The 138,940-nt window shown below is 45.8% G+C and overlaps 4 protein-coding genes and 1 long non-coding RNA gene across 15 annotated transcripts; 2 read left to right on the forward strand and 3 right to left on the reverse strand.

Moving 5' to 3' along the window:
* Positions 1-3,225: 3,225 nt before the first annotated feature.
* On the reverse strand, positions 3,226-22,518 carry LOC1276687 (tryptophan 5-hydroxylase 1). Of its 2 annotated transcripts, none has more exons than XM_061649159.1 (8): positions 22,281-22,518; positions 5,412-5,736; positions 5,184-5,349; positions 5,019-5,069; positions 4,436-4,717; positions 4,004-4,363; positions 3,720-3,936; positions 3,226-3,654 (listed from the first exon to the last, which is right to left on the reverse strand). In XM_061649159.1, the coding sequence occupies exons 2-8, from the start codon at positions 5,572-5,574 to the stop codon at positions 3,580-3,582; spliced, it is 1,314 nt and encodes a 437-aa protein (XP_061505143.1). In that variant the 5' UTR covers positions 5,575-5,736; positions 22,281-22,518; the 3' UTR covers positions 3,226-3,579. The 2 variants fall into 2 exon arrangements, with proteins under 2 accessions (XP_061505143.1, XP_061505142.1); XM_061649158.1 differs by lacking the exon at positions 22,281-22,518 and adding an exon at positions 8,012-8,305.
* Positions 22,519-23,498: 980 nt separating this feature from the next.
* On the forward strand, positions 23,499-31,608 carry LOC1276688 (JNK-interacting protein 1). The gene is made up of 5 exons (XM_316058.5): positions 23,499-24,066; positions 26,575-27,158; positions 27,234-27,976; positions 29,506-29,690; positions 29,772-31,608. Exons 1-5 carry the CDS (start codon positions 23,984-23,986, stop codon positions 29,842-29,844), a joined length of 1,668 nt encoding a protein of 555 aa, XP_316058.4. The 5' UTR covers positions 23,499-23,983; the 3' UTR covers positions 29,845-31,608.
* A 1,351-nt stretch (positions 31,609-32,959) lies between these two features.
* Positions 32,960-92,138, reverse strand: LOC1276689 (uncharacterized). 9 transcript variants are annotated; one of them, XM_061649156.1, is made up of 10 exons: positions 90,591-92,138; positions 72,733-73,274; positions 45,192-45,358; positions 44,935-45,086; positions 39,832-40,103; positions 39,536-39,764; positions 37,585-37,816; positions 36,345-37,493; positions 36,135-36,277; positions 32,960-36,063 (listed from the first exon to the last, which is right to left on the reverse strand). In XM_061649156.1, the coding sequence occupies exons 2-10, from the start codon at positions 73,020-73,022 to the stop codon at positions 35,716-35,718; spliced, it is 2,982 nt and encodes a 993-aa protein (XP_061505140.1). In that variant the 5' UTR covers positions 73,023-73,274; positions 90,591-92,138; the 3' UTR covers positions 32,960-35,715. The 9 variants fall into 9 exon arrangements, with proteins under 9 accessions (XP_061505140.1, XP_061505141.1, XP_061505135.1 ...); XM_061649157.1 differs by having other exon boundaries at positions 91,853-92,127; XM_061649151.1 differs by lacking the exons at positions 72,733-73,274; positions 90,591-92,138 and adding exons at positions 60,604-61,766; positions 67,375-67,497.
* Positions 47,063-47,632, forward strand: LOC133391963 (uncharacterized). Its single transcript, XR_009765390.1, has 2 exons — positions 47,063-47,158; positions 47,283-47,632. It is a non-coding gene; the product is annotated as an uncharacterized LOC133391963 (long non-coding RNA).
* Positions 92,139-97,895: 5,757 nt separating the features above from the next.
* On the reverse strand, positions 97,896-122,054 carry LOC1276690 (tyrosine 3-monooxygenase). Of its 2 annotated transcripts, none has more exons than XM_001688722.2 (9): positions 121,553-122,054; positions 105,582-105,693; positions 105,326-105,376; positions 104,682-104,759; positions 104,432-104,497; positions 103,393-103,879; positions 102,968-103,300; positions 101,323-101,449; positions 97,896-100,589 (listed from the first exon to the last, which is right to left on the reverse strand). In XM_001688722.2, exons 1-9 carry the CDS (start codon positions 121,619-121,621, stop codon positions 100,188-100,190), a joined length of 1,725 nt encoding a protein of 574 aa, XP_001688774.1. In that variant the 5' UTR covers positions 121,622-122,054; the 3' UTR covers positions 97,896-100,187. The 2 variants fall into 2 exon arrangements, with proteins under 2 accessions (XP_001688774.1, XP_316061.3); XM_316061.4 differs by lacking the exon at positions 121,553-122,054 and adding an exon at positions 109,462-109,993.
* Between the last annotated feature and the right edge of the window lie 16,886 nt (positions 122,055-138,940).

Here is a 138,940-nt window from a genome sequence, read left to right on the forward strand (position 1 = left end):
AATCACACGTACGGAAAGCGGAGTTTTAAACGAAATCAAGCGGTGAACAAAACGGATATTACATAAAATATGTACATATTCCACATGAACACAGACACACACACACACGCGCGCGGTCGAGCCAAATACTGCTGATGCTGTGCGGTGCAAATCAAAAAATAAAAGAAACGAAGAGAAGGGAAGGTTTTGTAATATTGATTCTAAGCAAAATTCGCTCCATTCTAAGGGTAACGACGTAATAACGCCCCTTGCACCCCGTGCGGTCCAGAGCCGGAAAAACCGGAAAGGGTTACGCGCGAGCCAGTTGCAGCATGCAAAAAAGCAAAAAAGCAACAACAAAAAAAATCAAACCCCGGAAGTTCCTGTGTTCCGCACAACGCGGGTGGGTGTACCCCGACGGGACGGAGATGGTTTTGTTTTGTTTCGCTTTATTTATTTTATTACGAATTTTTTGCTTGCATCATCCTGTCCTTGTCGCGCCCTGTTCATCCGCGTGGTGCATGGGTTTTTTTTTTGACATCGTTGTTGTTGTTTTGTTTTCATGAGTTTCTAATTGAGATCACCGTCGACGTCCTCGAACGTTTGGTGTTTTTTTTCCCGAAAAGGGTGTACAAGGTGCAGGCGAAACTCATGTTACCCTCTCCTCGTTGGCAGGGGTAGAGAGAGTCAGCAGCGCCAGCCAGTACCATCTGGTCAGTGCAGTGCAGAAACGGTAGGGAGTGTCTGCTGTTGGCCGTACGCCGGCAGAGCTTGGTCGGAGGGTTGGGTAAGCGCCGAATGGGCACTCGGTGGGTGGTAGAGCTCACGGTACAAGTACGGCCAGTGGGGTGGGGATGATAAGCGTTCTGTGTCCCTCTTGTTTTTGTGAAACCCCTTTTTGGAAGAACGAATCGAGTTGAGGGTAATGTTGTTGCCTTATTGACGGATAAAAGTGGTTAGGAAACAGGATCTCTGGCTGGAAGATTTGTCGGATGGAAGACTTTGCCTGACCTACTGACCATAGGTTGGGAAGTGACTACAGTTCTTGATTCAATTGAGCTCGCTCGATGACACATCATGTCTTCAATATCCCAAAATCAATCTTCAATAGCCTGTGCCTTGCCGTAGCATGAGAGTTATTGAAGCAATCTGTTATTATATATTATTATAAGTTATTATATATTTCATGCTTCTTAATTGGTATGTGAACTTATATTATTGTTGGTTTTGAAACACTGAAAAATAGATTTTAGTGTTATGATAGCATCAACTGATATTGTATTTGCATTACATTTTCCCATCTCACGGCTGTTAAACCTGCACCGACAACAACAACCTCAATCAACCTCCGCCGACAACTGCTCGAATGTTGAAATTGAAATGAACAACAAACGAAAGCTTTGCGCGCAAAAGCTCCCTGCATTTAGAAAATATTCGAGCAGATGCATGCTTTTCTTTAGAAAAGGTTCTGCTGTTCGAAAAAGCTTACTTACTAGCAAGGTGGAGACATGTATAACAGCTGATGGAACAGTTTAAAAAGGTTTGAATATACACATTAATTTAACGGAAATGACTGTTAAAATTAAAAAAAAATGCAATATTCATTAAGTAATTATTTTTGACTACTGTAGCTCAAAAGTTCTTTGATTTTTTTTACTTCTATTTTAACTGATCTCTTTGATGCCAGGCAATACAGGGTTTGGGGGAACAGGGGAAACTGACTTGTTTCGAATGCAAACATTGTTATTCGCCGTATCCTAGATGTTTTTCAACAGCTGTCAAATGGTGTATTGGCTTCAAAATTAAATTTCAGTTTCAACACATGATTTTCAACACATTCAACACAAAGAACTGTCAAACTCAATCAAGCTTGAGTCGTGTTGAAAATCATGCAGTAGAAAGTAAAAATTATTTTGATGGAAATGAAATGTCAGATCGATGTGGAACAACATTTTGCATGCGGCGAATAACTATGTCTACATTCGAAACTGTCTTGGAAAACCTTGTAATATCACAACAATTAAAAACTTTTGAACAGTGATTATGCTCAATTTCATGCACAAGCCCAATCACGATGCGATCAACCTATGAAATTTGTATCTGAGCGTGGAACTCCATGTAAACATGTATAATTTTACAGCAAAGTGTTAAATTTGCAGGTAACGAATATGCTTTAGTTTAGTTTCTTCACTTTTAAATCGATCAGGAAATGAACATTAATCAAACTGGTCGTGTGAAAGTATAATGCATTGAAAGTTTCACGTAACAATCGTAACAATAATTATCAAACTTTGTCTTTTCTATTTTTTTTGTATGAAATTTACTACGATATTAGTAAAAGTAAGGCTCAGTCATCTACGTTACGCTTGTGTTACGCGTATCGCCTGTTTATCGCAAACCCAAGCAACTTTTTTGAACGCCTGTTTTAACCTGTGGATGAGCAAATTAATGGATAATCATGTCTAAATATTGATTATTTTTACATGATAATTAGAAAAGAAAAAACTTGAAAAAACATAAAATAGTACAGCAATTACTATTAAAAATAAAACTAATTGATAATTCATGAGTAGAAATAAATTTTAATATTATTATTAATCTATCATTTTTAACAGCAATCAGAGTTGTCAAGAAGACTACTTCAAGAATTACAATTATAACAATTTTATACATAAAAAAGGGTTAATAATAAAAAATGAGTATTTATTTATTCACCCAGCTATTGACAAAGCAGGAAAATGAGATACATACAAGTATTTATTAATTTCATTAACCTCACATTAAAAACATGCCCTCGCACCTGAAGTAATTTTTATTCAAAATGGCCGGAAACATAGATTGAAGAGGTAATAATTATATTTCAAAAATTTAATTTATTTACAAATAGTTTTAATATTTTATATTCTCTACTCATTGGAAATGTTACTCCAATTGAAAGCTTTTGGGGTGTTTATGAACTTCCTTCTTTAGTAATAGATTCATCTTAAAGCAATTAATGCACAATGTACACTGGTTGGTCGCAAAACTGTAATAAAAATGCTGCTTGGGAATATTTTAAAGGATGTAACGCTTCTCCAAGATAACGGAAAGGGCTGAGCCTTATTTATACCAATTTTATAATCAAATCAATCTTACAAAGCAAATCATAGTTTTCTTAATGCACATAAACTTAATTTGCAACACGCGCTCGACATTATTATCTGGATATTTAAAATGAGTGCGAACAATTGAAACAAAAACCCCGCATTGCCGTTTATCTCAACTTGTTGCTTTACGCATTTTATTCATTGGATTGTACAGAAAAGGTTAAGAGTTATTTTACAGTTCACATCTAATCATGACATATAGATTATCTTTTCTTTCACTGAATGTTGCCCAACAGCCACTGCCCATTCGTTGATTGTATAGTTAAGGAAATTTGAGTCATTTTGCAAGAGACGGCAATCGAATTACGGCAACGCTCTGACTAGCTTCTCGCCCACCAACCTCCACCTTTCCACCGTTCACCATTGTCTTTTTATTGTACATTTTGTGTAAACGTGTTGCAGCATGCAGGACGAACTAATGTTTCGTTTCTTCTCCAGTTCCCTTTGAGCGTTTCTACTCTTTATTGGGTGTACTTGAAGTCTGCTCGGGTCCGTCGGGTTCTTCCGGATTAAGTGTTTTATCGCACACCTTCAAGAAGAGCAAGCATTTAGTAAAACCATAATACATTGAAGTACTGCTTTTCATACACTCACATGCAAACTGCTCGACAGCAGCTTCTCAATCTTTTCCACGTCCAGGTTTTCATCCATCGCGGACACCTTCTTCAGGGCGGACGAAACAATGCTCAGATCACCGCGCAGCTCACTCACGACGGCCGTGATCTTCTTCGCATTGCTCAGCACCTCCACCGTTTGCGTGTACGGATTGTACCGCACACCGAACGGGCGCTGAATGGTGTCCGCATAAGCCCTGTACAAAGCGACGGAAATGCTCTTAATAAGACAAGAGATGAAAAAGAAGAAGCCCCTTTCATCACCTCATCTTCTCCTTCGCCTCCTCGAACGAGTCCGTGTAGTAGTACGCGTTCTGGTACGCTGTGATGATGCACTCCTCCTGGCACGTCACCTCCGGATCGAACCGCTTGATCTTATCCGTCGTGGTGATTGCGTGCTGCAGCTCCGCCACCGACGAAAGCAACCCGGCCCCAAACACCTTAAAGCTGCCATCTTGCTGACGGCACAGCCCAAACTCGACCGTGAAGAAGTACAGCGTCGCCAGCTTGTTAATATCCTCCTCGGACGCACCGAGCGAAGCGAGCCCAATCTCCTGCGAAAACTGCGCAAAGCTCGAGTTGGCTAGGAGCGGCATATGCCCGAGCAGCTCGTGACAACAGTCGCTGGAAATACAAAATTTCAAATTATACACGCACCCAATCAGAAACACTGTATAATTCGAAATTTCAATTTACGGTTCGGGCGTGTAGAACGGATCGGACGAGTGGCGGATGTACTGGGTGCAGTGGAACACCCGGAACGCCAACCCGGACAGGAAGTCGCGCGGTGAGAGGTAACCGGCAACGGGGCGGATTTGGAAGCCGGTTTTGCGCTTCAGAAACACGTTGATGTCCTGCAGCTGGGGCAGATTGTCCTCCCGGTAGCCGCAGTACTTCACCAGCTCGGGCCAGTTCTCCAGATACTCCGGCACGGCGTGCTTGATGTAGAGCTTGTGCAGCTCACGGAACACCGTACCCCTTTAACGGAAAGAAACGGGAAGGGAAAAAGGTTTAGCACCTCACCAAAACAACCACAAGGATCCTAAGAGCGTCTTAATAGGAAAGATGAGTTCTTGGGCGTAACTTAATTAACCCGTTTGAATGGGACACTCGTTAGACGTAGCACTGGATTGATTACACCATCATCCGTTTGGAGTTAACGTCCCTTCCGACAGGATGTTGAGAGTTTCCGGTGTGTTCTTTTCGGTGCCTCAATCGATGCCTTAAGCAAAGGGGGAGTGATATGCAAAGTCATTGGCAAAGTGTAAATCTAATTTACCAGGTTTTGATTTCCTCCGGTGTGTACTGAACTCTCGGGATGGGACTGCCACTGTTTGGTGTCCGAGGACAAGGAAGCAATAGGAACAAGAGCAAGAGTTCCATGATTAGAAAAAGTCTGGCCTGGCAGCAAAAGTCCTCCCTTCCAACCGAACGGCACACTTACTGCTTGTAGGAGTTGGCAATGGCCGCAAACTGCTCTCGACGCTTGCGGTACACCGGATCCTTAAACCCGGGATGGTCCGCATCCAGCTCGCTGCCATACATCAGCACGTTCTGCGCCCGGTCCAGGTCGGATATCTTCCGCGGGAACCAATGCATCTCGCCGAAATCTGTCGTTCAAGTAGCGTACACCGTTAAGCAAGAACATGTTGAAAAGTCCAAACTCACTTACCGAAACTACCACAAGCGGACAGTGGCGTTGGCGGTGGTCCATCGCTGCTAATCTGGGCGGCGTAGTTAACCGACTGCACTTCGCGCTTTAGCAGTCGCAGCACCTGCTCGAGCCGGTTGGCATCACACTCGATGTCGACCAGGACGTCCGCACTGTCGCACATTTCGCCGCTCTTGTTCAGCTCCACGTGCAGCACGTTGATGCCGAGCTCCTGGAACACGCGCAGCGCACTGGCCAGACCACCGATTTGGTTCTTCAGCGTGAAGATGATCGACGTGCGGTCGGATCCGTTGCGCTCATTGCCATTGCTGTGGTCGGCCGATTTCTGCATTGTTGGGGGTGATACAGATAGGGTCGTTACATTCGGTTGAGCGCGTTTCATGTAAGAACTAACTTGTGGGACATTTGGTTGTAAGTATACATAAGGTAATTGGCCAGCATTTGAATGCGCCTGAAGGTATGTAATTGGAAAAATTATATAATGTTCTTATTTCTCTCGCTAAGTTGTCTCCATTAACTTGGTAATGAGTAACAAGTAATGACCTAAATCTGGATCTTGTTGTACATTAATTTATAACACATATAATTTCATTTACTAGTTTACTATACTATACCCAGTTTACTATAGAGGTAAAAATATTTGGTATTGACTATCCGTGCAATGACATTTAGGAAAATGATTTGTCGATCTTGCTATTGAACAGTTGGTTCCCATCATATCACTAAACAATCTAATGAAAATAGAGAACGTTCAACAATAATTGAAATTAGCTCATGCGAAGCTTTTTATGAAAAGTTTGTTAGGTTAAACGTGTTTGAAGATATTCTCTTAATTTGTTTTGATGTTCTGAAGCACACACATAATGTAAATGTCACAGATCCACCAGGTAGCACAATAGTGCTAAAATTTTGAGTTTTAAATATTAAAAAAAAACTGGTATACAGTCGTAGCCGCTAATCTTTTGACTCTAACTCCCATATTTTTGTCTCTAAAGCACGCGTTAGAGCCCCAGTGAATTTGAAAGTGAAATGAAATGAAGTTGAGTGTGAAAATTTTGAGTTTGTCTGGTATTTTTGATTATTTTTTATCAGAATATTGCTTTTAGTACAGCAAAAGAAAGGACATTCGATTCTCCAACTATGTAAACTGTAAAAAAAAAATTGATTTATAAATTAAATGCATTTCTATGTGAATCCCCTCTTTGTTCAAGGCACAAAAATAATGGTCAGCAGGGAATTACAAGGAAATGCATTTAGTTAAGTATTTCAATATGTTTTAAATAGACTAAATAGTCGGGGAATTGATTATCCTTTCTTTTGATGTACGATATGCCCTATTCTGAAAAATGTTCAATGAAATATAGCAGGTCTAAAAACGATCTTAACGTGCCAATTTTTTACAACGTTTCACAATTTTTGCCTCAAAGTCATCCTTTTTTTTACAGTGCACCTACATTTTTGACTCTAATTACTCAGTTTTTTGTGTAATTTTTATAATATCTGAAAACTGTTTTCATATTTGTAAAATCAAAATGATTCCTACAAGAGTAAAAAAAAATTGACCTGCAGACAAAAATAAATGCGTTAGAGTAATAAATTGATGCGTACTGTTAAAAATTGATGCCTTATGGCCAAAATTTCGTGGCAACGACTGTTAATAAACGTGAACTGCAATTTAAATTTGGATTCCGTTATGATAGTTACATTGCAAGGCCTAACAGAGACAATCCTAAAGAAATATAAGACTTTTCCTTGCAAGTCCTCTTTATGCTGGTTTTCAGCAATACATGTAGTTATCAATACATATTATTTCTGACTTCCATTTATAAATTCTGGAAAAAGCTGAAAAAGCAAAAAGTAGGCTCTATATAAAACTGTTTTAGTGTATTATGTTAGACAGCTCACAACAAACAAAAATGTTTGTGTTGTATTTGTTTCACTTGCACTTGTTTTGTAACACAGTACAGACAAACTAACACCGCTTTCATCTACCGTCGGAATACTCGTAACAGTTCACGAGCATTAGTATCAAATAGGACAGTAGAGTAGAGTGAAGTCAAATTTTAAACTATTCACAAAATTACTGTTGAAGGGTGACTCGTTTGTCAATTGAAAAGGTTGTGATTTTAAGCAACATTGTATAAATTTATTCAATAACTTATTTTCCAGTTTCTAGGCTGGTTCATACGAGGAAAAGTAATCGTCAATCTTCACTAATTTACGATTTCTTGTAGATATCGTATCATTTCAATATCCTTTACGAAGTCTTCCTAGCAAACACCTGTTGCGTATAAACGCCGTAAAATGTTAACTGTAATTTTTTCACAATTCTCTTGGACTCAGATTATAAAATGAAAACTATGGAGAATTAATCACACAAACCATCACTTAAGATAAAAAGCCAAAAAAGTCTAGAGGTACCGTCCATGCAGTAATGATCATATTGCTCCTCTCCAGAGTATCACAGATCACACCAACACGTTTTTGCACACTTAATCCTTCAGAAAGCTTCGCCAAGAGTCTTCAAAAAATGCACCAAATGTCTCTGTTGTTGGGTCAGTTTTAACAACATGCAACACTTATGAGGAAGCGATAATTACAGCAAATTCCTTCCGCCGATGTAACGGGCTGCCCTCCTTAACGGCCCACTCCTGATCGCCGCTATGGTACAGCCATAATCCCAATAATCCTTTGCCGGAACCACTCATCGTTTTTGCACACCTGAGGGGGGAACAAAAAGTCCAACCGAAAACACTTATTGCACTTCGCAAATCCCGTTGACAAACAGAAATGTTCACTGTAGCAATCCCAGAAAACAGTGTCCAATGTGCCCTGCGAAAAACGACGACACAGCACGCACGACGCACTCGTATCAACTGGTGAGCTTTCCAATCACTAGTGGCGCTTTTATACCTTCTGCCCCAAACGGTGGCAGGATTCTGCCGCCATCCTACGCAGAAAGAAGCATCCCAATTGGGTGGGGATTGGGGTCGGCCTGTTTGTAGGCACACAGGTCAGGAGGGTGGAACGTGGTGTAGAGACATACATATATATTCTAGCTTTGCTTACCGATTCATTCTCAGTCAGCACACCCTTCCAGTTCCCTCCTTCTGGAGCACGTTCGGAACGAAACCAGCATAAAATCGTCCGCTTCCCTTCCCAAGTGATATCCTAACCGTTTACAGTGTGTGTTTTTTTTCTACTCATCCTCATCCTGTGCACGATGGATGTGCCGGTTCGATGTTCTTTCCCATCGGACGGTCCTTAAGAAAATTTTGCACTACTCCCAACGGCGTACCACCACCACCACCACCACGATTGGCTGAATCACGATAATGTCAGGAATAATCTAAACTTTATCGTCGAGGTGATTTTATGCTGGTCGTTCTTGTGTTTGTTGCTGGAAAGGATGGGTGGATGAGTCGGGCGGTGAGCAGCTTCGAGCGGTTGATTATGACGAGCCGAGGATAGGGAGGCATTGAGGCATCGAAGGCAAAATAATGACGAATGATGGAATCGTTCACTACCGTTGGGACTAGTGATGGGTAAATTCAACAAAAATCCGGAATCGCTTCCGGATGACTCCGCCAAAATTGGAAGCGATTCCGGAAGGTAGGTGCGAAACTCCGACCTCGGAGCCGTCCGGAGCCGTTCGGAGCCGTCCGGAGCCGCTAGTCGGCAGCCGGAGCCGGTCGGAGCCGTCGGAGCCGTCGGAGCCGTCCGGAGCCGTCGGAGCCGTCCGGAGCCGTCGGAGCCGTCCGGAGCCGTCGGAGCCGTCCGGAGCCGTCCGGAGCCGTCCGGAGCCGCTAGTCGGCAGCCGGAGCCGTCGGAGCCGTCCGGAGCCGTCGGAGCCGTTGGAGCCGTTGGAGCCGTTGGAGCCGTCGGAGCCGTCCGGAGCCAGCCGGAGCCGTCCGGAACCGGCGGAGCCGTCGGAGCCGTTGGAGCCGTTGTAGCCGTCCGGAGCCGTCGGAGCCGTCGGAGTAGTTGTAATAGTCGGAAGCATTCTGAAGCGCATTAATTTCCCGATATTAGTGATAATTTTATTGTAAAAAACAGCTAACGAGTAAAAAAAGAGTCTTCTTCATTTATTGATATGAAGTTTTTTTGTGTGTTTTTTTTTCAAAAATAAAGCCAAAAATAATTGTTTGCTCCGTATATATACATAGGAAAAAAAAAATGAATCAAATTAGGAGGTCAAGGAGCAATAGAACTATGACGGGAGGTGGGTTTGATAAAATACGAACGAGGCAGACGAGTGTAATTATGGCAGTTTTGCACGGTTGTTTACATCGACTAACGTGTATGGTTTAGACCGCACTTGTTTTTTTACCGAATAACATGATGGCACATGGACAAGACAAAGAATATAACTATCAATCATCCGTCCATCTTTTATGAAAATAAAGATCAATAATAGTTTGATTCATAGTTTTTCCCTATATATACGGAGCAAACAATTGTTTTTGACTTTATTGTTTAAAAAAAATCCAAAAAAAACTTCAGAGCAATAAATGAAGAAGACTATTTTTTTACTCGTAAGCTGTTTTTTAAAATGAAATCATCGCTGATATCGGGAAATTAATGCGCTTCAGAAGACTTCCGACTATTACAACGACTCCGACGGCTCGAACTGGCTCTGTCGGCTTCGACGGCCCCGACGGTCCCAACGTCTCCAACCGGTTCCGTTGGCTCCAACGACTACGACGGCTCCGTCGGCTCCGGACGGCTCCGACGGCTCCAGCTGCCGACTAGCGGCTCCAGATGGCTCCGGACGGCTCCGACGGCTCCGGACGGCTCCGGACGGCTCCGACGGCTCCGGACGGCTCCGACGGCTCCAACGATTCCGGACAGCTCCAACGGCTCCAACGGCTCCAACTGCCCCGAGGGCTCCGGACGGCTCCGACGGCTCCAGCTGCCGACTAGCGGCTCCAGATGGCTCCGGACGGCTTCGACGGCTCCGGACGGCTCCGGACGGCTCCGACGGCTCCGGACGGCTCCGACGGCTCCAACGATTCCGGACAGCTCCAACGGCTCCAACGGCTCCAACGACTACGACGGCTCCGTCGGCTCCGGACGGCTCCGACGGCTCCAGCTGCCGACTAGCGGCTCCAGATGGCTCCGGACGGCTCCGACGGCTCCGACGGCTCCGACGGCTCCGGCTGCCGACTAGCGGCTCCGGACGGCTCCGGACGGCTCCGACGGCTCCGGACGGCTCCGGACGGCTCCGACGGCTCCGGACGGCTCCGACGGCTCCGGACGGCTCCGACGGCTCCGGGCGGAATCGACGGTTTGAATTTTTCGGAATCGGAGCCGGAGTAGCAATGCTCGGAAGCGATTCCGAGCCGTGGGTGCGATTCCGGCTACCCATCACTAGTTGGGACAAACTTATCAACGTTTCAACGTGTGATCGTTTTGTGAGTGCTGAGCGACTTACAGTGAAACTGTTAGGATGTATTGCAATTGCTGTCATTAAGGTGGAAAACAATAAAATGAACGTTCCAAGACGTTTAATTGTGCCGTGTAGACATTGATTAGTTGAGGGAAGTTGCGTTTATGAGGTTTTAAAACTGATTCAAACTGAAGGAAGAACACAGACTTTGGATGCAAAATGTATCTAATTCTTTACCTAAAACCCCTTTCAACCTATCGTTTGCTAGCTACTAGATAGACATTAGAAAGCCCTTCCTTCTTCCTTCCCACCCTGGTGTTGGACAACTGGCACCAACATTGTAAATCATCCACCCAGCAACAGGACCGCAACAGTGAAACCAGCGGACTAGGAATAAAAAAGAAACCGAATCTCATCTCCCGAGCCCTCGAGTGTTTATCTACCGGCTCGAGTACTTACCGTCAACCGTTCTGTATAAAATCACTATTTGTTCCCCATTGCTTGGCGCCATTTATTCTTAGAACTCGTACGCTCACACACACGCATGGAGCAGGATAGCCAAAAGGGAACAGGAACATTTGCTTCCCTTTCGTCCAGTCCTCCCAGCGAGGGAACAAAAGCGTCCCGCCGAGGTTCTCGAGGAGTTTCGGTCCTGCCGCATCTGCGTCACCGCGAACGGAGTGTAGAATTAATTTCTTCTCACTATTGTGCTGCTCTTCGGTAACTTTTAACTTATACTAAAGAAGCGTTTTGCTGACCCTTTTTTCTTCTCTTCTCCCACCGTTTCCCCGAGCAGCAAACGAACCGAATGGGTGTAAGGGTCGTTGGTTTTTGGTTAATTTCGCAGCTATCGTTCCGTGCTTCCGTGCTGTGTTTGAAGGGAAGACACTGGAGAAGCGGCCGCTTTGAAGAACGGAACGCTGAAGCGCACTTAAACGACCACAAGCGTGCACTTCGCCAAAGGAAAGGGCAGACAAACACAAGACACGCTTCAATCGCTTCCCTTGCAAAATAAAGGAACCACAGGGGAGAGAGTTGAGAGCATGTGTGGAGCCCGGGCAGTGGATAATGATAGTGATGATAAGGGAAAACCATGTTACAATGCTGCTACTGCTGCTGCCTAGTCACACATTTCCACTTGTTGCTGACTGAATCTTCTGGTTGGTGTGTAGGGTTTGTTTGGGAACACACAGAGCACGGAAAGCGGAAAAGTGGAGAAGCGTGTTGGGAAAATAAAACCGTAGCCCTGTGGCACAAGGCCCGTCCGTCAGTCAGCGGTGTTTCGAGCTGTGGGTTTTGTTCTTTGCCCATTCCAGCAGATAGGTTTGATTTCTGCTTCCTGCTTCGGGTGCTTTGGTACGGGTGTTTGAATAGAGGGAAGCAATTCGAGACTGACGATTGGAAAAACCGTCCAAGAACGGTATCTTAGGAAAGGAAAAGCGCACTGAGAGATTGCGAGTTGATTTTACTGATTTCTTTCCTGCTGAGCGTCAGCGCCAGGTTGGCTTTAGGGTGTGAGATCGATTGACGACTTTGATTTGGCAGGAGCAGGAGATAAACTCCATTCCCGTTTCCCACCGCCCGTTCACACTGTCCAGTATCCAGTGGATGCACTTAATGTAACGACTTCTTGGTGGATCGTTCCGCGATAGTGGCGTGGAACGCGTAGGACGTGCGATAAACGCTAATTCATGAATATATTCATCAAGCAAGGGGTTGTGTAGATGTGGTTCACTATTCCGTGCGGAATCAACTGGTTGGCGAGCCTTGCCGTTGCGTCTTGTCCGTTCAAGTGAGGAAGGAAAGGTTTCTTAACGAACCTCACATTGATTGATGATCCTTGAATGCTACCAAGCTTGATATGTAAACTGAAAGGCATTCTTAAAAAAAAGACCTCTTTTACGCTGTGTTGGAAAGCATTTTGAAATTCTTATACTAAGAAACATTAAAAGGGGCTTAGAGCAGTAAATCTTTCATCAAACTCTTGTGTGGCATGATGATATAAATGAAACAAACCAACAGATTTACACTACATAATTTGTAGCCTATTTGCAACAAAACTGTTGAAAGGAATTTACCCAATTATATTTTCCGCACCGAGTCTGAACTCGTTGGGAAGCGCCAAGACAGGAGGATTTTACCGTCCGACTTGGCTTGGAACAGACAAACAACTTAGTCTTTGAGTTCTTGTGCTTGAAAGTCGATTTATTCATGCTTATTCCTAACTTATATACTAATTTTCTGCTGATCGATCGCGATCAGCAGTTTTTTATTTGGTCGATATTGTTTACATTAGATTTGCTTACAATTGTTTTCGTTCGGTCGGTCAGTTCCCAGGCCGTGATGACCTAATTATGCGGCGCTGTCATCAACATCCTGACCCCCGTAATTCCTCGTAGAGGGGTTACTATTTGGTGACGGTTTAAACGGCGGGGGGCGTAAAGTGTACATTTTAGCTCGTACTTGTTTGATAATAAATGCTATGGTTATTCCTAATATTAAAGTGGCGACGCAGGCTATTGTACTTGTAATTATTATGAGGTAGAGCTGATCCATATTTGTTTCTTCTTTTTGCTCTGCGCTTAAATTCAGTATTTTGGCCAGCGGCTTGAAATACATTTTTGTTTCTACAGCTTCAATTTTCATGGTTGGCTGGATTTCTATGTTCTTGGTCTGTATTTTACAGTCTTGGCTAAGTGTTATTACCCCAGCTTGATACGCGGGATGTGTCAGTGTTTTGTTACATTTGAGGTATATTTCGTTAGGATGAGAAGAGTAGTATAGGATTTTGTTCGGCTGGGAGAGCTTTACAAATTTGGTTATTGAGTTTTTAATTGGTTTTATACCACACAAGCATTCTGTTTTTATATGTCTGAAAGATGAGGATATACAATCCAAATCTCTTCTAACGGCTACATCGGAGGACACGTGATGAGTGCTATTGTATCGCGTAATATCTGTAGGGTATATATAGTGTATATCGTTTATAGCTATTACATTTTCATCTAAGTCCAGAGTTGTAAAGTTTTTTAGGTTTGGTATTACAGTGATATGGAATATTTCGAATCTCTCTTGCGAAACGATGACGTTTTCAATATGTACTATTATTTCTCCCCTAAATAACTCTTTGCTAGAAATTCGGGGGTGGTCAAGAATTATATACCCATCGGGTAACCTTGATTGTATCTTCTCGGAAATTTTCGTCGAGTCGAATATGCTAAGGGGCTGGATTTCTAACTCTAGATACCTTGTCGTAATGTATTGTACTATGTCTTCAGCTAGCATGATTGTTTCTGTGACATGCTTTATAAGTACGTTTTTTTTGTTTTCATTGAAGCTTTTATTAAGACTCTTAATACCTTCGTTCATGTGGTCTATTTTCATATTAAGTTTGTTTCTAAGTCTGTCACCCTGCTTGATTTTATGAGTCATGTCTTCCGATATATGTTTCAATTTCTGGTCTTCAGAAGCTCTAAAGAGGGCTAACTGTTCGTCAATATCGTCTTCTCCAAAAAGAATACCTTTCAAAAATCCAAATATGCCGCTAGATCGTTTGGTTCGTCTTTTTACTGCGGTCTGTGAGAGTTGAAGTGCGTGTCGAATGTTTTGTTGTAATGTCAATTTCAAATTTAGAAGATTAGTGTCCATGTCGCTCAGTGCCTTGAATACTGTGGTCACCTCTTTCTCCATTGTCAGTAAAGTCTCTGTGTCATTTTCGGGGTGTATTTTCGTGTGGAAGGTTGTTTCCCACACACCCCTTTTCAAGAGAAGCGTTCCTTCGTGGTCGAAGAATATACCAGCTTCTTCAACTGGTTTAACTGAAAGATTGTCTGTTAGTTTCCATGCGGCTAACAGGCTTATAATGCATAGATACCGGGCCATTATAAGGTTTTACGAGATGCTTCCTCCTTTTTGCAGGAGGAGTTTTTAATTGTTCAGCTAATTTCTTGACGTAGGCGATGTTGACCGGTTTTTTAACTCCCCACGAAGGTACGTCTGCAATTTTCTTGCCCTTTACTTCTAGTACTGATAAGTTGATCACAGGGCGTTTGTATTCGCCGTTTTCAACTTTAATCTTTGCGGATCTAACTTGCCCGTCTTTAGCGGGATAAACTTCTACTACCCGGCCCTTTAACCACCTACCCACGCGTTGTTCGTCTGGGAAGACGACTATGTCATCAGGTTGTATTGGGTCTGAGCGTTCTATCCACTTTTCTCGTTTGGCTAATGTTGGGAGGTACTCCTTCAACCAACGTTCCCAATAGTTTTGGGTGATAACTTGTGCCTTCTTCCAGTTGTTTCTGCTAGCTTCAGCTGCTGAAATCCCGGCTGGCGTAGGTTCGGCCTCTCCGGAACACCCTATCAAGAAGTGAAACGGTGTGAGAGGTTCGTCGTCTTCAGTTTCGAGGGGGATGTGAGTAAGAGGTCTATTATTGAGAATAAATTCGATCTCGATAAAGGCCGATCTTAATACTTCTTCTGGCATATTATCGTTGGTTGCACATCTTTCGATGAGTTCCGTTATTTGCCTGTTTGCCCCAACGAAGTTTGTACCATTGTCACTGTATATGTGACAAATCTTTCCACGCCTATGCTGCACATTTTTTAGGCACATTATGAAGGAATTTGTACTTAAGTCTTTAGCGATTTCTAAATGTATAGCGCGCGTTGTCATACACGTGAATATCGCTCCCCATCTTTTTTCTACCCTTCTTCCGATTGACACTGTCATGGGTCCAAAGTAATCTACACCTGTATGGGTGAAGGGTTTTTTGAACACAGCGGCTCGGCTTTCTGGAAGGGGGGCCATCATCGGGGCAATGGGACGTGCGCGTTCATTTTTGCAACGCTGGCATTTGCTGATCACGCTTCTTACCACGGCCCTAAGGTCGATTACCCAAAACCTTTGCCGGATTGCCGCAATAACTGCTTCCATTTTTTTATGCATATAGCGTTCATGATAGTGCTGTATGATCAATTCTGTCACGTGATGCCTCTTAGGTAATATTATGGGTTGTTTCACGTCATCGGAGAGGTAGCATATATTTGCTAATCGTCCCCTTGCTCGTAGTAGTCCTTCTATTACTTGTGGATTGAGATTCTTTATTGTGCTGTTTTTAGAGACTTGTCCATTGAGTGAAAGCTGAACTAAATCATCTTCGTATATCTCCCATTGTGCCTTTTGCAATAGGAGTTTTTCTGCTTTATCCAGGTTTTCCTTTTCTACTATCGGGGAAAATGCTAATCGCTTGACCTTGCTTTTCAAAAATTCTATATATTTTAAATTGATTGCCAGTGATCTCTTCAGTCTTAGCCAATTTGAACACCATTCGGTTTTTATAAAGTTGAATGTTCTCTTCTCTATGGTTTTAATCATAAGATTTGGACGGATTTCTTCATGAGTAATGATTAGCTTGGGGTCCCTATATTCAATTTCCCTTTGTTTAAGAAATACTGGGCCCTTCAGCCATATAGATTTTCTTGTAACTACCTTGGTTGCTTCGTCTGCAGGATTACTTTCGGAGGAGACCCACTTCCATTGACTAGCATTGGTAGTATCTAAAATCTCTCCAATTCTTACCGCCACAAATTGTTTGTACTTTTGTGGATCGGCATTGATCCATCCTAGGACGGTTTTGGAATCTGACCAATAATAGTCCCTATCAGTGGTAATTCTTAATTCCTCCTTAACAGTCTCGGCGAGTCTGACTCCGAGTACTGCTGCTTGAAGTTCCAGCTTAAGAATTGAGAGTGGTTTTATTGGTGCCACTCTCGTTTTTGCCGCCACTATGTTTACGTCAATCCCCTTTTCTGTTAATGTTCTTAAGTACACTACTGCTGCGAACGCTTTCTCCGAAGCGTCAACGAAAGTGTGTAACTCAGTTACTTCGATATTGCTAGCCACCGAGTAGCATCTAGGTATTTGTATGTGTTCTAGTTCCTTTATTCTTTCCTTCCATCTTTGCCATTGTTCCATTATGCGTTCTGGTACTGGGCTATCCCAATCCAGTTCTGTTTTCCAAATTTCTTGGATGATGACCTTCGCTTGCGTAGTATAGTTTGCCGCTAGCCCCAATGGATCATATATATTCATCAAGTAGGCTAGCATTTCTCTTTTTGAAATTATGGAACACGGGGTATGCTTAAGCTTATACCTTAACACATCGTTTGTTTTGTCCCAGTATTGCCCCAAAATTTTCTCAAAATTCATATCTTTATTAGAGATGTGCAGCAGCTCTTGTTGTGAGGATCTATCATCTGGGATGCTTCTTATTACCTCCTGACAGTTAGAAACGAAATTTCTCATAAAGAAATGCGCTCTATCATGTATGAGGCAAACCTCGTTAATAGTCTTGATTGCATCATTGATAGTCCGAAAACTATCAAGATAATCATCAACATAGTGGTTTTTTACTATTGCTTCCACTGCAGTGGGGTATTTGTCTTTATATTTTAAGGCGTTTTCATTTTTAACGAACTGGGCACAAGCAGGAGAGCATGTGGCACCGAAGGTCATAACGTTCATAACGTATACTTGGGGTTCGTTGCGTGGATTATCCCTGAATAAAAATCGTTGAGCCACTTGATCTTCTTTGCGGATCCGTATCTGATGGAACATCTCCTTGATGTCCCCTGAACAGGCGATAGGGTATTCGCGAAAGCGGATTAATACTCCAAAAATTGACGTAGTGGCGTCTGGTCCGGACAAGAGAGTAGAGTTAAGTGAAATCCCTTCGTTCTTTGCAGCTGCATCGAAAACCAGTCTTGGTTTTGGAGTTGGCTTATTTGGATTGATGACCATAAAATGGGGAATGTAATTGATCTTTGGATCTCTATTCAGCAATTCAAATGGTGTTAGTTTACGAGCGTAACCTTTCTGAACATAATCAGTAATTTGATTTTTATACCAGGTTTTCATCTCGTCATTACCTTTCATTTTCCGTTCTTGACTTTCGAGCCTTCTTAGCGCCTGTGCGTAGCTGCTTGGTAAGGATACATTGGGATCCTTCCAAAGTAGGCCAATCTCATACTGATTATTTGTATATTTCAGTGTGTCATTCATTACACTTAGGGCTCTTTCATGGTCCTTTGATTTTGGGGTGAATTTGGTTTCCCTTACGCCAAATTCTTCTGTTGAAAAAAACCTTTTCATCAGGTCCCTCATTGACTTTTCTTCCTCCTCTTTCTTATCCTGTATTGTGAAAAGATGTTGATTTTCTTTTGCATCACCATCTCTGCACTTTCCAAATACGACCCAACCAATGCGTGTTTTGTGTGCCACTGGTTCATTGGGCGCTCCTGATTTGGACTCCACAGCTTGCGTGTAATAAGCATGTGGAAGTCCTAACAGAATGGTGGGTTTAGCATTTTTGTAGCTTGAAATATTTACCGTCTTTAAGTGGGAAAATTTTCTCTTCAACACGTTTGCATTGATGCTTTGAGTGGGTAGGTCCAGTTCTTTTACTGTCCTAATGTCCTTGACATAAAGCAGCCTGCCGTTTGGACCTCTGAGTTTCAGAGATACCGACGTGCTTGTATCCTCTACCTGGTTGCATCCATTTGTCCACGAGAGTGTTAACGGCTTCCTTGGGCCATGCAGATTTAGTTTCTGTCTTAGGCTTTCTGTCATGAGGCTCGTTGAGGATCCTGGGTCTATCAATGCAAATGTTTCGATGGAGTTGTTTTCGTTATAGACAGTTATTGGCAGAACTTGAAATAGGTATTGTTCCGAGTTTTGATGAAAATTTAAATGTGCTTTTGACGCCGCGCCCATTGAGTTGAATTTTTCTTCATGCAATATGGTGTTGTGTCGTCGTCCACAACCATCCACTGTACACTGCGGCCTTGAGCGACAGTTAATGGCCGCATGGTTAGAGAATTTGCAGCAGTTAGTGCAAACGTTTTTCTCCTTCAGCATTTTCCATCTTTCGTTTACTGAGGCATTCTTTAGCTTGTAACAAGATATGGTTTCATGAGGACGGCTGCAAATTAGACAGCCTTTATTTGAAATTTGATGGCTGGCTGAATAGTGAGTATTCAGCCTCGCCGGTCTGTCTCTTTGACCACCTTCCATAGCAAGAAGTGTGATCGCCACGTCTTCTGTTGGTTTCAACCATTTGCTGAAATCTTTCAAGGTTTTGATTTTGTCACCTTCCTCGTTAAGTGAATCTCTGAGCCACCTGGTTTTAAGGTCCGGAGAGAGTTTTGCGACCAGATCTGTAAGGAGCCTTTGGTCCATCAAGTACTCCGTTTGGTTCAACATGGTCATATTTTCCACCATGTTATTCAGTGCGTTACAGAACTCAATAATCGAAGATGGATTTTCCAAAGATGCCCGTTTAACCACCATAAGGTCTTTTAGTAAGGCGTTAAAAATGCTAACTGGGTTGCCATATAACCTCCCCAATCTTTCCAAGATTGCATCCACGTTACTTGGGTTCAACATCAACCCGCTAACGGATCGCAATGCATCTCCCTTAAGGTGAATTTGGAGCCGTGTAAGGTTTTCCAAATTCGAAAATTTTTCTGTTCGAGTGGTTTCTTCGAACAGTAGTTTAAAACGAGGCCATGTTCTATAATTGCCATAGAAATCCGGAAGTTTTAAAACTGTCTTCTTGCGTGGAGCAAAACCCAAGTTTGCCATTTTATTTACGTTTGTTGTAAGTGTCTGTAGGTCGTCTTGTAGGTGAGTTGTGTCGGATTGGTTATGTATTTCTTCATTTCTTAATATGTCTTCTAGTCTTTCGATTTCCTTCTCACACCTTTCGTTTTCTTCTCTAGTTCTTTTTTCCGCTTCAGTTTTTTCTTTTAGTAGCCTCTCTGTTTGCATTAAGGCCTCCCTATTTCCCTTGCGTTCCTCAGCTATTGTGTAGCATTTTGGACACACATATTTTTTAACAGGACCTTCTAGCTTCAGACATTTGAGATGTAACCATCTGTCACACTCAATACAATTAACTTGTGTGTCCCACTCATCGGGGTTCTTGCATAGCTTGCAATTGCCTTTCGGGTTGCTTTTAAATATGATATCCATACTACTCACTTTGCGTAACCGGTGGATAAAGTAACTGGGCTGTCGCTGCCGATCTGGATGGGTGTCGTCGTGCCGTTGCTGCTCTTACAACGCCCCTGCTTGTCCTCCTCGAGTCGTCTTCAGGTGATCCCCCGCGGTGTCGTCAGTACCCCTGTCTTCTGGTCGCCTTCAGATCCGCTGCTTGGGTAGTATTGCCGCCACGGTTTTTCGTTGGATAATCGGGTCTTCCGGGGCGATGACCATTGGCTACCGATCACCGTATCAACACACGTCAATAAGCTGGACACGTACTACTCCACTAGTTCGCACTCTTATCAACACCTTTATGTTTGTGGTTTCCCGGAAATGCTAAAGCCGGATACGGTTTAGCTCGAAGATTTCTTTTTTGTATGCACGTCCCGTATTGTTACACTCCCCAACTGTTGATCTTTTCTTGATCCGCACATTTACTTGTGTTGTTGTAATTGGAGTACACTGCCGGTGCTTTACGGGAACGTCCGTAAACCGCGGTCGTTAGCGTCTTGTGGGTTTTATTACGTTCTCACTGCGAATGTGTGCCACACGCGTAATTGTTTACACTGCACTTTGTTACTAGTACGCTACGTAATGATTTTCGATCAGATGTTCTCAGGTCGTCCGTTTTAAACGCCCTTTCTGAGGTTGCGTTTCACTGCACACACACACCCCTTTTGTTTTGTTTACAAACCTGTGGTACGACCGAAACGATATAGCGAACGTCGTTTTTTTTTTTTTTTTTTTTTTTTTTTCACTGCACACACACACCCTTTTTGTTTTGTTTACAAACCTGTGGTACGACCGAAACGATATAGCGAACGTCGTTTTTTTTTTGCCACCGGTGTCTTTATTCAATCACAATATATCGGTGATCGTACGGCGCCTTACTGAATTCTGTCTCTGTACCTTGGACTTCTTAAGCACTGTTTCAGGCGTTTTTTGCACTCGTTTGGTTTGTTGCACTTTACGTTTTTGGATACTATTATACATTCGCGATGTTTTCCGCTTTTATGAACCTTCCTCCGTTGGAGCGCTGGTTGTTTTTCTCTATCGGTCAGGAATACGTTCGTCAAGATCGGAAGCTAACCTCCGACTTGTATGTTCCTGCCGACTCTGGGTTTCAAGATCGGAAGTTAACCTCCGACTTGTACGTTGCGAGGTCTCTACTAGTCCTCTCTGGAGCCACCATATATTTTCCGCACCGAGTCTGAACTCGTTGGGAAGCGCCAAGACAGGAGGATTTTACCGTCCGACTTGGCTTGGAACAGACAAACAACTTAGTCTTTGAGTTCTTGTGCTTGAAAGTCGATTTATTCATGCTTATTCCTAACTTATATACTAATTTTCTGCTGATCGATCGCGATCAGCAGTTTTTTATTTGGTCGATATTGTTTACATTAGATTTGCTTACAATTGTTTTCGTTCGGTCGGTCAGTTCCCAGGCCGTGATGACCTAATTATGCGGCGCTGTCATCAACACCAATACACTCAAATTAATTACAGTAACGAGACCTCCAATGTTCGGTTCAATGACTATTCAACACGCACTAGCTGCCACGTCATGCACAGATGACTGTCACATATCGAGCAAATGAGATCGAAACGATCGTTTCGCTCCATGCATGACGTTTCAGGTTTTTATATAAAACTTTGCAAATCATTCTAAATCACTAGAGTTTAACAGCAGGAATTTAAGTCATCGAAGAGTAGGAATGTATGGTTAAATGCTGCAGGACGGTCAAGAAAGACCTGTAATAACATAGCTAGAGGGACTTTAGCAGCTCTAGACACTATTGGCACTATGCGAACTGTTATAAACTTTTGTGAATAATGGAATTTGGAAAGATGAATGTTGATCACTCGATTTAGAATCATTTCAAACTGGAGGGTTGCAGTCTTGTAATCGAGATATTTGAACAATGAATTGATGATGTTTTAGTATGTTCACTTTGGAGTTCATTTTTGTACTTATATCAGTTCCTGAAAAAGGACTAGTATGCGTTTCATCCCATGACTGAGGCCTTCCCAAGTAATGTTTTTAGATTGGATTTATCAAGAGAATACTAAGAGAATCAATCTGGCTTTGCCGTCAGCTCCTTGAATGGTTCTGAGAACGGGTTTTGGTTTAGAAACAATTCCACAACAGCTATGGACTTGGGATTAGTTGTAGAACAGATTTGCATAAAAACTGATACACTGAGTAGGTATTGGTTCGAGATCACATCCAGAAATGGTATATGTTCGGCATCTAGGATCAGGATTGGTTATAGGTTTTAGGACTGGTAGTAGGTTTTAGGAGTAGTAGATGATTAGAATCAGCTTCTAGATCGGTTTCTATCATCTACTCTAGAGTTTCTATAATCTATATCGTAAAAGGGCCGATAGGAGTTTAATATCAGTTCCAGGCCTGGTATGTGTTTGAGATACCTACCTGGAGCCGTATGAAATTTGCATCAAGAACGGCATAGGTCCAAGATCAGCTTCACAGTCAGCAGGGATCAGTCACAGAACCGATATTCGCTCAGAAATAGTACCAATAGGGTCCAGAGGATAAGTCCTAGAATCGCTATGGCTTGGGTACCGGTTCCTAGAATGATATGGACTCAGAATCAGAATATAATGGTATGGATCCAGGACCAATATGGATGCAAGATCCGCACCACAGCTAATATGGATTCAGGATCAGGTCTAGTACCTCTATGGGATCAGAATTTTTGAGTCTTTTAAAAGAAATTGTTTGCTCACACTTGTAATTTGTTATATATCCCCGAAATGATTACCTTTACAAATTGCTATGTTTATTATTCTAAAGGATACTATTAGACTAAGACCATGCGGACCTGAGTTTTTTTTCTGTATGGAGGTTCTAGAAGTTCAAATCGCAAGTTTCCATCTTCCTACGCTTGATATTTGATAAATAAACCATCGAATGCTATTAGTAACTTATCTGAGTATCATAAATTCAAAATGATACTAAATTTATAGCAACGACTATTTGCGCCGAAATTCAAATCCAATTTACGTCACCTTCCGTGACAAACTTCACCATTTTTACCCCATTCAAAACAAGCAAACGTCCCATAAAACCAGTCCCGTCACCTGACATTCGTCCAGGTCCCTCAAAAACAAATCCCTTGCACACCATTCCTACCCTGGACGAAGGATTAGAAACGCTCAAACCGGCGTGTGCGCATGTGCGCAGCATTCCCCTTTGCCGCGATGCCATAATCGATACGCAAACGGCGCGCCTGGCACATGGTGGTTTACCGGGCAGGGCAGCACCAAAACACTCTCACTCTCAACTTCAGCGACGCACGGAGAAATCCTTGCAAAAAACGCTTCGCTCCCTTTCGCTCCTGCCTACAAGGTGTGGAAAAAACGTCACCACAGCAGGTTAATCTCTCTCGCTCTCTAGTCACCTCTCTCTCTCTCTCTCTCGCTTATGCTTTTGCTCTGTTTTTCTATCGCTTGAGTTTTGTGGAGTGTTACCACTCGCGGGGCTTCTTCTTCTACGAAACGGGGGAACTGTGGAAAATGATGTTGCGTTTGGAAAACGTCAAACGTTTCTAGTTTGGGAGAGGAAGAGAAAGAGAGAGAGAGAGCGCGCAGGTACACACGCAAAAGAGTGAGAGCCTATTATTGCGTGAAGGCTTGCTCGTCCTGCAGAGAGTAGATAGTGCGGCCATCACACGTCGAAGATGTACAGCCTCGCGCACTAGTAGAACTTTGCTGAAGTTTGTCCCGATTAATTGTGCCAGAAATTGTGTCCAGTGGTTTGGTTTGCTGCGGCCAGACTCCCCGCAGCAAGTGGGAGGGGGAGCAACAGCAGGGACTCGACCAGTGGGGGATTTTTTTTTGGTTGAAGGAGTCCCCCTCCGTGGTTTCCCATTTGTGGTGCTGCTGCCAAGAAGCTGAAACAGGGTGTTGGTGTTTGGTGAAAATCGCTTGCAAATCGCTTGCGCTCCGATGGCTCGATCTAGTGTGCCAGGCTTTATCGTTTTTCACTCCTGAAGTGTGTGTGTGATTGTGTGTGTGTGTGTGTGTGTAGCAAAATATTACCCAACGACCAGAGTTCGTGTTCGATAGTGTGTCCAGCTTGGTATAATTTACCCTACACACTACCCACCTTCCACCATGGCCGACACGGAGTTTGAGGAGCTCCGTCAAAATCTGGACGCGTTGCCAACGTTCCGAAAGGCTCCCGCACCGTTCTACTCGTAAGTAAAGTCTGTATGTGTGTGTGTGTGAGTGTGCTACATGTTACAAGGGAGCGATTAGACAGGAAGTGGCGCGGTGTGGAGCAACGAAGGAAAATAAACCGAATTACCCAGAGCCTATAATTTCCTTGCACCTTGTTAAACCACCACTCAACGGTTGAAGGTGACGACGGAGCTGTGGCCTTATTTCACCTCACCTTCTTGGTTTCCGTCGTCCTTCTGTGTGTGTGTGCATATCTGGAAAAGCAAAACGTGTGTGTATGTGTGTGATTGTGTGCTTCAAATCAGTCCATTGCCTGGAGCAAGAAAAGGCTACCCAGCGGCACGCCATTCGCCCCATCCTTGACACACGGTCCGGCAAAAGGAGCGTATGGGGGGCAAAGGTGTACGGTGGGGCGACATGATGATGCATAAAGAAACCGTGTGACGGATGCGGAAAAATCCCCTCTTTGGGCCGAAGTTTTGCGTATCAGTTGCCTGGGCCGAGCGCTGATGGATGCAATAACATCTGCCCGCTTTGTGTACGTGTCGTCGCCTACTCTTCTTCACCACAGGTGTATTCGTGCGTCCGTGTGTGTGTGTCTGTGTCCGTGTGTGTGCGTTAATTTCCTTGAGGATGTTTTTGCCTTTTATTGAGCGTGGAAGATGATTTCGACACTTGACGTGCAGAAGGCCATCCGCTCGTGTCATGTTGTCACGTTGTTCGCATCTCATATTGGCAACGGATGGGCAAGCACCGCGTTAGTCCAAGGCCTACTCTTATTCGTGGACACGATCCGTTGTGATTTGTGAAAGAAGTTTACTAAAAATAGTCTCGCTCTTTCCTATTTCCCATCCTTCTACATCCTCTTCTGCATGACGCAAACTATTTACATTTCTCTCTTTTATCCTTTTTTTGTACTTCAAAAAAAGAGAAAAGAAAGACCCGTGTTGGGATGAAAAGGATGCCTTTAATAATGCCTTCAGCGTTGGCCTTCCGGGGTACCGTTCTGTGTGACATTCGCCTTGCTGTATTTAGACAGGATGCTTCCGACAGTTGTAAAAAACAGCAACTAAACCCGGAGAGAATAATACAACAGCGCCACTCTTTATGATGAGGCATAAGTAAGAGATGACTTGCCTCACGATGAGACCCCTTGCAAATGGGTATAGAAATAGAAGGAGCGCTCCTTCCAGCAGCGTGTCACCATCGCCACACGCACCTTCGCAAGCAAAGAGAAAGGCCTTGTCAAACACACAAACTGCACTTTCCTTGCTTACTTTTTGCTACTTCATGTCATGCTTACTTCCTCCAACTCACTCGCTTCTGTATGTAAATGGCACACGGGCACAGGTTAATGAGTGAGCAAGAGGAGGACGTGCACGTGCACTTGCAGCTTGCTTTCCCTGTGCCAGCTAATGAGTCACGTTTGACACTCGCTGGTGCTAGTGCTCAGGGGTTTTTTAATCAACAAATAGGGTCCAAGTGGACAGCCGGCTACAGTGGAAGGTCACAGGTTGTGCAGCGGCAGGGAAAGCGGTTTCTGCATCAACATTGTAAGTCATCCTAGCTTCAGTGTAATGTTGCATTCATTTCACTCCAAACCGAAAGCAACAACAATCAATTATAGCCGTTTTATGCTTTTTCTTGCAACATAAGCAACTGTTTTCTGTCAATTGTCGTCAATCACACACACACACACACATGCGAGTGACACAGAACAGAAGCCCCCCGCCCGCGGAACCATAATTCTTGGGCACAAGCACTGGGCTCGTCCTTGGAGGGGCATTATTTTTCCGCGTAACGCTCCAAACAAACAGACTGCGCTAGGGGTGCTAAAGTTAATCGAATTTCGTCCCCGGATGGTGAGTGTGTGTGTGTGTCTTCTTCCAATAAAACTTCATTAGCAAGCAAGTTGTGCAATGGACGGAGAGGTCTTTCCTCCCTTGGATCCAAGATCATCTCACGATGGCTTTACGATGCCGGCGTCGAAATAATTGCGTTGAAGAAAGAACGGACACGGTTGCCTGCAAGATGGATGGACATGGATGTGAGATAGAATGGAAAAAATGAAAAGAAAAACACACACACACACACTTACCCACAGTGATGTCACAAGCGGAAGATAAAATCCGATCAATACTCTTACCCCAGGGGGGGCGAAGGTCTTTATGGGATGAGATATCCTGCCCAAAACGGTACCAATCGGCTTCTTTTTTTTTGTTGCTCCTTTCGGGTCTCCATTTTTCACGCTCGACTCGACTACGAACCTGACAGTTTGGACAGTGCTGGAGTCTGTTAAAAAAGAAGCCCCCCGGGTTCGTGTCGTTGGCAGCAGCCAGACAATTGAAATCGACCCAAAAGCATCCTCTAAATGGGGTCAACTGGACTGCTTCCCATTGGATTGGCTTTTGAGGAGGACACTTTTAATACGATTTAGCAAACAAATTTTCCACCTCGATTGCAGCCGACTGGAGCAGCAGATGTCTCTCGCACTAAACTAATTACACTTTGCTTCTCGTTTGCAGCTTGGTGGCAGATTTAGATCTGGACGATACGCCCTCCTCCAAGAGCGACGCCTCGTCGGACCACGAAGAGGATGGGCCACTGTCGGCGAGCGACACCGGCACGACGGTCGACTCAGTGCTGAAGGGAACGCCGAGCAAGACGCAGCAGCTCATCCAGACGATTAGCACGATCAGCAGCGGCAGCAGCAGCACCGGCGAGGACGACGAGCTTGGCGATGGGTTGCGGACGGTCGTAACGACGCACCGGAAGCCTTCGGACGGTTCCGAAGGGGATGATGAGCTGCTGGTGGTGACGGCGACGGCGGCGCCTGGTTCTGGGCCGGAAAGCTTGCTGCAGCTGCACCTTACGCCACACACGGTCGACGGGAAAGGTACGGCTGACGTAGACGCGCATTCCCAGCAGCATCCTTCGGCGGTGAACTTGGGTCAGGTTGGGGCCGGCGGTGCTTCCGTGACGAGTGATGCAGCAACCACGACGAACAGCAGCAGTTCCCAGCTAGCAAGGACCAGCTCGCTGCCCTGGATCCCGGGACAGGTCGAGCGGCGAAGGCGCAAGCTGCCGGAGATTCCGAAAAATCGTAAATGTAAGTCCCAGTGCCACCTACCTAGTTGTAAACTCGATTCGTAAGTTAAACTTACTCTTTTGCAAAATGTTGCAGCTTCCGTGCTTCAGCTGCTCGCCGGCCAAACGTCACTGGCGGACGAGCTGAGTGCTAGCAGCCGAAGGGCACCGCATCACTACCCGGCATCGCATCACCACCAGCCCGGCACGACCTTCTTCAAGCAGAGCTCGCTGCTCGCGCTCAAATGCAGCTACCTGCTGGACGAGGACTCCAGCCCGGACTCGGAACGGTTGCAGAGCCTGGGCGACGTGGACAGCGGGCACAGTACGGCCCACTCGCCGAACGACTACAAGAGCATGTCCCCACCGCCAGTGCAGCCGGTGTCGCCGGTGACGTCCCCGTTTCCACCGCCGTACGGTGGCGTCCCGTACAGCCAGCTGGAGATGCTGGAGGCGACGCACCGTGCCCTGCACAAGTTCATCCCGCGGCACCACGATGAGATCGAGATCGAGATCGGCGACCCGATCTACGTGCAGAAGGAGGCGGAAGATCTGTGGTGCGAGGGCGTCAATCTGCGCACCGGGCGGCAGGGTATATTTCCTTCGGCGTACGCCGTCGATCTGGATTACAACGATTTCGATCCGACCTCGGTCGAGATGAAGCGCGAACGGTATCTGCTCGGGTACCTGGGCTCGGTCGAAACGATGGCCCACAAGGGTACGGGCGTCGTCTGCCAGGCGGTGCGGAAAATTGTCGGCAATGGGACGGAGTCACCCAAGGCGCAGCCGTGCATACTGGAGATCTCGGACCAGGGCCTGAGGATGGTGGACCGATCGCGGGTGAGTATGTTGTGTGGGTGTGTGTGTGTTTGTGTCTTTCAAAAGCGCATGCAAGAGGCATGCAATTTGTGTCATTTTGAGGCATTATAACACAACAGGCTGCAGTATTATGCATGTGAATTAGTGATGGGCAAAGTTGACTAAATTCCAGAGTCGGCTTCGAACCGACTCCGAAAATTTTGGAACCAAATCCGGAAGGTAGTTCCGCCCAGCATTATCCGAAGCTGTTTGGAACCACCTAGAGTTGTCCCGAATCGGAGTCATGCGGTGTCGTCCGGAGTCATCCGAAGTCGTCCGGAGTTGGCCAGAATCGGCCGGAATTGTCCGGAGTTAGAGTCATCTGGAGTCATCCAGTATTGTCCGGAGTCATCTGAAGTCGTATGGGGTCGTCTGGAGTCATCCAGAGTCATTCGAAGTCGCCCGGAGTCGGCCAGAGTCGGCCGGAGTTGGAGTCGGCTGGAGTTGTCAAGAATTGGAGTCATCCAGTATCGTAATCTGTATCCAGTAGAGTAATCTGGAGTCTGGAGTCTGGAGTCATCCAGTATCGTCCGGAGTATTCCTGAGTCATCGGGTGTCGTCCGGAGTAATATGGAGTTGTCCGGAGTTAGAGTCATCCGGAGTCATCCAGTATCGTCTGTAGTCTTCCGGAGTCATCGGGGGTCGTCCGGAGTCATATGGAGTCGTCCGGAGACATCCGAAGTCGTACGGAATTGGCCAGAGTCGACCGGAGTTGTCCGGAGTTAGAGTCTTCCGGAGTCATCCAGTATCGTCCGGAATCATCTGGAGTCATCCGAAGTCATCCGGAGCTGACAAGAGTCACCCGCAGTTGAAGTCGCCCGGAGTTAGAGTCGGCCGGAGATGGAATCGGCCAGAGCTGTCAGGAATCAGAGTCAACCGGAGTTGTCGAGACTCGGAGACATCGGTAGTCATCCAGTATCATCCGGAATCATCTGGAATCATCTGGAGTCGTCCGGAGATGGAATCGGCCAGAGCTGTCAGGAATCAGAGTCAACCGGAGTTGTCGAGACTCGGAGACATCGGTAGTCATCCAGTATCATCCGGAATCATCTGGAATCATCTGGAGTCGTCCGGAGTCATCCGAAGACGGCCAGTGCAATATTTTGAGGTCAGGAATTTCATCTCATACTCTGAGGCCAACTCCCGGCAACTCCGTACGACTCCCGATGACTCCGGGCGGAACTAGTGGTTCCGATTTTGCCGGAGTCGCAATCGGACTTACAATAACTCGAGTCAGATTGAAGTCTTCGTTGCGCTCTAGAGAACACACCACTAGTGTGAATTAGAAAGTAGACATTAGTATGTGTGTCGATACAATTTGGAGATAAATCAGTTCCACGTGAAAAAGCTGCCCATCGAGCGTTAAGAAACAGAGGGCCTACAATAAAAATGTGTACTTTAGTAGCAATCAAAAGATTAGTCACTCTCGCATACATTAAGCAACAAAATCAAAACTTTGTTACGTTTTTTGGAGCTAATTTGTATGTTGGTTTTTCCACCTCCCTTTGCAGAACAAGAAATCCAAAGGCCCTTGCATAGACTACTTCTACTCGCTGAAGAACGTCTCGTTCTGTGCGTTCCACCCGAGGGATCATCGCTACATCGGCTTCATCACGAAGCATCCGACGGTGCAGCGGTTCGCGTGCCACGTGTTCCAGGGTACCGAGTCGACCCGCCCGGTTGCCGAGGCGGTCGGGTAAGTTGGACAATCTGTGAACGGCAAAGGAAGATCTATTGATTGTTGCTAACACCATGATCCGTCCACGTATCTTCTCAGGCGAGCTTTTCAGAGATTCTACCAGAAGTTCATAGAGACGGCATATCCGATAGAGGACATCTACATAGACTAAGCGAGCCAGCGATTGCAACTAGAACTGGGCTTGGATCTACCGCCAAGGAGCAAACCTTCTTTCATATTTTCACTCCCGAGAGTTTTCAGTTTCAGTTAGACATGCCATTACAACCCGTCAAGCTTTTTTGTACAGTTTTAGTAGTAGTAGTAGTATCAGCCCTTCGACATTGCTCATAGGGGGCCTTTAGTTTAGCTATTAAAGAAATCATGAAAACCAATGCAAAACCAAAGAAAAGTATCTCAATGTTAGAAAGCAGCCGAGACGAGAGTCTCACAATCCCTGTTTCCCACCGGTGGGGACCGTGTGCTTTGTTAGTTAGCATTATGTTGTTTATGTTTTACCCCGTGTGTGTCGTGTTGGGAGTGCGTATGTAGAGTGTGGGCATGCTTTTCGATCGCGCTTTTTTGCCGTTCCATTGGCGCTACTTTCAAATTGGCTGTTTTAGTGACCGAGAAGCAGTGTCGACCAGAGTGTAGACGTTTAATCGCACGCTTTCCATAACCCCTCCCCAATACTTCATATGTGGCTTTGTAGCACATTTGTAACGGTTTTTTCCGGAATGGCATAGTTTGAGCAGACTTTTTCGCTTTTTCTACGGCAAATTATACGACGTATGTAGGTAAATGCACAACGGAGGACGAATAGGATACGGTGGCTCTCTCGGTTTTTGGCGGAGCTGCAGCTCATGTTAACTTTCTATCAAAAAAACAGCATTAGGAACATGAACACCAGGCAAGGTACTTGAACCTGGTAGAACGGGCAAGATGGTTACAACTTTTCCTTAACTCTATACTGTTTCGAGTTTTTGAAAACTAACACACAAACAGTTTTGTCATCATCTTCTTATGCTCTTTGCTCTTTCAGCATGTTTAGTTCTCTGTACATACTGGTAGTTAAAATGGAAGAAACTTGTCACCGCGAAAGATAGATAATCGAAAAGCAAGACGAGAAAAAAAACAAACATACAAAACCTGAAACTAATGCAAGCGATATTAGCAACAATATACTTCATTCAATGCTGATCTAATACTACTACTCACATACACGCTCGTGGAAAGGATGGAATGCTGTTAAGAGAAGGAAAAGCAAACTCTATATTTATAGCACAGAAAGAGAAAGCAAAGTTAAGAAATGAAAAGAAAATGAAATAATAAATACTAAAAAAAAATGAAAAGGCTTAGGAATGATAGAATACAAAGTATATGAAACGTGAAAAATCTAATGCTTCGTGTAAGATATAGTCGCTTTTCTTCCATGCAAGACAAAACTAACGCAAACTCCTATTTGCAGTGCCGCAGGGTCGCAACACGTTTTAGAGCAGCGTTTAGAGGCAAATTTGCAAAATTCAAAACAAACCAAAAAACTCTCTTTCCCTATGTTGTGTTTGTGAAAAAACAAATCTAAAGATCTCCCGGTGACACTCAACTTCCAAAAGTCCAACCCACACACAAACTTTACTCGAAGCAAACGTTACGAGCCGCCCCTTTCTAGGCAGTTGGTTGGTGTTGCGTGTGTTTTGATTTAGGAGGTTTTTTCTCTCCCAACTCTTTACTTTACACTCTTTACACAGAAAGAACGAACAAAGCAGCTAGCTAGAGTAGGGCAAGAGTTGTGCAAAGTCGCAGGAAAGCTTTAGCAGTGATTCGCGCGTTTTGGGGGCCGCAGGGAACGAAGGAACCATGCAAAATACAACATTTACTATAGTTAAATCGTACATCCGCTTCTCACAGGCATCACAGCTAACAATACTCTACAACAAAAGGAAAACAAAATGAAAAACAAAACAAAGGAACTAAGAAGTAGTAATACATTAAGAGGTAAAGAGAAAGTGAACAAAACAAAACAAAAATACACAAAAAAGGAACAAAAACCAACATAAGAAACTCTTATCGATAACAAAAGGCAAGAAAAAACGTGTCGTTGTCGTTCTACTGTACTCATTTCCGGAGCGGCAATGAACACTTATTGAAACATTGTACACAACATAACACAAAAGGTATATAAATTGCAAAGCATTTACACAACTTAAACAGTACACACAGTGGCGCATTCATTACGCTAAAACTCTGACGCCTGAAGTTGAAGCGCCGGGAGAAAAAAAAATGCAATAAAAACTTGTTAATCTTGTGACTCTCCTCCTAGCAAACACAATCTGGAACAATAACATTAGAACGACGGAAGCACGGGAAGCAGCTACTAAAACTAACACTTTAGAAACAAAACACACACTGATTAATGGATCTATACATAAACATACATACATACATACATGTAGCAACGTAAGCCTGTATTTGCAAGCGCCTGTGGTTGAATAATACGGTCTTTTTTGTGCAAAGCATACCAGCAGCAGCAAAAAGTAAAAGGCACGTAACCAACAGGAACAACACAAAACAGAAGAAACAAATGAACTTTCTAATTGCACAACCAAAGGAAGTGGAAATATTCGTAAAGTAGCGAGAGAAAGAGAGAAAGTGAAAGAGAAAGAGGGAGACAGAGAGAGAAAGAAAGAAAGTAAGAAAGAAAGAGAGAGAGAGGGAGAGAGAGAGAGAGAGAGAGAGAGAGAGAGAGAGAGAGAGAGAGAGAGAGGAAAGAGTCAGTTGTTGGAAAGATATCAGGGAAGGTGAGAATGGCGATGGAGGAAAAGTGTCTTTGTATCCGTTAGCTGCGTTTGTGTGTGTGTGTTGATCCTTTAGGTGGCAATTCTGCCCCTTAGGTGGATCGAACGTCAAGCAAGGATGAGCGTTAAAGTGCAATGTATGTTTTGTCTAAGGGCCTGGAAGATGATCGCGAATGCAAAGAAATGAAGAGCAAGAAGAAGAAGAATAAGAAAAAAGGAAGAAGAAGAAGAAAAAGAAAAGGAAAGAGGAGAAGCAGAAGAAGAAGAAGAAGAAGAAGAAGAAGAAGAAGAAGAAAAGAAAGAAGAAGATGCGAAGCAAGCCTATAATGTTTAGTGCAACCATGTACAAGCAAATAAATAACTGTGAAAAAGTCAAACACATACTTATCTTCTTTCTTTTCCTATTTCGTTATATGATGACACTGTTTTCGGAACTGTTTTTTTTTCTGCTGCTGTTGTTATCTTCTCTATTTAATGATTGTTTTTTGCTCTTCCTTTGTTCAATTGGTATTGTGTTTCCTCTTTTTATTATTCTTTTCGTGAGTGTTATTGTTGTTGCTGTAGTTGTTGTAAAACATTCTTTGTTTATTTGTTTTTGTCTTCTTCTTGTTTTGCTTTTGCTGTTTTGGTTTGCTTGCATACCTACGGAACCGCTGCCCTGATTTGGCCGGATCGTGGAAAAACGGAAAATGGAATAGATTAAGATAAGGAAGAAAGAAACTCGTTTTGCCAGCAGGCCGCCAAATGGTCACACAATACCACTCAAAGGAAGGACACTGCCAAATGTTGGAGGGACATTCCTTCCTGCTTGAAGTGTCTCTCTTTTCCTGAGTGTTTTTGTGTTGCCATTTGCCACCCTGAATGACAATAAATTGGCTCTTGTGAATTGCTAACCTTCTCTAAAATCACTACAACTGAGCTGTTTTAACTAATATTGCCTCAGAATATCATGTATCGATGTGTGTGGGTTCGTGTCTGTGTTTGTATCTTATAAGGCTAATTAATCGGTGTACAAATAGCTCACAACGAATCCTGTGCTTATACTTCCTGTTCGCTTTTTCTGCTCCTGGATTAAAGTGGTTACATCTAGCTTGATTTGTATTTCAAACTGCCAACTTTCCCTTGATTTCTGTGTGAGCATGAGTTTGAAATGAAAAGGGCAAATACGCAAACAAACAAACAAACAAACAAAAGGTACAATAAATATCATAATCATATTGAGTTGCTTCCTGTGCTGTCCTTTCTCTTCCGTTCGATCCTCCTCTCGCAGCCAGGCACAGAATCGTTACATCAGTATGGTTTTGTTTTCCCTTTTTCTTCTATTTTAATTTGTTATAACTCCTACTCGCCGGTCTCGTAGTACAGTCGTCAACTCGTACGACTTAACAACATGCCCGTCATGGGTTCGATCCCCAAACCGACCGTGCCGCCATACGTAGGACTGACTATCCTGCTATGGGGGGGAATCAATTAGTCACTGAAAGCCAAGCCCACAAGTGGGTACAGGCAGGCCTTGACCGACATCGGTTGTTGAGCCAAAGAAGAAGAAGAAGAATAACTCCTACTACACAATTGCTGGAATTGACCAGGTTTTTTTTTCGCTGCATACATTCGTTCGTACACACACACACACACACACACACACACACACACACACCAAGAAACACAACGGAAACATTAAAAAAGCGGTGGACATTTTTGTGACATCCACGGCTTTTTCCATTTTGTTTCGCCTCTATTAGCCTTTTGCCCCTTATTTAGCTTCAATGCACACTCACACACATTCACACATACGCACACCTACATATAAAAAGTAACTTTGTTCAAATTCTACTAATTACACCTTAGCATCAGTATCAGTAACTTGTTTCTTTGTGTATTCGGCGATCGCCCGCGCCTATCCAACGACTATTAAACACCCGTCCTAACAGCGTCTTAATAAACTTCTTATTAAACGTTTTACTACCCTCTCTATCTCTCCCGCACACACACACATACACATTCAATTCTTTCTCTCTTTTTTAAAAACAAAACAAAAAAAGGAAAACAATAAAAATATATCGCTTTCTTCCAGTTGTATAACAAGCTGTGCCCCGGCTGAAGACCTGGTTTCCGTGCGTTGGATAAATTACATTCGTATGGGACTTATGGTACACGGTATTTTACACACAGCATACCCGTTGCTCTTTCCGGGATGAAGAGTGGGTTGAGTTTTACACATCTTTACACGCTAGCAAAAACAAAACCATACCATACTCGATCACTCGTCCGCATTGGGTAGACGAATTAAAACTAGACACGAAATCTCTTCTCCTTACCTTTTGCACACAAAACACACACACACATCCGCACCTCGTAGAGCTTTTCCTATTCCAAATTATACCCTAGCCTACAACGGAAACAGTTTGCTAATCCTATACATATGTGTGTGTGTCAGTGTGTAATCAAGCGTCTTCGTTGGACCACTCCACTTTTTGGAAAGAAAACGCTCCCCCGACGACGCACACGCCAATAGGTTTACCAACTCTATAGCACAACAATAATTTGGATTCACGTCACAGAGCTGGTCCGAAATGGTGTAAGGGTATGGTACATAAAAGGGAATTCAGTGTCTCCTAACCGAGAAAACCAAGCTTCTCGCACTCACTAACGCATAAGAGAATACTTTATATCATCACTTCCCAAAAAACAAAAACTCATGTAAATATACATGGTGTGTATAAATATGTACAACATTCATCAACATCCGTGCCGTTGTTTGTTTGGTTTGACCTGTTTGAATTCGTTGACTTAAAATGTTTTGCTTTTTAGTAGCAGGGAAGGGGACAAAGGAGAAAGATCCATCCAATTGTTTGCCACCATTCTGCACGATTACTGCACGTTCCTAAAGCCCATTCTCGTTAGAACTTTCTCCTTCTACTCCTCTGTTCGCTTCTATTCGAAATTTTAACATTCAACGTTTGTTGCGTTTATGCACCAAACGTCCTTTTTCCCCATTGTGAAAATGGTCTCTTGACGGGTTCGCTCTTGCACCTCATGGTGGTTGTTTGCAAGCGAAAAGCAATGGTGTAATAGAAAGGTAAAATAAAAAACTAAATCCACGGAAGGAAGGAAGTGGAAGTAGTCGGGGTAGAGGGGAAGAAATAAAAACCGGAGCGAAAAAAAGGTGTCCAACCATCGGACGAAAAGTACGTTCTGTGATGAGATTTACAGCGCCAACGGCGAAAGTGGATCGTTCGGATTGATGAACATTAACTCCCTGCATCCTTTTCTGATCGTGCAGTGCCAGCCACCGGCCCAGCGCTCCCCGTTGCAGCTGCTGTCCGCTGCTGCTGCTGCTGCTGCTGCTGCCCAACACTCGACGTGATGACGGAAGGCATCATTAATGGTGGGGTGGCGGCCGCCATCGTGCTGGTGATCGTACTGACCCTTTGGCTGAGGGAATTGCACAGCATTCCGTCCGGTTCATCACCGCCACCACCACCTCCACTACCATTGCCCGCCCCTATTGCATCGCTCCCCGTGCCGTTGGACTGCATCTGCAGCTGGTACTCTTGCTGAATTGACTGTAACATTTCGCGCTGCTCCTGATGCTCTTCCTAAAGAAAATGGAGATAAAGAGAGTTAGTTCGTGCCTGTTTGCCTCTACAATTCGCCCTTCGTTACGCACCACTATTCGATCCAACCGATTTTGCGACTCATGCAAGCTGGAGTAGCCGCTCACTCGGTCCCGTATGATGGTCGTCGTCGTTTCCATCGTCAGCAAAGACTGATCGAGCGCTTCGAACGAGTTCGGCAGCAGCGATGTAAGATCTGCAAGTGAAAGTTGAAAGCTCAAATTATCCTTGCTGAGCATGCGAGCTCATTTGTCGCCACTTACCAGAGCCAGGGTTGATAAGATCGCTAAAGCAGTTGGCCAGATCGCTGTTGCCCAGCGCGTGCATCCGCGCCCGCTTGCCACTGTCGCCCGTACCAGCCTCACCGCCATCGCCATAGTTGTCCAGCGAGTTTAAGCTGTTGATGCTGCTGTTGCTGTACGTTCGCTTCAGCACGGTCGTTGTTCGACTACCACCACCACCACCACCGTGTATTCCAGCCGGAGGGGAAGCAATGCCACTGCCACAACCACCGTACGGACTTCGCGCACTGCGCTGGCTGTAGTGGGACGAGGCGGGTGAGAGCAGCGATACCGGCACGGGCGTCGTACCGCCCGACGGTGAGAACGGTTGCGTGAAGTAGTGCTGCGAGTTGGGCAGCGGTGGCACGCGCTGCTCCACGTTCGCACCGACCGCTGCCGCCTCCTCCGACAGCGGCGGATCGAGCTTTTGCAGCACCGTGGGCCTTTGCGCGCCGCCCGGTGACAGCGACGGTTGTGGTGGTGCTGGTGGTGGCGGTGGTGGCGAACCAATGCCATCGGCAAACGCCGATCGGGACGGACTGGGCATGCCGGTGCTGACGCTACTACTAGCCGTGCCGCTGCTCCCGTTGCTGTTCTGCTGATCGCCCCCCAGCGGTGACCAGTCGCCGCCCGACACGGACGAGCAGCGGCCTTCGCGCATCGTTTTCGCCGCAATCGACACCACGTTGATGCTTTTCACGATCGCCGACTTGACCGAGTTCTTCTCCGGTGCCACTATCGCGAGGGGGGCACCCTCCCCGTACCCCGACTTGATGCTGCTGGCCGGCGAGGCCGGCATCGTGTTGAGCAGCTTGTCCTCGCTGTCCGGCTGCAGGTTGGTGATCAAATTCATGACCGCCTCCTCGATCTGCTTCGGGTTCTCGACCACCGGCTCGCCGCTCTCGTCCGGCAGCTCCACCTTGTCGACGATCACGGAGAACTTGCGCTTCATCTCGCGCACCAGCCGCTGGCCCTCCTCCTCCGACACGAGCGTGTTGATGCAGACGAACGACTGCACCACTTTGGTATCGCTATCCACCTCCAGGTAGCCGCGCGTCTTCAGATAGATAAAGTCCCCGGTGCGCGACATCAGCCGGTAGCAGGATTCACCGTTTTGATTATAGTCATACACTGCAGGGAGGTGGAAAAGAATTTAAAAAAAAAAACAGTTAGTATGGAAAGAGAAGAGAAGAAAAACATCCAACATCCAAAGTCAACTCACTTTGTCGTAACGCTACTATCACCCATCGGACGTCATCCCGATGCATAAAGGTGAACGGGGACAGGCCGGACACTTCGTCGGTCAGGTAGCCGGCCACTATCGAGATGCGCTGATCGCACTGCACTATCCGGCCGTCGATCAGGTGACGTGTTTTGTACTCATATTTGCAAGCCTCAATCAATCGATCACAGATAGATGGCACCTTCATCACACGCGCTAAAGCAATCAGAACCTGCAAGCGAAGGCAGAGTGAAGTGGTGTAGACCATTAGTAAGAAATAATATTTAAGGTGTACAAGTCTACGATATGATGTTGATTTTTGGTAATTTTTAAAGGGTTAGTTATGGAACTAGTGATGAGTAGAGTTCCCGAGTCGACTCCAATCCGACTCCGAAAATGACGGAACCGACTCCGGAAGGTAGGTTCCAACCAGCATTATCTGGAGCCGTCCAAAACCATCCGAACTCGTCCGGAGTCGGAATCATCCGGAGTCGGCTTCGGAGTCATCTGGAGTAGGAATCATCTGGAGTTTGAGTCATTTAGAGTCGGAGTCATCCAGAGTCGGAGTAAGAATCATCCGGAGTTGGAATCATTTGATGGCGGAGTCGAAGTCATCCAAAGTCGTATTCATCCGAAATCTGTGTTGAAGTCATTCAGAGTCGGAGTCATACGGAGTTGGAGTCATCCGAGGTCGGATTCAAAGTTGTTGGAGGTTGGAATGGTCCTGAGTTGCAGTCAGCCGAAGTCGGAGGCATTCGGAGTTGGAGTTGTCTGGAGACGGAGTCATCCGGAGTGGGCCGGAGTCGGAGTCTTCCAGAGTGGGCCGAAGTTGGAGTCTTTCGGAGTTGGCCTTAGTCGGAATCAGCCGGGGTCGGTCCGTGTCGGGGCCAGAGACCGCAAAACATTGTTGCTGCTAAGCTACAAAGGCTACGTCTATGAAGTGCACGCGCAAAGCTTCTCTTCTTCGCTTCGCAAAGCAATAAACGAAAAAGAAACTAAAAAAAAAAAATGAAATGCTGGACCAACACTGATAGACTCCAGGCAACTCCGGGCGATTTCAATTCTAGTATGATTCTGATTCCGCCTGACTATGGTCGATTCAGACTCCAGACTCCGACTCCGGATGACTTTGGACGACTTCGATTCCGGATGATTCCGACTTCGGACAACTCTAACTTCGACTCCAGGTGGAACTAGTGGTTCTGCTTTTGCAAGAGTCGGAATCGAACACGGAGTCGATCGGAATCATGTGTATGCTCCGGAGAGTACATCATTATATGGATCGTTTCTCGATAAGGACAAGTAGGAATTGGTTGATGACTGCGGATATCCAGAAAACCAACAAATCCTCGAAAAAATATTCATGAAGAAGACCTGAATGTATGAATCTCAAGACTGAAGTTATTTGAAGTATCAGAAGAGAAGACACCAAGGGCCATTTCCTGCCTAAATGTCAAAAACCATGGGTTCCAGTCTAGAATGTACCGTCCCCCCGAACTATCAGGCAACTAAATAAGTCTCAAAAGCCTATAATAGGCCGGGATGTCCTCGTAGGACGTTACGCCAAGTAGTAGAAGAACGAATGTCATAAACCAATGGTGATTTACATCAACTAGTAAGACAAAAACAGATCTATTACGATCATTCAAGTTGTCCGGAGATCGTTTCTCATCATACAACCGTTCATGATGCGCAAAGATTAAGTCCTATTAGCGCTTTAACCAGCCAGGGCGTGGTCTATTAAGCAGGCGATGCAGCTCTAAGCGTCTATAAACACCTCCAAACACTGCCTACCTTTCACAACCGAGAAGGACATGTATAGTGACATCCCTCGCACACAAAAGTAAACAAATAAACATCTATTTTTAAACCCGGACAAACAAAACATTCATTCAGTTCTTTTTTTTCCCCTAGCGAACCTCATTTGCATAGGGAAATGTCAAACACTTACGATATCGTTCCCGTTGATGCTGTGCAGCGGTATGGCGTCGTCGCGGCCCCGCACCCGCCGTATCATTTGCATACTGCCGGCCGTACCGCCAGCCCCTGCAGCTCCCGCTTTGGTGGCGGAGGAGCTGCTGCTGCTGCCACGCGGTGCCGAATCCGCCCGCCGAAAGCACCCATCGATCGTGACCAGCTCGTAGGTCGTCGCTTCCGATCGCGGTCCAGCCCGGGCCATCCTGCGCAAGCAAACAGCAAACCGGTGAAGCAACTGTTGTCGCTGAGATTAAAAACGAAATCTCTTACCTGATGGTAAACCTCCGATGATCCTGCCGCAGCTTTCGGTCGATTTCCTCCTCGTCGTCGTACGATCGCTGGAACTCGCCGCCCCCATCGGTACCGTGCGTGCCGGATCCACCCTCCCCGGAGCCCAGCAGGGCCGGTGGGGCACCACAGCTGGTGCTCGGACCGCCGTTGTCGAACATGTTGACCAGGTTCGACGGGATGAGCTGCTGCTTGAGCAGCGCATGATCGTCCGGGTGGGTAAGGTTGAAGAGATTTTGCCCGTAAAGATCAGTCTGCGAGATCGGAAGAGTGAAGCAAAAACAAAAAGACATACGGGATTAATTGGTTTGTTTGGGTATTTTTCTTCGCCTTCCTGTTCTTTGCGGCAATACACGTTTCCGGTACAATCATTTAGCGACACTGATAACGGGGACAAGCGCATCAAAGAACCTTTGCTTTGGAGGCAAAATTGCTTCCAAGTGCGTAATAAAACCGGTAAATAAAATGAAATTTAATATGTTGTAATAAAATGTGGCTGTAATAGGAGGATTAATTTTGCCAAACAGTCGAGACAAAGAGAGAGAGAGACCAATTCATTAACGGAATCGAATAAAAAATGATACTCATTATCGAGCGCTGTAGCGTCTTCTTGAGCTGTGAACACACTTACAATCAAACATGAAAGGTGCTTTTTTTGGGGTATTTGTGTGTTCGCCCCGGGTCGTATCGCTCGCAAAAGACATTATTATTTTGTTCCTTTTTGCTTATCGTTATGCCGTACCGAGAGCCCGAGCACCGAGCATCTAATCAAAAACAAGACAAACCACACGGTCGGGGCAGCGAGCGAGCGAACCGACTGGACTCTTGCACTTTTGGGGCTGGGAGCGAGGGCCGTGATTGCCACTAATCCATCATCTTGCGCCCGTTGATAAGTATTTGCAATCGGCGTTGTTGTTTGCGGGCCGCGCGCTTTTGGTGGTACCACCGCGACCCACCGAGATGGAACTGAATCACCGTTCCACATGAGCTGGGATGTTTCCGGCCATGGTCTTGGTACGAGCCGGTTACGAAAGCAATGCACGTCCCCTCGTCGTTTGGCAAAGGACTATTGGCCCAAACCCCGGGCAAGTGTAGTTATATATTAGCGGCACAATTTCTTAACACACAAACATCTCGCCACTGAGTGTGACATTTCGCTGCTCGATGCAGGGCAGTGGAAAATGGGAAATAATATCATTGTATCTCTCCTGCTAGCCATCATATTATGCAAACGTTTCAGCATGTGTTTGGGAACGCTGGTTTTGTCGAAAAAAAAAACGCATAAAACATAACCCATCCATCGCTAGCCCGCCGTAACGGACAGATTTAATTCCATTCCAAACATGTTACAATTCAGGTTTTGACCAGTTTTGCTTGTTGTTGTTTTTTTTTGGTTCACCCTAATCGAATCAACAGCGCAGCGTTGTCTTAGCGTGTTTGAATTCATTTTTATTTGGCGTCTTGGTTGCAAAAAAAAAACCGGTATCACAACGCACACCAAAGCTTTGTGGAAAACATGAGGAGAAATTTACAACAATCTTTCTACAGGTCGCCAAAGCTAAACGTCCGCAAGAGATTGGAGGAAAGGAATCACCAAGCTGCCTTCTCCGCTGCCTTCGCTTTCAGTTCGCGAATTGTATGCGCCCCCGGTGACCTTGGGCGGGTGTGGTCAGCTGGCTGTAGCACACACCAGGCGGAGAAAACGTGAACACACACACACACACACACACACACACACACACACACACACACACACACACACACACACACACACACACACACTCCGACACACACCAGCTCGGTAAACAAACAAGCGAAGACATCCTTCTGTTAGGCACGTAGTCACGAATGTTTACGTTTGCTCCATCGTTGCCCCACCGCACCCAGGCACCTGGGGAGGCGCTTGATAGAGAGGCGCGGGTTGCAGTCTCCCGATAAAGATGCAATCGTCCGTGTGCATCCACTGTGCGTGTGTGTGTGTGTGTGTGCGTCTGTGCGTGGAAATATGTGCGTCTGCTGCGGTGGAAATGGTTCCGCCACAAGCGCACGGCGGCATTCCTTCCCCTTGGGGTGATATTGGTTCCTTCGTCCTTAAGCGCGTGCACTGGAGGCCTTCCTTCAGATCGACCACTGTTTGGTGCACACGATCGACCACTGTTTGTGAACGTTGTTTGGATTTGCTGTGTTTTTTTTTGGAGCCGACTGGTTCGCGGCTCTATTTATTAAGTCCTTGACATTTGCAATGCCACCACCACCACCGTCAGCATGGGACAAGCGAAGAGTGGTTTAAAAGTAGCCGCCTTTATGTGTTACACTACTAGTAGCTACAAGTTTGTCTAATACCATCAAGCATCAAGCATTCCGAAAGCAAACACATCTGTTGCTAGACATTTCGACTGTGGCTTGCCGCGCTTGTTTGTCTCATTTGTTTTCGACCGATTAACAACATCGGATTCGTAAACAAAATTGATCCTTAATGGCCTTTTAGGACAGCATATGTGGTACAATTATTGAAAACAACTGTGTCTGTGGGGCTACTACACAGACCGAACAATACAATTCAAAGGGAAGGTAGGTAACGACGGTCATATTAAGCAAAAAACTGGGGAAAGAGCCAGCATGAAAGCAATAACAAATCTTGTTTTCTAGTGGTTTAAACATGCAGTTTGTTTATTTTTATTTCTTATATCAATTTGGGGCGGTCCCGTGGTACAGTCGTCAACTCGAACGACTCAATAACATGCCGGTCATGGGTTCTAGCTGCGTGGTAATGATTTAAGTCTCGAAAGCCTGTATAGACCGGCATGTCCGCGTAGGACATTACGCGAAATAGAAGATATCAATTGGCGATGAATAGATGTCATCAAATGCCTTGAGTAAGGCACCAAAAAAGGCCTCATGAGGCACCTCACGAAACCCAATATCTTGCCACGATTTGGAATACTTTGATCAACAAAAAGAAGAGACATTGATATGACATTGTTCAGGAATAGATAAGAGAATCTTTGGGATTAGAAATATCAAAAAGTTGAAGTTTGACAAGGCGGAAAAACGGCTTTGACCATTAAACAAGTCCATTAAACATGGTGGGGTCGTGGAATTTCCTCCAAGTAATTTCCTAAAGAGAAGCTCTTGACTGTTGTTCTGTAAGCTGAAGCAATGTGTCAGCTGTTAGTGACTGATAATGCTTGAGATTCTGCATTCTACGAGATGTGACACTTACAATTCCTGAATGAGCAGTACTTGCAATTGACCAGGAATTGGTTCATCTACCCACCTAGACGTGGAAAGCCATAGGAATGCAATGGTAAAATACAGGTGTCCATTTTCATTTGGCCCGATGTAGTTATATATCCCCAGATTTTTAACATTTTCCTTGACATGTCCGTCTTTACCTACCTTCCCCATGCACACAGCAGCTCACCAGCCAACGGCGGATCATTGCATGTTACCCCAACGCCCGAAAGTAACGCTCGCAATGCAATCAAAAGCTCCCCAAAAAAGGGGAACCCCCCACAGCTGCCTGGGAGCCACATTAAACTGCCAGAGACTTATCGCGCGCTATTGGGGCAAGACACTGCCGTTAAAACTAATTTTGATTGCATTTCAACCCTCTTCCATTCTCATGCCACAGCGAGCGACACATATGAAAAATCAAAAACACATTAAATTATAGTTTTTTTTTTCTGTTAGCTGGAGGAGAGCACCCCAAAATCCATCTCACACGCCACAAGAGTTGACAGTTTGCAACTGCCACGCAGTGTGGTGTTGTGTGCAGCCTTGCAATGCTCCACACAATCAGCGTGATGTGTTCCGCCGCAAAAGGGAAAGGCAGCCCCGGTCGTCGTAAACGTTAGTAGTTTCGATGCACCGGAGGCGGACGTAGAAAACACAAAAACGAGACAGAGAGAGAGAGAGAGAGAGAGAGAGAGAGAGAGAGAGAGAGAGAGAGAACGCGCGAAAAAAACACGCCAAAAATTGGACAGAGCAGCAGTGGACAGTCTCGCTCCTCACGGAGCAATCTCAGCCACATGGGCTACCACCAACACCTTAATTCGGTGACGCCAGTGAAAGGGGGGGAGGCACGATAATCGGCACCACTCTGCATGTGTGTAGTGTGATACGCCAAACGCCAAACGCCACGCGAAGGAAATTGGTGGTAGTAGAGTATTGCAAAACCACTAAGATAGTTATCATTTTGTGCCAATTTTTTGTTGTTGCTTCTCCTAGTGTGTCTATTCACTTTATGACAAGCGTTTAAACGTTGTTGTTTTGTCTTGTTTTTTTTACTTGAAAGAAACATGCCAAATCTCGCTGCAAGCTACCAATGTTAGTCACGCAATTTAAGTGGCGTTTCATCAAGCGAGCGCGGACGGGCTGTTCTCTTTCTCTCTCTCTTGATCGCGTCCGATCGTTTCCGATGCAACTCAAGGTTGTGCCCAGCTGGTGTTTGTGCCTATGGGGTGGTTTTATGTGGTTTGTTTTGGAAGCTTTTTTTGTTTATTTGATAGAAAGATGGATAGTTAAGCGAAGCTGTGTCGGCTTTCACCCCCGTGAGGGACACGCTAAGAGGGGGGGGGGGAGGGACACAGTGTTGTCAGCGGGAGCTTGCATAGATATATCACGTATCCAATTATAAATGGATATATTTAATGGTGACATGCATGTTATTCAATACAACACAACCGAAAGATTGGGCAAAGATGGAAGCGAGAAAACCCTGCTAGATAAAGTGATTAGATAGCGACGAAATAATCTCGAAATAGATACGGCTTTGATGAAATCAAACTGTAAATCTAGTGCCTTAATGTGGATAATCATTCCACATTAAATGAGCAGCAAAATTATGAAAGACGAAAAAATGTATAAATGATTAGGTCAGTAGCTAATTTGTTTCAATTTGTTAGATTGCCGCTATAAACCGAACCCGACATGGTTGTGTTAGCACGGAATGATCGGCTACGGCATACCATCATCATGTGTTGCTACCATCTGTTCAAACAGCGCACAAATTCGTGTAAGTTACGAGTGACAAAACAGTGAGGCAAAAAAAACAAACGACTTCCACTAGTCATTCTCACTCACCTGACAGTGGCCCAGAAACTGTTCCACGGACGGCGACACGAGCACGATCTGGCCGCGGCACGTCACCGTGAGCAGAAATCCGTTCAGCATGCGAAACAGCGAGTCCTGTGCCTCCGGTTTGACCGTTTCCTCCGGTTTAGATTTGCCAAACACTGCAACAGGAAACGGTTGGGAAGAGAATGTGTGTTAATGAACGTCTTGTAACACTTAAAACATACTGCTGCAGACTTCCTGTCTGCCCTGTCTGCCCTTCTTACCATAGTCCACCCGCAAACCGTGGGCCGAGAAGCGCAGCACTGCAGTTTTGTCCACCCGGCGGGGCGATTCGGCCACGTGCGGCACCATCGCCGAAAGTTCCTGTATCGATCCGTTAAGCTTGTCTCGCCGGTTCTTTTCCGCCCGGTTTCGCGCCTCGCGCCCATTTCTGGAAAGAAGGGAGAAAGAGAGAGAGAGAGTGAGTGAACGAGAATTAGAAGGTGGTAGTATATTAATATGTAAGCGTTGCAGTAACACGTTGTTTCTCTTTATTTTACACCACACTTTTTTACCGCACTCAACGAAAAGCTTGTTTCGGCGGTTTTACCGGATGAAGGTGGGTGGTCGGGAGGGGGGAGGGGCAGAGAACTGACCCATTAGAAGGACATTAGGCTAGTAAATAGGCGGTATGATTAATGGCGGGTCGATTTGAACACAAGCGCGTGGAAATCGACAGGTGGAGCGCGCCAAGTTCTGCCTGCTCGCCCAGCCAGCCAATCTTCACGCTTAGTAAAGAGGCACTCACGAGAGCAACAGTAGTGGTAGTTCATACTAGCTAGTTCTCACATACACCGAACTTGTACAGCAAACGATCGCCACTTCGACTTTGCTGACGGCTCAACACAGCGCAGCACTATGACTATGAATCTGTTGCCGATTGGTGCCTGCAACCGCTTGCTAACAGGTTGCTAACAAGCCTGACCATCGATTTACATTAACAAAAAAAGGCTGGGAAAGGCAAACGGAACGAGTGGTTTCGAGAAGATCGACTAGGAAAAGGGCAGAAACTGTCAATTCATGCAATGACTTTACGGATTTTGGCAGTTTTTGGGGCTGTGGGATCCGTGGCTTTTGCCAGAGATGATGAATGCAGACGTCTCAATAGACGCAACAGGGTTTCGATTATCTGCTCGAACAGCAAAATACAACAAGGTTGGCACTTAAGCTTACGCAGACACGCGCAAAACACGATCAAAACCTAGTCGCGCAATCAATATGCTGTTTCTGCAATGCTACTTCTCCAGCAATGTAAACAGCGTGAGCAATTGGAAGAGAAGCGTCCGAGTCAGAACGCGTTTTAATTTGTATTTACATAGTTCCGCACAAAAGTCCTTAGGTTTCTTTCAATTAGGTGCGTGTGGCATCTCTCGGGGGGGGGGGGGGGTCTGCTGCTGTACACTTGTGATTGATTCGGTAAGGTGCAAAGAGCTGATGGAAAGAGATGAAGAGATCGCGCGTTGAACGAATCCAGCATTGGAAGCAGTAAAAGAACCTTCAATATCTTCGGCTCAAGGACTGATAGGCGGCGGCCAAATAGGCAGCTGCTGCTGCGTATCTCTGTTACCGAGCATTTATTTACCTTTCTGAGAGATGCTCTACGCAACCATACGTTCACACACACGCGCGCACTCGTTCATACACTCACAGCAGAGACATCCATTTTACGTGTGCTTTTAATACTCGATGCGAAATTAATATACTTCTACCGACTCTGTTTCCGATGATAAATTGGGTCCCGAAATCTAACCGTGTAGGGTCTGGTCTCCCTTTTCCTCTTCCTATCTTACCCGTCTCTTTATAAGCATCTCCTGGTGAGTTGGTGGTGGGTGGCATTGGAGGAGGCACGAGGTAATTATTGACGAACAATCGTCAGCTTGTGCTTGTAGGGTCTGCACAGTATTAGAGAGAGAGAGCGCGAGTTTCGGAGGGCGAGAGAGACAAAGAGAGAGAGGGAGAGAGTGCGAGCAGACACGCTCGGTAGGCATCGGTGGTATGAATGTAGAGTCGTGCCTTGGAAATTGCGCAATGTCATCAGTGTTTCGAGTTAGTTTGCGATACCAGTGTTGTAGAAAAGTAGAAATCAATATTCTATTCCACCTCCACAATTGCTCCTCTATGTCCGCTCCTGCTGCCGTGCTACAACCGTTTGGGGCGGTGTAGAGAACGCAACCAACAGGCGACCACCGAAGTAAGTTCAGCGGAACGTATTAGCAGAGTGTTTCTTTAAAATAGATGTGTGTGTGTTCCATTTTTCCAGCAATTCAGAATACTGGAAATTCCTATCAATTACTGATAATTTCATCTCATTTCAGTTGGCTGCGAGTTGTTCCTTTTTTGGGAAATGCAGAGAGCCGCAGCGAACAACGTTTTGGCGCTTTTTCCAGTTGGTCGAGCTGCGGCTAGGTTTCCGCTACAAATGCGAAGCATTACACGGTGGCAAATTTTTGACGCACTTCATAGAAAAACGCTCCAAATTCCAGGTTCGGAATCATTAAGCAGTAATTAATTTTTATTGATTATCTTATTTCTATCGAAAAGTCTCGTGCTTTCTATCGAGAAATTGCTTAATATCAATATCAATTGAGGTTGTCGGCAATAAGGCAAGAAGTTGGAGCATTTTGATGGAAATAAAGATGCGAATAGTCTTTCATAGCTACCTAAATATATCTAGTTGCACAATCAGAGTAGCAAGCTATCATCAGTTAACGATCAGTTACTGCTGTAAGAAAGTCATGATGAAATGTCTATCTCCAAATTGAATGTTATCACCATTACATCTATGTAAAGGGCAATAATTAAACTAATTTAATTTGCTCACATACGCTTAAAACCAATTTAATATACTGATACAAATGTTGCGCAATATAGGGCAATCAAGCAAAGCTCGTTGATGGTTATTTTCACACATCAAAAAATGCGTATCACTTCCCCAACACTCTAAAATTCATTTCTCAGTACCGATTTCTGAAACTGAGCCGTCCTACTTGAGTGGCGGCCTAACAACCCCACACACTTCCTACGTGAACACAAAACAAGCAGTTACACGCAAGTGAAATAGAGAAATGATTAATCAAATGATGAGAAGGTTTCCTGCCAATCATCTCCCTGTACCAACAGTACCGCATTGGAATCGTTTTAATTCTGCACTAATGAACTCAACCCGGGCTCACAGTATCATCCTCCGTGTGCGGTTTGACATATGTGGGAAGGAAAAAGGCTTAACAGATCATGCGTTGTGCAGAAAAGCTTACAATTCACCAGCGAATTTTTAATGCGTGGCGAATTGGTTTCGTTACATCGGTAATCCTCGGTTCCACTTGCTTTAAATGGCGTGCCATAATGATGCAACTAATTGGTTTTATTTTCAACCAAAATAATCATCATGTTCAGACTAAAAGCCTCCATCCAGCTAAAAGCCTTTTCCTCACGATGAGTGACTGTGAAGTTCCTCAGACATCTGTCGGATGGAGTCAAATCATATAGAAGCAGAATCAAAACAACACCAAAACACGTGAGTTTCGTCTAGACACAAAAGAGCGGAGTAAATATCTGCTGAAGTTTGAAATTTCAAACCATACCGCTAACTCCGGCAGCAGCGCGGATGGCATGAAATGAGACCGACTGGGCGTTGAAAATACTCGTGGAAGAGGGAGAAATCTTCCAACCTCCCCCAAACTACCCAGGTTCTCACGAGTTACCCTACAAGCCGGTGCAAAATAAAACGAAACTATCGGCGAATTGCACTCATTCCCTAGTTCCTCTGGGGTACTGGGGGCAAATTGGAGCGACGGCGGAACGATACGGTTTGCGGAGTGTTTGTTTGCGATTACTTCCCCCTCGCATGCACACCGGCACCGAGTGATGGGGGTGCAATTGGTGCATGGCCGGCCAGTGCCGGCCCACTCCACACTAATGCGCGGAGGAACCATCTTTGTTTGGATAGACGGCAACATTGTTGCACTGGCGACGGCCTATAAGTTTCTGTGCCCGCCTGCCGTCCTCTCGCTTCTCGAATCTCGTCCCGCCAATTACGGCCGAGTGGAGGCTACCGTCATTGTGGCACGCGGCACGGCACGAGCGAAATACGACAACGTATGGCAACCGATACAGCCATTACTTCTTCCCTAATACTGTTCTTGGGGATGCGGCGGCACACACATTAAGCGCCTCATTTTGTCATGTCCAATGAAATCATATTCTGAGCCACGGGACACACCCGCCGGCGTCCGGTTACGCGGTGGATGCAATCGGAGCACAAACATTCGACACCGGCCGCCGTCGCGGCGTGATCTGGTTCGTAAAACTATTGCAAAAAGGAGGACAAGGTCAACCCCTTTTTGCCAAGCGCCCACCGCAGCCCTGTCTGGACGGTGTGACACATTCGGTCCAGAATTAGGTCGAAGAAACAAGAATCGCTCTCGAGCAGGCCACACACTTGAGCTACTTGATGGACAGACAGCTAAGGAAAGACGGAGAAGTAATGAGTGTGAGAAAAGAAAAGAAAAACAAAGCCCGCCCGCGCGTCCTTCGATGAATACGATTCGCTTATTTTTAGCCTCTCCCTTTTGCCACCCATTTCCCCACGATGCACGGAAAACAGAGATCCTGAAATGAGAACCAAATCTACATCTGCATCTTCCTACGCTATATTTATACGCTGTGCTGGCTGTGCTGTGTGTGTGTGTGTGTGTGTTTTTTGCTCCCGCCATTCTCGCGCAACACACAAGCATTTCATCACGAACTAACAGCGCCAAACATCCGCGAAAGGCGGTCAGTGCCGAACGGTGAAGAATAAGCAACAACTATTACTGGTACGCTGCGAGGGAAGGTCTGTTTTGGGAGCATGAACGCTCAGGCTTTTCTTTGGTTGCGGAAATGTCCGACTTTCGCGAAACCAAACGCAGCAGTACTGGCGCTGTGTTTATGCTGGCACCATGCAGCGAGGATGGAAATATTTTGCCCCGGAATGGATTTTCAAGGCGAATGAATTGTATTACAATGTAGCGGTTGAAGGAAAATGTGGTATTAAAGATATATAAAAGTTGTGAAATAAACAAAAAAGTTTTATTGTCGGTAGAACTTTTTAAACACTATTTACAACCACGAATTTCACGAAAACCAAACTGTTAAATACAAACCAAGCTATAACGCTGGCACTTTGAAGCACGATTGATAGTGTCGTGTTGAGCGCTCAAGGCTTATAGATGAAAGGATAGTGTTCAAATCCAGATCCAGGCGGCGGCGGGTGGACATAAACAGAATTTTGTGTTTTTACAACATATTCCAAGAATAACAACAACTGTTGTATCGTTTTTAAACTTGCAATAAAAATGAGATAATATGGAAATACTTGCAAAAACAAAAGAAAAAGAAAGAAAAAAAAACGAGAGAAACCTTGTTTCAACAATTAATTATATATGAACAGCATCCATGGACAAACTAAGTTTATTCCATTCAAAGATTCATACAAAGTATCCAACAATACACACCCCGTTCCCCTCAGTCCCACCATCTCCTCACACACGATTAAGCTTTTCCCCACTCCACACTGCTTCTTTTAACCTAATAAAAACAGCACATTTATCATTATAATTAGCGTTCCTATGGCAACGCATCGCAACCGAAAAGTTGTGGTACTGGCACGCTTCAGTAACCGGTGAAAATTCAATGCTCGCCCAGTGCTGCCGCCACCACCTCATCTGGGGCTCTCTTTTACATCATTAGCAGCTCTCCTGGTTGTAAGGGAGAGGAGCACGTCTGGTTGGTGTGCGCGAATAAATTCGATGATTAATTAAATGTCTCATTCAAAACTTCCCACACCGCACACGTTTTTGCCAAGAGCCGTCGTTGTCGTCGCCACCGCCACCTCGCTTTTCACTCCCGATCCCGTGTGACGGTGGTGGGTTGATACGCTAAAAGGTGCGTTTTGATCCTCGTCGTTCCCCTCTGGACCCCCTGGAAAGGGTCCATATTTTCCAGCAACCAGCTCGGAAGATGAATACTCTTCTTCTGTCCGCATCTCCTCTCTTTAGAGGGCAGAGAAGGGTTTTCGGGTGAGCATTTTTGCCCAGCTTGGTTGCGAGCATCTTATCCCCCTCCTAACCCCACCACTTCCTTTTCGCAACCACTCGCTCGAGAGCCTACAGTGCGGGCATTGCCGGGTTCAGCAAGCAGCGCCGAAACATTTCCAAGAAACTCTTTCATTGCCCGAGAAAAGGACACGCCGACAGCGGACTCTTCAAACCGGCATCCTTCTTGTCATCGACATTGTCCCTGTGTGTGTGTGTATGCCTCCCAAAATCCTTTTAGCATCATATGCGACGAACCTGACCTCACCCTGTCGTTTTCCAGCATCCCAGCTTTGCTCGTTCTCGTTCTTTCGCCAGCTGTTTCTAGCTCCGGAAGGATGACAAGATTTTTCCTGCTAATTCATCCTTAAGCAGTGAGACGCACACACACACACACACACCGTTGAAGAAGTGGTACAGCAGCAACAGCAAAAATAAAAACGCTTATCTTGAAGCTTCAGATGACAAGTCCACTTTACCGTGAACATTCGAATAGCGCACGGTGGCTCCAACCAGAGCAGAGAGAAGAGGAGCTCGCTGCACAAGGTGAGCGAAATTAGTCAGCGAATGCGATGTAACATTCGAATTGCTTCTAGAACACAACGAAACGGACCCACACATACACTCGAACACTTTTTGCTCTTGCAAGCTGCTGGCCCCCCTAATCCACCCAAAACGATACGCCGCTGATGCTTCACACACATCTCTCCACAGCATTTCCTTTAGCATTTCCTTTGAATTCAGAATTATTTAGACTATTTTCTCCTCGCCTCAAGAACTCATCAAAGTCTTGCGTCAGAACCGAACAATTTCCCTTCGCCTAAAAAAAAGGAAAGAAACAAAAAATAGACAAGCAAGAAAATCAAACGAAAGCTGTCAAGAGCTACTACGACGGGCCTCGGTGTTTTCCGGCCTCTTTATGCGAACACACCATCATCATGCGTACCGGGAGGAGCATGCCGCATCGCGTCCCAGGCAAGCAAGGCCTAGGTTAGGGTTTTGGCGGACCAAAAAAAGCAGATGGATGGTTACACGGCAGGCGCAACGGAAAAGTGGCAGCCCTTCAACAACAACAAACCAAACCAAAAAAAAAAAAACAAGCTCCAAGCGAAAGAGAAAGATTAGATTTCACTTTCTCTTCGCAGTGGCGAAAGAACCTGTGGAAGGAAAGCTTTTCCGATCCTGCCGCCGTCGCCGCTGTCGTCTTACAATAAGAGGCAAAAAGGGCATACGGTGGTTGTTCCTTTCTCCCGCTCGCTTTCTCTCTCTATCTCTCTCTATCTCTCTATTTCCAGCATGCTCCACTTTAGTGCGAGGAAAATTTCATGCTTCACAAAAAGAGAGTCGTACCGAACTCTGGGTAGGTAGTAAGCCCCCATTCCCCCATCAAAAAAAAACCCCCCAAACACAAGAGAGCCACCGCACCATCAGCGCCGGCCCGAGCGGTCCTGTGCTTTACGCAATATTGCCGTTTCAAGTGCACGATTTTGAATGGCATTCCAAGAATTCGCTAATACAAGGTCGAAAACCTGTATCAAGATATTCCCGGGACCGACGAGGGCTTTCGGAAAATGAGCCCCTGCTGCCAGCGAGCGAGGCGAAGAAATAGAAACGGCAGCCTCGGGCGGGGTCGAGAGCAGCTCCCTCGGTCGAACCGTTTTGGTTTGGGCTGGGACACGTGTGTGTGTGTGCGTGTGTTTGCTGCTGTTGCTTCTAGGATCTTTATTCCCGGGACAGCGTGCGTATATGCCCCTCCTGTGCCTTGTAGTAGCAGCAGCAGCAGAAGTCGTGCAGTAGTCGAACAGTTAGCAACCCTTACTGCTATCGATATCCAAACTGCAACGAACTCTGTTTATCTTCACTATTAATTTCAGAGGTGGTTTTATTCTTCTTGTGAGGCTCCTGAACTGAGACGAACGCAGGGATGTAGTGGTGTACCAGAATGCCGGTAAAGGAGCGCGTGGCTGTGCGGCATTATCTAACCGGATCATCCCGGGCGCATGTTTTGGGCAAGAGCAAAGAATGCGAGTGAAGAAGAATCGGTCGATCGAGCAAGGACGTGATTGAACGATGATACGGTTGTGATAGGTTCGCGCGACAAAGCTCGCCTTCAATTGGGCCCCTAAATGCCGATGCCAATCTAGGGCACCGGTATCTGGAGTACCTTCACTTCTATTGATGCAAGCGACACACGAGTGCGCTGCGATAATGATGCGGTGGTGGAAATCTTTGAGCACTCTTCTTCCCTTGGAAGCGATGAGCAGGCCGGGAAGAATTGTTATTGTTACAAGATCAGCTAAACATAATTCCTGGACCGAGAGAGAAGGCGAGCGCGCGCACACTCTCATCTAATTTCATAATGCTCCATCAACTACTAGTAGAGCACGGTGCGACGGAGGAGGAGGAAGTAAAGCAAGCGAAATCGCAATACAGTTCCAGGAAAAGGTAGATAGCGTGGGGCAATGGAAGAATAATGGAACACAGAAAGTGCTTGCGCTTGGATAAATTCGGGAAATGCCTCCACGAAATCCCATGCTTCCTGTTTACACAAAAGAGCTTTACCGGGGATGTTTCCTTTTTTTGGAAGGGGAATATTGGCAAGGATTGATTACTCCATTCTTTTTGCGATACGCTATAGTAGCTAGAGGGATATTAAGCTCTGTTTTTTGTGAGGCAGCGAAATCCTTTCGATATCTTCCGAGAGGATGCGAACATTTGGAAGATTAGGTAATTATCTTCACAGATGGACAATAAAGATGTTGAAGTTGTGCGGGTATCAAATCAGTTAAGTGAATCATGCATTAATTAGGAAACAGAGGAAGAGGAATGATTACTCAATGATAGACCCAATTATTTCAATCACCATTTTAATTGAGGCATATAAAAAGGTTATCCACCGCGTGAGTATCAGGACAACGCTTTCGGGAGCGTTTTTGGAGAATTTTTTACGCGTATCTCGATTCAATGGCAACGTCAGACGTTATCTCTTGTATGAGAATCTCTGTATAGTCTGTATATATGCATAGAATGGTGTCTTACCGTTTTTGATCCACTAACAGGATAGTTAGATTAGTCAGATGATAAATCTAGATCAGTTTTGTACAGGGAATCAGCAATTCTATACATAAAACTGCAAAGTCAATGCAAATAATAATCCACTAACCATAAGTCTTACGAAATCAAATAGAAAACGGAAACATACAGACAGTATTATTTAAACATACATCAAACAGGTTGAATTATTCCTAGATTTAAAGAATAGAAAGATACCATACAGAAAAAGTGTAAATTTTTAGCGCAATATCTTAGTATCGATTCGACTTCGATTATCGATCTTGGATATATCAATGATAAGTCAGAATATTTTATTCAAGCATAAGTTATTCATGCAATGCAGCTTCTAACCATCTACACTGGATTGGATTATAATATCTTCTTCTTTTCCTTCTTTTATTTGGCGTAATGTCCTACGCGGACATGCCGGCCTATACCATTGCGAGACCACGCAGCCGGATATAGTCAAGTGCTTGCTACGGGGGAACGATCCATTCTAGGCTTGAACCCATGACGGGGATGTTATTGAGTCGTTCGAGTTGAAGACTGTACCACGGTACCGCCCCGCTAACTTGATATTCTAGCCCTTAATACGTTCATTCAACTTCTGCATGCACTGTTCAAAGGGAAACCCCCATTCTATTTGTATTTTTTGTTGCAAGATCCAGGAAAAAAAACAAAAAATAAATGTGATGAAAATTATGCAAAAAAAAAAAAACAATGAAAATGAACCCATTTATATAATTAACAATTACATAACAGCACCTAGGACAACGTCAGGAAACAGGTAACCTTCAGAATGCACTTCACAGCGTAGCAAAAGCTGCTAATGCACCTCCCATTCGCCCCGAACGCCCATCTCCGTAAACAAACACGCCACACACCACATACTGCACACACAGAGAAGTTGTGCATATTAGTTGCAACAATGTTGCAATAAACCCGCGCGGCGTATCAAACTACCGTGCACGGTGAGGCGCGCAGCAATCCAACTTGTTGACGCCGAGTTGATGATAATTAATCAACGAAATCTTGCCACCCAATCGCTGCTGCCGGTTTACGTGCGCATGAACACTGGAGGGGTGGGAATCCGTTTTTCTCCCACCGTCCCGTAGCACAATAGGGGTGTGATGGGTACGTGCCAGGAGCTCGTCCGGTTCCAGCAACGATTACAGAGCGATCACACGATCAACCGCGTTGTCGCCACACCCCACCTTTGCTACCTGTTGGACGAGCAGGAGCGCCAGGTAAATAGAAGTTTGAAGCAATCGTTCGCTCCCCTTAATCCTTGGAGGAAAATGGACCACTACACCACACCAACGGAACATTTGCTATCAGCTCGCATCCCCTCCGCTTGAGCAATTAGTGTACGACCAGAGGAGGAACAGGAAAGAGAGAAGGACCGTTTTGATTGCAGTTGAACCGCAAGTTGCATGAAACAACGGTGTGTCGATAAGGGCCGGGCGTCTTCGAGGATGATTGAGTGGCCACCGATCAAGTTCAATACGCGAACTCGCGGACAAAGCACCGGGACGGAGTGAGAGACAAGTGGTGTACCAAACAAAACACAACATAGAGTGCTGCAGTTTGATATTCTCAAGTGCAAGTGCAAGATTGTAGTGCACCCTCCAGCTCGCCGGGGCGCGGACTAGTTTCCTTTTATTGCTGCTAAGAGCGTTGGATTAGCAGCGCTAAATATACTTTCCCTTGCAGGCTGGCTCTCGAATCAACCCCTCCCGGAAAACACATACAGACTCGGGAGCTGATTGCTCGGTCACTTGTTCCTGGTGCAGCTTGGAGCCGTGCCGATCACGTGTCACGGACAAGCCAAGAAGCAGGGAAAACAAAAAACAAACGGCCCGCAACGGAACGCGGCTTCTACCGCCGTCGTCGCTTTGCACAGCGTTTGGGTCAGCAAATCTACCCCCGGGCACAATCGCGCCCACCCATCACGGCACACCACCTTGCTGCTACTGCGCAGTTTTTCCACACCGAAACCGTGAAGTGGCCAATCGCCAAACACAATGGTAACACTAATTACTGCTTATTACATTTACATTTGCCTGCGGGAAAAGCTGATAATGGGTTTGACCAGGGGCAAGCTGGGTGGTTGTGGTAGGGGATTAGTGTTTTGGCATGGCGTGTCCAACACGTACCCAATGCCACCCAGGCGCGAGAGGATCCCGATGACGCGCGTTTGCCTGCTGTTCCGGATGATCGGGCGCGCGTCCGCACCAATGGGGGAATGTGGATTGTTGTTAATTATTTCAATCCTTTAATTTACTGCATTGCTTCCAGCTACGTGCCATTTTTCATCTCACACTCTCTGTGAGTTGTGTGAGTGTGTTCACTTGTTGCAGTTTCTTCGCACACCGTAAATTGCACCCACTCTCCCGGGAGGAAACATTGTAAATATGCAAATAATTACTGGACAAACAGCACAACAAGAGTTACAACACAGAGACGCAACAGCAAATTGCCGAGTCTCCTCCACCAAACCACTGTATTCGTGTGTGTGTCCATTTGTGTTTACCAATATTTAAGCCTGGAATCCCTTTTACAAGCGGTACGGAAATAGCTGCAACAGTGTGCATTTAAACGGGAATGTTTGTGTGACCATTCAATTGAATGTGGCTGGCTATTGCAGCCCCTGGGCAGAGGAAAAGCAAGTAGCGAGAAGTGGGAGGGAAAGGGAGAGAGTCAACCACAAATGGAGCAGATAAAAGTGAAGAAAACCACGATGTAAACACAGCCCCGCTTCGGTAATGCGACTGCGACAGGATACTGAAACGTTTAGTTTATGTCCACGCTGGAACCGTCCAACCAGTGTTGACCATCCTTGCCGGTCGGTGGTAGGGTGGAGAGGCTAGTTGCATCGTGCGAATGTGTAATATTTCATGGGAAAATTCATTTTCAAACGGTTTGCTAGGTGGAACAGGTAGGGCCAGCCAGAAGGGTCATAACAAGCTTACAATGTATCGCATTGGAAATGGAATGGGAAATGGAATATCGCATTTCAGTGCACACGTATGCACTAGCAATTTGCGGGACGTGGAAACTACTGAACACTTTTTATCAAATTATGAACAGCTTATTTTAAGTTGCTTGTTTGTGTGATTCATATTTTGCTTCTTTCGAGGATGAAATGCATACAATGGAACGCTTTTTTGTCATGAACTTGCCGAATCACATTGACTTTTAACACATCATAAGGAGAGCAGTCGCATGGTGTAGTGCAAAGCTCGCAGCCTTACACAATGGAGGTCGTGTATTCAAATCTCATCATAATCCGATTGACTTTGACATCAGGTCAATTTTGTTTAACAGTCATCAGATGTGTGAAAAGCACATTAACCGATTGTAATTCTATTACCAACAAATCTCCAACCCTACGGTGTGTCAGGAGGCGCACTCATCTCATCAACAACACCAACAAAAACTCTCCAATAAAGAGCACATCTAGAGCAAACAAACCGGACAAGAGCTGGAATGGAATTGATCCGTTTGTTTACGTTTTTTATAATTCCCTGCTCTCTTATCCTCTGCACGATGCTGATCGGGCCAAACGGCAGAGAGTGAACGCTTCCTGCAAACCGCGCTTTATTCCTTATCAGTTGGATTAAAGACTTCATTTATAAAAGAAATAAAACTCCAGTATATTCCAACCGACTTTCTACCTGACAACCGGAAGAACCTGTGTCACCCACTGTCCACAAGCTCTCTAGGGACAGAAATGGGGGGGGGGGGGGACGATTAAGCCATACGGGCTTTGGGCGTACTTTTCTCGATCCCAGATACACTTACCGGCCACATCGGAGAACGTTTGAATGAGTGGTAGTGGTTGGGTAGGTGCTGGTGGTTCATTGGGTGGTTCATTGATGCACACTAATAACACTTGACTCATACCGGTGCAGCACTACGTGATCCGTTGCTTCTTTGCTGACACGGAGTGAAAGAGAGGGAGAGAGAGAACGAAAGAAACCGATCGCCCACCCACCAAGGGTGCATCGCGGGTCCACACCCTTTCACCGCAACCGTCACACATAGCTTCACACCGCCAAACACACACACACACACACAATATAGTGTTGTGTAAGTGGAAAAGCAATAAAATTTGGCTGTAGTAGTATTAGTAGTTAGTGTAATGGCGACTTGGGCAGGAGGGTGGAGAATGCACTTGTTGCAACATTGTTGCAGCGAATTTGCTCAAGAGGAACGTATCATCATTTTGCAATCGATACAAATCTCACCCCATCGGGACCTTTCCCTTCATCTCCCCCCCCCCCCCCCCCGCCCCTCGAACTTCAGCCCGCTGCACCGACTCACCTTTCGCTTGCCCTTTTTTTTGCGTAACACATACACGCGTTAGGATTGTGTGCTCAATAAAGTGAAGTGATGAAAACCGTTGCTGATTGGTAGGACGGGAAGACGGTGTTTTAGTGGAAGCGAGTAGTTTTTACATTCCCATTATTTACAGTGCAACTTGATGAGTTCACACACAAGCTCCTGATTCTGCGCCCGGAGGCATGCATTGCTAATGGTGTGCGGGCGAACGAATAGCACACCTTGCTCGTTCGTGATTCTAACTACACTGTTACTGGAATGCCCGACTTTGATAGATGAGGAACATCTTAAGAAAATTCAAACTGTTAAAGATCCGAGAAGTAGCGGCAACGAGGGTATTGACTCGCGGAAAAAGAACACACCAAACACGTCGTGTTTTGTACGCCTGACAACAATGTACACACGACGCGACGGTCTTAATGGCGAGAATCAAAGCAGCTCCAGCAGGCTGTTTCCGTGCTCAAGGTTCAGGCCAATACATTGCTGTTTGCGGCAGCTCTGTATTCTACAGAAACGTCAGAAACTGTGCAAGGTAAAGTATCTCAGCCAAAACCCGGGACAGCGTACAAAATGGCTAAATATCCTTAACCGAGGGGCCTAAAAAAGCGTGCAAAGAAAACCCGGTCCAGGATCGAACGGTCCTAGGCAATGAAATAACTACCGTCCTTCTCTCTGTCTACATCCCTATCCCTCTCGAGCCACCCAACAATTGGCAGGAAGCGGGCGGCAAGGCCCTACGTATACCAAGAGATTTACTTTTTGACATTTTGACGAAATGTTCTACCTTCCGAGAATTGATTCCCTAAACGGTATTTGCATTGGAGAGAAGGGTGGCGAGGAGGGACGGGTGCGTAAGCGTCGGAAGTTTATTTGATACAAAACTGATGCTGCTGCTGCTGCCAAAGTTTGCCTGTCAAACGCTGATGTTGCTGCTCGGAAGGAAAGCCAATAGTCGAGCAAGAGAGATGTTAGTGGTACAAAATGGGCTGCTAGCCTGACTTCATCAAGTCGACTTTCGTCCAGCATTTCGCCAGAATGTACTGAGCTACAAAGTTTGGTGTATAGCATTTAAATTACACACCTTCGAGTTGGTGCTGTGTCGGTGAATCGGGCGATTCACGAGGACCGAGGATACAAAAGCAAAAAGCACACTCGGAAGATGAGTAATGAATGCTTACCACGAAATGTGTGTTGCTAATTTTGTTTTCTTCCCGTTTTGCCACGGGTCTAGAGTCTAGACATTGAAAAGCGGAGAGCAATACACATCCGGATAATTCCTGGTAAGCAGGCAGAGTTATGGCAAAAATTAAGGGACGACTCAAAAACGCTTTTATGGGTCTTATCTTCTATGCATTCTAAACTGAAATCCAACCCCCGACGAGTTACCGCTAAAGCGAGGGGCCCCGGCCCGGCAAAGTTCGGTATTAGCAAATTGAACCATCTTTGAAGTATCGTACACGAGGCACACGGCATTACAGAAGATGTAATTGAATTAGGAAAAAGTTCACAGTTTTTATCCAATTCAGCGTTTAGTCTGGGGATATTTAAGCCCCGGTTCGCCATTTAAAGACTTTGTCAATTCTAGGAAAACGATTGACGCGTTCTTCAAAAAAAAAAGGGAATCAAAGAAATGGTAAGTAGATACGGTTCTGAAATCCACGAACATGGAATTCTAGCAATGAATGGATTAGTGCACGTGCAGTGGAATGAAGTATTTTTGCAGGAACAAACTAATGATGAGTAATTATTGCAATATTTTGATATTTGGGATTTTCCGGGGTTTTGCAACAAACATTAATGCATCAAACAGTGGGATGGAAGACTGCCGGATCAGTTTTGTTGTTTTAAAGATATATCCTTTTAGAAATGTCTTAAGAGGAAAAGTCTGCTATTGGGCTTAGAATTTCTATGAACATAAATAAACAACAATATCTGGATGGTCTGATCAGAATACAAAATATTTGAAATCTGATGTTCTTGGATACTCTTGGAACTCAGAAATGCAACGGTGCGCAGTTCAGATGAATTGATGTTTGACAAGGTTTAGGATTACTTTTGTGTATCAAGTAACTATTCAGTTTACGGTTTCATAAAATTATCACATATTATAATGTGATAATGTGATTTGAGCCTCACAGGCGTTACAACCAACCGCCAAGAAGTTTACCTGTTAAAGTTAAACATATTGTACATATGTTCCGGTGGCATCGGGTAGCATCTTGGCGATGCCGAATGCTGCTGCTGACTGTGGTGGGGATGGGGATGGTGGTGATGGTGATGGTGATGGTGCTGAGAATGTCCCGGATGCTGTTGCTGATGGTACGAAGACGGTTGCTGCTGCTGCTGCGGAAGCTGGTACCACGGTACTGGTGGACTGCCGTAGCATCCTCCACCGTACATTCCCAGCTCCGGTGGCATTGCTCGCACCATACTACCCTGATGCCCGTAACCACCACCACCGGCCGTCGCACCGTAGTAAGGATTCGCCAGATATCCGCCCGAGTGTCTGCCTTCGTCCGAAGCGTACGAATCGGACCCCAGGGGTGATGGGGCGTAGAATGGCTTCTCATTACAATCTCCCTCGAAACTTCCACCCATCGCCATACTGGCCGATCGATCGTGATGCCGCCGCGAGTGGCTCCCTCCGTCGGCAAAACCGATCGTCTCGACTCCACCACCGTACGGCGGCTGGTGCTGCTGCGAGCCGAGAGCTCCTGCACCACTGCCACCGATCTCCGGTGGCCCACCGTAGTAGGCCGATCGGTAGGATGATCGCGTGTAGGACGAGCGACTCATCCCGTCCGTCGGTGCGTACTCGGTGGAAATGTTCATCGTAAGCTCGTCCGGGTAGGAGCTGCTGTGTTCGTGGTAGCGATGGGATGCGTCTCGCACTACTGGCCGTTGCTTAGCAGCTCGTACCGTCGCTGCGCATGTTGACGATGTTGACGGTTCCGCACGCGGACTACCGCCGGACGGATCCAGCTTGATGGCCGCCGGCTCTTACGGGGCCGCCGCTGTCACAGCAACGAATTGCTGCTCAGCTGCGCTGCAGACCTACAACCGCCAGCCGCCGGGCGCTGGCAAGCATCTTCTGGTGGAGGAGTTTTACTAAATTTCACTTCCGGATCAACGTTGGACTTGTATACACTCACACAGACACTACTGCGCCTTATTTTAACACTGTTGTTTACTTTGTATAAGCTCAAAGCGTACACACAAACTGCGCACGTGTCGTGGTGTACTGACGCACTGTAACCAAAACCACACTCCAACACAATTTTCACCTAATGTGCGTCACGTAAGGCTAGTCTTTTACTGCTAGGCGTCTTACTGATAGAAGAAGAACAAAACCCTCTAAATTGAAGGTAATAGACGACGGGTTTCCGATACAAAAAAAATACACCACTTTTCGCCTAGAGCAAGACATTCGCAACATAATAAATCATTATCCCGCACAGTGTTCAGCGAGCAAGGCCCGCCTGAGATCACGCGTCTGTGTCCGTGCCCTTCACTATCAGCCCACCAGGGAATGCAGCTTGTTTGTAAATGTAATTCTAGCCCAAAAAAAACCAAGCAGCCCATCACTTCCTAACAAGATCGATCGTAGCTTCTCACTCACTTCTTTGTTTTTGCTTGACATTCTCGGCCGTACTGCCTGCGTTGCTCTAATAATCATCAACACAAGGCTATCGCAAGCCTCTCTCCCATTCATTATGTGACATTTTAATTGTGATTATTTATACATGTATGTGTGTGTGTGTGTGTGTTTTTAGTACTTTTTATGAGTTCAATTTTGCCAATCATTCCGGATTTGAATGGAATTTGCATTCTACTCGCTCTTGATACACTTACTGCCCCTTATGGATGGCTTTTTTTTCGTTTTGCTTCCTTTCACGAACATAGGTCATTGCAACAGGCGCGCACAGTTGCTGCTGACTCCCCATCGTCTGCCGTGCCATTCCCCCAAACCATCGACCGATAAGACGACGCTTCCTTCCCGTCTCGGCTCGGAAATTGAATCCAATCCGAAAAAGAAAGAAGCACCACGGACACACGGTAAATCCGCGGTCCGTTCTGAAAAAAAAAAAACGGTGGAAGGATTTGATAAGCGCGTTGCGGTATTTTGATTGCAAGCACGAGGCCGGGGGACGCGCAGGGCTGTGTTGCGCTTCGGTTTGGTTGCGTTTTTTTTTTTTGGTTGTGCAATTGGCTCTACGCCACGATGCCTCTATCGCAAGCGGTACAGGAGCTTGCTGCCCTGACCGGTGCCTCAAGAGCAAACCAAAGACACGACCAACAAAAACACTCTCCTGCCGATTGTTCCCGACTAGTGGTGCGACTTCCCTTCCTGCGTTACAGTGTGTTCTCCTCGATGTCCTTGTGCGCGGTCTCGATTGGTTGATGGCTGATCGAAACCATTTTTTCCTTACTTTCCTATGCAGATTATGAAAGTATCAAAAAGCAGCAGTTTACCATCATCTTAAGCATCCTTCAAGCTGTATCGCTCTTTGAAGTGGTGTGCTCCACCAGCGGCTGAAGAGGACAAACCGACTCTAGCAAAAAAGCAAGCCAAGAGCTGCCAGATATTATCGGCAAACGGGAAAACGCTCCCTCGCGACACGTTCGAAAGCCTTCCTCTGCGCACGGTTAGCGCGGGCGCGCCGTGTTGGCTGTGGCAAAGCTGCTTCAATCAAATTTTCCATCCTTCCTCTCCGAGGGACCTCTTCGACCGCTGTTTGAAGACTTTTTGCACGGCCCAAAAAAAAAAAAAAAAAAGCAAACAAAGCAAAGCGACTAACCATTTTTGCATGATAAGAAACCTTATCCGGTGATGAAAATGACGACCTGGAGGACCTAAAGAGGGCCACAGAGAGAGGCAGAAAACCAAGAGCGGGAAGGGAGGGTTCAGGCGCGAGCGCGTACTCGGCGGAGATCAATTAAATTAATTAGAAAATGTTCCCAAACTGAACGGCTAAATCGCCGGATTCCGTGAAAGCAAACTTCTTGGCCTTTCTGGAAATGATGCTGCTGCCGGCTTTTACACGGGTTCAATTACTTTCACTCACCCGTGAATGTCAATCATGCTTTCCACTGGTAAAGTTCTAGCCAAACAGAGAGAGAGAAGGAGAGAAAGAGAGCATTGCTCTGTGAAGTGTTCCGAGACTGAAACAGCATTCGACAAACGAGTTGAAAGCTCCAAAGCGGACAGAAAGCGTTTTGCTTTTACAAAGAAAACAAAAAAAAAGACGAACTACAAGGAGTTCTAGGTATTTAAATCCTACTACTCATTAAAGGGGCAGACCGGGGAAGCGGAGGTGTGTTCATGGTCGATATTTCAAACCCCCCAGAAAAACAATAAATCCTTTTGGACCTGCGCTGCCGTACGGAATTATCCCAACCGTCCGAAACTGTACAACACCATACACGGCCGTACACTAATTATACTACGTTCGGCATTTACCTACATTTTGCACACTAATCAACTTTCATAAACACACACACACCTACCACAACAACTTTGCCAACTGGAAAGGAACTTACTATCGCACCCAAAAAAATCGAACTTGGGGGGAAGCAAACGGCCAACCAGCTTCAACAAAAACAAACGCCGCAAACCAACCAAACGAAGCAAGCAAAGACATTCACTTTTCGGGTGGACACATTCATTCGCGGGACCGTGTGTACGCCTGGTGCTGGCAGGCTTCACACACAGGGTGGAGGGAGGGGGGGGGGAGTGCGGAAAGGAGAGTTTCGGTTTTGGTCCGGTGACGAATGGGGGAAGGAAAAATGCCCACACATCGCAAAACAACCGCTGTCCAAAACGGGGTCGCTGCTTGCTGGGCGGCAGTTTTCCGAGCGCTTTTACGGTCACCGAGCGTTGGAAATTCGTCATAAGTTTCCTGACAGCATTCATTATCGGTCACATGCGAATGCACACTAATGCCCACACACACACACACACACGCACGCATTGGGGAGCAAAATTTTGCAATCCGAACCACTCCATCCACTTGCAATATGTTTTAACACGTTTGCTTTGCCAAAGCCCTTCGCACATTCGAGTTTTTTTTTTTTTGTTTTTTGAGCGATGTTACGCTTTGGAAAATAGTTTTAATTTTTTTTGTTTTTTTTTCTCTTGTCTCTTTTCCGTTTTGGTCAATTTTGCTGCTTTAATTTTTTGTGTTTGTTTGCTTTTTTCCTTTTTTTTCGATCCACTTTTCTTCTTTACTATTTGTTTATTGATTTATACTATTCCCTAGTTCATTTTTTACGTTTTTTTTTTCATTTCATTGTGTACTTGGATTTTTGTTTCCTTGTTTTACTATATCTTTTTTTTCATTTTTCAAGCTGTTTCTATTGTTTCCCGTTTTGTTTTTCACTTCTTACATTCCCTTTTCTATTTATATATTTACAACACTTTTATTTCTATTTATTCTTTTGTGTTTCTTAATTGCCCTTTCCCGCTGTTTCCTTATTCCTTAGCGTCCGCTGCTGTTACACATGAGATTACACATGTAACACCGTACGGAAGCTAGTTTGGTGTAACTTTTGACGCTTTTTTCTGTTGCTGTTGCCTTTTTTTTTTGACACACCACCACCTGCCTCTCCGGTGGGTGGGTGGGTGTGAAAAGGTGGCTCTTTTTGGCGAAAGCTACACGCGACAGGAATTAAGGATTTGTGTGAAGCCAACCAAGTGGGCCACCGTCCATCAGGGTGGTGGACCAGACCTTAAACGAAAATTCACAACCATACAACTCATAAATCGTTATTAGCCGAACCAAAAAGAACAAAAAACCCTCCGAGCGGAAAGGAGACAACATCATTTTTGCACGAGTCGCCTTTTGCTAATATTGATGTTTGATTCATTCAAATCATTTCGCTGGCTAGCGGGGACGGCCGATCTTACAAAACCCATTTTTTTCCTTTTTTACGCAAATTATGCACGATTATGCTCTTCTGGCTGCTATCAATTTCATGCCCTATCACACACTGTTTTTTTTCTCCTCTTGCTTTTTCGTGTGTGCAATGATAAAACAACCACAAAAGTGAAGCGAAAACGCGTGTAAATTGTTGCTGCTCTCGTCATGCTTCGCCCGGTTCTGTTACAGCACGGTATGTGTCGCCCAGTGTGTGTAATAAACAAGGAAACGGACCCAACCGGAGCCCCCGAGCACAGTCACTAACAACACGCATTTGGGCAAGTGTGAAGTGTCATTCCTCCCAATTCCAGTGGGGCCTCACGATTTTCTCACAAACCAGCACAACACATACACGGAGAAAGATGTCACAACAAGCTTTGCCAATCACACTTACACAACCAACCCCCCCGAAAAGGCTCTAAAACCACAGCCCCATACACGGCCACCTATTGAACCGAAACTGTGGTCCTACGCCGCCGCGTTTGTTGCCTCGTTGCAGTGGGAAAAGCGTCACAACGGTAGTGGGCTTTTGAAAGCATGCTCCGCAGGAGCCAGAGTTTTGCAAAACCTCACCTTCACCCTGTGTGAGATATGGTCGAGAAGCTACCACTCCAAAGGGCATGCAGCAGAAGAAATTGGTTTTGTTTTTGTACGCTACAGCCCTTTTTTCTTCTAATAAATCACAGTAAAACACACACACCAACACAATGGCAAATTCATTCCCACACTGTTTTGGCGAAGAATGTCTGCGCGCAACCCCCCGTCCTTTCAATGGCAACCTGTGGAATATGCCGTCAACACGAAACGAGCAGCAGCATCAGAATCCGTGGGCGAACAACACTCCAGCTTCCGCGCGCGGATGCGAGCAATACCACACCCCAAAGAAAGCGAACACAAAAACTTTGGAGCTAAAGGACACTGTCAAGGCACAAGGTACAAGGATGCTCCCAACCACACACACACACACAGCACGACTCACAACATATATCGAGCCGCGCACAAATCCAAGCAAGAGCTGGAAGGATGGCCTACAATGCCCCGGGAAGCAGCAGCATCGGGACGAGAAGATGTATTGCGTCGGACAAATGTGCGTCTTCTCTCATTTCGTTTGTTAAAAAGGAACCAAAAAACGCACACACACACACACACACACACACACACACACACACACAGTTTGGGCAAGTTTTTTCCACCCAGTTTCCCTGACCCTACCTACAGGCAGTCACAGACACACACACACGCACGAATCGGACGTCCGGAGACACTGACCCGGACACACGGGCAGAAGAGTTTGTCACACTGGGGTGAGGGGGAGGCCGAAGAAGCACAAGGACATTCTCCTCTCCAGAATATTCGGCCGGAGCGAAGTACAGGGCACGCACGCACGCACACACACGAACACCACCCCAAACCTAACGCAACAGGTGGATGAGTGTTATTTTTCGGCACAGGCGACACGGACACAGACGGGCAATGGGCAATGCTGGGCACTGATCGAAATGTATCTTTGATACAAACTGCTGATGCTGCTGCTGCTGACTGCTCTATCACAATTGTTTTCGCTTTTCATTAACGCACTGTGTGTAGTGGAAAGCACACTTTTCTTTTGACACATACACACACACACAAACAGGGAAAATTAATCGCTCGTTTGGCTCACCGTAACACTGCTGTTTGCTCTTTATTCGCGTTACAAAATTTCCCCTGCTCCGATAAGACACACGCGCGGAATCGAAAGACACACAACGCGAACGCGCCTTTGGCGAAGACAACGATGATGCGGGGGGGGGGGGGGGGGGGCGGTGTTTCGGTTCAAGGTTGTGAGGGACACAAAATGCACACTCACAAACTCACACGAAGAAGAAAAAAACACCAAATTCACGCGTAGCCAAAGGAATTTCGATTGCGCGCGGTTGCAAATGATGGACGCACGCGATTTTCCACACAGAAAAAGACGCACACGCGCTCGCTTGCTCGCTCGCCAACAAGCCACATCTAACACTACTTCCCGATAGTACCACGTGCGGCAGGCGACTGAAAATGGGTTCGCGCTCGGACCTGGCCGGGCCATGGGCCGGGTGTTATGTTGTTGCGCTCTCGGCTTTACGCTCACTCCCTGTCTATTGCGCGTTGCGGCGCTCACTAACTCAACCAACCACCAGCAGTGTGTGATTTGGATTTGATGGGCCTGCGGGGGAGGGGTGGCGGGGCGGGAAGTAGCTCACTCCTCACGAACCGTTTTGTGATAACGCCGGAAGAGCGAGAGAGACAGAGAGCAAAGGCGAATTGCGAGCAAATCTATCGGCGAACGAAACCAAGAGGCAAACTTGAAATGATAATGGTCTCCTTATGTGTGTGTGTGTGTGCTACGTCTCTGTGTGTGGCTGTTCGAGAAGCCTCGCCGTGCGCCACGCTATGTGTGTGAGTGGCCAAGCCAGAGTGTTGCAGAGGGTGGCGGCCGCCCCAATGGCTGCTCAGAAAAGCTTCGCTGAGAGCGCCGAAAATAGCTCCCGACAGCGCAGTTCGGGAGCCAATGCAATGTCCCCCGCTCTCGATTGATTGTTTTCTAATGATCACAGAATCAATGTGTGTCGAAAAGGTACAAGTTTTGGTTGCAATATTAACAACACAACGTCAAATGATTGGTCTTAAGGTTACAGTCATTGAAATGGTACAAAAATCTTACAACAAAGTATGAGTTTTTTTGTATTATTATTACAATTATTAATATTGCTTAGCAAAATGAATAAAACAATAATCACCGTATCAGTGACCATCCCCCCAATTCACTCACCAAAGACTGACACGGTCACGCAATCGGACACTCAACACGATTTCAACCCCCGACACTCGCTCGCCACTCAGCCGAGGAGAGAACGGTTTGTGGAATGACACCCCTAACACTCACTCACACACACACACAAACCCCCCCCCCCCCCCCTTTTGGGAAGGTAGCGTTAGTGTGCGATCTATTGGCACCGTCCGCGAGGGGTGGATGGGTGGGTTGGGCCTTTGTGGTGTGTGCCATCGGATCGCGTAATAAATTCATAACTTGCCCTTACAATGTAACTATTTGTTGACGAACGCAAATACTGCTGCTCTCTCTCTCTCCCTCTCTCTCTCTCGCTCTTTTTCTCTCTTTTAGTGGATGCCTTCTGCTTCTTCCTTTTGTTCATAGCACCCACCAACACCGCTCGCAACCTCAACCCCACACCCCAACCGGCCGGATTTCAATCAAACCGTTTGGCGATGCTTGTTGACTTGGCAACCATGACCAGCCGCGCGCACCCACACTCACACACGTTCACATTGGTGATAGATTAGAAAATAGAAGAGGGGGGGGGAGGGGTGCAGAGAGGAATGGAGGAGTAAGTTGGGGCCGCGTAAGATGTTGCGGTCCATTTCTTTCGAATGCTGCTGTGTTTGAACGTGCAAAGCACCGGTGGAGCACTCAGTTTTCACGACCAGCACACACACACACACAGCCACAAACACACAAACGTAAAACAGATGAGTGAGCGAGTTCTTCAATCTGTTCGGCAGGTTTGCGATTGCTGATTATTGGCCACTAAACAGGTTGATCCGTCTCGCTTTCTCGTGTCGCTTCTCGCTCATCGTGCCTTATCGTCGCTTAGTTTTTGTTCGTCTCTCGCTCTTGGTTCATAACAAAAAGCATAACAAAAAATAGACACACACACACATATACACACAATTCAAACGACCTACACGAATGTCTTTGATTCAATGGCAGCAATGGCCTCTTCCTCTTTCTTCCCCATTGCGCAAAAGACGGCCAAAGCGCGCGTTAATGTTTGCCTCCCCAACCGTTCGTTTGCTATTTTATCTTCATTTAACTCTCTTTCTCTGTCTCTCTGTCTCCTTCTCTTCCTCTGTATATCAATCTCCTCTTATCAATAAATTACCCCCCCCCCAACCCTCCCGCTCAGCTCCACAAAAGAATAGGTGAAAACTTTGCTGCAGGAAAAGCTTTTTTGAGCGTTGGAAACGTTACGGGGGGTTTGCTTTTACACGATCACTGGCGTACCAATTTCCATTTGCTAAGACAATTTACTTACTGACCCCACTGTGCCCCTTTCCTCCTCTCCACCAGATGGTTTGAGGAAGGTAAGTGCAAGCAAGAGGAGGCCGTTTAGCGGGCCTTTGGCCGGCAATTTAGCATTCCCCCGTATAAGCGATCAAAATGCGCGCGCACGAGCTCTAACTCATCGTTTCCTCCACTGGCGACGACAATGGAAATGCGGTGGTGATGATGCAGAAAGATGAGTTCCCTACCACCACTGCTGTCCCCCCTCCCATCGGTATCAAAAATGCTGATGATGTTGCGCTCTCTGGTGATGCTGTTTGTTTTGATGACGTACGAGACGGTGGTGTGGTGTTTTTGTCGATTGTTTGGGCTATTTTCTGTGTCTCCGCCGGTTTGGTCGGCCTTAGCGGGAGCGTGTCGTTTGCGTTGGGGCAGAGTTGGCAGAGTAGAGTTATTTAAAAACATAAATCGCATTTGATCCATTTATTAAGTGGCTGTCGTTTGTTTGCCTTTTTTTCGATTGTTATTGTTGTACCGCTAGAGCACGCTGTTTGTACACGGCTCTTGGATTGCTGCACGGAGAGTGCTGCTTGGGTAAATAGAAGGAATGCATTCCGGTGGTGATGAAACAAATCAATTTCTTCAGTGACATCTGTTGCTTGGTGCGGTTTCATCTTGCTGCAGTATATTGTACACAATGTTGCCGTTAAATGATTGCAATAGCTGTGCAATCACTCATTTTAGTGCAAACTTTCGCAACGCCGCAACGCAAAATGTTTTCGTTTAAACCTCTGACGTCTTTTAAACATTTAATTTTGCGCTTTATTTTTCATGCAATAAACATCATACAATTAGTAACCTCTGTAGGAGTTACACCGATCAAATATGATACTTTTTAGTATCCTTAGTAAGTGGATACTTTTGGCTAGGTATGACTGAGCCATCAATGGAGGCGGATGGTCATTCACTAAAAACCAAACCCAATGAATGGCCCGTGCCGGCGTGAATGGAGCCTCTTCCTCACGTGGGTTTGACACATGCCATGAAGCATTTGTTACATCTTTCACGGGCGAAAGATTGATCCATAACCCGGCGCACTGACGTCAAATGATGAATGGATTGGTGGAGTCCTTTTTTTCTGTTGCGAATCGACTTGCTTACAACAAACACATGTCACTTGTTATTTTGATACACAGTCTAGCCTACGTATGTTGTTACTTTTTGTGTGTTGTGTTTAGCCAAGTAAACCGGCCACATGCCGTGTTGTTTTGAAACTATAAAAACAAAAAAACATGTAAAGTCTGACGTATCACAGCATTAGATATCTAAATAGATGATCCGTGCTTAGGGGATAGCACCTAAGCGATTCTGTGATCAACTTCTTAAACTGCCGATTACTAAGAATTAGGTTTAGTTTACCTTGAGTAACTAACTGTAGGCAGTTAGTGACAAACTTGTGAGAATAAAGATAAGAACTGAGCCCTTAGAGGATACAACAAGAAAATAACATTTCGCAAGTCCCACTCCAAAATCCTCAATGTAAATAAATAATAGGAAAACGAATTATAATAGCAGTAGTAATAATAAATAAGAATAATAAAAACAAAATAACGGAAATAATATAAATATAATAGCAAACAAGATCATATCTAGATCAATGTTTGTAGATAAATACTGTTAGTAAACAAAATACGGACTCTCTCATCTGCTCTTCAACACCGCCCTGCAAGGAGTTTTTAGAACCGCGGGGCTAGAGCACAACGACATCTGTGGCATGATCTTCTACCGGTCTCTCCAATTACTTGGTTTCGCAAATGACATCGACATCATCGGCAGGACAACAGTGAAGGTGTGTGAGGCGTGAGACTCAAACGTGAATCAGCAAGAATTTGATTGATAATCAATGCGACGAAGACGAAATACCTGCTTGCCGGAGACTCAGACCATCGGAAGTGGACCAGGGAAGCGGTGCAATAGTTGACGGCGACAATATCTCGAGTTGGTAAAGGAGGTCTGCTATCTCGGGACTGTCATTACTTCGGATAAAGCCATCACCAGCGAAATCCGGAGACGCATCATGCATATATGCAGGGAGTTCGTGCATACCATGGGCTTCGCCGACTGCTGAGAAATCCAGAAGACTTCGAGCCTGTACGAAATGTAAGATACATCGCACATTGATTCGCCCGATGGTCCTCTACGGACACTAGTCTTGGACCATTCGAGCGGAGGATGCAAACGCTCTGGGCGTGTTTGAGCGACGCATCCTCCGGACCATTTTTAACCGGTGTGTACGAGCTTAGCGCCGAACCGAGCATCCAGACGGTGGTGAAGGTTGGCAGGATACGATGGTTGGGGCATGTTACGAGGATGCCGAGGATGCCGGACTCATGCCACACTAATGCCTCACCGAGACCTATCGGCGATCGGGTGTCACCATGGATAGGAGGAGCATCCTGGTTGACCGCTCCATATCACGACGACGTGCTCTATCGTGATCAGGTCAACAAGAGAGAGACAGAGAGAGGCAAAATACGATCAACCCTCATTACAATTCAATCGAAATGAAATTAACAAACGTTCCAACTCTAAATGAATGCCAACTTCAACTCATGAGACGCTTAGAGTTTGTCAGTTAGGCTAGTCCAATCCAAGATTCATAACATAATTCCGATATCGAGTAAGAAAGCCAGTTCAAGGATTAAAAGTAGTAACCAACATCGAAATAAATGCCAACTTCAAGATTGGTGACATCTGGGTCGCAGGAGGGCTTAAAACAGCCGTCCAAAAGTGCCCGTTTCTGCAGAATCGATTCATTATCGCCAAAGCTTTCAAAAGAGCACACAAGACGCTTGGTATGCGCCGCAGACCAAACTAGCTGCTAACCGATGATATGAATATTTGCGTTACATTATTTGCTGTAAGTGCTTTCGTGCGAAGACCAAATTTCCAAATCACCACGCGCACACACAGTTTACGAGCACTAAAGGGCCTACCAAAGGATGACCAACGTGATAAAGGCAACTGTCTGGCAGGAATTGACTTCCAGGAAGAATTGTCCGAAGCAATTGACATACTTCTGCGCCTTCCTTCGGTTGCGCAAAAAATAAGATTTGATTACATTGTGACATTGATCCCAAAACCTTCCGGGAAGCGAATCTCATTCCGCTCGGAAGCCACAGCAAAGTAGTGCGCTGCTGTTGCAAAATAGCGAACCACTCGGCCCCAGGCCACTATGGCTAACAAACTCCACATATACACAACACGACCAGAAGAAATCTATTACATTATAACAGGAAAAAGAGGAACAACAATCGATTGCAAAACTCACCTGGAGTAGCTGGTATCGGTCAGGTCTTTCGAATGCGTCGTATCATCCGTTGTGTTCGCGTTGCTACCGGCCACCGGTGGGTCTTCCTCGCCGTCCGTATCGTAGCCGGCGGCGGCCGGATGCTGCCTGCTGTTGTCACCCGGGATCAGCATTGCATTCGCCTGCACTGGTGCGCCATTCTGGTTGCCCGCAACAGTTGACGCAACCGTTGCACCGGCCGGGTGTGCCCCACGTGCAGCTTCGACACCTACTACAGCAGGAGGAACGAGACTGCGGCGAGACTCGTTCATTCCGACACACTGTCTCAGCCCGGCCACTCGTCTCGGCCGGGTATGGTTTTACTGTCCTTCTACCGTCGTTTGTCGTCGTTCCTTTTTCTTTTCTTTCTATTTCTCCCCCGGCGTCTCTACACTTCGATATCTTGCACAACGACTCGAATATCGTTACCGCAACTCACACACACACACACACCGAGCAAGTCCTGCGACATGCGAAGCAGCGCTGCGACTCCTTACATGCAGTTGATTGGCATTTGGGTTACACTGCAACGGGGTAACAAAAAGAGGGAAGATAAAATGATTAGTGTCTCCGATATGGTTTGCTCCAAAAAAAGAAAATCATGTAATTGAAGGTGATGCGTAGGGGTAAACAAACAACTAAAGAACAAGCACAAGATGTGGACCAACCCCATCCTAGCACTTCCGAGCAAACCGAACCAACCCGAACGGTTTGATTAGAACACCAACTGGGCGCTCTGGTGGCTTTTCAGTTTTCCATTCATCCGCCCGGAGTTAAGATCGTTAAGCTACCGTACCGGAGGACTTGGTGGCAGAGGGAGGGGGATGTGTGGGAGTGAGTCGCTAATATCAGGCACAGTCTAAATGAGGACACAGCGAGCGGCTACAATTGGACGTCGGCGGCAATCAGAGGCACATGCCGTACCATACTGTGCCGTACGTATATAATCTAAAGCCAACCGGGCAAAGTGCCTGACAACCGGGGTCCAGGAGATCTCAGCGCCTACCTCTAGCCTCAAACAAGCTCAAGAAATCAGCATACCACCGCTCAAGGACCATCTATTTACACACACATACGCACACGAGAAAAACAGTTTCCAGTACGCATTGTGCCCAATATAGAAAGCTAATCGTCGCATGATATCTTAGAAAGCACTCGGCATGTTACGTCGGTTGGTGGGATTTTTCGGGAAGTAGTACCTCGGAACCTCCTACACTTTCAGCGAATTTGCAGTTTACAAGTCTTTCCCCGTGCATGCCCACTGGACTGGGCGCACTCGTGCAGCAGCGGATGATTGTGATTGTACAGGAATTTTTGTCTCTTCCTGCGATATTTGGCGACCATTTGTTTTGCGCCACTCCAGTCACGTACAGTTGCTGGCCTACCGATAGGCTTTACATTGTGTGTATGCGATTGCATCGGAGAGTGCTGCTGCGACGCTGTGTAGGCTCACGGTTTCAAACAAAGATGTACAACATGTCACTACAGCAATCCACAACAGTCCATCGGTCATGCAAGGACGACACGAGGCTGGGAATGAATGGATGATTTCTAAACAACTGAAACTTTTCTTTAATTCAAAATTTCCGTCTTGACATATGCCTGCACTTTTTTGACGGTTTTGAGGAAGGCTATAGAAGGAAAGTAATTAATTCTTCGTTCGAATCATACACTAAATAGTCTGGAAAGTATGGAACCGTACTTTTGAGGAACCAATGATATGGAAAATTATTTAAAAATTAAAAAACATATAAATCAATGCCAAATGTCCAATACAAACATTCTGGCAAACTAAAAATGATGATTTTTATTCATTAGTTATGACAGGGAAAATGGACGCAAATTACCAAAAGAATAGTTCATAATGCATTGAAGCTAATTTTGCTTATGACATAAAACATCTTATCTTCATCATGAAAACAATGTGAAGAAGACTTGATTTACCGAAACGATGATTTGATTTTCACTTCCCCGAAGGTGCACTTCCCCGAGGACAAAGCGGCAGCATTTTACCGTAGGTCAACAACTTCACACGCGTACTAGTTATTGTTGTTCCCCGGGTAAGGTCAGCGGAGGACAAAACCGAACCATAATGGTAAGATAAACAGAGCCCTGCTTGCTTGCCTGCTATGGGACATCCCTTGAGGGCGTACAACCTCCTACCTGTGATACCCGTCAGGTTAATGCTTCCTATCCACAAGGCAGCGGGGAAAGGCAGTGACTCCATGCTGCCGTGTGACTGACCCGTCCCCGTGTACATGGTGGTAAGTGGCCTCAAGACGCACTCTCGCTGACGAGAGATACGTATGTTTTCAGAATTTTGAAAATTCTGCGTGATTTCAATTTCTAATACATTTTTAAAAAAGAATGCGGACATGTAAATCATTTCGAATGAAATTTAACTAAGGCTCGATAACGATAAAATAATGAAGTAATAAAGCCATTGAACCAACGAAAATCTAATCATCATCCAACATTGCCCGTTTCCCAGAATATGCAGCGGTTGGATTTGGCCGACCAACAAGTATGTCACGGCATAATGCATAAGCACAGACAAACCCACAGCAAAAAGGCAACAGGAAACACCCTCCCTGGACCTACGGGAGCGAACGGGGCCAACCACCAACAGGTTGGAATATGACCGGTATGGCGGAAACGGTCAGAAACTGGCCAGCACCCCATATGTGTTGGTGGTGTGTTGCTTGCGCACGTTGAACGAAGCGTGACCCGGCCGGCCGCCGTTGTTTACTACCATCCGTCAGACAACGCTAGAGTGACCGACATTAGGCAGCAGGACATCGGAGAAGAATCAAATTAATGGGAACATACCCCCACACATACACACAGTCTCAAGCAAAAAAAAAAACAAGCAAAATCATAAATAAGAGTCAGAAGAAACGCCCGGCAGTATGATGATGCGAACTACAGCGACGTGAATTTGACTCTCCCGCTGGGGTAATATGTTTATTAGTCGTTTCTAATTTAAAGGAAACCCATTTTCCGCTGCAAATTGTGTTACAATAAAAGACGCTTCTGGGCTGCAGGGGACTGTATTGAGAGTGGGAAGACGACTGCCTATTTGCAATAAAACCTCCATTACGGTCGTATTCGCCAGAGTGTCGTGGGTTTAAAAATAGTAAAAAATACTTAATAGTTCAACTGATTATCCACCACATCATCCCACCAAAGTCATCCCACCAGTACTGTCTCTCTCTCTCTCTCTCTCTCTCTCTCTTTCTCTCTCTCTCTCTGTGTCTCTCTCTATCTCTCTCTCTCTGTCTCTTGTAACCACAGACAACCACAGCGGCATCCCAAAGTGCCTGTAAACAGCCATCGACAGATAAGTGCACGGTCGCAAAACGGCATTAACTCACGCAAACGAATGATGATTGAAAACTCACATTTGTGGCGTCATAGAACCTTTCAGTGTTAGCAGAGCAGTAGTAACAGTAGTAGTAATACCAGTAGTAGTATTAGTAGCGCTGTTTTTTCACAGTTGTAAGAAGCAACACCAACAAACCAAATCAATGGGAGCAAAAGGGAGAACCTTCAGGGTTTGGCTGACTCAATATCCATCAAACACATGTCGTTCCTTTTTTTTCTTTTTTTTTTGCTCTCCCTCGACCCCATTACCAAACTGTCCCAATGTCAGTTGAGCCAAAAATCACGTACGACTTGTGAGTCGTAAGATAATGGCTATGGTAAAAAATAAGGGAACACATACGGGAAGGTGCTTTATGGTGGCAATGAAACTCTCAGTGGATCGCAGTGAGCCACACGAACATTGTCGGTCAGCTGTCAGACGCTACTTTTGCCCTTGACAGTTGCAAAGTCACGCTAGCTAGTGAGAATAATATTCAGAAGGGAAGTTGACTCATCATTCCGAGGTACTCGTTCCGGTTCCATCATGCCCAATATGGCTTGGATAAAATAGTTTTTTTAACGACTTACATGATTCAGTTCGCTCTTTTCAAAAAAGCTGAACAAGAAAGACAGTTCTGCTACACTATCTTTGAATAAATCAACTAAGTTAATCGCAAACCCTGCCAAAGCAGTTCAACGTTCATATATTTCTTCGTTCAGTTCAGATAATCGTTTAGTTCAGTTTATCGTTAAATTCAATCCACCGTTCAGTTCAGTTCATCGTAAAGTTCTGTTCAATGCTCAGTGCAGTTCATTGTTCAATTGCATTCAGTTCGATGATCAATTTCATTCAGTTCAAGTTTAGTTCATTGATCAGAACAGTTCATAGTTTAGTTCTATTCGTTAGTCATTCAATTCAGTTCATTGATCAGTAGAGTTCATAGTTCATTACAGTTCATTGATGCCCCGTTTGTTCTAGAACAAATTAATGTTCAGCCACCTAGTAGGAATCTAAGGCAACGTACCTTATTTAGAACTAATTTTAGGTCTACGGTATTTGGACCTAATGATCCAATTTTGAGAATGATTAACTCGTATAGCTCTGTTAACAGCATTGTCGATCCTAGCGTAAGCGTAAATGTACTAAAACAATCTTTGCGAAGCCTTTACTGAGAGTGCAATTCTTATTATTTTTATCAATTTATTTTTGTGGTCAGCTTTTATTTATTTGTTCATGAGATCAATATTTATATTAGTTAGGAATCTAGTATTAAGTTATGGAGGCCAGCATGTCTAAATAACCTTGTTAAATTAAATAAATAAATAAATAAATCAATAAATAAATAAATAAATAAATAAATAAATAAATAAATAAATAAATAAAGAAATAAATACAATTTTCATCGTTAAGTTCAGTTATTCATTCAATTCAGTTGATTGTTCAGTTCAGTTCACCGTTTCGTTGAATTCATGGTTCATTTTAGTTCATCGTTCAGTTACGTTAAGTTGATCGTTCAATAGAACCGTTTAAATCAGTACATTAAATTCAGTTTAGTTCAGTTCAGTCCATGGTTCATTACAGTTCATCGTTCAGTTTAGCACATCGTTCAGTTCAGAACATCGTTCATGCGTAATATGTTCATTCGTTCGATCGTTCGTTCATTTGTTCGGGTATCAATTGGGTTAAATTCAAACCGACTGCTTGAACTGTACTAAAATAGCTAAGTGAACCCAGTTCGTTCATTTACTGAAAAAAAACGAACTGACCAGTTCTTGGCGAACTGACTCGCCCCATCTCTAGTGCCCACTCGAGACATTCAAACTTAATTAACCTCTTTACTTAATAGTCAAAATCCTTTTTATGTTTTTTTTTTTTTTAAGAACAAACTAGCCAGACAATCGCTTCGCTGGTCAAACCGGTGCATATTGAGGCCAACGATTTGCCAACTGAACTTTTGCTGCACTCGGCATGCAATGTGCGCCGCAATCACACACACACACAGCAACTTCTCACCTTCCCCAACAAGTTTGCTGGAGTTTTCACTTTAAAACCATATTTGCAAATGCTGCAGAAACCATACATCCTTCAGCGTCAACCAACTGACTTTTTCTTCGATTTCATTTTCGTCAATCATCGACCGATTCGAATTACGCACATGCAGGCACACGCCACGCCACCTCACTGCCCCAGCGTTGATCGCAGAAAAGAGGGTTAAGTTCACTTCACTACGAACAGGTTAAGGTACTTCCAGTTCCCTTTTTTCCTTCTTTTTCCTTTTCCACACGCCCCACAACCCTTTGCGAAGTTTTCCACGCAGTTCGCACGAAGGTTTCTGCTCGTATTTCTGCCCAATCTAATTCTACACGACTTCCATGCCTTCAGTACGTTGCCATATGTGCTATGTGTCCGTTGCCCGCCATTTGCCACACTGCTGTGGCCTTTTCATCACACACCAACACACACTTTTAGCACGCCCTTTAGAGACCGATCAATTACTCCAAAGTTTACCGCCCCCAGTGCACTGGTATTACGCGGTGGCTAAGCGGAACTTTTCAATTAAGTAAATCATTTCCTCCTCCGCCAACCGATCGGAATCAGTACATCCTAGATGCCGGTGGGATTGCAATTGTTACACACACACACACACACACACACACACACACACACACACACAGGATCTCTTAACTTTTCTATTCGCTTTTTTGTCCACATTTTCTTACGTACGTTCCAGCACACGAAACAATTTCCACCCAAATTGCACCCCGTGTCGTTCGGTACTGCCTTCCACTGGCCTTCCCCACAGCGTGTGTGTGTGTCGCTGGGGGCTTGGAGGGCTTATCACCCCTGCCCTTCTCCTTCCACAAACTTCACCATATCCCCGTCAGGTCCGCGCACACACGAACGCACCAGCATACTTAACGGGCTTGCCTGACCCGTTGACGGTTGACGCGCTCGTTGGCTGGCTGGCAAGGGCTCCAATTGCTTTGGTTTCAGTTTTGCCAACGATGCACGTTTTGTTTGGTAACGGACGCAGTTTGTCCCCGTCACTGGGGACAAGCCTTTTGCTTTATCCACCTCCCCCTCTCCCTACCTCTCACTCGCTGGTTGACAGCAAGGGCAGCAGAATGGTTTTTACACCTTCCACACACCACAAGCAAAATCCACCTTACCATTTTCAAAGACGTCACCCGAAAAAGAACTTCCCGAAACAAAGGAGTAACTTGACCAGAGGGAAGAAAAGTCGTCATTTGCAGTTACTAGGTCTAGTAGCAGTAGTTGCAGTACTGGTATTGCTTGGAATTTCCGACACACATTCGGTGTGCATTTACATAATGTAATTGGTGTTTACACCGTACAGAGTACCCCTACAATGTTGCTCTCGATTTCACAATAAAAAAGGCAGAGTAAAAAAAGGCAAATAATTTACCTGAATGCAGGCTGTAAATTGTAATCAGCCCGATCAATGATTCCGTAGCCTCTGGGAACTGAGCCTGACAATGTAACACACAAGCAGAACACATCCAATGTAATCAATGGAATGCGCAAACCGTCCAATCCCGAGAAGCCGAATGGCTGTTTTTTTTTTCACGGAACACACGCACAGTCGGTGGGAAATTGTAATTTGCTCCTGTGAGTGTGGAAATTAATTGCACAGTTTCCAGGTAAAATGTTGTGCTGTCAAAACAAAACGACAAACAAAAATGGCGAAACTTGAAGTTCCTGAAACTGGACGATCGGTTCCTGAAACTAGGACGACGTCGCGATTCCTGCCAAACACGAAAGTGGAATGGTTCCTGATCCAAATCCAGATCAGGTACTGCTTATGGCTTTCTACATCCAGATTCTAGAGATGTTGCATAACCAAGTGACTTTTGTTCTAAATTGTTAATCGTGATCTGCTCGAATGCTGCTCGAAATACCAAAAATTGTAGATTTGTGTGTGATAAACCGTGTTGAAAGCGCAAATATTTCGTGTCTGCGTATGCATGATCTTCTTCTATTGCATGATCATGGCTTCCAATTCGTTTTAAATCCATTTGCTTAGGTATTTGACGAAAAAAGAAGGCACATTATGTGTGGCGTTTTTTTATGAAAATTCGGTGTTTTTTTACATAACTTACTATCCTACGACCAATGATAAGGATTGGACACATTATTTCCCATAGGACAAAGGAGAAAGCAACGAAAAAGCATAGTTGATTTTAAACGGCCTGTTCTAGAACTCCCTTAAACTGGTGCAGGTTAAGGGAAGTTTATGACTCCACTTTGAGGGAAACAGATCAAAAGCCTGATTTTCGAGCTCTAAAATGTTAATTGGGTATGCAGGATTGCACTAAGTAGTGGACTACTTAGAACAAAACTAAAATTGCTAACAACTAAAGTTGACGAAGATGTTCCGCGATAGATGTTATTGAACGCGAGTGTAAGTACCAAGCGGTCCGTTTTATTTCATATTTCTTGTATTGAAATTGTAAAATATCCCAAAATAATAAAAACTAAAGATGGTACAGGAGGACATGTTCTAATAACAGAAAACATTAAAGAACATCGTAAACTTTTTTGCATAGTATTACTGACTGATGCCTTCTTTCATACAAAAAAAGCGATTCAGATTCACACTCTTAATTCAAAAAAAAATATATCGCACAATGTACTTGTCAAGGTATCTCGACAATGTTCTAGTTTATAAAATTAACAACTGTCTAAAAGCCATAATGTAAGCCAGGTGTGTTTCTCCCGTTCATTACATATCAAGTTCTAATTTAAAGTTCCCTAAGTAAAGTCCAGAGCCGGTCTGGTTGTACAGTCGTCAACTCGTACAACTTAACCACATGTCCGTCATGGGTTCAAGCCCCGAATGTAGCGTGCTCCCATTCGTAAGACTGAATATTCCGCTTTGATAATAAATAAGTCACTGAAAGCCGAGCCCACTAGTGGTACAGACAGGCCTTGACCAACAGCTGTTATTGTGTCAAAGAAGAAGAAGAAGAAGAAGTAAAGTCCAAAAGCAGGATGATCAGTCTTTTATACTGATATTGCACAGTTTTGTCTATGAAGAGTTCTCGAAGACTCGGACCATACCGACCCCTGATCTATCACGTAGGTGAAACAAGTCTAATAAGCCTCCATAAGACGAAAGTAAGATGCAGCGGAAAATGAACTTAACACACACGTGGAACTCTTGATCTACAAGAACTTTCACTAAATTACGTATCACTTTCAAGAATTCGAGTGATACTGTTCATAAAAAGCGTACTAATCTTATTTGTTTTACCACACCAAACCAAAAAAAACGAACACTATACCTTTCACCGATAAAAAGGGAAACATAACATTAATTAGCGCCGCACGGGTGCAGCGGAGATGTCGTTGTGCTCCAGGAACCAGGGAAAAAAGAGCGAGCGCAACAACAACAAAAAACAAAACTTTTCAATCCGGACGTTGATTGCAATTAAACAAACTACCACCCACAAATCCCGGGAAATATGTTTTGCGCCGCATTATTATCTCACAAATGAAAGCAAATTTGCCAAAGTGCTTCACCTTTACCTTCCACGTAGTACTACTGGCGAGAGGTCAAAAGCATACACAAGGTTCACTTTGCAGCCCGTTGTGCTGTCGCTTCATAATCAATCAAGCCTACCATTTAGGGCGAATTAGGCCGCATGTAGCAACAAACGCGCAAACATAAAAACAACATCCTAGGGAAGCGTTGTAGCTACGTGTGCGTTTGTGTGCGCTATTCATCCTGTTAATTACGAAAATTAATACCGACATTTGTAGCGCGGAATGGAAAATGTAGTGCGCGCATACGAGCGCATAAAAACTACGCCACATGGTTGCACACGTTTTTTGAATTATTGATTTATTCCACAACCGACGACTGCTCGATGCTGCCATTTCCTAACGAGCACGGGGGCGCGCACAAACACTGCTCGAATATGCTGCAAAACCCGATGGAACGAGCTGCCAGATGGCGCTGCCCTGTCCTGTTCCCGACAGAGGACGCTTGCTGACGGGATGGAAGTGGCGCGAAGTAAAGTATTTTTTTCAAATGCAATGCAAGTAACGGTGGCGTAATATGCAATGCACAGTGGGGAGGGGCGTAAATGTGCATTAGAAAAAATAAAAACACTATCGCGAAATTTATTCATATACCCCACCAGTGTCAATCAAGCGCAAACACCAATACACCTACATGCAGATTTCGCGCGCCCAGTCGGCCAGTCATCCTGAGGGAAGCTGAAGTGGTACGGGCGCAGCGGCCACACCAGGGGGTGTAAATGTACATGTATGGAGCGCAACTGTAGCAAACCATCCCCCGGAACACATACACCCAACGGGGTTGATTCAGTGTTCTTTTTGTTTTTTTCTCTCTTTCTCTCTCTACTGTAATAAATCGTATGAGCAAATGGGGTCGTCGGAATGGCGTTTTGTTTTGTGGTAGTATCAACGTCGCAAAAGGATGTAGTTGTGTTGAGTGTGGTCGAGAATAGCCCGCGTTTGCCGTTAGAGTCCCCTGCACGGGTACATGTGTGTGTGTGTGTGTAGGTTTCCTACCACCATTGATAGTCGTATAAGAACGCTCGATAGACGCCAACACCCCGTACGCAGAGACGTGTCAAATGGAAAACAAACAACCCAGCAGCAGTCGGTACAGTGGGCGAGATTTGCTGTTGAAAAATAACACGCGAATGGGATTTAAACCTAGTGTAGTGAACAACTGTAGAAGCACTATTGAAATCGAAGTAAGGCATTTGAGTTAATTTTCATATAAGAAAAGGAGCTTCAAATAGTATTTCGCATTTCTAATTAGGACTTTGATATTGTGATATTTCTTCCAAAAATCATTTAAAATGTGAAGCTTTTTTGCTCTATGACTGCTGTAGTTCTCAAGCATGAGCATTTCATTTTCGAGTCTAAACGCTGTTAACTTTAATTGTAAGTGAGATGTAAAAGTTGATGTCATTCGTGAAAAGGTTACAACACCCGAGGGCACTTATCGTTGCTAATTTATCGTTACAAATTTGACAATTTTTTCTGCAATTATAGATGTGTTGCAAGGGTGTAAATGTTTTTACTAATGGTGCCAATAGACAAAATTTTTCCTTTCTCCAACTCGGGCTAGTGAAAATATCCCCAAGATCAAATTCTTTTACATAATTGAATTGTTTTAAAATCCTCAGTTTCTTCGCGACAAAATTGTTGGAGTATAGCTTTTGCAGCAGATTGGTTCAGACATTTTTGAGGGGATGATTCTGGAGGATATTGGACCGCTTCGCCGACTATGGTGTATATGGTAGCCTCTGCGAAACCAGTGCACGCGATTTCTGCTCCCTGATATGTTTGGTCATGCTTCCCGGGTACTAGTTAACTGTTTGGCCGGTCGCAGCGACCTCCCGGGCCAAACAAACGCCATCATTTGGAACCTCAAGTCGCTCAGCGTCAACTTTCTTTCGATGCTCTGATTGTTGTATCTGATAGTGCCAATATGTTGTAGAGGTCGAACAGGCCGAAATACGACTCCCACAAACTGCCACACGGTGTCCGTTTTACACGCTACGGGATGCCGTTGTTTGATCACGCACGATTCTAATCGAAGTTGCTTCACTTTTTTGGCCATGACGATTTAAGTTCGACTGATAGAAGTGTCAAATTCTGTCTACTGTCTCAAAGGATACTATTTTTAGAAGTGCAATCAACGTTTCGTTAGTGCTGGTTAAGCCCATGAAAAATTATCCATTTTTTTTAATGCAAACGTTATGTGCAGTTTTACACACATGACATTCTACTACAAGATACAAACAATCAGTCTTCATTTTGTCGGTATTTCCCTAACTCTCTTGTACACATTTGCAAGCATCACCTCACAAGAAAAAAAGCGAACCGTCATCGTGATGAAGCGTGATGTGCTTTAGGTATCAAGCGCGCCCAAAAAATGATTCGAACCAGTACAATCTAGACACAAGTGACGCAATCCGCATAGATGGATTCCGCCACAAACGGGGGTGAAAAGATAGGCATCCTCCCCGCCCAGGAGACATTTTGATAAGCATTATCTAAACCGAATTTATCACCTTTGCACACGATGTTTCCGCTCGGCGAGAAGTGGTTTCGTTTTGGCAAGAACACAAAGAAAGACAAAACAACCACCATCACCAAAAACGCCCCACCTAATCAACAGCATTACAGCAAGAGATTGTGATAAGCGAAAAATAGCCTTGAATAGCAATTTTAAAAACTGCTCGGAAATAGGAAATGCTGCATGACACGCCATCGCAACACAAAAAAAAATTAGACAAAAATGATCACTTAATCACAATAATTGCTCCTGTTGCCAATTCGAACCCAAACGCAATCCCAATGCCCAAGTCCCCTCTGTATCAGTGCGCGCGCAACATTAACTGACCTATGGATCCAGCAGAAGTAATCTATTTTTTCTCTCTCTCTCTCTCTCTCTCTCTCTCTCTCTCTCTCTCTCTCTCTCTCTCTCTCTCTCTCTCTTTCTCTTCTTATCTTCCTTCCCCTTTCTGATAGTGACGAGGCGCATTTCACCCAGCACCCTCACCAATGCATTGCAACAACAACGTTCACGGGCAGGGAGGAAAGGTCGAAGGGCGAGGGAAAACAATAATGCAGGGTTTTCCAGGTCACGTTCGAATGTAAACATTGTATTTCACCGCGTGCAAGATGTCAATCCCCATCACTACGATATTTCATTTCCATCATCATACAACGTTTTCCGAGTCAATTTCGAATGTTAATACAGGGTTTTCCAAGTCACTTTCGAACGTAAACATTGTTATTTACCGTGTGTAAAATGTTAATCCACATGAACTTGACATTTCATTTCTATCACAATAATTTTTAATTTCTCCAACTTGATTTTCAACACGACTCAAGCTGGATTGAGGTTGACAGTTCTTTGTTATGTGTTGAAAATCATGTGTGGAAACTGAAATTTAATTTTGAAGCAAATAAACCTTTTGACAGCTGTTGAAAAACATCTTGGATACAGTGAATAACAATGTTTACATTCGAAACTGACTTGGAAAATCCTGTAATATTTTTCATTTAAGCAATACGGCAAATCCGATTCTCCCGAAAAAATAAATCATTTCCTGCAAGATGTTTTTCAACAGCTGTCAAATGTTGTATTTGCATCACAATTATATTTCAGTTCATCCACATGATTTTCAACACGTCTCAAGCAGGATTAAGTTTAAAGGCCGGGGGACACTGTCCGTACTGCAATAATGTGTAATAGTGTAATTTCGATTTTCACTAGCACATCTGGCGGCGGCTGGTGGAAGCTTGCTTTGGTCATCGGGTCTCAAAAATAAGTAGTTTTTCCATCGTTTTTTTTTTTGTCATGAAAATTGATGCAATGCGTGCAGGACATGAGCATCTACCTTTTACAAAACTTTTCTCGTCCGAATTAAGTAAAAAACTTAGAAAAATAACATATTTTCTACAGCCGCTCCAACTTGTTTGGTAAAATGCTTCGGTCAGCCGCCGCCAGATGCGCTAGTGAAAATCGAAATTACACTAGCGAGTACGGGCAGTATCCCCCGGCCTTAACAAAGCTTTGTAATGTGTTGAAAATCATGTTTAAGGACCGATTTGTTGTGATGTTCATACAATATGTGCTATCTGTTGAAGAATATCTAGCGGGCGATGAACACAGAGTTTTCTGAGTTAATTTTCAATGCCAACCACATTTTTTATTGCTTGCAAGATGGTTTTCAACAGATGTCAAATGGTGTATGTGCATCACAAACATTTTTCAGTTCCTTTGCATGATTTTTAACACATCACAGGCTGACCTGAGTGTGACCGATCTGTTGAATGATCTGTTGAAAATCATGTGGAAAAATTTAAATTTTATTGTGATGCAAATGCAACATTTGACAGCTGTTAAAAACATCTTGGAGGCAGTGAATAATGATGTGCACATTCGGAAGAGGCTTGGAAACCCCTTTAAATCTGTGCACATTAGAAAGTGGCTTGGAAAACCATTTTCAAATTGGTATACCTTCATCCTTTTTTATATTGGTATGCTATTGTAATAAAAATGCATCAAAATGCATGTAAGAATAATTTTGAAAATGTTCCACAAATCTTGATGAGATGCGGCTTCAACCCCCGGAGAAAAAACGATGACAATATCCCCATGCAATGTTGAAAATCATGTTGAAGAAAGTAAAAATTAACATGATCAAAATGAAATATCAAAGCGATGTGGAATAACATCTTGTTAAGGGGTGAAAAACAATGTTTACATTCGAAAGTGACCCTTGGAAAACCCTGTAATGCCGTAGCGCAATTTGCCGTTCGACTGGACACGGTTCTGCCTACCACAACACACATACACAGACCGGGCACAGGCAAATGGCCATGACTTTCCAGTGCGCCCGGGAATAATTAAGTTTATACCAATCGTACACTCACACACACACACATTTCATTAAAGATTGAAACATCCGATTAAAAAGGTTATTGTTTCGGGCAAAGCGGCAAACCGGTGGCCACCATACTATTATGAGTTTCATTCGTTCACCTTACACCAACGACGAAACAAGGCAGGCCAGCAAATGACTCCCATTCATTCGTTTGACTTTTCTTTTGTCGCAGAATGCACCGCCGCCACGGGAGCTGCATTTAATTGCAACGCGGCCAAAAATAATTTCATTTCGTTTTGATGCGGGGGCACACTGGCGATGCCTCCTCCTGTGTCCTCGATGCAAGGCAAAAAACGGCTGCCAAATCAAAAGAGGATTCTTCCACCCAATGCACACCACCACCCCTTTTTGAACGGGCGATATTGCATCAATCCAGCGTCTAGCCACCTTTTGCCTCGGTCGTTTTCCCTCTTCCCGCCCTGCCGGACTCAGGCGACTGAGAAGACCTTGAAATCAACCCCTCCATCCGTCCCCTGAGCGATGGGAGTCGAACGAAAAGCAACAACAACAACAACAACTGCACTGCAACCACCCACCCACCCCAAACGCCATTGCATACTGAAAGCCCTTGACAGTGATATTGAGGCTGGCTTTAATTGGTATTTGTGCCGGATCGTTTGTGCCACGGCCCGGCTGGGCCGGGTGGGGCGGAGAGCCGTTCGTGACGATATTTATATTACGCCGGCCGGCGCACCACTGCTGTTGTTGCGGGATTGCAGTTGCATTTGCAGTCTGCTGATGCAACGTTGCGCAGTGCTGTGTGAGTGTGCCCGCGATAGACATACACCGTTTCGCCCACTCCGGTTTCCTCTCTAGCTGTTCAGCCTGTGCAAATATACAGTTCCGTTTTTTCCGTCGTTAGGGCTGTTGGCTGATGGCGCGTTAGACAATTGGCGATGTGTGTGGCACAGTGACAGCGACTGTGGGACATAGCTGGCCAAAACTTATTGCAGCTCACAATATTGTGTACTAGTTTCTTAATTTTCGAAATCAAATTTGTTTTTGTTTTAAGCATGACGCTTAATTTCTTGTTTAAAATTTAAAATTTCCTAAACTAAGGTACATTTTTGAGCAAATATTTTCGTACAACAAATATTCTACATAAAGAGTATAATGCAGGTTGTTCTCGAGGCATGCTAACATGCTTCACATACTCAAAATATGTCAAATGTAAAAAAAATTTTGATTTAGTTGGTTTTTAACGTTTCAGAAACGACAATATCTATAATCTTCAATCTGAATCGTGTCAAATGATCAACTTAGTGGCTTAAGCCAGTGCTCTTGAAACGATTTTAGGACCACGGACCACTTGGTGTTGATGCAGAGTTTTTTAAGTCACTTTTGAATGTTCACATAATTATTCACCGCCTACAAGATGTTTTTCAACAGCTGTCAAATAGAGTATTTGCTTCATAATGAAATTTAAGTTTTTACACATGATTTTAAACACATCGCAAGAACCTGTCAAACTCAATCCAGCTTGAGACGTGTTGAAAATCATATAGAAGAAATTATAAATTATGATGATGGAAATTAAATGTCAAATCGATGTGAAATAAGATTTTGCTCGCGGTGAACAACAACGTTTACATTCGAACCTGACTTGGAAAAACCCTGCAATACATTTACTGCGGCCCACATACGTTGAGGGCATATATTTTGTAGACGTTGTTTAAAGATTTTTGATGAAAAAATATGTTTTAATCTTATTCTAGACCTGCCTGTTGAAATCAATCACTTCTGTTGACTCCACCGACTACAGATTGGAGATCGTTGGCTTAAAATACCCAGAAAACTACACAAAAATTGAATATTTAGGATAAAAACCCTATATATTCGGCTTTTAATCTGCACTGGATGTAATTGCTGCTCTGATTTTTGACAAGTTTCAGTCATCCTCTTAGTCTCATAACCTAATATGATCATGATATATAGACATCATACCATTCTATATAATATATTATATATTCTATATAATTTGGCTAAAATTGTCAAGTGGTAAATGAAACAGACTAATTACATTGGTTCAGAAGCAGAACTGGTAAAATACTATATCATCATGTAAAAAACAGACTGATCAATACAGGGTTTTCTAAGTCACTTTCGAATGTGCACATCATTATTCATCACCTCCAAGATGTTTTTCAACAGCTGTCAAAACACCACAAAGAACTATCAAGTTCAATTCAGCTTGAGACGTGTTGAAAATCATGTGGAAGAACTGAAACATTATTGTGATGGAAATACAACATTTGAAGGCTGTTTTGAAAAACATCGGCAACATCGAAAAACTCGGAAAACTCGTTAGAGCTGTTAGAATTGTACCTCGTTAGAGCTATTAAAAAATCGACATAAAATCGCGTTAAGATATGTTAAGCTTTTGCTCATGCATCTGTTAAAAGCAGATAGCAGAGCAGAGATAGCAGATAACTGAATCCTTTGCTCTATCTTATATCATTGAATTCCTCAGCATAAACATCTTTTTATCTTATTTTAAATGTGTGTTTTTTGCTGAAACATTCTAGCATATCATGTTCCTAATCAATCGCTAATCATATTGGACGCCTAATACATTCAAAACAAAACCAAAGCGATTGAAAATTCCCTCCCAAATTAACACTCTTGTAAGAATTTAATTATCTACAGGAATGAGTCTGCTAAAAGGCTGCGTTCGGCATGACAGGCTGATTAAAATGCTCCCTGTTTTATCGCACCGATCCCGGGGCCGTCCTCTCCTCTTCAATGCCTCAAAACACAGATCCCAGATTGATCCGTCAAAAAGCCCCCGATTGACCCACTGTCCAATGCATTGATAAAACCCTCCATCCTCTCCTCAAACATCCCACCACTATCTCTATTTTTTTGGGGTGGGTTGGGGGTTCGTTTCTGAATTCGCACCGAATCGTCTGTTTTTGATTGTGCACCCTCCGCTAGACAACACAATGCGATAGAGAGGAGGTCATTTTTGGTCGTTTGGAAACCATGCTGCTCTCTAGGTGCTGCTGACCCACCGATGCACACCGACGGACAGGTGTCAGACAGGGCGCGCGCCCTATGACTCCTGCAGTGCAATACACAACACAACAACAAATAAAACACACGTCTCCCTCTAGCATTAGGCCTACAAGAGCAACCGACTGGTCCGGTCCCCTTGCGTCCGGGACAATTTGCATTTGCAATCGATCGTCATCCGCCGGAGGGGTGCCGCCACATCGCCAAATGCCGCCAGCGGAAGCTTCCATTCTCTACACGATCCATTATGCAATCCTCCCCTGCCCGGTCGTGCCGTTGTTGCTCAAGCTGCTCCCGTACCGCCCCATTCGATTCAAGTTTCTTCTCCGCAGCCTGGTCGCTCTCGGGGGATGGAGATGGTAATATTTAAATGATACCCACTCCCCCATCCAACCACGCAGCTCCCAGGCCCAAAGCGTCTGCTGCGACATTTTCGCCATATTGTCTCGCACTGTCCGACCCCGTCCCCGCTTTCCCGGCTCTCGATTTTCCTCCACACACTGCGGTCGTCTTGCCTTGCGTTGGTATGTGTTTGAGGCCCCACAGGCCATTGCCGCTAATCTGTGTCGATCACGAACTTTTAACTAAAAATAAACAAACAAACAATTTGAATCTAGCCTAGTGTCTCGGTGCCGCTGTGTGCGCTATTTGCGTCCGTGCGCTCCCTCGAGACACACACACGCACAGCGACACACACACACATACAAACGGTTTGTTGGGCGTTGGAAGCCGAGATACACGACACGGCGTCGGAGAAAAACATGCGGAGCGCCATCGATAAGCGGGCCCGGGCGGCCGAAATATGTGCCGCCGAAAAATGTTGAGATAGGTTGGAACAATTTCGGTATTGGTTTGGCCGGTTTGGACAGTGCGCACATAGCCCACGCACGCACACACACAGCCGGCAAGATGGGTTGATGTTGTTGATGATGGCGATGGTGATGATGATGGTGGTGGCGAAGACGCGCCACCAATCGCCCATCGAAACACATATAACTGACCTTCTTTCCGTGGTTTCGTGTGTTCCGAGGGTCTCGAGTGTCTCTCCCTCCTTCTCCTCCTCCTCCTGCTGCATTTGATGGACGCGCGTTCGGGGTGTGGATCTGTGTGCGTGTGGATTGGTGTGCACAGCGGGAAACAACAATCACACACACACACGGCGGTTGTGTTGATAATGGAACAACCTCCCTTCTCCTCCTCGTCTTTTGATGGACGGCGTGTTGCGGGGAGGCGAGGGCTTCTATTTTCTACTTCCACTACTCTGTCACACCCTGCTGCAGCGGTATTGGGAGAATCGTGTGCGCTTTCGCAGTCAAGGATTAGCGGAATTTCCGGTTTTTCTTCGTCGTTGTCGAACCGGGGTGGGGAAGGCAGTACACACTAAACACATTCTAATCACCGTGACGCGCGCGTTTCGTGGCAAACTGTGTTTACTTTGATGGGCACACACACACACACACTAAAGATAGCGAAACACGGTTGACTTCTTTCGTTGCCGAAGCAGCTCCCGTGAACAGTGATTTTTTCAACTTTAAATGCTTATATCAATAACACACTGTATACAACACGTAACAATTCACAACCCACTACAAACACACATACACTACGTTCACTGGTTCGCTCGCTCACACTTCCCTGCTGCTGCTGCTGCTGACATTCCCGGCGTTTTGTGCCGATTCCGGACGATGACTAGTGGTACCGCCACAGTGACCCACGTACCTTGCCAGCTGTGCCATTTCTGTGCCGATTGGCATAACGAAAACACGACCCCTTCCCCCGCGCACACACACACACACCCACGCACACACACACGGACACGCACACGGTTGCGAGTAGATTGGGGGTCCCGTAGTACCTACGTAGCGCTACAACTGGTTACGGCAGCTTGAACGGCAGGCAGGGCAACCATTAGCAACAAGGGAGGCGCTCTATCTCGTAGTTTCTATGATTGTGTTCCTTTTTGATACACACACACACACACTTCCTCTCTCTTCACCTTTTTCCACTGCCTACTATGCTTCCGCGAACGACAATAGAAGGAAGAGAGAACAAACAAACGGACAGAGGGTTGGACAAAAAAAAACACCACAACACAACTTGCACAACACCGTGTTGTTGGGACGATGATGACGATGACGGTGGGTGATCGTTTCTTTGTTTCGCCCCACACACACACACACACACACACACACACACACACGCACAGAGAATATATCTTCGGACCCTGCGCCCGCACTCCCTTCTTTTTCTATCACAATCGTACCATTTGTTGTTGTTGCTTCTTCTCGTGCAGCTCGTCCTTCCGTTTTTTTCCTACGGTAGCCCACACACACGCACGCACTGTTATCACTATGTCACCCCGCACTACCTCACCAGGAGGATCGTTTTGGCGAACATCGGTGGGGGTGGTTAAGGGCAAATTAAACGCACTGCTCGGTACCGCTCGCCCTTTCGCCCATTGTGTGTGTGCGTATTTTTATTTATCTTCGCAACAACTTCGGAATTTATGCATCTTTTCGAGTTTTTACACTGACAGCCGTGTTGCCTGCAGTGTGGCCAGATTATTTTGGCGGTTTTCGGTAGGCGCATCAAAATTTTATTAGGTTAAAACTCGAAACTTAACTCGAGTTGAAAGAAGTGAAAGCAGGGGGGGGGGGGTACTAATGCGCAAAATTAAAGTTCCATTTCAAAAGAATATGCATCCTTTACTTAGGATATGGATTAGATTTGGTTCAGCGGTTACACAAATGAAGGTATTTCTGAAGTGTTGATCTGAAAATGGTACTAGGAATTGTAAACCAAAGAATAACTAAGATGCTCATTTTTTTTTCTCAGTGGTGGCAAGTTCTTTTTCTTGGGGCTCCATCCGCCCGCTTAGGGCCACTGCAGTTCTCCATTGGATACGATTTTATCGTACGTGCTGTAATTTGATTTTCGCTGGATTATTTAGATTGATTTGATTGTTTGGCTGAGTTTCATCGTTCAATGATTACAAAAAATTGAGATTTTTTCCTTCAAACCCAAATATATATACATCGGTATTTCTGGTCACTTTGCCCACAGGGCAAGGCGAGCTTTTGGCGGCCACCGTCGCAAAACCGTCGCAAAACGTCAAAACCGGCGTCGCATGTACTGCAAACCGACGTCGTCAGCGAGCGAAACTCGCAACGATTTCGAGGCGCTGGCGACGGTCGTTTTTGACGTTTTGCGACGGTTGTTGACCTTTCGAGCGAGCTTTTGCCTGCGGTCCAGTGTGGCCAGATTATATTGGCAGATTTCGGCAGGAGCACTGTTGAGAACGCAACCATTTAACCGTCTTGTGTACGACCAAAAAACATTACGTAATCGTACAACCGCCTACCCGGGTAGGCCATACAATTTGTATTGTGGGCAGCCGTGCCGACCCCTGGACTTGCCGTGGCAGTTGCGCTGCCACCGGTCAACGTCCAGGAGGACGACAGTGTACACGCACACTGTCGCACACACTAAGCAGCGCAAGGCTTAGTGTGTGTCGAGCGCCGCACGACCAGAGTGTGTTTGCGAGCCGATCGAGCAGGAGCTCTCGGCAGGGGCGCTCGGTGCGGCTGGTGCGCGGCCACCGCACTTGTATCATTTTAAATTGTGTTGTATCAGTTCTGTATTGTGTTTTATTTTTTATTTTATATGTTGTTAATACGTGTATTTAAATACAAAAGTGTCTAAACACAACAATTTGTATAGAAGAATGATGTTTTTTTGTGATTAAAAGAGTATGCCCAAGTGCCACAAATCCACTAAACGACCACTAAACGGCTTCTAAACGACTCAAGTTCTCTACCTAAACGGAATATAGAAAGACTTCGTTTAGCAGACGCAAACGACTCATGCATTCTAAAAATAGCAAAAAAGCTGGTGGCGCTCTCTGTTGGTGGGATACCCCAACCAGTTGAGCTTCATCGCTTGGAGGAGAGCTTTTTCATTTCCTCTGTACTGTTGTATGGTTTCGCATTGAAGTTATGCATCCGTAGAACTAGAACGGCGATACGATTGTTTAAATACTAAACTCCAACGGAAATCACCAGCACTGAAGCAAGTGAGATTTGAGTTATGGTCGTTGGTGTTGATATCAACGTATCTGACCACACGACCATTCATATAGATTTTTGCTCAGAAAGTTATAAGGCTATATAGGTCATGATAAGATGAAACTTGTCGAAACACATTGCAAAAAAAGGATAGCAATATAATGATGAGTTGTAATACGCCATCTATTGATCAAACCAATGAAGCTGTGGAGCTTTCATTTTTTTCTATGGATATTCAATTTTCCAGTCGTTTAAGCTTAATCTGTGGCGCTTGGGGTCCGAACGGATATTCGGGTAAACTTGTGAGGATAAATTTAGTATAAAAGTAGACCATATTTTAAATAAAGCAGGATTCAAACGCAGAAGCTCTTGGAGTAAAGAGGTTTAATTCTAAATATCCGAAATAGGACAGAGCCCTTGGATTTCCGAGCCAAACACCCCCTTCCGTCTGCATAGGCTTCCCAACCTTGGATCAGAAGCAACTAGCGGGAAGGACTGGTTAGTAGGCGAAGTATCAAATACTCTGTCCACTCTGCTGCTGTTTGTTTCTCCTCCGTTACAACCCTGCAACTCTTGCTGAGGGCCAAACCTTCGCGTGGCCTGCCGGAGAAGCTCGGTTCGTAACAGTACCAATAAGTCACTGAAAGCCAAGCCCACTTCACTAGTGGGTACAGGCAGGCCTTGACCGGCAGCGACTGTTGTGCCAAATGAAGAAGAAGAATGAGCAAGAGAGCGCATTCTCCCTGTGGTAGCGCTCCATCCGCCATTCATTAATTATCAGCCCAAAACAACGGACTTCGGAACCGTTCTTGGGCCGGATCCCCACCGTGTGTTTCTACCTTCCCCTCGCCTGAAAATTTCATTCTCTTTGTCTGTCGGGTAAGCTTTAACCGCCGACAGCGAGATTCAAATTCAAATTTAAATGACTTTCTTAGACGAAAAATTTTCGGAATCCACGCAACTGACATTTTCTACTTATTATGCACATTAAATTTTAACGGATAAAAAGTGCCAGGCAAACAAACGTGCATCAGCGCGTTAAGTAACAAATGTGGTTAACAATCCTTGAAATAGCATCCCAAGCGCCACAGATTAAGCTTAAACGACTGAAAAATCAAATATCTGTGATTTTCGGTAGGATAAATGGAAAATCGGTAGTTTTAGGGCGGTCATCTGTGAATCGGTAGGCATATAAAAAATCGGTAGGAATACAGATAAATCGGTATTTCTGGTCACTCTGGTTGCCTGTCACTGCTGCGTCAAAGTAACGTCAAGGGGGTAGGAATGATCGCTTTCGTTCGTTGTGTGAAAACGCGCTGCACCGGAACGGTTTGAATGGAAAGATTTCGCGTGAAACATTTCAGCGATGACGGTTGGAGTGAAACGGTGTTGATTTGAATGGTTTTTTTTTTATTCATGATTCATGATTCACTGATGTACAAAGCATGTGGAGCGCCGTTTATCCGGCTGTCCATTTACCCGTGCTGTTTAAAAATGACAGTTTAATATAAAGGTGACATTGCGTTATGAGGAGGATATTTGAAAAAACGGTTATCAGAGCACATTGTCAGAACAAAAAAACATTAAGGCCGGGCTACATTGATCGTACTCCGTAGTGTAATTTCGATTTTCACTAGCGCATCTGGCGGCGGCTGGTGGAAGCTTTTTTTGGTCTTCAAGGGAATGGTCGTGCCGGATCTCAAATTTAAGTTGTTTTTTCACCGTTTTTTGATGCGAAAACGGCTGAAATACTTGCAAAACATATTCATCTATCAATTACAAAGCTTTTCCTGTCCAGTTAAGGTAAAAAACATGGAAAAATTACATATTTTCTGAAGCGGCTCCAAATTGTTTGGAAAAATGCTTCGGTCAGCCGCCGCCAGATGCGCTAGTGAAAATCAAAATTACACCAGAGAGTACGATCAATGTAGCCCGGCCTTTATAATTCATACAGGGTTTCCCACGATTTATTGGTTGGTTTTCATAAATTTTTGGTAAGTTCCCATATTTTTTTGGTGCGTTACCACGATTTTTGGCCGTTTCCCAGAATATTTTGGTTCAATTGTATTGATATCCAATTGGAAAATACCAATAAATTATAGAAACGAACCAAAAATCTATGGGATACGATAAAAAAATCGGGGGAACGCACCAAAAAATCATGGGAACTGACCAATAAATCGTGGGAAACCCTGTATGCCGAACTGGGGATCACTGTCGAACACCTTCTTGGTGGGGCATGAGTCCGGCATCCTTAAGACATGCCCCAGCCTTCGTATCCTACCAGCCTTCACCATCGTCAGGATGCTCGGTGCTCCGTACAGCTCAGTATGCTCGTGGTTCATCCTTCTCCTCTACGCTCCATGCTTTGTATTTGGCACAACAATGTTTATTTCTTTTAAAAATTAATCCCAGTTGTCAAACAATTCAAAGCGTTCCTACTAAGCCAGAGAAACGTCAACAGTTCATTAACATTCCCGTTTTAAGCGTCCTTGCACAGTCAAGGTTACCGGTCGTTCTATGAAGTACAAAAATCATGCAGCATGCGATGGATCCAATACGGAGGACAAAGAACTGTCATCTAAGAAAGACTATCTACACAATAAGCGGCACGAATGCTGATGTTAACGCAAGAATGAACAGCTTAATAGGATTTAGCGCTCGTTTAAACTCGTCTAGCACCTACCCTTTACAGTGTTTCTTGCGATCATTCGAGAACGAATACTCCAAAGCGGAAATGATGCTGGAACAGATACGCTGGAACGAATAGGCTGAGACACAATGAAATCGACAGATCAGAGGCATGAAACTTGACCAGAGTTGGTTTATGATTCTTGTTCGGTACAGAAATACATTTGTATTACTAAGGTGGAGATGAATAAAGAGAGGTTTTCAATAAAACATGATATTAATCGAAGGTACAACTGTAATGAAGTGATTAACTCACACGACTTAACAACAAGCCGGTCATAAATTTAAGCCACATACGAACACTTACCACCCTTTTGATTTAGGAATGACTTTATAGCTATCGCTAAACCACTCAAGGCATAGATAGCTAAGCCCTCAGATTAGTGGTTCAAGAAAACCTAGCATTATGCAATAAAATATTGAAATTTTGGGATATTTGATGAGTTTCTTCTTCTTTGGCACAATAACCGTTGTCGGTCAAGGCATGCCTTTGTACCCTCTAGTGAAGTGAGGTTGGCTTTCAGTGACTTATTGTTACCATAGCAGGATAGTCTTCAGTCCTACGTATGGGGGCACGTTTTTAACTCGTACGAGTTGACGACTGTACCACCAGACCGGCTCATTTGATAAGTTTAGAAACAGTTAAAATTTTTTGAATGAGTAACAGTACTATCTGAACAATGTGGATTAGTAACTTAAACTAAAGTTTAATTAGCTGTTTGGAAAAAAAAATCAAAATTAAAATTAAAATTTTTATTGGATAAGCGCATATGAGCTGCACTTTTTGCATTCATCGATTATTTTGATCTTTTATTTTTTTGTCTAAATAATTTTCATTACACAAAAAATGATGAAAGAAATTAGACGTAATCAAAAAATATACTAGCAAATAAGAAAAATGATACACAATTTGAAGAACTTTGCCAAATCTAACAACAAGTAAGTCAACAAATGACAACAAACGAGTAAATATTAAATGACATTAACGATACTTCTGACAAAGTAAAAGTGGAATAGAAAACAAATATAGAAAAGCTAATAGTAAAATGAAGTCAAGGAAATCCTAAGCTACTAAACTAAAAGAAGGAAAGTAATACTAATTGAATAAATTGATCGTAAAACAAGCTATAGAAATAATTACAATTTTAGATTTTAGTGCTAATTAAAATCGGTTAGCTAATTTCATTGCTTCCTCGCATTCTGATTCAAGGCAATTAATGTCAAGGCGAAGTTTTCAACCAAAACAATTATCCCAAAGTTTCTCAAATCAAGTACCAATAACCACAAGAACGAAAGAAGAGTTTGTTTTGCTTGTTGTTGTTTTTTTTTTAGTTTCTTTTATTTTGCATCGCTACTTTTGTGCTGGATAGCTTTTACATATAAGATGATCTCATGAAGACGGAAAATTTATACCTGTATCCACATTACTTTCACTTTACTCTTTTTTTTTTGTTGTTGTAAGTTTTTGTTTTCACTTTCTTATACGTGCACGTGCTAAGATTGTCAAATTGTCCAGTTAGGTTTTTGTGTATATATAAATATAAATAGAAATTTTCCGCCCATGCTCATATTCTGCTTGCTTTATACACAGTTATAAAAAATACACATTTATATATTAATAAAAAAAAAACAAACATGAGATTACAGACAGTCGAGGATGAATTTTTTCGTTGCAGTGTGTTGTCTTTTTTTAGGATACTTGAATACTTTCTCGCTCTCTCTCTCTCTCAAAAAAAAAAAAACTTGCTGCCGAGAATGTTGCCATACCGCAGGTATTGTACCAAGGGGGAAAGAGGGTGGAACGGCACCCGGCACGGTTTCGCCCACATTCACTCAAGAAGCGGGACTTTCCGGCACTTTCCGGCACCGACACAGGATCGGAAGGAGGGATGGAATGGTTCAACTGTGTTTTGGTCCCCGTTTTGCCAAACTCTATCCCGCCACGCTTCCACCCAACGGCCATCGTGGCCATGGCCATGTGTTGGTATGTTGCATCGTATCGGACAGTCACTTCCTTTACGATTGTCGATGGCCACGGGTGGAAGGTGTCCCATTCGCAGGGACATGCGGGATAGAGAAGGGAGAGCGTGAGAGAACAGCCAGGAATGAACTATTCAAGCCATCGTCGCGATCCTGACCCGCCCTCTCCTGACCCTTGCTACTGCCATATCTTTGCTATTCTGCGTTGTAACGAAAAACAAAGTGTCTCTCCGCATCAAGTCAAGTGAATAATTTAACCGTTAAACACTAAACTTTAAATAGTATACAATACTAAGAATACTTTTAAATAAAAAAAAAATATGCTCTCTTCAAAAAACAATACTCTTTCTACGCTTACGTTTTTGACAGGACGTACACATAACTTGGTTGGGTTGGGGAGCTAGGGAATTGGGGTATGGGTTGTGGGATATGGGGAAAGGAACTGGTAAAGAGATCATACTCTCTCTCACGATCTTCATGGGGGAAATTGCACATCGGCTCGCAATAACGAAAAAAAAGGGAACGGTAATTTGGTGGGGAAGGAACGGGCGGAAGGAAACGGACTGTTGTTGGATGGGTGGGACAAGGGTAGGTGTGTCACCTGCTCATCCTTACTAGAAGTTCAGGCTGACAGCCATCCAGTGTGTTTTGTGTGTCGTCCGTGCCGTTTGTTTTTGTTTTAGCAAAAAAATACTGAAAACGTTACGCTACGCGAACCACCCCCGTAACGCTTCTGCGTTACGGTGTCCGGTTTGCTATGTTTGTTCGTCGAGGAAGCCGACGGGAACGAGGAAACGCTCAGTACACGAACACGAGCGAACTCGAGCTGCACACCACTCGACACTACCGAATCGAGTCGTCGGTCTGAGGAATCTTTTCTTCTCTGTTGGTGTTTTGGGGGAGTGATTGTGGCGATGTTATTGCGATGAAATTTGCCGTTTACTTCTGCCGTTCGGTCCTCCCAAAAGGGGATTGTTCCTTTCCTTCGTTCACTTCGTTTGCGAGGGCTACACGCAAGCTTCGAATACCGAAGCTGTACAGCTGTGGCGGTGTTGTTTCGTTTTTTTTTGTTCGTTGGAGCTGGATACTCCTGTAGGGTGCGCTCTCGACCCTAGTGGCGATGGGGTGGTCCATATTTTCCGGACAATACGAAGCGCCGCATCGTCACATCGCTCAGCTTTTTGTACAATGTTCCTCCGGTACTAAGGATGATCGTTGTGGGTCGGTTCGGTTCGATCGTATGATGATCATACGTTTAAAAAGGAGGTGCTAGTGTGCGCTTGGGGTGTAGTAAACGTAGTAAAATAAAACTCACACACACACACACACCCAGGGAATCGAGCGACCGTCCCTTTTTGCGAGTGGGGGCTGCGATTTGCTTGTAGAATACTGCTCCGTAGTAGTAGTAGTAATAGTAGTAGTAGTGATGTAGTTGTTGTTGGGTAGTAGCGGATATAGTATACATCGTGTTTTCAGCGTAGTCCGCAGGATGGCGAGAGCTAACGTGACCCCCTCTCACTCTCTGTATGTTTATCCTTTCCTCGCTTGCTGGGCGTCATCCAGGACGCGTCACCAGGGGTTTGGGACCAGGACATCGTTGTAAGAGGAGGCATACGCCTATTGTCCTTTTGTCGATCAAGACATATTTTCTTCCCGTTTGTGATTTGCTTTTTAAAAGTGTCTCGCTTCTCTCTCTCACTCGCTCCGACTCGCTCGCTCGTTCGCTCTCTCTCTCACACACACACACATACACACGCATACGTTCGCACACGCATCAGATCACATGCTGCTGCTGCTTAAGGTTTTTTTTGGGAGTGAGACGGAAGGGTGTTGGTGCGCGTAGACAGCAAGGCGTGGGCAACCTTAGCAGAACGGTTGCTTCAGCTTGGCGATGGCGTTGGTCAGGTGCAGCACCTCCGTGTTGAGCTGCGACACGAGCGTCTCCAGCTTGTCGACCGAGTCGAGCACCTCCACCCGCTCGGTGTGCGGGTTGAAGCGCACCTCGAACGGCCGGGACATGGTCGAGACCCAGCGGCGGAACTTCTCCTTCGCGTCCTCGAAGCTCTCCGCGACGTAGTAGATCGGCTGGTACTCCTGGTCCTGGTACGGCTGCACGGCGGTCGAGGCAGGCTCGAACGGCCGGTGCTCCGGCTTGTCGCTGATGGCGTGCAGCAGCTCGCCGTAGGCGGACAGCAGGCCGGCACCGTACGCCTTCACCTCGTCCTTTTCCTTGCACAGCCCAAACTCAACCGTGAACCAGTATACCTAGAAGCGAAGGAGAAAGGGAAGCGTTTGAGCACCCTTGCCTGGCAAGCAGAACCTGTTCCAGCACCAGAACCAACGGCTAGCGCCAATTTACACGCCAATACAGAGCGATTAACAGCGCTCAGCGTAACTGGATCGGAATAAATCAACGCCACTTGCTAAACTGTGCTGCGATCCAGTTGGTTCTAGGTGAGTTTGACGTAGAAGAAGCAGAAGAAGAAGAAAAAAAAAACAGAAAACCGTTCTAATCGCGGCACGCAATCCACTACCCCACACACAAACACACACACACACATCATCATCATCTTCTAAACTGCGAAAGTCCAGCGCGAGCGGGCAAAGTGACCGCAAAACAGTGGTCCGTGTCCTTCGTGGCCTCCTTTCCGGTTTTTTGCACGCACGCTGTGTACTCTCCGTGTGTGTGAATGTGTGTGTGTGTTAATGCCAATGGCAAGCGTTTTAAAGTGGTGGGTTTCATCGAAACTAGCTGCTCGAAAACTGCTCGAATCGGTATGGTCATGTGGTGATGACCTAGCGAGAATTGCGATCGCGCTTTTTGTCGGGGTTCGACCCGAAGCGCAATTACCGTTTGCTACTTGGCGGGGTGGTGGTGGGTGTCCGTGGTATGGTTTTTATTTTTCTTCTTCTTCTTCTTTTTTTTGGGGAGGGAGCAAAAGCACTTGTTGCTGCTGGTGGTGGTGATGGTCGTGGCATCTATTGCGCCTTTACTTACCGTCGAGAGCTTTTCAATTTCCTCATCCGAGGCACCGAGCGAGGCTAATCCGATTTCTTGCGAGAACTGGGCGAAGCTCGGGTCGGCGAGCAGCGGCATGTGACCGAGCAGCTCGTGGATGCAATCGCTGGGAATGGGCAGAGAGCAGAGAGATGGACACACGCACGTAAGAATGAGTGAAATTGTGAAATTGTGCAAAGACAACAGGGCAATACATGTCGACTCGAATGTTGCGTTTTTTTGCTTTGCATTTTCTTAATAATTCTATTTTCCAGCCTTATCTTGACGGTAGCTCTACTGCGGCCCCAAAGGGACGGTGGATTTGGCTTGAAGAATGAAGGCGAATTTCTGAAGAGCTTTCCAACCATGGCAACTTTTCCCATTTTAGTTCCCAATCGTTTAGCAACACTGGAGACAGCAACAACAAAAAAAAAGGAATTTATTCGACGACTCCCTATCAGCATCATCATTGACGACGTCAGCAACGATGTGAAAGTATCGGAAAAATCAATTACAATAACCGACCTATCGCTCGGGTCCCGGGTGGATGCTTTCGAGCGACATTTTAATTGAGTTTCCTTTCCAGGGGTTGTTGATGCGCAAGCATAGTTCCTCACTCGGTTCCGCACAACGGACGGATGACTTGTTGCGTCGACATGCACAGAGCATAAGGGCATAAGCGCAAGTTCCGACTCCGACTGTTCGGACTGGAATGCTGTTAAAAGGTGCCAACGAGCAACGAGCCGAGGAGCCAAAAAGGGAAAATACATCAAAAGCTTAGCTTCAAATGGCACGTGGCAATGTGGCACAGAACTCCCAGCGGAAATGACCCATTTTGGGGGGTGTGAAAGGAGAGGGAGTGGAAGCGAAAAGTCGTGGGAAGTCTGGCCGTAGCACTTCTCGGGCTCCGGAAACGGGCGGCACACCAAGCGTGCGACGGGTGCGACCGTTAAAATCATTTTATTCTATTATGAACATCTTACGCCACTTTTGCCACTGGCTGGGTTGTTGGAGTGTTCAAACGACTGGAACAAATGTAGGAAAGGGCCAAAGTGTATTGAGCGGTACCTTGTGCCTGAGAGCGCAAGGATAAAGGTTGAATTTCAGCCTGAAATAGGCAAGACGAAAAATCTCTTTTTTCCTTTAAATAAAACTTTACTTTTGAGAGAGAGAGCGCTCACACAGAAAAAGAAGTCTAAAGAAGCACTTTATGCCAGCAACAATGTTGCAAAGTTGAGTCTAAAGCTTCATTCTTTTTTCTCAAAAACCCGCTGAATGCATCATTCTAGTGTGAACTTTCAGTTCCAACTGCTGGATGTCGTCCGCGCGAGGCGAGAGAGCATTAAAAAACATCAGGAAAATGGCCCATTTGGCTGCTCACACATCTCCTTTCACGTGTCCTTGCACGCACACAATGGTGCCATAAATTGTTCTACCCAAGTGCTAGAGTGTGAGGAGGGAGGCAGCCACTCATCAAAAGCAACGACGCAGACGAGGAACTTCTGCTGCTGCAGCCAGCAGCCACCGTAATGGAAAGCTAAAAAGGGAGCTTGGCAGCTTCCGGATTGTGCAAAAGCATCGCTGCATCGACATTCGGAAACAGAAAGGGGGAGTGAGGCAAAAAAAAAATGGGCTGTCAACTTACGGTTCCGGCGTGTGGTAGGGCGAGTTGATGTGTCGCACGTACTGCGTGCTCTGGAAGATGCGGAACGCCAGCGAGGCAAGGAAGTCGCGAGCGGTCAGCAGACCGGCGGCCGGCCGGAGCGTGAATCCGGTGTTCTTGCGCAGGAAGTCGCTCATTTCCTGCAGCTGGGGCAGGCGCTCCTTCACGAAGATCTTCTCGTCCTCGAGCTTGCGGAACACGGCAATGTACTCCGAGCAGGCGTGCTGCACCATCAGCTCCTTCACGCGCCCGAACACGGCCGCCCAGGTCTTGTTTTCCGTCTCGGTGTAGTCAATGTGCGGGATCGGATCTCCACTGTAGGGGGAAAAAATAAAACAAGAGGACGTTAGATCACGCTCATCACCACAAAACTTTTTTGGGAAACCCCCCCCGGGAGGGGTACTTACTATCGGTAGGCGAATGCAATCTCGGCAATCTCCTTGCGACGAGCGCGGTACACCTGGTCTGCGAAACCGGGATGGTTCATGTCAAGGTCCGGCTCGTACTTGGTCATCAGATGGTTGCAGTTGTCCAGCTCCGAGGCGTGCTTCGGGAACCAGGGCGCCTTCACGTTGACGTTGTTCTCCGACAGCAGGCTGACGCTGCCGAAGGACTGCGTCTGGCGCAGCGAACGGATCAGCTGCAGCAGGTTGGCGCGGGCCATGTCGACCTTCACCAGGACGTCGAACTGGACGCCCTCGCTGCGGGACTGGCGCGACTCCAGGTGTACCACGGTGCCGTGGTACGCCTCCACCGCCTTGAGGATGCGTCCGAGCGATCCCATGCCGTCGCGCAGCCGTACGACCACGGCGGCACGGACCACCTCCTTTTCGGCTTCGGGCGACTCCGAGGCGGCATTCTGCAGTACAACTTCCTCCTCCGTTAGCCCAGCGTCTAGTTGCGGGAAAAGGAAAAAGGGGAAAGAACGCGCCGATTAATAACGGTCTTTGTCAGTTTTCCTCCGCGCGGTAGGAAAAACGCTCTCCAACGGACCGTGTCCAGCCACTAATCGTACAAGTAAATCCTTTTTATTTCCCCCGTTACAGTTTTCCTTTCGTTTTAAAAGGTGAGCTTCGCTCGCTTTGGGGAAAGATTATTGCCTTACCGGACGCGTGGGATTGCGAGTTGCGGGCGATTATGGGAGTTGGCAATGGGAAGGCACACGATTACGTCAAATGTGCCAAAAGGAACGGACCGAGCGAACTTCAAGCTGCCGTTAATGGGGAGCAATTTTCGAATTGAAAAAAAAAGGAAAAGCGAGGAGCTTATTGTGTGACCTTTTGCCTGCAACGGACAATGTGCTGCTGACGTAAAGCATGAATTATGGTGACGTGGAAAAGCTTTCTAGCGGGGGAAAGGATTACTTTCGTTGCGAATAGTTCTTGGGAGCAGGGGTTTTGTTCTTTGCTCTATTTCTGAAGATGCTTGGTAGTAGCGAACACGTACCTGTTTCCTTGTCCTCATCGTCGGCACTTGGAACGTGTTCCTGCGGCTTCTGGGGTAGCTCATCAACTAAGTATACAACAGTCAGGCGCACACAAACACACACACACGTACAAAAAGCAGGAAAATTGGAGCAAAAATAAAGAGGGGAAAAACTCATAAGTACATCAACAATGCATCATGCAGAATGAAAATCGGGTTAAAGCCGGAACAGAAACTGCAAAAAAAACTGGAGCCATTTCCGATGCCTTACCTGCGACCATTCGAATTTCCTCTTCGTCATCGTTCTGATCCTCGACTGTCTGTTGAACCTCTTGTGGAATTTTGTCTTCTGTCGTGTTCGGAAATGATATTCGAACGGAAAAGGGAACGGAACAGCACAAAACCAAAAAGGAAGGAAACAAAATTAGGAAACAAAAAAACAAAAGCTTACAGAAATTAAAAGCAAAAAAAAGACGAAACACAAAAGCACAAAGAACTAAAACGGAAGGGAGGCTGAAAACTACCCCACAGCAGGTGTGGAGAGGTAATGGAGAGGAACAAAAATTGTAGCAAAAAAAACAAGACATAAAACTTAAAACAATCCACTGGAAAGTGAACGGAGATCGGAGTGTGACCTTCGGTTGGTTTGGTTCAAAATTCGCTGCTACTCGTGGGCCCGTTTTCGGTTCGTGGTTGTGACAAAAGCGGTCCACCAACTCCTTGCTGGGTTACAAAGAACCCTTTCCCTCCCCTTTCAGAATCGTTCTAGGGGGAGGGGGGTGGGGGGGGGGGGGCGATAGCCATCAGTAGTTCCTCTGCGGAAAAGCTGAAACCCGCGCCACCGTGCTGTGGCCTCGTTCTTGTGTGCTTCGTGTGCTTCGCCTGCTTTTGTCCGGCAGAGTGAACGGCCCTTACCTTGTTGATGCTGTTCTTGGGCCTGCAGAATGGTACACTCCAAGCTAGAGTCTGCGGTAGTTGGACGGTTGGTTTTTGAGTTTTAAACACAGCCAAATTCGACAAATGACAGCAAGAACATAAAATAGCAAAAAACAAAAAGAACACAAAAGCAAAACTCATAAGTACAAACAGGAATTACCACTTAGTGCGGGTCTTTCGACAGGCGACTGGGCAGCATGCCCGGAAGACATTTCCGCTCACAGCTACTACTTACCGTTGGCCTTTGCGCGGGCCTCGTCCAGAACGGTTTGTTTGGTTTGCTTGACCACAATCGTCTCAAAGCGGGCATCGTCGACCAGAGAACGGCGCCGGGATGGGTATCCGTTCTAAAGTGTAAAAGGAAGAGAGGAAGTACAGAAGGAGGAAAATGAGAATTAATCGCTAGTTAATCGATGTAAAGCTCGGTTGAAGCTCTCTTTTTCTTTTGCTGCTCCCCTGTACATTAAGATGTTTTAATTGCAAGAGGCGCTGGAACCCATTCCATCCGACACGCAGACCACAGCACGGTGGCATATGATGTGACCGCTAAAAATGGTCAAAGCCACCAACTGGGTGCCTGTTTTGCAGCACCCTCGGCCGTATCGTATGCATGGGTGTCAGTGTGTTTTTTATGCGCCTAATGACCATCAGTGGGCCACCGCCGTGCGCATGCCTAAGCCACGGCCTGGACCGTGATTGAAATGTTCACCGTGTGGCCACCGTGTGTGTTTGTACGCCAACATGTCAACACACACACACACGCGTGTGCTTCTGATGCAACAAGCGCACACGGGGCTGGTGCACCCTTTTTCCTCCCAAACAGCCACTGCGGCCACCGCGATGACGCAATCGACGGCGATGCAAAATGCGCTTGCGGGCCTGTGTGCTGCTCCGCTCCGGCTGACCATATTTTCCCATGCCACCGGAACCACACATCTATATGCGTGTGTGTGTGTGTTCTCACCCAAGACATACATCTCCCCTCCCCCCCCCCCCCCGTTGCCGCTATGTTGTAAAGTGTTCGGAATCGGTTTTACGGCCGAAACCTTGACATGATCGCGATCTACCGGTGCGCAACGAAACGAACGCGAATTGACCTGATTAGTGTGCTGGTGTGTGGACGTGTGTGTGTGTGTGTGCCTCTCCTTAATACCACCATCTACCTCCCCTTCCCCCACACACACACACAGCAACTAACCACAAGTGCGTGTCAGAATGCACAGTTCATCGAACACAGTTGACTGTCGGATCGCCGAAAAATTGGTTCCATTTCCGTGTTTTTTTTTTTTTGGTTGGGGCCTAGTGGAAGATCAGACCTTTCAAGAGCAATCCGCGCCTTCCCCACCAGTAGCCGGAGCACGTGTTAGCACCCGCTTTGCGGGACCTTCGATCGCCTCGTTCGCCATTGACATTGGTAACGGGCGTTAAAGCGCTTGGAGGGTGGCCTCCTGCGCGTGGGCTGCGTGTTGCTCGGCAGGTGTTGCTAGGTGCACCCGGTTTGGTGCTTAGTTGTTAGTGTGGCACGCACTCCAAACACCTCCATCAGATCCATCAACCTGGCGTGACAGGTGCATGTACGAGTTGTACATGAATGATGCATTCCAACACTTCTCGCGCACAAAAAGCAACGTTTGCATCTTCGCACATCGGTCGGAGCCAATCAGGTTGGAGTGGAGTTCCTTGAGCGCGATCTTGGCGAAGGATTCCCGCTCCGGAAGGTCTTGCGTTTGTGTGTGTGTGCGTGCTGCGGGCTGGTCGGTAATGAGGACCGGTTTAATGACACTCACTCTCGGGTCGGGCTCGGGCTTTACTGCCTATTTGCTGCCAAATTCAATGTCAATAAGTAGATTATAATGTGGCCTGTTTCGTGCCTGCCTAGAGCCTGTCCTCCGTCCGTCTCTGTGCTGCTGGGAGGGAACGTGATCTTGTTTGTACTCTGCTTTAACAAGACACCCCAAAACTTTTCGAGCGGGGAGGGTGCGCACGCGAAGGGGACGACGGTGGTCCCGATTTGTCCACTTTCCGCTCCCGCTGACCTTGAGATAGCCAACAGTTCGCCCGTCTCACGCGGGCTTTTCGGTTCGGCTGGTGAAAGGCACCGGGCCACGGAGACCGCAGGACAACGGATTGCGCGCGTGGCAATCACTTCCGCAAGCCTCGCAACAACTCGTTTTTCTGTTTGCTTCGATACCGAACCGTTCTGGGCTGTACAGAACGGCATAAAAAAGGAGTGTCCGTTAGCAACAAAGCCACGGCTAGCTTTGGCTAGGATCGCCGACACTTTTATCTCAAGTGGGCTCGAGACTTTGCTTTGGAGAGCGCCACTCGGCGAGGGAAAATTGGCATGACGGTTGCGCTGTATTGATCTAACGGAGCCCAAGCCCGCCACAAGTAAACAAGTCAACATTGGCGAGGAAACCGTTTTGCACCATTCTTGAGATACGGGCCAGGATACGGGCCAGTGCCGCAGCAAAAACCGTGGAACCACAGCGCAGAAAGACAACAAACCGTCGTCAGCACAAAGCAAGAGGAAAAACTTTGTAACGCAAATTAGCTTGGCCATTTTCTTGGCAGTTTCCGATCACCGATCGTCGCCGTACGAGCAAAAGTGGTCGGTGACCTTCTGCGCTTTGTATGTGTGTGTGTGTGCACGCGCGCTAGCGATGCATTTGGTTTTGTCAGGCTGTGTTGCTATGTTTTTTTGTTGTGTGTGATTTCCTTCCGTTTCCGAAGCGACGGCCTTAACCTCAACATAGGGGGGGGGGGGGGGAGGTGGGAAGGAAATTGGCCGTAATTAGGTTTCGGTTCCATTACGGTGACCGATCGAGGATGATGAATCGATTTCGGCGCCCGACCGATCACCGCCGTCGCCGATCCGTTTCCTTTTTCCTGCGCTGTTTGTGGTGCTTTGCAAGTGGCCCGCACATCAGCGAGGCCTGGCACAGGTCAGGTGAAACTTTTATGTGTTTGCGATTTCACCCCGGGGGAGATAGGAAAATCTACTTCTAGAAGTGTTTTTTTCCCTCCCCCCGGTTGCTTTGTGGGACATGAAGGATTTTAAAGCGAATGATTGATGCGAACGATGTGAAACGCGTTCGCTAAAACTGATTTCTTCTTGATTTTTTGTGCCACACTAAGGTTTTCGTAGAGAAAAAGATATACTAGAAGGAACCGGCCTACGGTAAAAAAAGAACATTTCTATCGTATGCGGGACAACATATCACATTTTACGAGACAATCGTAAACCATTTATCAAAGCTTCTAGAACCACCTTTGGGCCCAGCTGTGGAGCTAGTTTTATTGCACGCATCAACCCGAAATGCCATAGCAAAAACGCACAACAACAACAAAAAAACACCTACATAAACACATTGCTTGCTGTTTCATATCTGCTTAGAGAGAACGAAACGCTTCTCCGATTATCCAAGGATAACTTCAGGCAATCAAACGCGATCGCACATTAGCAGCTTGTTCTAAGGCTTGCATTTTAGTATGTTCTCGCGTTTCTCGTGGTAGCTCACAGCTCACCACGGGCTTGACTCACTCTTGCTCCAATCCATCCATTCCCAGGCAATTAATCATTGCCAGCTAAGTGGCGTTGCCATCTTGAAAAAGCCTGCACACAGAGAAGGGAGCTCTCTGGAGTGGGGTTAGAACGAAGCACGCGATAAGTGCTTTTCAATTAAAAAACTGATTTGAACACACACTGTATACACACACACATTGTACACACTAGGTTAGCGGTAGCAACAATGTAGGGAATTTCTGGAAAGGGGCACTATTCTAGGAGAATTCAAATTTCCCAGCGAAACTGTTGGACTTAATTGTTCCTTAGGAGTTTACTAATTCTAGTAATTCCTGGATCTACTGGAGTTGTTTTGAGCAACAACTGACACATACAAAGACACACATACACACAGACACACACACACACACTGACACACAGGACAGTATCAATGCACTTGCACACTTAGTCACACAGGTTGTTGTAGTTTGTTTTCCAGCTTTTTCTTAAGAGTTCCTCCAAATCTTGCACTGAACAGCTTGAACTTCCTCCCTTATCCCTCTCAGGACTCTCAGACAACTCCTTCCTCAATGCTTACTGCATAGCTTACCTCAATGCTGTATGATTTCTTGATCGCGAACATTTCACGGTTCTTCTGGGCAGCAGCGACGGCCATCATTATATTTGGTGCTTTGTAAGGTTGGTGTTAAGAACGTTTGTAAAATTTGCAACTGACTGCTGTTGTAGCCTTTTTCGCGTGTAGAAACTGCTACTTCCTGTTTCGGAGCGACTTCGAGCGGGCAGTTCGTGCCGTCTAATTAATGCTTAGCGCTTTTCGCGGTGTTTTGTGGGAATGTTCCAAATAGCGACTCCTGACGGTAGGATTTCGCTATAGCTGGGATTAGAGATCGCTGGACACACACACACGGTCGTGACTGGTACCGAGGGGATTCAGGGATCTTTCGAAACTCTTCGAAACAAAAAAACTGCACTGCACACACGCACGAACAAGCGCTACTGTATTAAATTACTACGGCGAGCTGCTAAGGCAAGGACCTTCCACTCGAGCTGTGTTACGGGCTTTCGCTGTCTCCGAAACTTCGGCACTTTGCAAAACGCAAGCAAACCAATGAATGCATGCCACTTTTGGTTTGCATCAGTTTAAATACCCGCCAGGCCAGCGCGTGGGGCCAGTTCGATCTCCGGGTCCGGTTTTTTTTTTGCGCGCGCTCGTTCGCCTGTAGGGGTGGGTAGCCGCACACACACACACACGAACATCGTTCGCGCGACGTAGCATGGCTCAGCATTCCCCCACCCGTCATGTACACACGCACACCCGAGAGGGCACGACGAATCCGCTACACACGAATGCAACAAAGCACCGACGCGACTTGGCCCGTCTCTGTGTGTGCCGAAGCGGGCCAAAGCAACCCCCTAACGCCCTCTCACCCTGTAAGCTCGTGTGTTTATGCTACACACACCTGTGCGGGTGTGCGAGCGAGAAGGGGCGCGTGCGCATTACACGGCCACCGTGCAACATTGGACAGGCCGCTTCGTACGACACAACAATAGCACGACACGACCGACGCACAATCCGAGACAGGACAACTATACAGTGTTGTGTTACGAAGGGTTGTTGTTGTTCCTTGTTGTGTTGTACCCGCTCACCCAACCGCGGTCCGATTGTCTGAAAGGTGGCTTTAGGTAGCCAACAGCAACAGGTAGCAATCGGGCAGGCAGGGAGGCAGGCAGGCAGGGAGACACGCAGACGAGACAGATTGCCGGGGTTTGCGGAAATGACCCGTGCTCCCAGAATAGGGAGACCGGTCTGGCCGGGAATTTGGATGCGGAAGAACCGGAGGCCGGCTCCGGTTTTGGGATTTTTCGGCACACGGCCGAAAAATCGAACGCCCCGCGTATCGAGACGCCTTGTTGCCCCGCCAGTGGAGGAAGAAGGGCAACCAAACTAAACAGGTTCTGGTCCCCGGTTCTGGCTGCTAGCTAACCATTAGCCAGGCTGTGCGGTGGCTAAACGGTTAACCGAGCCGCGGTAGTGGCGGGATTTTTTGTCTGTTGTTTTTACAGCGCAGATTTTGGGTTTTTGAAGGAAGTTAGGTACCGTTTTAAAGAGTTGTTTCGTTAAAGAAAATAGCAATAAGCATTTGTTACCAACCAAGCATGGTGACCCTTTCTTTTACTGCTGTTGCTGCCGCGGCTTTATTAGCTCACGCACCCCGGATGGCCAATAAATGGTGTAAGCGTCTCGACGCCCTACTACCCTCGCTGGCCGGCAAATGTCACCGGCCACTGCTACCTGTGCAATATTTTTGAATAATTTCATCCAACCCTGGATGGGCCCATTTTTTCAAGTAGCTCAAACCAAACCTCAAGACCCCCTGGAGTGGCTCGAGTAGTTGCGTCAGGTATCCCTGGGCTGTGCGGTAACCTGGCAATAGACAATAGAAGCGTGATCATTGCCTCTTGACGGCCATACAAGGGTTACCAGTGTCCGGTCCAGTCGTTGGCGGTAACATTCGCCTCAAACTCTCCAATTTTTGTCTCGAAGGACCCAGTTTTTGTAAGCAAAGTAGCTAATGTATTGTGCTAACATGCTTCTCAATCGACCGTTGTGAGTCAAATTGTGTCTTCCAGGCACGATTTATTTTGCCTAAATTGCTTAACTTGAAATATTTAACGGTGTTTCAAAGTTCATTTATAAGAATACATCAGAATTTAAAATAATAATTTCTTGCAATGTTTTATTCAGAAATTTGTAAGCTAACTTAGAAGACTCCATTGGAGCATTCAAGATCATTAAAAAGACAATAAAACAATTGAAAATGTCAACATTTTATGTTTGTTTTGATTATCTTGAATGCTCCAATGAAGTCTTCCAAGTTATCTTCCAGTTTTTTGTGGAAAACATCGCGTTGATGTTGATTTTTTTAGGTATAAAGCTAAAGACATTATTGAGCGTATTTGTAATTTTGACAAAACGATATAAAATAGATGCGATTTTGGGATGCAAATTGTTTCCAACTATAATCCATTGATGACAACGGTACGTTGCTGAAAACCGCCCTCATCCACAGCGACGAGAAATGGAAGATATAAACAAACAAGATCAGGTTTAACGGCGTCTTCGCACGAGGCGTTGATGTCTTGGGGCGATGGGCGGAAACATTCATTCTTTCGGAAGCCCACGGGGAAGCCCCGCGATCTTTCGTTCGGAATCTCCCAACGACACAGCGTCACCGCGCACTTGCACGGTGGACTTGGGCGCTAGCGACAGCCAGAGACAGAGCTCTCGCCGTGCGTGAATCATCTCAATCGCGAGAGGTGGTGGAGACTGCAGCCGCACAGCGACCCAACACGCATGGGTGGATTAACCATTAACACCACGTAATGGAAGAAAACAAGGGTGGAATATTTTGTTCACTTAGAAAAAGTGTGATTTTCGCGCATCGTTGCTAACATTAGGCGCTGGTTTTGCTGGAATTTGCGGTGCCGTGTTACCGTCATATGCCCAGAGCGATAGATGAGTCTCGTTAGCGATCGATTGAAGCGTTCGGTTACAATTAATTATTGCCAGCAATTTAATGCGTAGCACAGACTGGTACAGATCGGGGCAGATTGCGTGCGCGTCCTAGAACAATACAGGCGGATAAGATAAGGGCAGCGTTGGCAGCTGCGCCGCTGTATTAGATAACGCCCATTAGGACCGGAATCGATGAATGAAGGCGAAGCGATTTTCCTCATTCATTTGTGTGTTTCGTGATCACTATCACGGGATCAGCTAATCGGAGCTGCACGCTGTGCACGCTTTTCCCATCGGTCGGCCACTTCCATTCAAACTGTTTCGCCATTGTTCGCTTCACTTTCATTCATGAAAACGCAGCCCACCAGGTGGTGCAGGAAGCTACTCGGAACAGTCTAGAAGTGTGTGTTCTCGGGCGAGGGGGGCCAGATACTTAGCCAAATGACCTTCGGGCGTACGGTCACGTACGCACGCTGCTTTCTAATGCCGATGCTTAAAAAAAGTGAAGCATCATTGTTTTGCGTTATTTTCCATTGATGGGGTTTGTGTTTACCATTTCACAACCACCCTTCCAGGTGCTGGCAACGAATATCAGGGGAAGTCATTCGGGGAAGAAGGAACACTTATAATACAGCAAACACATCGTGTACCTTATTTTTTTACATCTCCTTCGATCGCAGAGGAGCAAAAAACGATCCACAACATATCGAAAAGATCATATGCAACAGAGCAACAGAGTTGTTTTGGGCCTGCAAGCATAAAAAAACATACAGCCATCGTTCAAGTGTTGTTGTTTTGGGGCGCGTCAACGCATACGCAAAACTTGCGATGGTTTTTGTTGTGTAAATCCCTCAAGACAAACCTCCCCTCCGCCCATCACAATCGGCGTGAGGCCTAAAAATAACCCCAAAAGGACACAGACGCAAGAGAGAGCGAGAGCGAGCATGAAGCATTAAATTCTGCATAATTATGGCGCATCGGTGTGAAGATTACAATGGCCAGCAACAGCATCGCTACACCCGAAAATTGCGGCACCACAAACGGACGGTCAGGGCTCGGTGCACGGTGATCGCGCCGTGGGGCCTGACTGAAGAGGATCATAATAAACGGGCTTGATTGACAACGGTGCGTCTTTGCCACCGACCACTTGCGCTAATGTGCCAAACACCAAGCGTCTGCATAGAGTAAAAGCGTCCCGAGTTAATTGATTTAAAAGTGCGTTTACAGCGGAGCCCGCGAGACACGCGAACACAGCGCCTCGGTGGTGATGGCGCGTGAAAATGATCACGTCGTCGTCTTCGCTTTAGGGACGCCGGCATCTTCAGGGAATGCCGTCAGCCGGCACCGAGGCCCCTGCTAATGGGCTAGTTAAGAGTGTTCGGCCGTCTGTAGGCTCTCGAAGATTCGCGCAGACCTAGAGATATCCCGGACCCGTTCGAACGTTCCCCCATCATAAGCGTCCATCTCCCGGGAAGAAGTTGGAGTGGCGCCCTGCGGGGCAGGGTGAGGAGCTACCAATAAGGATGACGCTCAGAAGCGAAAGTTTGCATCATCCTGTATGTGTGTTGTTGTTGATTTTTTCCTCCTCTTCTTCTTCTGCTAGCCTATACTTTGTGTGTTGTGCTTTAATTTTGAGGAAACGCTTCAAGTTACCGCTTATTGCCGAAATGCTATGCAATTATAATCGTAATTAGACGTAATATAACAATATAACCTTGCAAATGGGGATGTGGGTTTTATCTCTACTTCTCTCTCTCTCTCTCTCTCTCTCTCTCTCTCTCTCTCTCTCTCTCTCTCTACCTCCCTCTGCATAGCGAGTGTTCGTTTGTGGGTACGAATGAGTGTTTCGCCACCGTTTTCTAGAGCGCGCGCCAGACAAAAACTCATCAAGACTGAAGGCACCGAGTGCCAATTTTTTGTTGTCGTTTGTTTTTTTGCGCTGCAAGCTTTCCTATGGAAGGTTTTGTGTTGTTCGAGAATATTAGCCTTAATGGAGCAGTCGGTAGTGGTAGTGGTGGGGATGGTGATGACCGACGTCCATGTTGACAGATGCGATGCGGAATCATGACATTAGACCAGATCGTTGACCACGCGATCGAGACGAGAATGGTTGGCAAAGCTCGCCGACCGCTGCTGGAATCCCCTTCGCTTGCGTGACTATATTGGCACGGCCGGTTGGTTGGTCCGGTACGTCATTGCAACATCGCACCAGCCCCGTAGCGAGCAAAGCGAGCGTCTTCGCGGAGATTCCCCGATTCGGTGACCACCACCCAACGGGCAACAGACGGGCGGGTGCGCGCGTGTTCTACTGTGCATGAGAGGACGGGCCTTTTTTGCCGTACGGCCCCGCTACGTGATGCGGTTCGTGTCGTCTTCGGCCCCTACCACTCATCTGCCCAACCCCCGTTAGCTGGTTTGCTGGGGGCCCCGACACAGGTGAAGAACCGGTTCCGGGTAATTCCAAACGCATCGGACCGGTGCGTTTACCGTGCTGCGAATGGTGCACAAGTACACGGGCGCGTGAGGTGTGCACATAAGAGGCGAGGTTGCGGGTTCCAAAATTTCCCATTCCCAGGATTTTCACCACATTCGTTAATAGGAAGTGGGAAGGGCGTCATAACCTCGGGTGAACGTTACGAAATTAGACGTCGAATGGGTACGATTGGATAGGGAATATCCCGTCAGAAGAAAGCGAGAGCTTGGGGAGACATCACAGTGACGAACCCTTCTTTTAATGGGTTGGATCTACCAGATTACGTGTAGAGTGGGCTCTTCCGATCGTATTTCACATCTTTTTGATTCGGATTTCCTCTCCGGGGCTTTACGAGCAGGAAAATCCTAGGATCATCTCTTCGCTTGTTCAGAAGCTTCAAAAGAATTGCGAAATTTGAACTCATGCGACGAGCATGTACGATCGTACAGGAAAGATTCAACGCTAGGAAAGAAAGAGCGTTGAAGATATCAAATTTGAATGCTTTTTATTATGCAGATCTTCCGGAGCTCGCGTAGACTTATTTCTTCTGATCGTACTCCAGGAAAATCCCAGGAACATCTCGTCACTCCAACGCTCACCAGCTCCAACAAATTCGCTAGTCCGATGCAAGGATGCTCTTTAAGGGTAAATCCTTATAATTATCACAACTACGACCGGTTTTGCTCATGCCCTCCGTTCGCTTTCCTACCGTGTTGGCGTGGGATCGTGCTAGCAGGTTTTCTGACCTGACGCACTACAAACCGGGCGTGCAAACAACATTGCATATTCAACATGCAAACTGTACGCTAAATTGTATAGTAAAACGGTTTCAATTAACCAGTAGCAGGAGTTAACACCTGCACACCTGTCGCGGCTGGAGTGCAGTTTCGGGGTGGCAAGCGTGCTGTGTTTACAGGGTTGAATAGAATGATCCAGTAGGGCAAAAGTATTCTGAGTATTCAATGGCTATGCACCAGCGATGATCAGTCTAGTATGTTCTGGCAGAAGGAATGGAAACAATCATTGTTTGGGTATGGGAACATGTGATTCTCCTGCTCCTAGCACAGAGCGGACAGACCATCCCGTGACATTACTTCGTTCCAGCAATGTTGACTCACCAACGTGACACCAACCAAGCTAAGGATAGTAGTAGACATCATGTGAAACCTTTTGTTTTTTGCTGCCGCTGCTCTTGCAAGTCGCCCTCATTCTGTGTTAAGATGCTCGTACAATAAATTCTACCCCGCCTTTTGCAGCGTACCCTTCCCAAGGTGTACCGCATTGCGTTCGTTGCGAATCGATTCACCTTATCATTCTCCGCCGCTTGACTGACGTTGATTACATATTAGCCTGCTGTCCGCGCTCGGAATGGAATGGAGCAAATTAACCTACTAGCGGTCGTCGGAATTTCCTACCGTGGTGGTGTTTTTTTGTTGTTGTTGCTTGTATACACCGTACCGGCTTCTACGCGGTGTGTGGGTGTGCAAGGTGTGAAGTGTTTGCCTTCCCCAAGTTGGCAAGACTATCCCCAAGTATAGTGCTTCTTAGTAACAGGTGGTTCCGCAAAAAAAAAGCGTTACACTAATCTAATGGAAGATATGCTAATGTGCAACCGAGACGGAAGGGAGTTGGGTGAGGGTGAAATAAGTCGTCAGAGTGCGAACAAGTATTATACTTGTATGAGCTGAGAATCGATTGCAGATTGAGAAACAGGAGGTCTCGTTGTGCAACGCCTGCAATCATCAGCTGTGCGTTCGGTCTACGCGATCTTTATCTCCGCCTGGAGGTCAGCTTTCTTGCGCTGAGTGCTTAGCATCGGATGACGCCGAACGAACAGCAGAACAGACAAGGATAATATGCTGCAACCGAGTGGTAAACAAAGCGATGATCGATCGAAACAATGCGCAAGTGCATTTAATTGCAGCGCAGCAGGGCGAAGCAGTCCCCGGTCGGGAAAGCAGCCCTGCGGCCGGCTTCTAAGGCACCGTTCACCCTTATCAGCCTGTAAAGGCGTTTGTTTCCGATATTTCGCTTTGTCATTGGATCGCTTCGCAATCGAATGGCAAAATAAATTACACCCTTCGAATCCCAAGCAAAGTACCTGAGCGCTCCCCCGGAGGACGTACAAACACACGCACATGGACAGAGTGCAAGAAAATGCAGCTCCTTTCAAGGTTCGCTGCCGCTGTCCAAGGATTGCCCTCCCAATCGCTGTGTGTGTCACTCGGCAGTGAACACGCGCGCTTCAGAACCACCCGCCCCTTTCGAAGGCAATGCCATTGTCTCGCCAAGTATCCTTTCCCTTTCCCGGCACTGTCTGTCTCTGTGTGTGTGTGTTTGTGGCGGAAAGTTCTTGGCGAGTTTGACGCTTGGATGGCGGAAGGCACACGCGCAAGGACGCGCGAACGGCAAGGTGCAGTTTAGAACGCGGCGTCAGTTTGTTGGCCCCTTTTGACGGTAGGAAACCAGTGCAAATGCGCGCTTCAAGGGGGTCCCTGGTGCGGTCCTGCAAGCATTCGGGGGGTGGGTGGTGGGGGAGGGGGGGTAGTGTTGGGCAGGCTAATTAATTTATTCTTATTCGCCGTGCACGAGCATTCTGGGTGAGCGTGACGCTTCAGAACACACACACACACACACACACGGATCTCGTACTCGTGTCTGTGTGGAGCAGCAGCCCAGGTACACCCGCCAAGGTCCCTTCCCTTATGGGCCGCCATCGCCATCACAATCTGCAGGGTTTCGTGTAGCCTGTTCCGTTTCAAAACCCGCAGCAAAATTTAAAAAAAACTTGTTTCCGAAACACAAACACACAAACACACTATACCTTTCAGACAAGCAACATTGCGCTCTCCAAAATCATAGTTTTGCATTGTTCCTTCGCCCCAAGTATTACTTTGCGTTGTCGTCGGTACCTGTCATTTCGAACAAAAAAAAAGGCAAAAAACAAACGGCCCCACACAAACATTCGCCTTTGCTCCGTACGTTAACCCGGCAGGCCGGTGACGGTTTTTCGCTGGCCGCGCTGCGAGCTGCCGGCTCGCGTAAGGCCACGAGGCCGTGGCTAGATGGTCTGGCACTGGCTCTCTGGAGCGGACCGCGGAGAGCGCGAGATTGGAGATCGAAGCCGACCGATCGTGCAAACGTGACTCGAGCCACCGGGGCAGGCAGCCGCTGCCATTCGCCATCATTATCGCCATCATCATCGCCATCATCATCATCGTCGTCGTCGTGGTGTCGCATTGCCGTCAGTGTCGACTGGTGTCCGCACTGATGGACGGAACGCTCTTTTGCCGCAAACACCGACACTGACATTGAACTTGCTGGTGATCTGGTGGACCCCTGCCTGCGGATCGCGGTGATCCGTGTCCGACGTGCGTTCGCCAACGCCAACTCAAACTACCAAGTCACCTATTGGTGGAGCCTCAGCGTTTTGGGCCTCATGCCTGCGTCCTAAAAATAGCCTTTCCAAAGCTAAGCCGTACTTCCGAGCTTCTATTTCGAACGCCGTGCGAATAGAGACGAGCAATTTTGATGGCAGCTTCACTGTACACACGCCGGACCGAGTAGCACGCAAATCGAAATCAAGACGATTTGTCGAAGACGTTTGGTTACAGTGCGTGAGTGAAGAGGTATGCTGGCCACAAAAAAGCGTATAGCCGTATACTTCCCATTTACCGCTCACACACACACACACGGACAGTTGCGAGAGCCTTTCCGCATTTGCCGCGAGAGCCATGATCCGGCTGAAGGTCGACATAATAAACATGAAAACGAAACCGAAACCGAAAGCAAAACGTATCGGAATTGGAAGCGGAACACGTATCGGAACACACATCAACTACTTGAAGTTGAAACATGATCAGATTGAATAGTGAACAAAAAAAAAAAAAAAGATCAAGCAAAAAGTGGAGTACACAACATCACTTAACGAGACGAAGGAAGGAAGTGAAACAAACGAACGAGCAAAACAGAACAGAAAAAGATCCGAAAATCAGCGATCGAAAATCGTCCCGTAATTCGAACAGAAGTCGGAGAGCTAGAGAAGCAAACACTATTACCGCACAAAAGCAATCAAAAGTACAGTGAAAGAAAGAGGTGCAAAAAAGCAAAAGAAAAGAACATTAAATTATTGTATCTTTTGTGTCCGCATTGTGTCATTGTGAAGCAAAAGCGCATGCTACCGTGGGGTTTTGGGTGGTAATGAAAGGTGCCACACACCCAATCAGCGGCAAATGCTAAACGGGAGCGCTTAACGATCGTGCGTGTGAGTGAATGATCGTGATGACATGACATCTCGATCGTCGGAGCAGCCTTCGGGGCAATATACCGGGCTGGGCCGGGTGTTTATTAGCCGTGTTGTGCTGTACTACAGCAGCAGCAGCAGCCCCTGCCATCGTTTGTAATCGTCCAATTAAAAGCGCGTTGCGGCTGTATGTAAATTGCCACGAAACGGATGTAATGATGCCGGATCATTACAGCAATCGTAAGGTGATACCTTCTTTTGTTAGATACCGAAAAATGGTGGCGTTTGGCGGAACAAACCCCCCCCCCCCCCCCCGGTGGATTGTTCAGCATTGAACTTAACCTCAATAACCGTGGCCCAGGTACACGGGGAACTTGGTCGAGATATAGCCGCGGTGCGGTAGCATCAAAACCTTCAAACAGCAAACGCCGCCGCGTGCAACACATGTGTGCGCATATGTGCGGAAAATGTATGCCGACCTCCACACACCTCTCTCTCTCTCTCTCGCCTCTTCCTTCCCTCTAGCATTTTGTGCTCTACACACTGGCCCATCAGCACACTCCCCCAAGCGGGCAGTCGTTTCCACAGCATGACCGAGCTGACGGCCGTTCGGCGTTGTAAATGGTAAACGGTTTTGCAGAGACAACATTGTGCACTGCAATTCACGTCGTCCACTGCCCACTGTCGGAACTAAGGCTCAGGTGTTGCCTGTCTTGTTTTACATCAATCGCTTTAAGTGCCAAAACCAACGCTCCATCACGCACGCCACACGTGTGTGTGTGTGTTACGCGGCGTTCGGCCCAAATTATGTAAGGAATCACGAAATTTCACGATGAAGATGACAACTGACAACCGACGAGGGGTTATTGGGAGTTGTTTTAAACCGTTTACAACCACACACGTACGCAGCACCAGAATCAGTAGTCAATTATTATGATGATGCGCTTTAAAGGCGTTGATGATGAGCTCGAAAGTACAGCCCCGACGCCCGACAATGGACCGGACCGATTGGAGTAATTGGTCGAAAGTTGACCCGGCGGGGTCCCGTTTATCCTGGAGTGTCTTGTCGGCTTGTTCAGCATGTCCAGCAGACACGGAACACACACACACACCGGTACACCCGGAGGGGGTTTCGGTCAAATTATTAAACATCCCCAGTCCACTTCCCTTCCCGTGCACGAATCGTTGGACCAATCGTTGTGTCATGTGTGCTGGTGTGCTGGTGATATCGGTCAAGTACGTCATTGAGGCGTCATCGATTTTCGTGTGCGCCACTTCAGATCGAGAGGGAGAGAGAGGGCAAGAGTGGGGTGAGATAACACCCCATCGAGTCCTTTTAGCCGAGAGTTGACCCAAGTCTGGTGGTGACGTTTTTGCTTGTAAGCGGACCCGATGTGGCTTTCACTGGGAGCGCCAATGTCCCGATCAGTGTGACCGTTTCCGGGGTGCAGTCCGTTACCGATGGGCACGCGCTGCACTTTTGGGCACATTGATCACATCAAACTCAACCGAAGAGAAGAAAAAAGCAGTAATAAATCGTTCGCTTTCTACAACCGTATTGCATGATCTAGGGGCGTTTCGAAGTGCCGCAAAGGCATCGACGACATTGCTATGTCCGGCATTGCCGCCTAGGGGAAGCCATTGCGGGGTGCCATTGAGTGTAGGGACACAATGGCCGCGGAAGCTACGCCATTTTGTACGCCGTCCCGAGCGGCTTGTCGTAACGCCCTCCACGCTGCAGATTAGCACGCTGCAATTAGTTAATACATATATATGTGTGTGTGTTTTGTCCTTCCAGTTTCCAGCCAACAATTAGAAGAGAAATAGCCCTCCACTACGGGTTCCTAAATCCGATGCAGATATTAAGCGCATTTAGCACAACGCGCGAGCGCGTGTGGCTGGCGGCCGCGATCGTTGTTACGAAGGGCGCGACAAAAGTGCTGGTGGCGGTGAGGGTGCGCGAAAAGGTACATTTAAGCAAATGGAGATTTTAATCTCTCTATCTCTCTATTGCTTACCCCCCCCCCCCGCCTCCACACAAACGCCGGACCTGCGGGTCAGGGTTCTGGGCGGTTGGACGAATATCGATACGTTTCCGTTCCGTTCCGTTTCGGTCGGTCGGGCTTTTTCCCCGGTACGTTGAGGTTAGGAAAGAGAAGCAAAAGCGCTCATTCAAATGCAAATAGCTGTGAAACTAAGGTTCGTTTTCGGTGAGAATCGAACTCAGTAGCGTTGGAGAATGACCCCAGAACGCAAGAAATAATTAGCGAATCTAACGTGATGCAATTAGCAGCAGCACGATCGAACACGGCACGTGGAATGGAGCAGACAAGAAGCGCACTAATTGGGTGTAAATTTGCCAAAGAAATATAGCTCAAGAATTGCTTCCTAACCCTTAATAAGTTCATACATAAACAATATAAATTACATATTTTCTTCACACTTACCTCGTCGCACTCCTCCAGGAAGATCTGGAAGATCTGGATCGACATGACGGGAGCTTGCGTGGTGTGCATGTTGGGCGGTAGTTTGGTTTTGGTTTTACAAAATTTACAAAAACGTACGATATATAAAACTCGCAGAAAAACGCGGCTATAAAACTATCGCACGTCTGGCTTTGAGTAGTGGCGCGTGTGGCAGTTAAGGGTTAACGAGTAGATTGCCTTTTTTTTTCGCTCTTGTTTCAATACGAACGCGGGGGATGGGGAATAGCACCAGGCTATTGGGATCTACACACGCGTACGTACTAATTGAACAATTGCGCACACACACTACACTCACGCACAAACACGCACACACTCGCAGGGAAAGCACAGCTCACCGGGAGATCGAAACGAAACGTTATCACTGGCGATAGCAGAACGAATGAAGATCCTGCGGGATGCTAGAGCTCTTTTTCTTGCACGAGTGGTGTACACACGTGCCGTATACAGGAACAGGAAGCTGCCCAGGTGCTCTAGATCGCAGCTGCTCTAGATCAGTTTCGAGCAGTGGTTTCGAGCGGTTGGATTTTCGAAGAGCGTTTGATCGCGTTTGATCGCGCTGGTTAGATTTTTGTTATAAAATATATTTTGTTGTGCAAATAGTTGTTGATTTGTATATTTTAGTAGATGCAGAGAGAAGCATGGCATATTTTAACTAATTGCCAATGTAGTATTGATCTTGAGTTTCATTTGAATACAGGGTTTCTCGTGATTTTGTTCTCACTTTGCAACAATTGTTTAGATACTTTCCAATATTTTTTTTTGGATTCATCTTTCAACGATTTATTGAACGTTCCCTAAAAAATTCTTCGATTATTTCTTTCAATAATAATGCGTCAATGTCAATTATTCCTGAGATAAATTAATGTGGACGTTAAAAATATGTGGGAAACGATCGATGAATTGTGGGACGAATTCTATAAATTTCAAGAAGACATAATAAAAATGATGGGAAACAACTGTAACGTTCTCAAGCAAGTGTCATGTGTAATTTATTATTCCTTATTTACATATTTTATCCAAATTATAATTTTGAATGAATTGAAACCTTCATAATACAGATTTTATAAGGGACTCAATTCGATTTGTAAGAAAAAAAAAGCCTTAGACTATTATTGTTTGAGCCTTCTGTAGAAGTAGGATTCAGACGACACTTCTATTAATTTATTGTTTAATGGTTTTTTTTACCAAATTCCTTCTTTTTTATTCAGTAACGGTCCAAAAAGGCCGTATTGCTTATACCAAATTCCTTTGAACATTTATTCTTTTTTGAGACGTTACATGGCTCACCAGTAACATCATTGTTACATGCTAAATTAGCGAACGGATCTGTGGCATTTGATGTCGATACCTTTTTCAATCATAATCAGATTAATAAAGGAAGGAAATGAATTTGTCCAATAACATCATTCTTCTGAAGCATTTAAAACCCACATGCACACATGGAGTTGCTCAGCGCAAGCAAAGATAAAGCCTCCACCACGAGATAGCGTCTGTCAGCACGGCTTAATCCGTTGACAACTCTGCGACAACACCGAAACAGGTGGCGCAGTGGCCCGATGCAGGCCTTTGGCCAGTTCCCCTCATTCGCACTGTTTCGATGTATGCGTGCGCACCGTCTGACACCCTTTGGTCATGTGTGTGGAGGTTTCGCGTCCGTACACCTTCTATTGGACACCGGTACCCGATTAACGGGCAAGCACACGCATTCAACCACTTTGACCGGTTAGTGTATGCCGGTAGTAAACGCTAGCCCCGCAAAACTTTGCCCCCCCCCCCCCCCACCCTCACCATTTCGTCCACTCTGTCCCGCACAACGGAACGTGTTTTTGCTAAATTATTATAGCAACGATTCCCTTCCCGCCCGGTCGAGTTGTCACGCGTTTGACGCTTTGTTGCTTCGCCCAACAACCTCACTCACGCTCTCCCTTCCCCCCTTTCTGGGTGGAATTATAAGCTGGCCGCAAAAGGCTCTCTTGTCCTTGAAACATAGATGATCTATATTTTTTTCGCTTCATTTGTCACTCGCATAACCTTCTTTCCTTGCTGGAATGTTGTGTGTTGCTTTTCTAGAAGCTAGCGGATTTGCTGATCGAAGCAGGGAAACAACGACAAAAAAGCTACTACCACACGGTGACACATTCAGGTCGTCCCGGGTCGTCACGGGTCGAGGCTGTGAAGGTGGTCACCGCGCGGGTTTGCTTTCGAAAGCGTGCGCATAGGCAATGTTGTGAAATTCGTACCCTTTTTTCGTAGGTCGCACAAGTGATCGATGATCGCGGATGGACGGATGGGGGGAAACAAAAACACTCTCAAACATGCACACACACACACACTTCCGACGAGGAAGAGATAAAGAAGGAAAAGGATGATTGTTTTTGTTGGGTACCTTGCTCACGGTTGTACACAGCTGTACTTAGCCGGTGACTCCGTTCTTCGACCAACAACTGGTGCATAGCTGATGGTTGCTTCCGCTGACATCTTTTTGGACGTTCATGAAGGTTCCATTCTGTCCGGTCCAGCGCTGATTGATCGGTGTTGACGGGTGGTGGTTTTAATAGATAATGGACCACATCGAAACACATATCGCATTGCGGGCGTTCTTGATTCTAAGCCGTCCTCCACTCCAGCTGGGGTTGGTGTATCGGTGTCATGTCAGGGCGTTCGATCCTCGCCAAAAGGGTGTTTCGATTTGCCATTCACCTGTACTGGGTGAAGAGGTGGTGTGAGAAGGTGTGTTGGATCATAAACATTGGGGCGCCGTTGGTTCCGATGTATTCAGCACGGTTCGGTGGACTTCCTCCGGTCGGATAATGGGCTTGTTTTGCGGGCGAAGGGATGCCAAGCCGAAGGGTGGACTAGTAAATTCCGGTTCGTTTACGCCACTCAGAGGCACATAAATTACCTGTGAGTATCTCGAGTGTAGTTGGATGAGCTGGTAGATGGATTGAGGCGTTACTTTCAACTACAGATAGATGGCAGCCAGACCCTTTTGAATATTCGAATAAGCAAACTAATAGTGGATTGGTACCAAGCGAAGGATTTGATGGTTATCGCTTAACGTAAATGTATGTAAATTTTGTGAATGTCAGGCAGCATGGTTGTGGTTCTGACATAATTTGTATAAATGTCATTGACACAGTTTTGTTGCGCCGAATTAAAACATAAAAAAAAACATTAAATCATCATGAATGTTTCCGTTGATTACAGATTCAATATTATGTAAAAGAGGTTATTTAGATTCTTTTCAAAGGGACATCAATACTTCAAGAAAATGTTTCCTAGGACGCTGCTGGAATTTGTATTTCATGTGGATGTATTTGAGAGGACTTTTCTCTAGACTGAGGGATTCGGTACATTTTAATGTTTGTTTGGCAGAATAGTGACGCTACTTAAGACTTCATCATTTCCTTTGCAACTCAACTCTTATGACTAAGTACACGTGAAGTATTATTATGTAGTATTATTATGTATTATGTAAACATTTTTAGACATAATTCTTCCAGCTACTGGTGTGCAAAATTACTGTAAATTACCTACTATGTCAAAGAAATGCATGTGTCATCGTTTAAGAGACATCCACGAAGAGTCAAAGTTAAAGAGCTACTTTGGAGAAGAGAAGGAACTGACAAGAAAATATGCACGCTCCTAGTAACTTTTCAAATGATGTTTGAATGATGTCTACAATGACCAGTAAAGAAGTTCTCAATACGAGCATTCAGAACCGATGTGTTATCGTGGTTCAACTTCAAGCTTTATTATGGCTTTATTCGGTGGAAGATGTTTGTAGACGACTAAGAGCACTAAAATACATAACAACAAAAGTAGAGAAATGTTTATAATGTCTGAAGCAAATTAAAAATTGAAGAACGAATTCTTTCGTACTTTTTTAAATTCAAGGATCTTCCAGCATCTTAAACTGACATGTACATTTGATTTCGGAAGTACACAATATGCCAAAAGTTTTATTATAAAGATCAATGATCAATCAAAGATCAGCTACATTGTATTGCTTACATTTTATTGCCTTTGCCAAGTTAGTTCTTGCTGGGATGTCATGCTAATGGGGGGTAGCCTTATTTATGATCCCAGGCATCCACTTCCTTCCCACCGTCCGTGAAGGCGTATCCCGACAATGTATGGTTTTGAGCCCAAAATTTGTCATTTTTATCCTTGGTAACTGTTCTCGTCCACAAAAGGCTTGCAGAAGCAAAAGTAAGCCCGCGAAACGACCTCACCATCAGCTGCTCTGGTAAGCAAATCAGTCAAGATCAATCGCAGGAAGCGGTGAAGCGGCTGGAACAATAAATAAACACAAAATTTCACCCACAACCCACAACTCTTGCTCCCTTTTCACCTCCTTCAATAACAACCACCAACCCGGTAAAGGCCACCCGCCAAGCCAAAAGCCACAATCGTTCGCACAGGTCCGGTTTTATTAGCTTCTTGCCTTGCGTTTTTTTTCGGAAAATAACACAAAGATATTATCTTCTAATGATTTATGTTCGCATCAACACAAACACAGTTGTCCTAGGGCTGGGTTTCGGAACGGACCGAACTCTCTATACGCCTTCGGTGACGAACACCACTTAGCCTCACCCCGTCCCCTTGTCACGCTGCTCCGGTGACAGTTGAAGCTGCACAACGGGTCCGCTTGCTTGACGGGGATGGGAAGGGTAGGGAAGAGAAGGTGTGTGTGTGTGTGCAAAGAAAAAAGCGAACGCAAGTAATAAAGCGTTAAACGTATTTCATGTTGCGCCCGATCGCGTAATGCCACCTTCAATGACCGAAGGAAGGAAGGGAAGGATTTGCCAGCGCGCAAAAGTAAAACAAAAAAGCCCCCCCTCCCTCTTCCTCGGACTAATGAACTGAGGTAGGGCTGCTGCCTAAGACGAACGAGCGGAAAAAGGCAAGCAAATAAACAAGTAAAAAGCTTTTTCCAAACGTCCAGAACGTTCCAAAGGTGCGTCTTCGGGATCGTTCCGTGGTCTCCCCCCCCCGGGTTAAACCGGATTTTTGTGCCGCGAATCGGATTTGGCTTAGGTTGGGCCTGTCGGGAGCTTGTTTTGGACACGCGTTAGTCACGGGATCATGCCTGGGTTGGACCATTAGCTGCCGGTGGCTTTCTGCGCCGATTCACTTTTCATCGCTGGGCGATCATTGCCTACGTGCCGCAGATCAGACCTGATGGTACGAATTCGAGCAGCCATAAACACGGCTTTATAGCCGCGATTTTCCATTGGAAGCCGCTCTCAAGAGGAAGAGGAAACTGGCTGGCTTGGGTGGAAAGGCTGCAATAAAATGCCTTCGTCGCGGGAGAGGATCGTGCAGCAATGAAGTCAAGGCTCCGAGGAAGGGTTATTTTTTTGTTTGTATTCCGCGAGGTCATTTATCGGTGCCGTGTGTCAATATCGTAACATGTTCCGGTTTTCGGTGGTTCAATTTGAACCGCAATGAACTCGACATAATTTAAGATTGTTTTGGAAAACACAAACACACACACACGCACACACCGATCCTACCGAAATGAAGCGTGACGACGGGTGCGATGTTTTGGTGTTTAATTTTGCGAAAAATTAAAACCATTTTTCACCAGGTTAGGTTTGGCGGTCGTGACGTGCCGCTGCGGTCACATCCTGGTTGGTGGATGGTAGCGTATTTTTTTTTTTCGATGCTTTGCAAACTAATTGAAAATCAACGAAGAAGATGATCGAAGTGGGGAAGTGGTAGCCGAATATATGGGTCGCCGGTTTTCCGAGCATACATTCAATTAGTCCGATCATCATGCTGATGATCATTGAATCGTGGGATCGTTCGTTCGGTTCCGTACAGCAACCACAAAACCAACAAGAGAAGCAACAACAAAAAAACGCACGCAAAATGTAAATAAACCTTCAACATCTAACGGAAGCAATCAAAACAACCATAAATCTCGTTGTAACAGTGTTGTAACCTAATCGCACCTAATCGATGTAGCGTCTAGCCAGCGTCTGCGTTCTACCGACCACTTCTAGCGGCTCCTGTTTGAGCAGCGCGACTACCGCAAGTTACATGATGCTCTTGGAGGGGAGGCAGCAGGTGGATGATCTTGAAGTTCAGGGCAAATAAGATGCAAGGATTAGTGTAGTGGGCTGGTTTTTATTTTTTTTTTCGTGCTATGCTTTCGTTTGTCCGAAAAGTTCTTCCTCGCTAGAACGCCGAGCTCATTAATCAGCTTCCAGCAATGTCTGGAGGTTGTTATATGTTCAAATCTTCCACATGGACACATCACGTTTGGCAGGGTCAGACGTAATTCCTTTGTATTGCCTTCACAAATCTTCAAACATCGATCGAACTGTCGTGCGGGCTGTACAGATAATACGACCGAAGCCAAAGTCCACACAATCACCATCACTCCCTGCCGTTTTGGCTGGGATTATGCTAATTATCGATGCTGAACTTTAAATGATCGACAATCAATCAAGCTGTGTTCTTTTTTGTGTATTTTCGGATACAGAACCGGGTTAGGAAACAGGAACTGTCTCACACGTAATGGAGGAAAAGCGCCTTTTGGGGAGGAACGGAAACGATCGTGCGAGACGAAAATTCCATCACCGATCGTTCGAGATGCTTTTTGACAGCAAGGACAGGATGGATGGTCTAACAGAATAGAAGGAGATAAACGACCGAACAAGAGGGAGACGACAAGTAACGCTGCCAATGTAGTCCGCGTGTCGTGGATTAGTGTAAATATTTTGGCAATACGCGTTCAAACCCGGGGCCACCCCCCCCCCCCCCCCCTGGTGCACGTATCGTGCGCAGGAATCTGTTGTTCTCGGTCATAAAACCTCCTTCACCCGGTCACTCCATCATCTCCTCTGGGTCTGCGTCTTCGAGGCGCTTGACGACCAACGGTCGCGTAAAGACGGCCCGAGCAAAAAACCTGCCGAGCGGGTTGGAGACACATTTTGCGTAGACGCGACTTAGGGGACAACTTTTATTCCCTGCTCCGCCGTGTATCTCCCGGTCGGCTCCGAACGCTTGGCTCCGTACTTGGCCTATGACAACCGAATTTGTGTTGTGCCCGATGGAGCCGTGCGTCTGGAGGCGTGTGCGTGTTCAAAGGTCGCTTCATCTACTCGCTTGCTGCGGTTGGCTGGTGAGCGTCCCGTAGCTGGCGAGCGGGGAGAGGATACATTTTACAGTCCAAATTAGAAGCTTCTCGAGCGTTTTTCTTGAGGGTAAAGTTAAAGGTTCTGGACGGAAGATGTCGCTCAGAACCTTGGGGAATTAGATTCTGACGTCACACTCTTCGAAATTGATGGTCTCGTGCCAATAAGTGAAGAATTTTTGGCAATACATTTAGGCAGCAATATGGTGAAGGACGTGAAATTTCTCATCGTCATTAAATTTAACGAACAGTACAGGGGTACTCCGGGAAACTGACAGTCGGCATCATGGCTAGTCGCGAAGGATACCACATACCAAATCAAATCGATCGCCATTGATCGATCGAAACATATCACGCTTGGAGCATTGCAGTGTGCTCGATTTGCGTCATAGCCGTGAGGAATGCAAATCGAATCTTTATGACACACCTCCAGCGGTTGTATCGTGATCATCCCGTTGACAGGCGTTGATCGCAAGATGATCGCACTTTACCGTGATTGAAGCGTGTAGTTCAAAGTATATCAGAATCTTTGTAGGAATTTTCTAGAGCACCGATTTAGCCCCCCAGGATATCCCTGGACCGGTGAGTCAGGAAGTTTTCAACTTCGGCAGTATGTTTTCAAGGTGCAAAGTAACGCCACAAATTGGAAACAGTGATAGCAATTCCTATAAGCGCACTCGCATTTATGAGAGTAAAATGAAATATCGGTTAGCTGAAATATCTTATTTTTGTTATCAGTTCTTTTGTGAGGATCTTATTAAAGCGAAGAATGCTCTAAAGAATAGGCAAATAAGGTCAATAGGCTCAAAGTCTCTTTGAAAGTAGTAAAGAGCTATGAAGTCAGTGTCGTCAATTGCTATTTGTATGTTTTCTATGATGAACATTGCTGTTTTGAGTAGGAAATAATACTCTGTATGTACTTTTTAAACAGTTGCAATTGCATCTTCTGAATCTTTTTACTATCCATGTTATATATCACATCGCAAAGCTGATGAATTGTGTCCTATTACTGTTGTTATGATATCGCTTATAAGAGTTTGATATATAAGTTAGAATGAAACATCTGTTTAGTTGACATTGAAAATGTTTGAAATTCTATTGAAATCGATACCAAAGCTTGCTCACAAATGTTGGTGCGCTTGGAGGAGATGCTGCCACTGTAGCAAATCAATCGAGCGCGGTTTCTTGAACTCAATCACCGCCAGCCAATGCCATAATGCTCAGTGATGCGTAGATCGCCGCTGCTGCGTTAGGCACTGCGGCTTATGGCACCGAAATCGGAACGGCTGCGAGACCGGTCAAGTTTGTGGGCTTATTATTAATTCCATTGTTTTACATCGACTCGCTCTACAGCCGAACGGGAGAAGGACGGTAGGGCGGACGGTAGATCAATCATCAAATAAGCAAACCAATTTATTGCCGGTCTACGTGACCGCAGGAGCAACCACATTCGGCCCCGCAAAATAAAACAAAACAAAAAAAGCTCCCGCGAAGGGCTTTCGACTAGAGTTCGTTCTAAGGTTATCGGACTGTCCCCTACTACCAAAATCCTATGACTAACCAGCACCGACAAGATGAACCGCTGCAGTTTCCTGGTCTGGGTTGCAGCACTGCACACAGCACAGCGCACAGAACGGGGTGGGTACCTGTTTGCATGAGACTGTTTTCCCGTCTCCGCACGGCAAGTCATCGGCAAGGTTACGGGCAGGAAATCGATTCACTCGGAAGTTTGGGCGCTCTCAGACACAAGGGGCATGAAATAGGAAAGAGACGGGGTTCGGAGTGGTAGCTTTCACCGGCTAGCTCGTAAACGATTATGTAACGTGATTCGATCTCGAGTTAACAAGGGGAGTTCGATCGTGCATGCAACATTCTAGCTCTCCATCAATGCCATAATGGAGTGCGATTGTTTATTGCAAGTACCGTGCTCAGTGTATGTGTGTGTGTGATTAATTAGCGCGCCAATCGCCCCCTCCACAGACACACTTAAACTCTATTTCCACAATCAAAAAGCATTAAGCGTAATTACATGAGCTACAACTGCTGCAAAACCCACTGCAGCGCCCAAGCCAGACAATCACACCTCGCTCGGTGACTCGATAATGTGTCGCTGGTAACGATTCACCCATTTTCTTATTACGCGCTGATGGTGATCAAATGAATGCCATGCCTCCCCGCATGCATCGTAATCAGTCGAAGCGAAGGAGCGTGCTTGTGTCAAATTAGAATGGGCAGTGATCGGTCGGCAACGCTCGCCCGTTTCGGTACGCTCGCTCGCCAGATTGAGCGAACCTGATACGACGGCTCTCGCGCGGTGACATAAGCAACCGTACTTCCGGCTTTTGAATTTGAAGGGCTGCCGTGCGGCCGTCATTAATCTCCGCGCTCATAAATTCATAAATCTCCGATTCTCCGGCCTGCGTTCTGAATTATGCAACGCGTATCCCTTGGTCCGCGAGGTTGAGCGAGTAGTGCTTGGCGGTAATTATTCGTGCCGAGTGCGAAAAGAGTGATACAAAGAGCCGAGCGGGAGTAAGACAAAACAGTAAAAGCCCTTGCGGAAGGCCATCAGCAGCTTGGGGGATTTGATTGTAGATCCTAACCGTTGGACGATCTACAAGACATTAATGAAGCTTTTAGCCGGTGTTAGCTGTCATTGTTGGTGCCAAAATTGCTAGACTTCAGATCGTGCCAGTCATAGACACCAGTCCGGAGGTTGTAAAGGGCAAAAAACCCTAAAGCCCAGCAGACTTTGACTGCACAACAATCAGACAACAGTGTAATTTGTGTCGCACAAGGTCGTCGCATTTTGTTGAGAGCTTCTCAGACACTGATGTGCTCTGGAAGGGAGATGCCTACTAGTCTCGATCTCACACTTAACAATGCATCCGATTCGTTCGATTCGAACGTTTAACACCTTCGCGTGCGGAAGTGGTGTTTTGCGTGCTGGTAAGCAACATCCAACAGCTGTTGCAAGCTTGTTGCAAGCTCACAACAAAAACGGAATCCGATCGCATGCTACCGTTTGCTAGGAAGTGTATTCTTCCCGCTCTCGGTATGCTTCGGAAAAGGTCTACCGGCCCAACCAGGCAGTCTCGAAGCATCCGTTGATCGCCGAAGCCCGGAAAACCTTCCTGCGCCGGTGCCCTGGCCGTCTGGCCCTAATGCTAATGTTGTCTACGTGCTTTTTCCCCCCTCATTTTGATTTGCACAACTTTGACCCTGCACAGAGCGGCGAGATCGAGTGTGTCGATCACGTCCAAGGATCAGACGGGCACGAGCAACCGATTCCATGCCCGTTGATCGATATGAGACACTATAGGGAATTCCTCTTTGGTTATCGCGGAACAATATTGCTCGCAACAACCCCTCCATCCCCAACTCTCCTGTCTTAATAATGCTAATAAAGTCTGAGTATGCACTGTGGTTTGTGTGTGAGAGAGCAGGTTACAGCGATAGATACATTTTCGTGTTGTAGCGTCAAATAATGAGCTCAAGATTCAAGATCGAGGACGATCGCGTGACGAGACGCGGAACGGCTCTGTGTGTTCCGATTCCGTTTGCAATGCGGCCCGCAAACCTTCACCGTAACGATTGACCGAGACGCGCCGATTCGGTGCTGGAAATGAGATCGCTGCTCACCCCACAGCCAGCTCACGAAGTGAATCAAATTAAATAATTGCCTACTGGATCGCTTGTTCCGTTCATAAACCAAATAACTTAATTTAATTCGATTTCCAGAGGTGTGTGTGTGTGTGTCTGTGTGTGGTGGTGTTGGCTAAGGACACTCACGGTGCAGGAGAACGAATTGGCTGAGTTGAGCTGCTAAGTAGAAGAAAACGTCTTTTTTTTTCTTAGCAGAATCGGTAGTTTCTCCTCTCCAGTTCACTAGCTGCGTTTTAGGCGGCCGCCAGTCGCCCTACCAAGATTGGTTTTAGTGGGCAAAGTTTTTGTGCTTTTTCCTTCAAAAAAAAAGCATGCCCACCATATTGCGCCTGTCACCCCGGAACAAATCACGAACTGAGCACGAGCGGTGCTTAAAATCCCGGCCAAGGAATCGGTTTTGTCAGCCGTATCATTGAATTGAACCGAGCGAAACAAAACAAAAAAAATCCCTCAACCTGCTGTGTCATTCATCTGGGCACATACTGTATTTGTGCGAATTTAGTTGGGGTTTTTTCGTTCGTTTTGCTGGCCGTGCTTTAAATCCTCCGGGTGGCAATGAACTGGGCCCGAATTTGCACAAACGACCATGTCCTCGGGACCGCGCGACCGAACGATGGCGAGAGCGAATGTTTTGGCACAGAGCGGGCTGTCTAGATTAGAAGTAAACGAGCAAAAAGTGAGGGAAAAAAATAAACCCACATAGGTTACGGCCACTTCCACGTTTAGTTTTGGGGGTGCGTTTTTTTTTTTTTTGCTTAATTTCAACCTCCCGTTCTCTATTTAATCTCCCGTGTCACGAGACGTGTGTGATTGAAACGTGTGTGCGTTTGTTGAAGGTCGGAACGGGTGGTACCTTTCCACCACCCACCAAGCGCATAAGACGCACATAATGACACTGACAGCCGGGCACGGCATGTGAGAGACCGGGGCCAAGTTCATGCGCCAAGTTCGGCCCCATGCCGGGTTTGCCACGGCCATTTGCCGGCCGGCACAGTTGCATGAGCGATTGTTCGGGGTGCGGTACTGCATCTGACTCCTTTCCCACAGGCCAACGACAACGAGTGTGGCCACGCCGAATGTGGGATTAATCCTTGCGTGAGGACACTCTGGCTTGGCTTGGGGTGGATAGAAAGGAAACTCCTTACGCTTCGGGACGTTGATGAGTTGCTTTGTTTTTTGTTAAATCCTAATGCTTGCCAACTTGAAAGTAGTACGAGAAATAGCGCTTCTTAAGCAGACGATAATCCACCGACGTAGAGAGTTGCTTTGCAACTGCAAACGGTGCTACAATCACTCATTTTAAAGCTACGTTAAAATGCACCTTGATGAACATGAAAGTAAGTACAGTGAACGACTTTATTTTACCTTCCCTAGAGACGTCTCTCTCTCTCTCTCTCTCTCTCTCTCTATCTCTCTCCTTGTGTGTACTAATCACACCAAGGTCAAGGTAAAGTCCTTACCCCGTATCCACGCACAAGTGCGGGGCACAATCCGTGATCTGTTTATTTCCACAAATTACCAACGAAATTGGCACAGCCTTCAAACAAAAAAAAAAAAGCGTCCGAAGGCAACGAAAGAGTGAAACGTGATTGTGTGTGCCCCGGCGGGGAGGAGGTTCGAACGCTTTCACACCGAACGAACAGTCGGTTTAAGAATATTGAAGCTGACATTGACCCACCGTGCTCGGTCCGCTCCAGGTGCTCGGAAGCGGAACCAAAGCCACAATGCAGCGCGCGCGGTGCATTCAATCACACTCGGGGCGGCGCGGCGCGACATAATTTCCCACCCGGCAGGCGTATTGCAACCACTCTGCTGCACCTGTACCACACCGGCGCGGAGTACATTAACGCCACCGACGGCACTGAATTATGGATTGTTTGAATAACGAGCCAATTTTTTTTCTTACCTTTTCTTACCTCCTCAGTCTCTGCCGTCTGCGGGCAGTGCTAGTTGCTAATAAATTAAGTGCCACCAGATTGTTGGCGTTGTCCGGTACCGGACCAGTGGGGTTGGGAGCAGTGGGTCGCACATAAATTGTAATCGATAAGCCGACACTAATGGGGACCGCTTAGCAGTGCCCTGTTTAGGTGTCAATTCGGCCTTAAATTGGAGCGATTGGCGTGGCCTGTGTGGGTGATAGAACGTTTAATAGAAACTTCTTTTACGTTGATGCCGATGCCTGTTCCTTGCCGATTCGCTTAATGATTGGTGAGTGGGGTTTTGATGGATTGTTTATTTGCATCAATTGCCCACGAATAGGGTGAAGGGTTGCTGCGCGTTACATTGATCTTCCTCGATCGACTGTGTCTGGAATGATTTGCCCGATTACGTCCAAGCTCATAAAGCCAACTCAAAATGGCGCACAGTAACAAAGCTTCCCGGGGGAAGCCACACAGCAAGAAAAAGAAAAACAAAGCAGCACAGTATTATATAACCGTAAACGTGCCCATGCAAAGCCAAAGCAATAAATGATGATCACGATCACACTCGAGATGATCAGCGGGTATATCACGCGTGCAATGTTGCACCGTATGGTCATTTGGCACGCCACACACACACACACACACACACTGGGGTGCTCCAGATCGACCACCCGTTCCGTATCCAGGTGTGAAGCTGGCCAGCGCAAGGGATAACTTGCCCAGAGTCTCCTTTGAAACTGCATTCCACCGTTCTATGCACTAATCGATGCATCGAGCGATCGAGCATTATTAATTATTGAAAATTGCACTGCCGCATTCGTGCCAGGTAGCGTGCCTTCCCCTTTCCCCGGATCGAGTCGCTGTGTCTGGTCCGGTCTGTGGTTCTAAAAGGTGATTGTGTTTGATCGCTCTTAACCCTTTCACGATCTCTCTCTCTCTCACTCTCTCTTTGTCTCACCGGTTACTTTGAGCGGTGAAGTGGCGCACGTGTCGAAGTATCCTGTTGCTACTAAGCGGAGTTTAGCGGACTTCAGCGTGCTTGATGCAGCTTCACTCACTCGATTGGCGTACGTGCGTGAGAAGCGCCTTTCTCTTCACCTGGTTGGAATGGTGGATTAATGCATTAACGGACATTACATTTTAAATGTGTTAAAAGGGGCTTGGTGCGTACGGGATAGCTAATTCGTTAAAAAGGGTAGATCATAGTCTTGGGGCACATTACGCAAGTAGTAATTTAGTGATTTACTTTTTTAATGTGCTCTTATCGTACCCGAAGCATCTTTTCGAAAGGGATCTAAGGTACTGAAATGGTAAAGAAAGGAACTGTAAATCGTTTGAAGTGACTGGAACACGTCACAATCGATCTGTTCCTTGTAGCAGCTCTCCTTGTGCTTGGAATCATTAGTCCTTGTCTTTCTGACAGATACTTCCAAGTGGTTGAGGTGGCTGTGGAATGATTTTATTATAGGTTGAATCATCGGATACTGCTCGTAACATTACCAATCAACACACATCCTGGTGTGTATCAAAGTAGTACATCAACCCAATGGTGGAGTTCTAGGCGTGCGTTATAGGGATTAGGTTTTGAAAATGCGTCTTCAATTTCATCTCATGTCATACAAAAAACATCATCAATTATTGTATTTGTTAAGCCATCAATAATAATGTCTTAAAGTACGGCGTGACTGTCATGACCTCACTGTAATTGGCGACGCAATATAGAACATGGCGACGCACTTTGCTGAAAACTTCCTTTTACCGGCAACACCATCAAACCCTCTCTGAAGTGACCTGTGAGAAGCTGACTTCAAAAACTTTTGGGTAATATTGCTCATCTTACAGTGTTACTTAGTATTACGCACCGGATTAGTTTGCTAGGTTCAATATTCACGAAGGACTCCTGAAGGATCCACAAGATACAGACACATTTTAGAGCTGTTCAGACGTTTATAGAGTCACAATGTGCCTTTTTAGTGATATTGGGAAACGTCGAGCAATTGTACGAATACTTTGACTTCAGCTCTTCAATGCTTCGCTTTAAACATGAATTGTTACTGCTTTATGCCAGGATAAGGTAATATAGAACTAATTAAGATGTTTTTCGGCGATAATATTGGCCATACACACATATTCTCTAAAAAAACCTAAATAATAGTAGCCTTCAACTCGAATGATCTTTGATTGGTTGTTCAAAGCTAAATTAGACAAATAGTTGGGTTAGATGGATAGGAACTACAAACCTATAATGTTGAAATGGCTATAGACACCTTGTATTTGAAGAACTTTCTTACCACTTTGTCGAACGTCGAAGTCAAACTCTTCCCAGGTGGCCAGAAGTAGGACGTAACTCAAAACTCTAATCTTTATTTAGATTTGGCTAGGTTATTCATAGTTCAAAGCATCTCACAACGATAGGATCAGCAGGAAGGTATCTGCTTGAACACGTGCTCTTCCATAGAAATGGTAAATCAACAGGTATCGTAAATGGTACTCACAGCTTTCACTGGCTAGTTAAGTATGGCTAGTTTCGCAAGATAATTTGTGCTGAAATTAAACTCCTCTGAATGAAAATGAAGCTAATTGACTCATTTCAACACTGAAAGAAGAGTTCCTACATGCTTAGCCGCGTGTACAGCACCAGTCATCAGCCAGTTTACACGCCGTTTTTCCGTCGCAACATCCTGCAAAATTTGTCCCTCACGCGTCGGAGAGGAAATGGTCAACGTGTCAATCAAACGATCCATTAATAGAACACGCATGTACTTGTAGCTTTGCGTTGTTTTTTTTTGCGTCTACCTAGCCGACCTACCAACCTTACCCACACAGGTGTTTGTGTGTGTGCTCCATATTGGCCATGGTGGCGACGTTATTGGCTGCAGATCTTTAACCCGCACCGGATCGTGATTCCTGCCACTGGTACCTTGCACGCACGGACTGACGTCACAACACGGCACAGGTGGGACATAAAGCGCGGGCAAACAGGAACTCCAGACCCGGACACGACCGCCAACCGTAACTTAGCGCCTCTGTGTGTGACCGCTCGTGAGTTGAGTCAATTTTTTTCCCTCCAACCCGTCGCAAATTGTGCTTAATCCGGGGTAAAATAAATTACGCACTTGAGTGTGCGCATGCAATGTAACAGCAACAACGACAGAAAAAAAATGGCCGGCGTTAGCATTACAGATGTGTCTCGATACCTGTTCTGGTTAGAACGCGGTCCCCATTTGCGGTTAACCACTTAGGTCAAGTGAAGCAAAAAAAAAAAAAGACCAACCAACCACTAGCTCCAGCGTATTCGTTTCATCATCAGCTTAGCGGACGATCGCTCCGTGTCCTTTTGAGAACGGTTTCCGGGGTCGGTTTTGATGGGAGTGAAAGCAATTTGCGGTTGTTGGTGAAACCGTATTCGTCAATATTTCGCGCACCAAACCAGCACGTTTGACAATGTACGCTCGCGATTATCGCCACCTATTAGAGCCCGGGAACTGTGGCCGCGCGTCATTAGCGCGCTTTGCCGATGGGGGATGTATTGTGAAGGGGAAGGGAACGGGCGACGGGTGGAGGAAGTAGATGCAGCCAAGGAGGGGGGGGGGGGGGCGAGGAGGGGGCGAAGAATTGAATTTGTAATAACTGGTGATTATTGGATAACTGCATATCAATTGTGGTCAAGAGACGCTGGTCGCCGGGGCTGACTGATTTAATGGGTCTGGTGGTGCTGAGGTGGCCCACACAATGATATGGCGCTGTGTGTTGCGGCTTTTGGTTCTTTGCATGTGTGTGTGTGTATTTAGTGTTTGTGTGGTTTGCGGTTTGCGCGCTAGTGTTTCGCTGACTGACGAGTACGCAGTGCAAACAGAGCTAATTGGTGTAGGTTATTCGGACAGATTAGCAGTCAATGTTTGCATTGTGTGAGTACACAATCGGAGCAACAATACACAAAGTTGTTGATTGTTTTTTTTTTATTATTTAATTTAGACCACTTGGGGTTTTGGAAACGCAAAAGACAACAACTTACAACTCGGGCGGAGTATTGCACTATGGGAACAGCACAGGATGATTTCCAATTTAATTTAAATTTAAATTGTTTCACGAAGAATATAGTCATACAATTAAAGAATTTCACCAGAAAAAATCGCTTCTAGCCTGATTTAGGGTAAATGTACCGATAGTGGTGGTAGTACCAATAGTGGTGGTATTGCATTAAAATGCGGTTCATACGGCAAATTACAAGTAATTAAGTTATTTAAGTTAGTGTGAATGTTCTTTAGCCTTTTACAAAGGGTTTAAAAGTTAAATGGGGCCATTCCGTTTCTTAGTGACCCAAAAATTAATTATTTTGTGAAATGAGTCAACATTTTTCCAAAATCCTTAGGATTTCATAACGAAACTCATTTTTCTGTTAACGTTCTAAATGACCACATAACCACGCAATTACTAGTTTTTCAACATAACTGTTATGAAATGTTATTGTTTTACTAAAATTATTTGCCTTTTGACCATATTTATGCATTTTTGAGTGTTTTTTACCATAGTGCCATTATAGGTACACAAAACAGACATGTTCCTATAGTGGTTATAGTTATAAAATCAATAAAAACAGGTCGTTTTAGATTT

Source organism: Anopheles gambiae, chromosome 2, assembly GCF_943734735.2.
Source record: "Anopheles gambiae chromosome 2, idAnoGambNW_F1_1, whole genome shotgun sequence".
NCBI classification, from domain to species: Eukaryota; Metazoa; Arthropoda; class Insecta; order Diptera; family Culicidae; genus Anopheles; species Anopheles gambiae.

Coding starts and splice junctions, on each gene's coding strand:
- LOC1276688 (XM_316058.5), top strand. CDS start 23,984: ATGGCCGACACGGAGTTTGAGGAGCTCCGTCAAAATCTGGACGCGTTG. Junction 24,067..26,574: donor GCTCCCGCACCGTTCTACTC/GTAAGTAAAGTC, acceptor TCTCGTTTGCAG/CTTGGTGGCAGATTTAGATC. Junction 27,159..27,233: donor GATTCCGAAAAATCGTAAAT/GTAAGTCCCAGT, acceptor AAAATGTTGCAG/CTTCCGTGCTTCAGCTGCTC.
- LOC1276690 (XM_001688722.2), bottom strand. CDS start 121,621: ATGCACACCACGCAAGCTCCCGTCATGTCGATCCAGATCTTCCAGATC. Junction 104,498..104,681: donor GGAAATTCGAATGGTCGCAG/GTAAGGCATCGG, acceptor TTGTATACTTAG/TTGATGAGCTACCCCAGAAG. Junction 101,450..102,967: donor CCCTACCACACGCCGGAACC/GTAAGTTGACAG, acceptor GCCCATTCCCAG/CGATTGCATCCACGAGCTGC.
- LOC1276687 (XM_061649158.1), bottom strand. CDS start 8,119: ATGAGTGGTTCCGGCAAAGGATTATTGGGATTATGGCTGTACCATAGC. Junction 5,070..5,183: donor ATTGCCAACTCCTACAAGCA/GTAAGTGTGCCG, acceptor GACACCAAACAG/TGGCAGTCCCATCCCGAGAG. Junction 4,718..5,018: donor CCGGAGGAAATCAAAACCTG/GTAAATTAGATT, acceptor TTTCCGTTAAAG/GGGTACGGTGTTCCGTGAGC.
- LOC1276689 (XM_061649151.1), bottom strand. CDS start 61,268: ATGAACATTTCCACCGAGTACGCACCGACGGACGGGATGAGTCGCTCG. Junction 45,359..60,603: donor AATATGTTTAACTTTAACAG/GTAAACTTCTTG, acceptor CCTTCTTTCCAG/AAATGGGCGCGAGGCGCGAA. Junction 37,494..37,584: donor GATAGTAGCGTTACGACAAA/GTGAGTTGACTT, acceptor ACCTCCCTGCAG/TGTATGACTATAATCAAAAC.